This window comes from Ictidomys tridecemlineatus, chromosome 6, assembly GCF_052094955.1.
Source record: "Ictidomys tridecemlineatus isolate mIctTri1 chromosome 6, mIctTri1.hap1, whole genome shotgun sequence".
In the NCBI taxonomy this organism is placed as follows: Eukaryota; Metazoa; Chordata; class Mammalia; order Rodentia; family Sciuridae; genus Ictidomys; species Ictidomys tridecemlineatus.
In genome coordinates, this window is record NC_135482.1 from 19,162,522 (window position 1) to 19,290,382 (window position 127,861).

Sequence of the window (127,861 nt, forward strand, 5' to 3'; positions counted from 1 at the left end):
TTTCTACTGTTTCTATTTAAAACTAAAAAGCAGTTTATATACTGCTTCATTTTGAGTTGAGGCTTTAAATTGATTTGTTGAACCCTAACTTCAAAATATGTACATTCTCTACAGAATCTTAAGAATAAAAAAATCATGGGCTGGGGTTGTGGCTCAGTGGTAGAGTGCTTGCCTCTCACACATGAGGCCCTGGGGTTCTATCCTCAGCAACACATAAGAAATATAAATAAATGAAAACAAAGATATCGTGTCCATCTACAACTAAAAAATAAATAAATAAATAAATCACTGGGTGTGGTGGCACACATCTATAATCCCAGCAACTTGGGAGGCTGAGGCATGAGGATTGCAAATTTTTGAAGCCAGCCTCAGAAACTTAACAAGACCCTGCCCCAAAATAAAAACTAAAAAGGACTGAAGGGTGTAGTTCAGCGGTAGAATACTCCCAAGTTCCATCTCCAATATTGCTAAAAAAAAGAAAAAGAAGAAGATTGTGTTGTATAGATTTTGCTTACTGAGTCATTAATTTTCAATTGTTCTTTTATATTTTCTTATGTGTATATTATGTACCTATATATTTGAATATTACTTATTAAAAATTGAAACTATGCTTGTATGAAGTATTATTTTACTACACAGAAAAGACATACACACACACACACACACACTTAATATTTTTAAATCGTTTACTGAAACTTTGCTAGCAGGTTATTTTGTGTTTATTTTCATTTTATTCTCATTATATATTTCTCTATAAAAATATAGAACAATGTCTCGTAATGGTAATGATGGGGGAGCATGGGAGGAATGGAGAAACTTTAGATAGGGCAAAGGGGAGGGAGGGGAAAGAGGGGGCAAGGGGTTAGGGATGATGGTCGAATGAGTTAGACCATCAGTCTATGTATACATGTACTAAGTACATGTATAAAGACATGAATGGTGTGAAAATACTTTATGTACAATCAGTGACTTGAAAAATTGTGCTCTATATGTGTAATATGAAATAAATTGCATTCTGCCATCATGTATAACAAATTAGAATAAATAATTTAATAAAAAAATGAATCTCTTAAGATATAAAGTAAATATCACACATGTGTATATAAGTGTGTGTGTATACACATACACACACACACACACACACACAAATATACATATACATGGTGGCAAATGATCCAGAATCAGAAAATGTATGCAAATCACTACTCTTAAACCCCATATTCTTCATTGGTTAAATGTAGGATTGGGTAAGGAGTTCCCTTCTAGATTCTTTGATTCATTTGTGCATCTCTCCCCATCTCCATCCCTTCTCTACTTCCAGACACACGCGTGCGTGCGCGTGCGCGCGTGTGCGCACACACACACACACACACACACACACACACATCCATTTGTTGCTCCCTCTGCCTGGCTTTTACATTAATTCTCAGTTGCTATCCCATTCCCTAAGCACACTGACCATTTTACCTACCTTGATTTTAACACTGCAATTAGTAATTGAAGGTTCCATCTAATAAGCTGCAACCTGCTTTCATGTGCAGGCTTTCTAATTGGTGGTTGGGTTAATAACCATGTTCTAGAGGATCTCTCTTTACTTGTAATTGGCATACTGGTAACATGCAAAGCAAGACTCACCAGTTTGTGTCCGTCAACTGACAGTCTATTAGTTTTGACCTGCTAGTTGTGAAGATGTGCCCCATTTTAAGAAAGCACCATGTTTAGAAATCTAAATTTTTTTAATTATTACATTAGGAATTATCATTCATCTGAATAAAACACTCTATAATACAGAAGTGTCTGCTGCAGTCTGGCTGGGCACAAAATCACGAGCCACTCAAGCAGGAACAAATTTTATTTCCAAAACTCCTGCGAATGCCCTGCACGCGGCCTTCTCCCGGGACACACTACACCAACAGCAAATCCCTCCTCGGGAAATCCCTCCTACAGCACTTCCCCAACCAATGGGAACTCTCCAGGAGTCCTGTGAGAGCTCCAAAGTAGCAGGCTGAAGCGGGCAGCAGGGGTCTAATCTCTAATTGAATGCACATCTTAACATAATCATTATCATCTCAATGGCTTGCTGGCGTCACCTTTCAACCAAAAATGCCATGTGTCATTCCTACTTGGCTCTTGCTCTCAGCAAGTGTCTCTAAAAATAATATAGGCCTTGGATATTGAAAGTCCTACAAGAGTGCTTCTGTGGCTTCAAATATTCTCTGGAAGTTGATTTTTGTTTTGCTTTTAATTGGATTCTTAGTTCATTTTCCCTGTATTTTGTCACTGTTGTTGCTCTTTCTATATAAATTGCTTTGAGTGCTTTGACATTATTGAATATCAGCTTATGGATTGTGCCTGTGTGACATACTGGATGAAATCTTTGGGTAATAGAGATCTTGATTTATGCACAATTAAACTATCCATTCAGCAGATAATCTACTGAGATCCATTTACACTAAAATAGTATGTGTAAGTAGCTCAACAATATGAAATTTTATGATAGCAACAGTTGTGGTTAAAAACAAAAATATTGTGTTAAATCTGTATAGGGGTTGAATAATGTGCCCCAAAATTCATGTCCATCTGGAACCTTAGAATATGACTTGTTTTGAAATAGGTTCTTCATAGATGTGAAGGTAAAGATTGAGAAAAGATGTTACTGGATTAAGGTGGGCCCCAAATACAATGAGAGTTCCTGATGAGGGTGGAGGAAGAAATACCAACCATGCACAGACAGACACAGAGATTAGGATTATGTAGCCGTAAACCAAGGGATGCCAGGAGCTATCAGAACCTGGAAGAGGCAAGGGAAGATTCTGTTGGCACCTTGACTTTAGATTTCTGGCCTCTGGACTGTGAAATAATAAATGCCTGTTGTAAGCTGCCCAACTTGTGGTAACACGGGGGCCCTAGGAAACCTGTGCAGCCTATATCTGGAGAGAAATGTGAAAGTCCGACAACAGAGCACGAATGACTACATTGAGATACACTCTCCATTCATTCCTCCACTTCATCTACGAGATGTGGTCACAGTAATAACAGTGTGACCCATGCCAGGCTTTCACAGAAACTATGTTATCTCTAATTGGCTTATCATCTAAACAGCATCAAATTTCTACCAGGGAACAAGCCGGGGAGGAGATGTTCTGGGGTGTGTAACTAAAATGCTAGCATAGAACTTTCTAACTTCAGGCCCAGTTTGATATAAGAGTTCAAATAATATCACTAGAATCCAGTCTCTGTTGATTCTACTTCTCACGTTGGTTTTATTCTCAGATAACCTCTGGTTACCAGATGGTTTCCAGAAGTTCTAGTTCCACATTCTCTTAGCTTCAAATCTAACCTTCAAAGGCAAGTAGCTCTGAAGAGTGAAGCTCAGGCTAGAAAACACAAATCACTCTGGGTACTCCAAAAAGAGGAAACTTAACATGAACTTGATTTTATAGGAAATGGAAAAGCTGCAAAGATAAACAGAAGCAGATGAGATAACCCAGATATGAGCCATGTTACCCAACCACTACAGTCCCAGGGCCTGGAGGTCAAAAAGAGGAGTTCAGAGGCCAGTGCCATAGGCATTAGGGCAGGATTTGCCCAATAGGACTGGGAGCCACATGAGAGATGTGATCTGAGAGAGCAAGGGAGAAATACCTTGGCTTTCCTTTTGTTCCCATCCTCCAATCTTTCACCAGTGCTTTTGAAAGGGTAAAAGAAACTGAAGTTAAAATGTAAAGGACCAGGTATTATAAAGCTTCTAAGCAGCAAAGCCTGAGTTAAAATGTAAAGGACCAGGTATTGTAAAGTTTCTGAACTGCACACAGAACCTGAAATTCCTATAGCTGTTAAGACAATTCCCGGGACTGCCCATTAGATATGTGTAGGAATTCCCCCTGACCACTTAGTTGTTTAACAACTTGGGCCCAGTGCAGCTCAGCACGTAGGCACCTCAGGGCCTAAACCAATCAGTTTGAAGGTATACCCCGCTTTAGGACTGACCTATCACCCCCGCCCGACCTGTTCTCGCCAATGAATGGACTAATCATGTTTGAGAGTTGTTGTTCAATTTTCCTGTGCTCATGATGATTTGCTCTGATGTATGCAAAGCCCCCGCCCTCCCCAAAAAGTGTACTTAAGCACTGCTTAACCCTGCTCGGGGCTCTGGGCTGCTATCCCTTCTTGTGTGAGCACGGAGCCCCAGCATGCTGGATCTTGAATAAACCCCCTTTTGCTGTCGCATGAGTCAGTCTCTTGGTGGTCTCTTCCTCCGTCGTCCCTTACACTTTCTGTTGATTGAACCTGCCAAAGCCAGTTGACAGGCGAACCTATGGAATGCAGCCTGTTAGGGGTTAACTCTCCCTCCCAGTATGAACACAGCAAAGAAGGGGAAAGGGGGATGGATCTGAAAAGAATTAGCATACATTTGTGAGGTTTTTTGCTGTGACCATGCTATATAAAACAATGCCCAATTTCCAGTAGCTTATAAGAATAACCATTGATTTATCTTGCTTGGAGATCTGCAAGTTAGCTGATGATGGAAGTGGGGAAATGCTGCTTCAAACCATAGCTCAGGTTTAGGTACACACCTTCTGACTCTTATTCTAGTACTTGCAGCTATCCAGGGCATGCTTCTCACAGCAGATGGCAGAAGTACAAGAGCAGCAAGTAAAAACATGTGATGTCTCCTAAGGCCTCAGCTCTGAACTGGCACACTGTCACTTCCACCCACATTCCATTGCCTGAAGCAAGCCACAAGGACAAACGTAACATCAGCAGGCATGATGTGTGTTCTACCTACTCTGGTGAGAGGCATTGAAATTTGACAAGGCAAAGGTCTGGGCATAAACTTCTATGACAGAAAGAGGGTGAAGAATTTGGAACAATAATACAGCACAGAGACAGGAAAATGCCACGCACTGCTGGCCTCCCGAAAATATCCCAAGCAAAAGATCTCATTTTCTTTAAATGGGTCACATGCCCAATCCTAAACCAACCACTGTGGCCCAAGATGTGTGATGCTCTGATTATACCTATTTGAGTCACATTTCTGACTCCGGAGCTGGGAATGGAGTCAATCCATCCAAAATACATGACCAAGCCAAGAATGTTCAAAATAGAACCCACTACAGTCACCTAACACCCTATTGTGATATATAATCATTTACTGAATTTATTCTTTTCATGACAGGGAAAAAATAACTAATTGTAATTTTGTAAAAGAAAAAATATCTGGGAAAACAAATTTGACTATAGAAGAAATAGTGAAATTGGTTTCTAATTCTTGATAACAACAACAATAAAAAAAAAAAACTAAAAAAACAGTTATACATACACAGACACAAATTTCCTTCAACCAGCCCTGACACCAACTGGATGTCCTTCAATTCATTTCAGTTCTGACATGAATTACTCAGACTTAGTGCCAATCTCACAGTTCGAGGGCTCAGGACAATAAGATGGCCCTCACTTCAGACATCAGCCACAAACCCCAGGTTAACACTTATACTTCTGACCAACCAATTGGGTTCAATAGCTTGTTAAAGTACTTGGGGAGACATCTCAGTCCTGTGACCAGTTTATCATCAAGAATACCTCTCAGGAACAGCCAAATGGAAGAGATACACAGGACAAGGTCTGAGGGAGGGAAGGAGCACTTCCCTGTGTTTACCAACCCCCTAAATTTCCAAATCTCATTGTTTAGGGGTGTTTAAGGAGATTTCATTACATAAGCATGATTTATTAAATATTGGCTTTGGGTGTTTAAAGCCTATCTTCAGCCCTTCTTTCCCCAGAAGTCAGGGGTTAGGGCTGAAAATTCCAACTCTTTAATCATTCAGTTGGTTCCTCTAGTTGCAACCCAACCTGAAGTGATCTAGGGGCCCACCAAGAGACACCTCATTAATAAACCTAGGAATGGTTAAAGGGAGCTTGTTACAAATATCAAAAGATTATTCTATTAACTCTATCACTCAGGGATTTCCAAGGGTTTTTGAAGCTCTGTGTCAGGAACCAGGATCAAAATCAAAATAGGTTTTGTTTGTTTGTTTGTTTTTGGTAGTTGTAGATGGACAGCATTCCTTTATTCTGTTTATTTTTCTGCGATGCTAGGATCAAATACAGTGTCTCACATATGCTAGGCAAGTGCTCTGCCACTGAGCCACAACCTTTGCCCCAAAATATCTATTTCTTATAGTATCATAATTAGTTTTCCATATGGTAAGCATCATTGTTTGCTATTATAAGGTCATAATCATTTTAATAAATCCAGATTACAGGATTAAGCTTCTAGCTCTGTCCACAGCACCCTCACAGTCCCCATGTCTCACACCTTCCCCCAAAAGATACCTTGTGATCTGGAGACACCAAACCACACACAGTTCCCCAAAGCTGCATCTACCCTTTGAGACATTCAGAAATTTATTTGTCTTAAGTGTCTTTTCCTCACCAGCCCTCTCCCCATGGGCCCGCCTATATTCTCACTTGCCTCTTCATTAATCAGCTATATCCCTTTAATCACTGGAGGTCGATATCTTCACTTTACAAAGGTGAAGCTAAAGTTTAGAAAGGAATGGTGCTCCCTGCCATTGTCCTAAAGATTAATTTTGGTCTTCTGGGGAATCTGCATAATTCCCACCTTCTTCCTGGTGCGGCTGCCCTTCCTTCACCTTGACTCCTAGCCATGGAGTCCAGGGCTATCCTTTGAAACCTAAAGGAAATGCCACCTCCTCCAAGACTTTCCCCAACTGGGTAAGCCCACAGAGCGCTTTCCTGTGCACCCCAGTTCATTCCCTCCAGTTGATTACTGGGTCTTAATCATTTTTGTATCCCTCATGGAGTTTTACCAAAAAAAAAAAAAAAAAAAAGCATGCACTTAGTTGTATCAAGATAGAATCCACTCCCTTTTCCACTGACTACTTATTTTTAGAACTTCAGGGTTGCTTTAGTATTTTAATACAAAAAAAAAAAAAAAACTCTTTGTTTGCTAAGCAAGCACCATTTTGGCTGACTTCAGGAAAAAGGAAGATTTAAGATCATCATTTATAGAAGGTGTGTTTTTGTATTCACCAAAGAATAATGGGGAGAAGAAAGCAGCCATAGAACAATGAAGGAAGGAAATGAACTAATTCCTGCTTTGGGGGAAGTATACAACAGCTGTGCACCCAGCTGTAAGAGTGTTTTCAAATAGCAAAACAAAACAAATGCAAAAGTGATTAATTGTATACACTGGAGCCACTAGTGAGCACTTTAAGAGAGATAAGGGTATGTTTCCTCACTGTAGTTGTCTGCCTGCTCTCAATTTGTAAATGCAGTGTCAAGACTGTAACTAGGGAGAAAAGGGATGCCTCGAGGGGATATTTTACATGAAAATCATTAATTTTTCTCTATTCTATTCTCTTTGAACTTCAAAGAAAATGAAATGATCTCAGGGCTATTGCAAATGAAAGAATGTGCACCATGACTTCTCCAGGCTCGAGAAAAGGACCATTTAGTTATAAAGATTTATCTTTCTGTAAAAATTACCGCCCCCCCCCAGTTCTACAGGATGTCTTACATCACTTAAAGAAATATTTGTCAAATTTTGTTCTCAGAGAAGAGTCTTTTGCCATTATGTTCAGTTTATTGCTAAAATTGAACACAACTCTTTAACAAAGTATAAGCAATAGAGTAAGAGAAAGAGCAAAATGGGGTTTCCCCCAGTTCAACAGACAGAATAGAAGTGACAATCAATTTAATTAGGCAACAGGGCATGCCAATTAGAAAGTAGGATTCCCTGAAGCCTTGTAAAATATAATATAGAGAAGTAATTCTATCTAACCTCATATTTACAGCTGTGGAAGTTATATAATTACTGCATAAATATTCATCAAGATTTTTGAGTGAAACCAGGTACAAATGAAATAAAGGGAAGTCGTACATCAGATTTATATCACAGGGCCGGGAAAGGAGCTCAACACTGCACATCCCAGATTTCACAGAGCAGTGGGGTGAACTTGTGATCGTTCACTCTCCATGACATCAGCATCTCTGCGTGGTGATGGTTGAATGTCCGCAATTCCGTCAGGCGACCCAGAAGACAGGCAAAATGCTGAGGATTTTCAGGCTGATGAATCTTGCACAGTTTTTGTAACACATCGAGCAGTGGTTCCTGAAGTTTCTCCACTGCCTCTCTATCCTTTATGTATTGTCTATCTGTTTTGGAGTTTAAAATAAAGTGACAAAATTAAAAAGTGGGAAAGCGTTAATTTGGCATATTATAGCAAGGTTAACTTTTGGGAAATGCACATGTACCCTCAAAATGTACAAATTAATATACACCCATGCAATCACATGTACATCAAGATATGAACATCTAATGCTCCCAAGAATCCCCTTAATGTCCCCTCCCACCAAAGCCCCTGAAGGTAATCCATGTGATAGATATAAGTACCCTTTCTGATGGGTATAATCCCAGGGGTGAAATTGCTGGGTTAAAGAATATCTATGGGTGTAATTTTAGGAGGAGGTTCTGCCCTCCTAAAATTACACCCATAGATATTCTTATGTACTTCATATAATAATAATAATAGAGAACAGTTTTTCTTTCTTTCTTCCTTTCTTTCTTTCTTTCTTTCTTTCTTTCTTTCTTTCTTTCTTTCTTCCTTTCTTTCTTTCTTTCTCACTAACTGTTTATGGCTTTAAAAAAAGAGCAATTAGCTTCTGCCTCAATATCATGCATAAAAATGGCTTAATAATTTTTTTTCTTTGTGGTGTTAGGGATTAAACCCAGGGAGCCTTGTGCATGTGAGGCAAACACTCTATCAACTCAACTCTAGCCCCCAGCCCTAAAAAAAAAAAAAAAAAAAAAAAGGCTTAAGGCAAGCATTATAAGTGTGCTTTACAAATCCTAAACATGGCACAATCCTGGCATTACTTGCTCCCAAATACACTTACAAGTGAATTTTATCTACAGAGGTATCAATATTGTTTAAGACAAGAAAATCGGAAGCATCACACTATATAAACATATGGTAAAGATTTAGTAATTGTACATCCATACAATGGATTATTATGCACACATTATAACAAACTTTTACCAATATAATCATACAGCTTACAATTGTAAATCAATACAACTGTAAAATAATTGGAATGGCTTGGAAAAGGTCTATTGACAAGCTGTAAACTTTAAAAAAGCATAATATGTTCTCTATTATTATTATTATATGAAGTACATAATTTATTATTTATTTATTCAATACTAGTGATGCTTACCCACCAAGGAATATCCCTAGCCCTTTATATATTTTATTTTGAGATGGGATCTTGCTAAGTTGCTTATGGCCTCACTAAATTGCTGATGCAGACATTGAACTCGTGATCCTCCTGCCTAAGCCTTCTGAGCTGCTGGAATTACAGATGTGCATCGACCACGCCTGGCTAATAATTTCATTTATAACCCTGCTCAAATGTCAACCACTTAGAAAAGACTTCTCTGACCACTATTTAAAATATCATTATCCTACCACTTTGTTTCCTTATATTCTCATCATTACATTTTTGGAAGCATTTTCTATCTCCTGAAAATTTATTTTTATCAGTTTCATCATTTATTATCTTCTTTGTACTAGTAGAATGTGAGCCCCATGGGAGTTGTATCTTATCATATCCCTAATGTCTAGCACATAGTATATGTTCAACATGCATTCACGGGATGACAAGGGTGATGTTTGGGAAAAAAAGATTAAGAAATACACTAAAATGTTAACAATGGCTCTATTTGAATGGTAGAACTACAGAGCATTTGATTTGTCCTTTGTGTTTCTGTGTTTTCCAAATTTCCTTTAATAAACTTTATTACTTGTTATGCCAAGGGAAAAAAACAAAAGGTATAAAAATTTAATGCCAACTGAAATTACCTGGAGAGAGGATAACAATTGCCGTAAGCAGAGCATACTCTTCTTGAGTCATTTTCAATTCCCCAATACTTTTATAAAAACTAAACATAGGTGTGATATAGTCATCAGAGATACCTACACGAGAAGGTTGAAAAATTACAATTATAGTAATATTTTTGAAGGACTAAAAAGCTTAAAACTAGAAACACATTACAGAAACATATGATGATCTCTATCCCCAGAGGTGCACATTTAAATAATCATATAATTTAAATTCGGTCAAAAGCAGAACATGGCAAAGACGACCAATTGATAAAATCCTCAAAGTACAGATTTCAGCCGTGTCTTTGTTTCAGTCACTACTGTCTGACATTAAATAATAATGCTTTTGAATTGCTAGAAAGAATTTCAAAATTTCACCATTTTATTAGATGGAGCTTAGTTAAATCTTGATTCATATTTATATCTATAACCAAGGCATAGATAGCATCTTAAACAAATGGCAAAAAAAGTTGTTCTTTACTCCAGAAGTATTGACAGCTCTGTTGAATACACTGGCAGTGTTCCTATCAAAGGGTTCCAATCTCTGGCCAGAGCAGCAGGCCTACTTGCCCACTGCCTACTTGGCAAAGGTACTTGGCTGTTCTCTTCAAACTCAGTACGTCCAAAATCAAAGATATCGTGTACTGAACTCTCTCACCTTCCTCTACAGCCACTTCTTTCCTGGTTTGCCATTCTCAGTAACTGATATCTTTACCCACCCCATTGCCCAGGCCTGATAACTGGGACCCAGGTGGCTGGTCTTATGGATTCTCCCTTCTCCCCTCACCTGTTGCTCTCTCCACTCTCCATGTCTCCTGGCACTGGCTGAGTTAGCTTAAAGTCCCATCTCTTTCCATCTGGGTTACTGCAAGTACCCCCTCAAAGTTCCCCCTCAAGGACCTCCTGTCTTCACCTTGTTCCTCTTCAATGACCTTTCTAAAATTCAAACCACACACTTTCTCCCCACTTCTTATAAGTCTTTCCATGGCTTACAACTTCCATGATTTTTGCCACAGATTTTTAACTTTCTTCCTTGACTCTGCCCCAGCCATCCCTAACGGTGTGGGCCTCCTCCATGTTTGTCTAGTCACTGTGACACTCGACACGACACAACAGACACTTGTGACAGGCTCTTTTTCTGTTTCCAAAACACTAAATCTGGCACACGTTTAGTTCTGGTATGCACCTGTTTTAGTGAACATCTGTAACTTTCTTGTCTCCTACCTATGGAGAGCCAGCACCTGGTCTATGCAAACTGTAAAAAACAAACAAACAAACAACTGTGGCACTGTCTTTTTTTCTCTTTTCCTTTTCCCTGTATCATCAGATACCTTCTTTGTTTCATGTTCCTCTTTGATCTATCCTCTATCCAGGACACCAGAATGACCTTCATAAAATTCAAACCACACACATCTCCCCCCTTCTTACAAACCTACTGATATCTGATCCATTGGTGAGTCTCTGGAAAGAAATCCCTATAAGTCCTAGCATTGACTGTTTGCTCCAGCCAAGAGACAAGATTCTAACAAAGAGTTCTAAAAATAGCATTAGGCAGCAATTTTATTATGTAAGGACCCTTTTTATAAGACACCCCCCCCCCAGAACCCACCCCTGGTAATAGTAGGAGGCCATATTTGTTGAGTATTTATTATGTTTTAGGCACTGTTCTAAGTACTTTTTATGCAATAATTAATCTTTCTAACATCTCATAAAGCAGATACAGAGGGGTATATGACTTGTCCAAAGTCACACAGCCAGTGAGAGGTAAACCAGAATTCAAACCAAAGCTTGTGGGCTTTGTCTAAACTGCCACTGCTTTTCTATCCAGCACCCTTATGTCTAGCCATGTTCAGCCACTTGTTCCCATAACAATTCAATCTGTCCTGTTTCTGGATGTATTGTTCTCTCTCCTTGGAATATCATTTTTCTCCTTTATCTAGCTTACTCCTCTTCATAAGTTAAGATTTCTTTGTGTCTGCTCAATCAACAAATATCAGCTTGGTGCCTGTTCTGTGCATGGCTCTACTCCAGAAGGGCCTTTGGCTGGGAAATCAAGGAAACAGAAAATACTGTGATGTGACTTATAGATGAATTAAGATGAGGATGCATCTCCCAGGATTGGTCCAGATGAGAACAGACTGTTCTATTCCTTTCCAAACCGGATCTAAAGCCAAAGAGCCTTGGCTGAACTGAACCAAAATAAAATTTGATTCTGAATGCTGAAGAGTACAACTATCAATTTTATTGGTACATTTTAGAGAAAGTGAATTTATTAGAAAGTCTAAATCTTCACTTTAGAAGACTATGAAGAATCTTCCCAAAATAAATCTTGGGCCTTTCCCTCTCTAGTCAATGCACCACACTCTTCTCCCCTTTACTTCTGATTCTTTAATTGACCCCAGTGGGCTCTCTTGACAACAAAGTCTTTGTTGAGCAACTTGGGGATTTCATCATGTGGAAGGGTGCCCTTTATTCAGCTGTCACAGATTGAACTGAATCCCCACGACCAAACTGGATACAGTTTAAAAAGCCGTGGACTGGAGTATGTGAGTCTAGAAATACAAGTCCTGGCTCTCAACACAGTGCGTAGGAGGCCATGCGCCAGCTCTGAGTGAAGTCTGACTCCACAACTTAGTCTTGGGCACAGTGCTTAAACTTTTTAAGCCTTCAGTCTCTTATCTGTGAACTGTGAATTATGTAACAAAAACATCGCATGAGATAATGTGTCAAGAGTGTTTAGCACAATGCCTGGCTCATAAAAAAAAAAAAAAACCCTTGATAAATGTTAGAGCAAATAAGCACAAAACCTACTGTTGTTATTTAGGTGAACTGAATCCACAGATTAGTTCATCTTAAACTCAGTTCATTTTAGCCTTAGATTAAATTTACTTTTACCTTTACAAAGTTACGTGTTTTTTTAAAGAAAATCATTCTGTATATGACTGAGAAGGAATACAAATAAGCTGATCAGTGATTTGCCTCAAAAGATTCCCAGATATTAAAGGTAAACTAAAATCTGAATTTTTCTCACTAAGATTTTCATTTCTATCTTCAAAAAATGGCTGTCTTTATGCTCTCTTGAGCATGTATGGACTTTATCCACCAGTCACAGTTACCTAAAATAATAATTCATCACTATGCCATAATCTTAAATAGTACATGCAATTTGGAAGTGATATTCAAGGCAGCTGATTTTGAAATGTCCAATTTTTAGAAATCATCTTTGAATACCTAATTTCCTGGTTCATTTGTCTTTCTAAATCCCCACTTAGCCTTCAAAAATGTTACTTCAATTAGCTATCTAATTATAGTTGATACTATTTGAGGAAAATTGAGTTAAAATGTTTATTATGATTGTTTCATTTTGTGAAAGTTGTAAAAGCCCAGTATTATAAATATAGAAAAATGTAGAAAACCAATAATAGAGTTCTTAAAAAATAATAATTTTCCAATAGGATTAATCAAATATAAATGTGCTTTGGAAATTAGAGTCAACAATCATTAACCACAAAAAAATTAAGGATGTGTTTTCAAGATTTTGGGAACTAGGGATTTCTAAAACAAGTGTAATGACAACATTATCCTGAAGGGGGCAGCCAATTTCCAGTTTTTTCAGCTTCCTCCTACTTCATAACTGCTTTCTTAAAATTTGCTTCGTTTTTGCTCTTGTGACCAATTAGTTGATTTTTGGTCACTAGAGGGGGCTATTTTCTAACTCAGTTGCCAAGACTTTGCCATGAAAAACTCTGAAATTGTTAAAATAACAACAAAATTTCTATTTTTACTCCCCAGTTTATTTATTTTCCCTTAAAGAGTTCTGTGATGGATGAATTAATTATTCAATTATCAGAAATATTCTCTTAGAGAATAACCATTTGACACAATTAACACTATCTTGCTCTATTTTAAAATGAATTGTCTTTTGTCTCCAAATTAACTTCCTAGCCTCAATTAGGAACCACAACAAAAAAAGTGGCTTATTTGTTTGTGTGAGTGTGTATTATATACAAGGATCCATATTATACAAGACCAATTTCCAGTTTTGTAAATACCTCTTTCTGATTTACTTTAACTGTGGATCCCACCTTGTTAAAAATGAGGCTTTTTGCAGACCTATGTAATTTTTTAATTCTTTCAGTAATGATGCCATCCCATAAGCCTCTGACATAACATACAAGGTTGTATCTGCTTTCTGCTTTCCTTTCAGACTAAACTCTTGCCCTCCCAAAGCTTTCTTCTGAACTAACTTCTGGGTTCCTAAAGGTGATTCAGTTTGTTGCCTACACTACAAATCTACCTTCCCCAGCCCAGCCTCATAACCATGTAGGTGGAGGGAGATCCTGGCTCCCACCCACAGTCATTTCCCATAGCAGAGGTTGGTGTAGTCAGGAAGAGCAGTGCAATTCTGGCTAATGAGACTGAAGGGGAAATCTCTACTGGGATGCTCCTTAGAGAGATTTCCAACCTTGGGACTCATTCCTCTCTTTCATTTGGCCATTGTGGAGCTTGGAACTGCTGTGGCCATTAGATGCCCAGGAGGAGAACTTGCCTGAGAGTGAAGCCAACACACCAAGGTTAGCAGAGGAAAAGGAACTGTGTTTCTGGTGATGTGCAGAGCCCCTGGATTGACCAATTCTGCTGCCACAACTTCCTCATTTGAGTTAACACATTTCCTTATTTTTAAGGCCATGTTGGGTTAGATTTTTCGGTTACCCTCAACCACCAGCATTTTAATAGGGATCTCTCCTAATAAATGAGAAACATGTTTTATGTCTTCACATTTTGTCCCCTGAAACATAATACAGGGTCCTTGTTAGGGTAAAGCACCCTACCCATGTTCCAAAGCCAAGTTCAACAGTAAAGCAGAATTAGTTGCTTTACTTTCCATGTTCAATTCTATGATTCCTATTACAATTTGTATCTCTCCTTTTTACTAGTGTATAAAACACCATATATATATTGTGTAAGAGCAGGAACCAATTACTGCATCTCCAGTGCCTGGAATGTGCCTGGTCCATAAAGGCTACTCCATAGATGTTTCTTATTCATCCCTGTATCTCTAATAATATCATCTTTGTGGAGATGTGGCAAGAGATTAATAAATATTTGTTAAATTTGGAAGTATTGTGTTTTGTTGGTTCCTTGTGACAAAGATGACATAGCTGTGAAATGTGATTGGGCAAGAGATGTCATTAGGACAATAGGAACATTCTTGAGGTGCTAAGGAAAGTTCCATCTGCAAAATGACTTCAGTGAGTCATTTGTGTCATAGTCTTAGTCCTAAAAAAAGAAGCTGCTGTCATTGCATTAGCAAAAATTTTTTTTTAAAAAAAACCTACTATGAATATAAAATATTTCATTTAAAATGGTTAATAAATGACATTCTTTGTATTAGGCCTTACTGGTACTTGGAGTTGCCAACGTTTGGACTGTCAAGTTTAAGATTCATTCTAACAAACTTTACCAATATTTGTATGCCTGTTATGTCCCAGGCACGGTGGTAGTGCTAGGAATATAAAGTCCTCAAGCAATTAACAGATTAACAGAAGAGACAGATGCATAAATAAATACATGATGTCCAAAAATGAGCAAGTACAAAGGACTTTGGGGAATACAGCTAAGGAACAATGAATACCAATTCATATTCCTTTAATACTTCCTGTCCATTTGAAAGAAAAATTTTTCCTATAATTAAGCTCCAGGTTGTCCATTGTCAAAATTATCATGTGATCACTTTCAAATTAAAATAGTAAGAATTCTAAACTTTAAGCATTTTACCTTTCTTATATTTTCTCATTTGTTCCTTTACATTTCCAACCTTTCTTTGAAAGACAGTATTTGAACTGATCATCAGATTACTGCTGCTTCTTGGGAAATTTTTAATTCTTTTTATTATTTTTGCTTGTGTATGTTAAAAGCCTAAAGCAGTAAAATTATACACACACATACACATATTTAAAGAACAGAAAAACAGGCACAGTATATTTTAGTATATAGTACTACTAACTAGCTACAACTTCATCTCTCTAATATCTTCTTTCTCTGACCTCATTGTCTCTATTTATTTTATCATTTATTTAAAAGCAATTTGACATTGTTAGCTGCTGCTTATACTTTCCATCTCAATTGAAAGGCAGGAGCTGATTTGCTGGGTCTATATTAGACCTTGGTGAGTGACAGGTGCAGCGTGTAGTTAAGGCACTGGGCTTGCAGTTAGAACACTTGCAGTCACTTCCTGAACTCTACTGATGAGCTGTAGGACCTTGGGCAAGTTATCCAGCCTCTCTAAGTCCATTTCCCATTCTATAAAATACGAATCTGACACCTACCTACAGGAGCCACTGGGAGTACCAACAAGATGATTGTGTATTCCTGAATAATACTCTCTGAACTGAATACTTCATTTATGTCTATTGGGGGACCTAAAAAAAGGGAGAAAGCCTATAAAATTTAGGAGTTATTTATATTTGAAAAGAACAGAAAAAACTTGCTTTGTTCCATAAGAGGTTATTGCTAATTTCCTTACTGTTAAAAAGTAAATCGATTCAGTGTAACCACTATTGTGTTTTATGGCATCATTTTTGATTATTCCTATTTTTATTAAAAATTCTAGCTTAAAAACCTAGTTTGCATTATAACAGTCCATTAGGAATGAAATCATTGCTGCACAATACTGTAAAAACAATCCAACCACAAATCGTGTCATATATATGTTCTGAAGCTTCCATTAACATAAACAAAAACTGTAACTCTCATTAAGTAAAAGCATCTCATGAGACAGTATCTTTGTGTATGTAAGTGAAATGGAATAATAGAAAACAAAAGAGTATGAATTTGAAGAATGAGGAGAGAAAATTCACATTTTATTCTTTAAAGAGTTCTGCAGGCATGAACAGGGGAACTTTGAGAGGTTGTGCTATTTTAGAATTAAACGTATAATAGAAACAAGAACATGTTACTTTAGCATAAGAATGAAAATTTCTGAAAGGTCACCGTGCAAGATCAGGCTTTTATGTGGAAGAGGTAGTGTTCTGAAAATCCATGGAGGGGGGAAGAAAGTTCATAAATATTAATAAATAGAAGAAACAGCATTATGGATAATAAAATATGAAGCAGCACGTGAGTTCGGATGGTTTTTATTGTCACAATATGTGGTTGATATTTGGGGAAAGGATCTTATTATGAACTAGAGACGTGCTGTGTTAGTCAACTTTTCCTTGCTGTGGCAGAAATACCTGACGCAAATAACTTAGAAGAGGAAAGATTCATTTTGGATCATGATTTCAGAGGTTTCAGTCTGTGGACTAGGTGACTCCAAGACAGAAACATCGTGATGGAAAGGTGGGGCAGGGGGAGCGCAAGGAAGGGGCCAGGGATCAGATACAGACCCCAAGAGCACATCCCTAGTGACCTACTTCCTCCAAACATGCCCCACCTGCCTACAGTTTCCATCTCCCCCCAGTGGTTCATTCCAATTATTAATCCATCAAATGTATTAGTCATTGATGAGGTTAGAGCCTTCATGATTCAATCGCTTCTCAAAAGCCCAGCCTCTGCACACTGCTGCACTGGTGGCCAAATCTAAGCTTCAGGGGAGGGCGACATTCCAGGTGGAAACCATAATGCATGCATATTTATTTGTACAGATTATATTGTAGAAAACTGAATTCTTGATCTTTTCTGAAACCTAAAGAATCACAAGTACCGAAACTTATGACAGAAGAGCAAAGTTTATTGGGGTTTTATATGAGTATATATGTTAAATCTGGAAGAACTTCATGATTTCTCACTTACATATTACATTAGTCTCTTTATAGATCTTCCTTGTAGTCTCAATACCTCCAAATCTTCATTCAAATCTTCAAGCTAGAAAGAGCTCCTGTGGTATAGCTATGGTCATGTCATATATGCTCAGAGTATTACCAAGGCTGTCCACTGTGTGAGAACTAAATTATCAACTACTTTGGTGGCATTCAATGCCCTCAGTAATCTAGCACTTGCTACATCTTCCATTTAATAATATTGTTGTCTAAAACATCAAAGCACTTGTAAATTCTATACATGGATAGTCATTCACTATTTCTGTATTATTTGCACTATTTCTATATTATAGAAATATTATATCATAGTGCAATATTATATGTGACATATAATATTATGTCATAGTGATTCTGTCTCTTTCTGCTTGGAATGCCTTTCTCAGACTTCTGTGGCTATTAAATTCCAAGTCATCCTGCATGATTTAATAATAATAATTATTATTATTATTATTATTATTATTATTATTGGTACTAGGGATTCAACCCAGGGACACTCAACCACTGAGCTATATCCCCAGCCCATTTCTTAATTTTTTAAATTTTGAGACAGTCTCACTAAGTTGCTTAGGGCTCCACTATGTTGCTGACTTTGAACTTGCTGGCCTTGAACTTGCAGTCCTCCTGCCCCAGCCTCACACACTGCTGGGATTATAGTCATATGCCCCTGTACCTGGCAAATTATTAATTTTTTTGAGCCCATCCTAACTCACCAAGTAGACTTAGGAAGGCAGACATTCCTTTATGCTCCAATTTCATTTTATATATATCCTCATATTTGCTCGTCCACTTCCCAATAGTCTACAAGATGCTGAAGGATGAAGATCATGTATCCTCATCTCCATATCTAATTCACTATATAGCACCTTGTGTAAAACAAGTACTTGTATTCAGTGTATATTTGTTGAATGACAACTCAAGAAATGAATAGAAAATCTCATAAGGTATCCAATTACTGAATATTTTCACAAATATTTGCTGCTGGAATCATCACATATAAGGCATTGTTAAACTGCCCCCAACATCTATTTTATTCTTTTAGAGCAGAGTTTCTCAGTCTTGGCACTATTGACATTTTGGACCAGATCATTCTTTATAGGGGCGGGGGCTATCCTGTGTACCATAGGATGTTGAGCAATCCTGGACTCTACCTACTGTCATAGTGGCTCCTCCCCCCGTTGTGACAATCAAAAATATCTCTAGACTGCCAATGTCCTCTGAGTGGATGTATTTTGGGACAATCATCCACATTAGAGAACCACTGTGTCATTGTGCAAAAATAACATTTTTCCTGGGCACATGGCTTCGTTGAATTTAGATGTGATGAAGAAGGTCTTGCTAAGGAAATGTCAGAATCACATGTACAGCTTCTGGATCATTCTCTCACAGGGAAGATGTGCCTTTCTTTTCTCCCTTGCCCTCTTTACTGTTTGTAATGTGAATGTACCAAAAAGAAGGAGGAGGAGGAGGAGGAGGTGGAGGAGGAGGAGGAGGAGGGAGTTATTTTGAATCTTAGGGTGAAATCAGTGCCTTTCATGGCTAAGCAATGACCCATAAAGACCCTCTGAAGCTACCTATCACCTCTGTTCTCCTTATGCACACATCATTGCAAGACAGTGTCTATTTTGCTTCAGCTCTCTCTATTTTTGGTCTCTGTTATGAAAGCCAAACCTCTAACATAAATTTTATATGACTGTTGTGATTATTTATTTTTCTAGTTCCCCAAAGGAGATGGAGTCCTTTAGAATCATGACTTTATCTGTATCTTATTGATCTTTGTATCCCCAGTGTACCCGGCCATAACAACACTCAAAAAAATTGTCTTGAAAAAACATGAGTGAGTCAATCAATGAATGCAGGTCCCAGAAGAAACCATATTCCACTGTTACTAGACAGATACCATACTGGATGGGGAGAATGAAAATGATGGGATTCTGAACTGATGTGGGGCTCATGGAGGGAGAAGAGGGCTGATATATTAGCAACCTCAGAAATATGAGGATGTGTATCTACAATGATGATGTGAATTCTAAGGGTTTGACTATTCTTCAGGCATTCTTAAGAGAATGCCAGTCATCTCTATAATTAATCATCACTTAGAAATGTTCTTCAGGCAAAAAACTAGGTCTCTGACCACATCAATGTTTATAGCAGCTCAATTCACAATAGCTTAAGCTATGGGACCAACCTAGGTGCCCTCCAACAGATAAATGGATAAAGAAAATATGAGATATATATATATATATATATATATATATATATATACATACACACACACACAATGGAATATTACTCAGTCATAAAAAAGAATAAAATTATGGCATTTGCTGGTAAATAGATGGAACTGGAGACTATCATGCTACGTAAAATAAGCAAATCCCCCAAAACCAAGCCTAATGTTCTCTCTGATATGTGAATGCTAACTCACAATAAGTGGGGGTGTGGGGAGGTAGAAGTCATTGGACTAGACAAAGAGAATGAAGGAAGGAGAGTGGGGATGGGAATAGGAAAGACAGTAGAATGAATCAGACATGACTTTCCCATGTTCACATGTGAATTCATAATCAGTGTAACTCCACATCAGGTACAGCCACAAAAATGTGAAATTACATTCCATGAACGTATGATATGTCAAAGTATATTATACTGCCATGTGTAACTAAAATTAACAAATAATGTTTTTTTTTTAAAAAAAAAGACTGGGTCTTTGAAAAGCACTCAATTTGATAAAGGGAGGAATAGGATAATTATTTTTTCCTGCTAATATACTGGAGAGAAGCTCCAGAAACACAGGGTAGCCAGAATTCAAAGAAGCCTAGATAGAAACACCTGCTTGACCTTAGTCCTTGAAGCTTTTGTGTCTTCATAGCTAGAACCACTCCATGTTCCCAGTAGGCTCATCCCTGGCCCAGACTCGGGAACCTCTGGGGATCCCTATGCTGCATCTAATCCCCATTCTGACATATTGACCAAGCTGGGGAGTCCCTTTCCCTTTAAGCATGACAGAACTTCCATGAGTCCAAATTCCTTTGGCCTCTTCTTAAATCTACCTTCTCCCAGCAAGGTCATCAGCTGAGAATGGAGAGGGAGGAATGCTGGGAGTGTGAAAAGAGAGAAAGTATAAGATGGCAGCTCCCCCGACAACTGGAGTGAATTGCCTAGAGAAGAGGAATAAATGGACACACACTTGAAGTGTGTGATCAGTGACATAAAGCAAGCCAAATCATGTTGCCACAGTTCTCAGGTCCAGGCAGAGTAGGTGGAGAGTTGTGTTCAGTCAGGGATGGGGACAAAAAGGCAAGGAGTTGAGGATATCCAGTGAATGACACAAGGAAGTGATCAGATTGATGGACCATGAATCCTCATCTTAGGTCCTGAAGCAAGTGAGGTCAGAGTCGATGGCTGGGGGGTCGGTAGATGGACAGTCACTGAATGGAGGTTGTTTGGGAGCGAAATATCATTGAATCAGTAAAAACAATGAGCTGAGAGTTAAGGATAACGTCAGAGGGAAAAAAATGGCTAGGATGGAGATTTTGAAGGAAGGAAGTAATTGGTATAAACAGGATCTAGGTCTGTAAGAGGATTCATAATATCCTGCCTCGAGATGTTATGAAGAGCCAGTTAGATGTTGTTGTAAAGCATGACATTGGCCATGGAGATGCCCCTCTCAGTTCTCCCTTTAGGAGCTCATAGTAGGAGCACTGTAGAATGATAACCTCCAGCTGGTGCCCCCGTGACTTTTAGGACACACTGACACCAGTCTCCTCCCAGCCCGTGACTGAGCACCACAAGGGCTATCAGCTTCTTGTAGGACCCAAAGGTCACACATCCAGAATAAAGTCTGACATATAGTAGGTGCTGAATAATTATTTTCTTTTAACACTATAATTAATGGATCCATTCATTATTGAAGGCATACCTTTTGTAAACATCTCTAAGTATCTCAGTAAAGCTTTTTGGAAAACTGTGTTGTTATTGTTGTTGTTGCTGCTGCTGCCACTGCTGCTCTCAGTTCAGTCACCGTGGGAGAGATGTTCCCCACCTCAGCCGAGTTAGGGAAGGAACCCAGTCCCCCCTCGGTGGTCATTATAGAAATGGCACCACCTGGCTGGGGTTGTGGCTTGGTGGTATCGCGCTTGCCTAGCAGGCGTGAGACACTGGGTTTGATCCTCAGCACCACATTAAAAAAATAAAATAAAGGTTATCGAGTTCACCTACAACTAAAACAAATATTGAAAAAAAAAGAAAGAAAGAAATGGCACCCCTGACTTAGCTCAGGAGCCAAAAGATCTGACAGGAACAGGCAAAGAAAAGAAAATGGAGCTGAGCACCCAGAAGAGAGTGGGGTGAACTTGTGATCGTTCACTCTCCATGACATCAGCATCTCTGCGTGGTGATGGTTGAATGTAGGATTATGTAGCCGTAAACCAAGGGATGCCAGGAGCTATCAGAAGAGAGAGCAATGAAAAAGCTGCTGGGCAATTCCCCCATCAGATGCCCTCTCATCAAACCACTTCTGTTCGTATGGCAGAAATTAGACCCATGTTCATTGCCTGGCACCTGAATCAAGTTTCAGTGACTCATTTTAGAAGAGGAGGAAAGAGAGAACACAGAGAGCTCCTGTGCCCAAACACTTTCTTTTGCTTACACTCAAATGCAAAAGAGGTATCTAACCCCAAAATTGCTACAGGAAAGGTCTGGAAAAAAAGGACTTTTTATTATTTAGTTGTCAGTCTGGGATATCAGTATCTTTGATCCTAAGGGAAGAACCACTTGAAAATTAAATGAATGGACCAGGCAGCTGCAGACAAGTCTCCACTCACTCATTCATTCATTCATTCATTCATTCATTCAAGGGATATTTGCTGAGCACCTATTCAGGAAAGCATGTGTTAGGTGCCTGGGATAAAATACTGACTCAAGAAGAGGCAGACCTTGCCTTATGAAGTTTGTAATATCAAAACACAGGCAAGGTGAAGAACAAATAATACAGTTAGACATGACTTCAAAAAGATCAAAGAGTTACAGGGTCTAATTCAACAACTTTAAGGAAAAGTGTGTTGGGGTGGGGGGAAAACAATAAATAAGTATTGGAGCTTAGATTCAAGCCAGATACCAGTCAGTATTTGTAATCACCAGCATCTCTGGAATCCAAACACACATTGACTATAACAGGATCCTTTGAGAGTTGAAGAGGCCTCTGTATAAACTGAGTAATATTTTTCCACATTAGTCATCATCCATTACTGTTTAATTTATAACTTAGATTTGACTCATGGATTTTTTTGAAGAGAGCCCTGCCACAGTCCATGGAAGCCAGAACCTAATGAACGGCTGAGTTAAGCAAATGAGGTTTTTATCCATCACAGGTGAAAGTCACTGTTTTCTACAAAAGAGAAATCGTCTATTTATATTCAGTAGCCTAAACTAATACTTAAATTCATACACATGAAAATTCAGTTCATATCCTTTAATTCCTTCCTAGGTTGAACTGTCTATAACTGAATGCAGCTTTAAAATCTCGATGCTTAAATAGTTGGTCAACTACCAATCAGAAAAATTGAATTGTTTAAGAGAAGAAAAGTGGTAAGAAATGTAGAACAGAATGGTGTCCTGGAGGTTAGCTGATTCAACTCCTTCCCCTTAGCCTGGACACACACACACACTCACACACACACACACACACATACACACACACACATTTAAATTAAGATCCGGTACAAATAGGTGATAACATCTATCACTTGACATTTATTTGGCAAATAAAATCTGATAGATTTTTTATCTCCTACCTGTTCTGGGCCTTAATCTACACTTTAGAAATATGGACTACAATCATGTTTCTTGACAACACAAGGGTGAAAAGATGAGACACTATATCCCTCAGATCTGTTCCCTTCTCTCCTTTTTTCCTAGCATCAGGGTCAGACCCTTCAAACCTCTTGCCTCCTTACAAGTATCTCCCAATCTATACTAGCACTGCTAGAAGACTTGTAAAACTTGGTTCTGAATTCTCCCTCTGCTAAAAAAAATTAAATGTCTCCCCATGACTTAGAAAATAACAAAATGTTTAGCTCAACATTCAAATCCCTCAATTCTCTGATTTTGCCTCCCTCTCCCCTTCTTGTTTTTTTTTCACTGTTACCCTTAATCCAACCAACTCAGCATCTCCCTCTTCTGCATGCACATGTCCTGAGAGCTGTCTAGCCTCAACTCCTTTACCCACACTGGTCCTTCTCTCCTCAGTCTCCACCCTGGTCATCCAAATCAAATTTCATTCAAGGCCTTGCTTAAGTGCTAAGGAAACCTTTCCAGGCTAGAAAGCTTCTCAACTAGAAGTAATTCTCTCTCAGCTCTTCTCTTTCACATTCTGTTTTAACTATATATGGGTTATCTCTTTCCACTAGATGATAAACTTCATAGAGAAGCAATATGTTCAACTCTTCTCTTCACTGCCACCTTGGTACCTTGCCCTTCAATATTTGTTAAACCAATACATCAATGGATGTGTAAGAACAATGCATCTTTAAAAGGTATGTTTTTAAAAGCTCTACTGGTGATGTAATTCTACTTCTAGATTTTGTTTTGTTTTGTGTGTGTTTAGTAACACAGAACAGGGATTTTTTTAATTTTCAGTTTTTGACCAAGAGGAGAAAACATAATGACTATGGAAAGACAGCTTTTAAAAGAATAATTTTCGATACTTCAATTAGCTTATTTATATCACTATCACAGATGCAGAATAGTCTGAACACTCTGATTCCAATCTCTGTTCTAAAATACTTTCAAAAGTCTTTAAACTTATTCCAACCAATCACAGAATGATAAGATTTTGAGAAGTCACCTCATCTCATTTGCCCTCCTCCCCCAACTCAGACATAAAGTCCTTAAGGAAAATAAGAACATATTCTATTTTAAGGTTCTCCTAAGACAAATTGCTCAGAATTTCTAGAAACTCATCTCAATATTTCTTGATCCTCTCTGTCACAGTATTACTACATAATAAGTTAAACTGAGTTACATGTGCTATTGTTTCTTTTCATCTCTTGAAAAGTAGTGCAATATAGATATTAAGATGCATGGCTTGCTTGCACATGCAAGGACCTGAGTTTAACTTCTGCCATTGCAAAAAGAAAAAGTCACATGACTTCTGAAGTCAGATTTCCTATCCATCTCTGGGAAAGTTATTTAACTTCTCTCTATCTCAGTTTCCTCATCTGTAAAAACAGAAATAATAATAGTACTTATATCAGAGGGTTTTATAAAAAAAATTAATGAAATCATACGAAAAGCATTTAGAACAGAATCTGGAACCCAGTAAATGATATATAAAAATTGCCACTGAAAATGCTTCTTATTTTATTTTGAATAGTGACAGATAATTGGATAATGGTAGCTGGAATCTAGTCTATTTCACCTGAAATTTTTGAATAAATAAATATTTCTGTAATGAATAAACTCAGCTCCTCTGTGTTATTTTTTTAATCAGACTAATTTTTCAGTCTTTTCAAAAGGCTTCCTTTAACATCTCATCTTAATGCAGTAAAGAGAAAATTTTTAGTATTTTGGTATTACAAAACAGATTTTTGAACCAAGACTCCAAAAGACCCATCTATTAATGCCATTCTTCATACTAGGCATGATGGACATATAATGTTGCATAAGGCAGATAAGAGCCTACCTTCCTGGGGTATACCAATGTTTAGTTGCATAAACAAACTCTTTACCATTAATCAAATCACTTACCACTCTTCCGAATTCTTTCTTCCAATAGGTCAGCATGTCCAGCTGGCAGTTTCTTATTGAAAATCTCAGCTGACCGGAGGAACATAGCTTCAACCGCAGACCCTTTTAGCAAAGCAATTTGGTCTTCATGGTCCAAAGTCTGAAATCCTGAGTATAGATGATAATCAAATCAGAATCAAGGAGTTGTTTGTATAATATTTCACATTTTATATGTATATTAAGATTTTATCACCACCACCATCACTGTTGATAAAACATTTCTATAAAACAATTTTATAATTGTTTTGTGATTGGATATTTAGCTTGAGTCTACTGAGTATTTTTTGTACTCCCCAAAATAGAAGCTGACTTTTATCTTCATTAAGTAGGATTTATTGGACAAGTTAAGCAAAAAAAAATTGTCAAGACCATGCCATATACCTGGCTGAGACAGACCAATTCAAATGAGGCAACCCTAAGAAACAAGAGATTGGCAGATTATCTTTGAGTCATTAGTTTAGTTGTGCAGAGTCAACTCTGAAGAATGAAAGCATCCACAGCTAGAAAAAAATGTTAATGCATATCCACAATATTCAGACACTTCATGGGTCTTTAGTCAAAATTTAGAGAACGAGTAGCATTCCTCCACCAAAATTCTATCAGAGTCAAATTTAGGTATCTTCTCTGAGTTTAAGACTTTTCATAAAAAGTAGAGGAAAACAGACAAATATAGGAACAAATCACCAGCATGAAGGCATATAAAACCACCTGGAAAATGCAAAGTCCTTATCCAGGCATGTGTGTAAAGTCCCAACACCCTTGATGACCTCATTCTCTTCTTCTTCCTTCATTCTTTGTGCATCAGCCACACTGACAACCTGGTTCTGCTATGAACCCATGAGCCTGCATTTGCTGGGGGATGAATGCTCTTCTCTGATATATCCATGCTCTACTTCCTCAGTGCCATCAGATCTCTGTTTTAAGGGTACCCTACTAAAATAGTCTCCCCCAGCACTCACTAATCCCTACCCAGTTTATATCTGTTCATAGAACTTACCACCACCCGACATGATATTATAGGTTTATTTGCTTATTTGTTCATTGTCTGCCATGTCTATTGGAGTATAAACTTCTCTGGGCACATATTTTTGTCTGTTTTATTACTGTTGTGTCCACAATGACTGGCACATCATAGGTACCTGAAAATTATTTGTTGGATAATTGAATGATTGAATCAAAGAGGGAAAAACACAAATTTGTGTGCATGCTGGTACACACACACACATACACACACACATACACACACGTGCACACACACATTAATAGAGGTAATTAATACCATTAGGATCTACATGGCTTAGGAAGGAATTAAACTGCAATCAAAATTTAAAGAAGACAGCAATGCTAATGATTAAGAGTCATTATCCTGCCACGTACACTGTAATTCCAGTGATTTGGGAGGCTAAGGCAGAAAGATTAGAAGTTTAAGGTCAGTCTGACCAATTTAGTGAGACCCTGATTCAAAATAAAAATTAAGAGGACTGGTGATGTAGCTCAGTGATAGAGCACCCCTGGACTGTTCAATCCCACATACCACCAAAAAAAAAAAAAAAAACCAAACAAAAAAAAAACATGCCATTATTATCTTTGAGTATCCAAGAGCTCCTTTGAGAGGAGGAGCCATGCTCTACTCCCCTCTGGATCTCCAGCACCCTGGACAGAGCCTGACACAGGCTCTGCTCAGGGAACTAAAGGGAAACACTCAACTGGAATCTTCTGAAAATACCCTTTTCGATGTTATATTGTTGAATATAATAACATTGTAATTTCTGCAATTGTTTTTAAGTAATTTTTCCTTCTTGAGGGTTTATTTTTTTGCATCATATTTTCTCCTGTATTTGCATTGTTTTCCTTCTGCTTTACTCATTGAATATACTTTAAATGTACTCTCCCTCAGGAACTAGGCTAGGCACTGAGAATTTTGAAGAAATGTTAACATATAGCCATTGCTTTCACGTAAGCTACCTTCGTATGAATAAGATTTCTTTGTCTTCAATTATTTCTTGATTCAAGATCAAACTGACCATTTGAACTGAACAATCCTTTCCCATAAATAACCAAAAATATCGCATTTTTTTCCTTTTCTCAGCTCCTCCCAGCACACACAGTTTTCTCTTTTATGTAATCCTGTTTTTTGATCAAGATTGCCTTTGAATTCATTAGCTATAGCAAATTAAGTTTATCTTTCATTGCTAACAAAGAAATGAGAGAATATAAATGTTTCAATGATAGCAAGAACTTTCTCCCCACATTTTATTAGTTTTATGTAGACTTCTGCCTGTGACACATTTAATAAAATAATAGCATAATGCTGACAAAAAGAAGGCAAATTAACATACCAAATTAAAATCTTATGACAGAACAGCAGTAATTTACATTACAGAGTTTTGCAAGGTATCTATTGTACTCTTTAAAACCAGGGATTCTGATACACTAAAAATTTTTTCTTAATTTAAAACACTGGAACAATTTCAACCGATTAGATTAGAGGGCACTGATAATGCAGCAGAAAGAATTTTAGGCTAGAAGATAAGACTCCTGCATTCTAGTTTCTGTGCTGGCATCACAGACAGGACTGTTGATAGCCTTTACCTAACACGTACACTGTTCACCAAGTCCTGTCATTTTGCATCTGTCTTCATTTTGTTCCTCTTCCCTCTCCCACTGTTATTGCTTTATTTCAAACCCTCTTGACAGGTCTTGTGCAATAGCCTACTAGCTGGTCCTCTCAGCTCCCATCCCTTCCTATTCAAATCCATCTTTTATGACCCTGATAAAACCACCTTCGTACAAGAAAAATTTTATCATTTCCCTCTCTTCAAAATGAGAAGCCATCAAAATGTCTTCATCACCCAGGGGGGACAAGGATTAAATTCCTTAGTTAGGTCCTTGTCATCTGTACTAACTTGCTTTACTGTCAAATGAAGGAGTCCATCACAGACATCATGCTATTGTCACACTGAATTTTCTCTCCCATCTCTAACAATCGTGTTCTTGTTATTGCCTCATTACCTTCTCATAAGATCTCTCAACTTGGAAAGCTCCTCTCCATGCCAACTGAAAACCTCCTTTGTTTTCTATTCAACACAAATATAATTCTCTCTGAAGTCTCCCTGTCTTTCTCAGACACAATGAGTAACTATTCCCTCTCTGTTCTAACAGCTCATTTTGTGTGTATGTGTGTATGCGCGCATGTTTTAATAGCCTGTAACCACTTTTCTTGAAGGTAATAGCTAAGCAGCTAAGCATTTAGATACTTACAGAGTAAGTATCAACAATTACTTATTGGATGAATAAGTGGATGAATGACAACTTTACAAAGTCCCAATTTCTATTGATTTGGAAGAATCTTTATAAGTGATATTAAATATCCTTTATAACTCTAACTTTTCATGTCTATAATGGTTATATACGAATAGGATGTGAGATGATTCTCATTACACAATGAACATATCTGCCCCACTCAGTGTCACAAGAATATTATACAACATAGCAGAGAAGTGACTACATGTAAAGGTACCTGCCAACAGTAGTGATAAAAGATCTGATCCCACAGGAATGTTTGAGACTCAAAAAAAAAAAAAACCAACCCATTATATGTAAAGTGATCAATATAATCTGTGGCAAATAAACACTCAATAAATATTAACTTTTATTATTTAAAAAATACTACCTGGAAGTTTTTTTGTGAATTCTACAAGAATCTGTACATGAGTGGTAGCCATTTCTGTTAAAATGAGAAAATTTTCTTCTGCACTGAATTCTTCCTTTAACTAAATTTTAAGAAAAAAGCAAATGATTAATAAATAGATAGAAAAAAAGGATAAATCAATATAAAATCATTAGACTAAAGGAAAACAAAATTGAGATAATAAAATTTTAAAACCCATCCCGTATTTCTCAGATCTTTGGAGAGCAATTACTATTAACAAGATAGATGTGTGACTTCTTCCTTTTTAATTGCTTGATGCTGCTAAAAGTTTAAATATAGAACTTAAATTTTTAGTTTGAATTATTTCAAGTAACAGACCCATATAAAAATTTCACATCCAAGGTAATAAAAGCTCCAGAAAACATTAACTTTAAAGAAATATATTTTCAAATATTGTACATACAATTTTATTTGTGATTTCCTGAGGCATCCTCTGTTTGCTATATGAATCCATAATATAATGTAGAAGATTCTGTTGATCTGGGGTGAGTTCATTTTTCTCCTACACTGGCAAGAAAATAAAAGGTGTTAGGGAGGGCGGTTATAAGTCATTGTTACTATATGTGCATTCACTTGGAGTGAACTGATAGCAAAGTATTGAGAAATGCCCTAAGTACAGCAGGAACTATGAAGCTTAATATAGTGTGTAATTAAGAGCTTTTTGTGGGTCTTGGGGCAGGCAATATCATTCTTCCTTACATTTGTTTCAAGTTACTCTTTCTCCTATCTAGAAAATATGTATAACAAAATATGCTTTTCATGTATTTCTTAAGAATAACTAATAGTGTGCACATGAAAACCTATTAAGCCCCTTCACATTGAAGGTCAGGAGAAGTTCAAGGTTTAATCAAAAGTAAGAAAATGTTCCTGCATGTAAAATGGAGACTCCAGCTAAGCATATTATTCTATATGCAGAGGTTGACAAACTGGCTCATGGACCAAACTACCTACTTTGGTAAATAAAGTTTTATTGAAACATGGCCACGCTGTTTTGTTGGTATATTGTCTATGCTGGTTTTGCACTAAAATGGAAGAGTCAAATAGTTGTGATAGAGACCATGTGACAAAATCCTCAAATAATCTGGCACTTATCAGGGGGGGAAAGGTTTGCTGAGCCCCAAAACAGAGAGTTGTCAATCAGGACAATTCAGATCTCAAACATTTCTTTCCCTCCTGATAGCATCTTTTAAGGAATATGAATAATTATGTCAACTCTTTGTTTCCTTATACCAAAAAGTGTTGCTGATGAAACACTAGGGAAGAATAATATTTTGGGGGGGCTGGGGTTGTGGCTCAGAGGTTGAGCGCTCACTTAGCACGCGTGAGGCACTGGGTTCAATCCTCATTACCACATAAAAATAAAATATTGATATTGTTTCCACCTATAACTAAAAAATAAATATTTTAAAATTTTTTTAAAGAATAATATTTTTCTCTAAAATTATTTTTTTCCAAAATGAATACAAGATAATATATTTTTAAAAAGTAAAAATGGACGAAATTGGGGCTGGGGTTGTGGCTCAGCGGTAGAGCGCTCTCCTTGCACATGCAAGACCCTGGGTTCGATCCTTAGCACCTCATAAAAATATATGAATAAAATAAAAGTATTGTGTCCAACTACAACTAAAAAATTTTTAAAAATGGACGAAATTCTCTTCGGCCCTTTTCAGGATAAAAACTTTCACTTTTCACCTTATACATTGCTGTTATTTGAATTTTTTCAACAAAGCATGTATTTTTCTCTTGATTAAAAACAAAAGAAGGGATCCATTTTAATGCAAAATGGAAATGGGAATTCTGCTGTGGCTATGGCTCTAATCTGAGTCTCCCAGCCAGATTACTAGGCTCCTGCTGGCTTTGGCAGACACCACTGCATGTTATTACCCTGCATGACTTAGTCGTTGAGGTCACTTGTCGCAAGTCCCGTCCTTCACTGTCCTCATTAATGGTCTGATCTGCATACTGCTTCACATTTTTTCTCAGTCGTTTAGATTTACACTGAATTTCAGTTAACAAGCCTGAAAAAAAAATGAACGTAGGGACTTTATCAATCACAGAAAGTTCTGTTAGGTGTGTGGTCATGAAATAGTTGCATGGTTGGCTCAGACAATCTGTGCAACTTGGCAAGAAACTAATTCCAGCTCTTCAGATATTTAAAAAGAGAAGGCTGAGATTTAAAGACTTGACCTTGAATAAGAAGTTTAACCTCTGTGAATCTCAATTTCTTCATCTGTAAAATGCAAATAATATCTACCTCGGATTTTTTTATAGATTAAGTGTAATCAAATCATTTTTTAATGATGGCTTTTATATAAAGAATTTGTGATATTAAAGCATTATATACAATGCAAGACGATCAATAAAAAGGTGAATGGCAATCTCCCTATTCCTAATCTAGGGGATCTGGAAAGCCCTTAATTCAAAACATAAGATTAATATTATTTTGGTACCTGTTATATACTATGCCATAAGAAGTATATTTGTTTTCACATTTAAACTTGTTGAGTAAAACAAATATTAACATCCTTTAGGAAAACAAAATCATCAATTTCTATAGCTATATAAATTATTGAAATTATAGTTAAATATTAAAATAACTCAAGAAATGCTATAGTTTGGGTGTTAAATGTCCCCAGAAGACCCAGGTGTTAAAGGCTGGGTCTCTAGTATGTGCCCTTGGGAGGCAGTGGAACCTTAGGAAGTGGGGCCTAGAGGAAGGTCCTTAGGGTATTGGGAGTGTGCCGTCAAGTGGGCTTGTGGGGCCCTTTCCTCCCTTTCTCTCTTTTGATTTCTGGTCACGAGGTGAGCAATTTCCTCCGCCTGCCTCTCCACCGCTGCCATTGGGTACCCCCACCAGAGGCCTAAAAGCAATGAGTCCCACAGATCATGAACTGGAACCTCCAAAACTGTGACCCCAAATAAGCCTTTTCTCTTTATTAGTTAAATGATCTCAAGTATTTTTTATTGTGATGGAAATCTATCAAGCAAGATGCCTGAAAAAAAAATTTGTTTTAAATGCTCATACAATATCATCACTGATTTACACTTAAACAAAGCTATAAAAAATAATGTAGAACAATCTTCCATGTTCACACTTAAGTTTATTTACTCTTCTCTCAGTGTTAATGAAAATGAAGTTCCAGAATGTTCTTTGTGCAGGAAATTTATTTTATAGATTTATGAAATATCTATATCTGTTACCGAAAAAAAGTTTGTATTCATAAATGTTATTATAGACTTTTATAGAGGGATTCATGCAAAATGTCTTTGGAGCTTCAACTGGAACAAGTTCATATTTAAGTGATGAGCAACATGAACCACGCAGTATCAAACTATTTCCATTGCAAGATTGGGTTCCAGCAGCAGCCCCTGTTCAGGATCTTGTTTCATGTATGCTAAAATAAGATTGGCATCAGCCACTATAAAACTTTCATCCACCTAGAGCTGGATTATTTACACAGACCTATTTTCCCTTCTCCTGCATACATTATTTTTCTGGGTCCATCCCAGTTGCCTGTACTATTTGGGAACAATAGAACTGGAGTCACCTTCCGCAGGCTTTTATTTCATGTGGCATTCCCTCCCTGAATGCCATCGTCCCCTTGGTGACATTTGTTTGTCTATTTGTGTTTTGAGGAGGAACAGGACATATCTCAGAATCTGAGTGCTCTGTAGCATTTGCAGAATGAAAAATTAATTATGTTATATACTAACATGCATTCCAGTTTTTGATGAAGATCGCGGTCCCTCACAAAGCCAGCAGTTAATACAGTGTCTCTTTATCAGATTGAAGGACAAAATTATATTAAAACTCAGGGTAGTTAATTTCCTGTGTAAACCTATACAAATTGGTTCAAAGCTGCACTAGGAGAAAATGGATTCTTAATAAAATGACTTGGTTTAAAACTCTATTTAGACCATTCAGAGGTGGCTATATCCTATGAATCATTCTTACTTTTTTCCCCACACCTATACATTTTATGTTAATTAAGTAATAAAGAAGGAGTTGATTAAAATCAAATTTGGAGGAGACTTTCAGACTGTCATTCTTTGTAGCATATTAAAGCATGTCATTTTAACTGCATGTTAAAGACACTTCACTCCATGTATAGTTCCTTACAACAAAGAACAACAAACAACAGTCATTTCTTTCAGGTGAACAAGATGCTCTTTAGATGACAGTTTGGACAATTTCAGTGGTTCATGACCCTTTTCAAGCAGATCCCCTCTTTAATATGTGAAGTATCATTCTTGCGATATGATTTTTACCTGGCATCTGCCTCCTTAAGAGATTTTTAGTGGAATTTAATTGCTTGAAGTGAATACCTGTATACATACATTCAGCCAACATTCCCATCTCTTTGCACTTCCTTAGCCGACATTCCTGGCACTTCCTTCGCATGTACATATCCATCACACAGTTGCCCCCGTTTTTACACTTGTACACAGCATTTTTGGTAATGCTTCTCCTGAAGAAACCTGTGGAAGAAACACTGAAGAATGACAAAAGGCCCCTAACCACTCAGGAAAACACATCTGGAGCCAGAGATGCCAGAATGTTTTCTCATGAGCTGCTGGAGAGCCAGCACCCAGGCACTCCTTGAGTACCCCTATAACAAAAGGTACTTTCAATTACACCGTGTTAAGAAGGTTGCTGTTTTTTAATTTACCTCTCAAAAAAAAAAACCAAATTTGAATTATAGTCTCTCTTAGAAAACTATCAGTTCGTATGGCACGATAAACTGCTTTCATAGATCTTTATCGAGGGGCAATTTTATGCCAGCGAGTGTTGGTACTTGTGCTCTCTAAGCAAAAAATTCATCCCTCAATTCCAAGAGTGTAAAGGTTGACTGAAAGCAAAGACATACCCACAATTAAACACATGAAATTATGCACTGCACAGGTTCTACCTGGAGGCTATGCTGGGGCCCAGCAGACACAGAGAATGGTCAGTCTTGGATAGAGAAATCAGGACAGGAAGAGAGCAATGATCCAAGTCTGGGAAAGTGTTTTGGTGTTTATCAAGCAGTTAGGGAGAAAGTTGCATTCATGTTACTACATTGCCAATCTGTCATAATAATAAAAATGCCAACCTTGATTTAAAAGCAAACGTCTCCCCTGAGAAACTGGAGAACAGCTTCAGCCTGTTACGGTTAAGATGGGTAGAGTCAGAAAAGGAGTGTGACTAGCTTCATCTCTTGCTTCTCCTTTTCCTCATGTCCCACTTCTCCTATTCTCCTCTATCTGGTTAACTACAGTTTCTGACACCTCCAGTGTCGGGGGGATTGGTGAAGAGAGAGAAGATTGTGGGAGGCAAGGGAGAAGTGACAGGAAAATGCTTAATTGCTTGGTACACAGTCCTGTACTCTTATCCACAGTTTCACTTCCTGAGGTTTTGGTTACCCGTGATCAACCATAGTCTGAAAGTATTAGTGGAAAATTTCAGAAATAAACAACTCACAAGTTTCAGATCGCATGCTGTTCTGAGTGGTGTGATGAAATCTTGAAGTTTCATTTCATGCCATTCAGTATGTGACTCAGCCCTTGGCTATCATATCCACCCTATATACTACCCCCACCCAGTGGCATTTGAGAAAGAGACTACATTCACTTAACTTTTATTACAGGATATTGTTACAATTGTTATATTTTATTATTAGTTATTGTTGGCAATACCTTCCTATGCCCGATTTTTAAATTGAACTTTACCACAGGCATGTTATGTAGAGTGCACATAGAGTCTGGTACTATCCATGTTTTCAGGCATCTATTGGGGGGACGTGGAACATATATCATCTGTGGAGAGTGAGAAGTACTGTAGTGTCATAAGCTGGTTATCCTTAACAAGTTTTAAAGTTGATTCTTCTTCCTTGGGTTGGGTTCTCTAAAGAGCTCCTTCTGTCATTGGGATACTTTCTTCGGTACTTCCTTGATCAGAGCAAATAAGTTTCTATTCTGTCCCATGGCTTGTATTCCCTTCTCCAGCATCTAGCAATTTGGCAGTTCACTCCACACTGGTTATACTGAGGCCTAACTCTGTGGTACTCTTGGCTTGGACTTATGATAATCTAATGCTGACTTTCTCTGACCCAACAAACTCTATGGAACAGATAAATCTCTCCCACTTATCCATAATGGTCAGCCACCTGCCTTTCGATTTCTCAGGTAAATGATAGACACCAACCCTTACATCCCTCAGTTTCAGGAGGGATGCAACAATATTCTCAAATGATCCTGTTGTAGATACTTTCTCTGGGCCTAGGGAAGCAGGATGTCTTTATGTATATATTTTGTCGAGGAAGGGACACATTTTTCTAATTCTCACAAAGGTACTATACATACCAGTTGTGGCACCTTTGCTATGGGGATGAAAGATTCATAGAACACTAATTGCATGCTTCAAAATATTTTAAGAGGGGCTGTGGATGTGGCTCAAGTGGTAGCGCGCTCACCTGGCATGCGCGGGGTGCTGGGTTTGATCCTCAGCACCACATAAAAATAAAATAAAGATGTTGTGTCCACTGAAAACTAAAAAATAAATATTAAAAAATTATCTCTCTCTGTCTTAAAAAAATATTATAAGACCTTTCTATAATTTCCAACTGCTGATTTATTTTTATCCTCAAAATAAGTGAGATGTTTAACTGGTCCTTGAATATCCACTGTGAAATTTCTACAAGATGGACTCGCTATTGAATGTAGCAACCAGTGTCTTCATGTCATAACTGAGACAAGAGTACCTCATATTTTAGCAGACTGTTAGAATAATTTCTAACCATTATTAAGTATTTACTAGCTATTGTTCTGGCCACTTTACCTCCATTTCGGTATTTAATTTTCATATAAATTTTATGTTGAAGATGATATTACATCCTCCCATATTATAAATGAAGGAAAAAAGGTACAAAGAAGTTAATAAATTGCTTGGTCATGATCACGTTTAATGAGTGGACTGGGAGGGTTCAAACCCAGGAAGTCATACTCTAAAGTTCATACTGCTAACAGGTCTACTAAGATTGCCTCCCTTGGGTCATAAGAGAAAGTTAACACATGCTCTGACCTGGGAGATAACAAGATGAATAAGACATTGCTATCTTCAGATTCCAACTTAGTGGGATGATGAAGAAGTAAATTCACAGCATAATACAAGATAGACTGATTAGATAACCAATTAAATAATAAATTATTGACTTATGGAAGCAAAAGTGATTATTTCAGTGGCATGACTTATGTTTGTAAAGGTTGTGTCGTGTTTAGGGAAGAGGGGCAGCAATTACATTGCAAATTACATAGAAATTTGCATATTTATCATGACAATCTTTCAGAAGCAGGCAAAAAAATTGCTATGATAAAGTAAGTATAATATGATGATTTCCCAACACTGAAAAATAAGTGTCGGGAGAAAAAGGCATTGCATGGGCTTAAAGTGACCCTAATTAATTCCAAGTAGGGGGAAATCAGAGAAGTAGGGATTTGAGAAAGGCCTTGGAGAATAAGTGGGACTTTGAAACATGGACCAAGGGGGAGAAAAGACATTGTGGGAAATGGGCAAAGTAAGGGTGTTTCAGAAATTCCAAGGAACTTGGAACATGGTAGAAGGGTAGAGTGTGGAGGCACTGGAGAGAGATAGTTAGAGGATGTAATGGAAAGAATGTGATTAAATTCTCTTAAAGGCCAAGCAAAGGAGTTGAGCCTTCACCGAATAGAGAGCAGTCATTAAAGAGATGGACAGGGAGGTATAACCCAACCTGCAAGCAGGGAAGAATCCCTGAAGCTAGAAAGCTTGGAGAGAGGAGACTAGGAAGTCAGGATGACTACCATCATGAGCTAAGAGGTGATAGATGCCTGAACTGGATTGGGAGAGGATAGAAAGCAGGACACGGAGAGAACACTCTAGACTTTGGTAACTTACTATGAAAACAGAGGCTGAAGAAAAGTTAGACATGTCAAGGTTAAAAAAGTCATAGACTTGCTTGTGAATTTGTCAGCTGGTGTAAATTTCAGTAGGAGAGAGGTATAACGTTTTCTTAAATGTCAAATCCAGCCAAATAAAGTCTAAAAAAAGACTTTGTGCTTCAGATCAGGATTGATACTGACAGTACAAATACCAAAGAATGCATTTTAAAAGAGGCTGAAAAAAGAGACCCATTTTCCCTTGTATCAAATCATGAGCTCAGTGAACAACCTAACCTTCATGATTCAGTCTTCGTCGTACTAAACTTCAGCTCCTCCCAGGAATGATTCCCTTTAAAACTGTCATAGATACTGATAGACAGCTCAATAGTTAACAGAACAAAACTCCTTATTCCAAGATGAGTCAAAGGAATGGTGCATAGAACAATTCTGCAGGGGTTTTTGTGTGTATGTGTGTGTTTTTTTTAAACTCTGGTATTAACTGAGAAAGAAATCATTATCATCTCAATAGCTGAATTAATTAGCTTTCATTCTGAGATGGCAACACAATATTATCATTATATCATTTAAATATGGATACATATACTGTATTTATACTTATGCAAATCTAGCCACACTCATACCGCTGCCTCTATCTTGCTCTTTCTTGTGCATATTCAACAATGCTCATATCAGAAAACTCATTTGGAAATGAATGGAAAGGAAATTCACAGAAGAACAGAGCCTTCCTGATAATAAAAGAGGAGTAGACATGGTTGGCTTTGCCATCTGGGGAATGTGTAGCACTAGGGGAATCCCTGGGGTAGCAGAATAACTACAGGATGGTGCTTTTACTGGGATCCCTTAATTCTACAGATTTAGACCCCTGCTTTTCTGGGAGCACACAGACCACACTCTATTCCCAAGTCATGTAAATATATGTGTACATACACACACACATGCCAGCCACCAGTGATTGACACCAGTAGTCACTAGTACTTAAGCTACCCATTACTTTGAACTTAGTAAAATATTGTTTAATGTTTCAAAACTTCAAGGTCTGTAAGCATTTGAAACAAGAAAAAACACAACAGAGTAATGAGAGATCTTTACATTCAATATGGCTTCAGTACAGCTAGTCTATCTCAGCTTACATAGCACTTATTTTGTGACACTGTCCTAGATACTTTACATATAGCAATTCATTTAAAATTCTTAACAATCCAGAGAGAGAGAGACGTTATTATAATCTCTTTTATAAAAGAGAATGAGTTACACAGAGGCTAATTTGCCCAATGTCCTACAGATAGCAAATGCTACAGCTGATTTTGAACCCTAATAGTCTCTATTCAGACTTTGCGCTCTTAACCACCATATTATACTGTCCTTCCAGTAGTTTACATTCCAGAAAAAAAAACATGTCTTGAGACATTAATCTCCCCAAATCTCACATAGCACAATTCCCTACTTCTAACAGAGACCTGTTACCTTCCTCAGTCTGAGTTCATATGAGTATTTTGCAATAATTTTAGAAATGTTAAGGTGAATCCAGAATTTATTGAGTTCTTCATATGTGCTTTGTCCTTGATTCTATTGCTTTTGTATTTTCTTTCCATTCCAAGAGGGTAATCATCTTTTTATGCTTACTTGCTGGGACAAAAGCTCAAGTTTCCTACCTCTAAATAAAGAGAACTCTTGCACAATGCTATTGTTTTCAAGCCTTTGTTGACAGGGATATAGGGAATCATCTCAAAGATGTTGGCATGAAGGTCAATGCTTTTAGAGTTGCAGGAAGCAGAAGCAGCTTAGCTGGAAAGAGGTTTGGGAAATTTTCCTAGAGCCTGGGAACAGAATGAGTCTCGTAGTTTCTGTGAGTGTTGGACCAGCACACACACACAAAAATTCTCCAGAAAGGATAAAGTTCTCTAATACGTTGATTCTGAGATGAAGACAGAAAGACACTAAGAACCATAGCCTTGAGAACCCTGGGGCAAGATCTCCATGTTGAACTATGTCAGAGTTATCCACTTTCAAGGGACTGATCCAAGGTTGAACAGGAGCATACCAAGAGATAGCAAAATATTCCACCTTATGTAGCACCCCTGAGTTTTGTAAACCGTCCTGGGGAAAAGAGTGTAGTCCAAATGGAACTTCTCATCAGCCAGGAGGGTTAGGAACTTGGAAAAGTTTCAATTTGATTTAGGAAAATACAGGAATATGTCAAGCCTCACCACGAGTCCTATTGTAGGTAGTAGTTAGTAATAAGCAATGAAATGTGAACCAACAACATAGCAGGGTCATGGGATTTCTTTAAATTGCCTTTAATGAACAATCAAGTCACATGTAGAGCAGCAACAGGTGCACCAACTCTGAGAATAAACAGGTGGAAACAATAGTAAAAATCAATGGGGTTAATTCCTGACAGGGTCAACTGAAGTCATTGTAAAATTAGGATTGATGGCCATCAAAATAGACTTATCTGTTAAATTGAATTGGTAATTAATAACTTCCAAAACAGAAAGCATTAGACACAGATGGTTTCAATATTGACCACTTAAAGGAGAAATGATACCAGTTGTCTATAATCTCTTCCACAAACAGAAGCAGAGAGAACACATTCTAACTTACTTTATGACGTCAGCATTCACTTAATATTAAAATTACAGAAAGATATGATAAGAAAGGAAAACTCTAAGGCAGTATCTCTTTTCTTCATTTTTTAAAAAATTTAGTTTGTTAGCATTTGGTTTTGCTTATTTTTATTTTTGTCTGGTATTGTGTGATTCCATTCTGAAGATTACCTCATCAGGCAGATTTTGGAAATGACTATTTTGAGATCATTAGGACCAACTTTTCCCCCAAAAAACAAAACAAAACAAAAAACGCCTACCTCTCAAGACACTGTGACTCCAATCCAAGAGTAAGTGCAACATACTTCAGGGTCTCTCAGCCAATTCTGCTGAGAATGAGACCCATATTTTTCAACCACTGGTTCATCAAGACCATTATCAAGAGAAAAGTGGCTACAATGAAGTTAGCCTGGCGCATCCTGACCAAGAAAGAGAGAGCCATGCAGATGATTGATAGACTAAATGGAACTCCTCCAGATTCTAGACAGACACTGCATAATAAGTACATGCTGCTGTACATGTGGCCATGTTGGGGACACAAAGATTCAGTGCAGTAGTAGATGGAGATGTGCAAAGTACCTCAGAGATATCTCAACAAGGTTCAGTGTGAGCAGGTATGCTGCACCTACAAAACTTTCAAAAATGTTGCTTCCACAATAACTGCCAGATTTAGGTTTTGAAAGGTTCCCAAAAGCTTCCTGGGACATCTGAAGAGGGGTTTGTCGTCCTCTTAGACTCGGCCTTCCACCTAGCTCCCCTGCTTCAAACTGCAGAGACACTGGACTGGTGTCCAAGAGGACATTTCTCCTTACCTGGCCCTTCTTGTTTTTCTTCCATGTTGTGGGAGAAAAGATGGTTCTACGAATATAAACAAAGACTATCCAAATGACCTAAATAAATAGATAGCTAAGTTCAAAAAGACAGAAAGAACGAGGTTATTAGTAGTAGTCTCTGGGGAGCAGTACTTGGTGTGGGGGTTGGAGCAGAACTCTTTTCCCTGTGATACTCCTTTTTTTGCCATTTGGCTTTAGAATCATGTGCACTCGTTACTTTAAGAAAATTTTTATCAAATGGTAATGTAGTCTAAAGCACTAGAAAATAAAAATACAATGACCCCGTCACCCCAATGGAGCCTCCTCAGAAGATACACAAGGGTTCTAATCTCCTGGAGCTTGACCTTTATACCCATCTTTAAGAGCTATTTGGACCCCCCCATGTAGGTAAACTCCCAAGACCTGAAACCCGATTCCCAGCATCTTCCCTGGGGTGCTCAGAGTTCCCAGTAAGGGATTTTAGTCAAGGGAGGTACCTGCTGGTTGCCTGTAGCTGCTTGAGGCCAAGAACTGGTTTACTCTTACAGATTACCCTCTGAGTTGCTGTTTGAATTTTTCTTCTCCTCCTCCTCCTCCTCCTCCTCCACCTCCTCCTCCTTCTTTTTTGAACGTGTGTTTGTAACTGTTTTCATTCAATAATTTATACTTCGGAAAGTTTCTTTTAGTCATCACTTACATATTCATATATTGCTTGTATTTTTACTTTACGCAGTTTTTTTTCTTGTTTAAATCTAGTATTTATTGTCTTACCTTATTGCCTCTATATTAATTTGAAATATCTATCTGCATCCACTGGAAATCATTCTTCTGTCATTTTCCACATGTTCTTTCAGATACTATTTTATTGATTTTATGTTTTCAAATCTTTGTTATGTTTTACTGTTTTCTCCTTTTTGTCTACTTTTGCTCAGTTACATTATACAAACAGTTTTCTCAATATTGCTTCAGAGTAGTGACTATGAGGAGAAAACTTTTGTCTGTTTTGTTCACAGACTATCTAATCTTAGAATTGTGTCTGGTGTAGAAACTGTTACTTAATAATGTTTGATAAAGAACTTAAAGAATGAATTAATTAACAGGAAGAGAGAAAGTTTAGAAGAGAGTGTGATTCCAATTGAGGAAGCTGGGTGAACAGAGGAATAACAATGATAAAATGAGAAGAAATCATCAACAAAATAAGAACTAATGCTTATGGAGCACTTAAGTGTGCAAAGAATCAAATCAGGTGTTTAAAAAAATGATGTCTCAGTTTTCCAACAAAAGCCCAATTCCATAATCATAGTAATAATGACAGACATTAATGAGAATTTACCACTAGCAAGTATGGTATTAATTGCTTGGTAGCCATTATTTTGTTTAATCCTCATAACAATCTGTAGATCCCTACCTCAAAGGGTTGTCCTGAAGATTAAATGAGTTAGCACATGGAAACTTCCAGAGCAGTGACTACATATAGTAAGCACCTGATGTGTGTTATCTATCATCACCATCATCCACTCACCCTCCTACTCCTTCTCATTTTTCTTATCATCTGCGTTTTACATGTAGGAGTCTGAAGCCCAGAGATGTTAACCAATTTACAACAGCTGGGAAGAGAATCACTTGGAATTGTCTAACTTTAGAGTCCCACTCTACCCATGATTTTACAACACTTACTGCAAAAGCCTTCCAATGCAGTGAAATAATTTGGAATCCCATCTTGCATCATACTCTAGGACAATTTGGCCTAAGGGGTTTATTAGAATCATTAGTAAATTTATAAACTCAGACCTCACTTGATCTCAAATAGGATCTCATTAAGTTTATATGATAACCCCATAACTTTCACAAATGTTCATAAACAAAAGCTCTATCAGGAACATTTTCATCCATTCTATGACAGGATAGTTTCAATAATTTTGGAAACTTTTCTGAAACCTCAGAGCTAAGTCTAACATCGGTTCGTGGTTATTATATAAAAATACATTCAGAAGGCCAGTAGGGTCACCTGGTCACTCATACAAAACCTTTTAAGAATTCTGCTATTCTCTCTCCCTGATATGTAGACTCCTGGCGCTGAGATGGATGTGACAGACACTGACCTATTAGGAAATGCAGCTATTTGAAATTTCCAGTCAGATGCAGATGAGTTTTGTTCGTTAAGGTTTGAATCAAAATTCATTCAGATGTTACCACATTTCCATAAACTGGGCTGATAACGGAGAGGGAAAGAAAGCCCTTGATATGATCAAGGGCCAAACAAATGGCAGCCATTATCACTCTGCACTATGCTTGTGCTCTGCTGCTATTACTCTTTAAAACATTTAAAACTGCAACTTCTGTTATTGATGCCATAAATGTCTATGACAAAGCATTCAGGCGAATGAATACATTTCTAATGGAACTAGAACTAAAACCCAAGGAAATCAAGAAATTCAACTATGATCTTTGTTTTGTTTCTAAGATTTTTTTTCTTGTTTTTTTTACATTTACATGTTTTCCACATTTACATGTTTCTTTACACTTCACAGGTCAGCAGATCCGAAGTGAAATTCTAAAGCAAGAGATATGACAAAAACATTACATATAATAATCTGATTTAATCCTCACAAAAACCCTATGATATCGGATAATATCACCATTTTGCTGATTTGAGGTTCACAGAGGGAAAGTATGGCATTGAATAGGGACTGGCTAGCTTGATATTCCCTGTACCCTCCTTCCTACTGTCAGTCTATACTATAGAGGCAGGAAAGGGGAGCACCACCTTTCTCAGACACCCTTGCCCCTAATGTGGTGGGTATGATTTCACTTCTCCCATAAAGATGCCTTTGAAAGACACTGAAAACCAGAAGTGAGGCTAGAGCCATGCTTCTTTTGCTTCTATTGTCTCCATGAACAGCCTGGAATTTTGCCATGGCAGCATCTTGCTTGTCAGTTAAGGGTGCTGAGAGACAGGGCACAGGGCACTTGCTGTTTGTACGTAGAAGCAGACTCAGCAGACAAGTCATAGCTCTGGAGCCAGAAATTGCAGTGAAGGCAGCTTCACAATCCCTAGGTGGCAGCTGGGTGGTGAATTCCTGTGGTCAACCATTCTTGTTATGGCTTCCTAGGTCCCTGTCTTCTTCACTGTGGCAAAGCAGTGTTGCAGTGTGACTCTGAGCACCTTCCTCGGCATACAACCTCTTTCTGGCCCTTCTAATTTCTCCTGTATTAATTCCTTTCTGTTTGAAATAGTGGTTTCTGATTTATTTCACCAAACTCTAACTGACATATTAATTTGCTTATGCTGCCAAGAAATGAAAAACGTGATTCAATGCAGGCTGGTCAGTCCCCAAAGCCACGCTCCCTTTGCTGAAACACTATAGAGTGAAATTTGCTTTGTGTCTGGTGTGCACAGATATCCAAGGGATGTGGATGTAGGGTGGGAACAAAGTCGCCTAAGCTGTGAGACATGCCTGGCACAGGGCCCTGGATCTTTCACTCACACTCTACCCTATTCTGGGCTCACCCTCTGGTTTTCCTTGCCTCCCCTTCTCCCTTCCTTATTTGCTAAACTAAGACAAACTTTATTTGTTTCTGAAGAGAACATAAAAGACCACAAAGAAGCCTATTTTTAACTCTTCAGTCTGCAAAGCCTAAGCCCTTGATTCCCAAATACTAGATGAAATTTCCCCCATTTTGAGTGGTGCAATCAATCAAAGAGAAAATTACAAGAGCTAAGCCATGCTAGACCTGGAAAGGCCCTGAACTCTGTCCCTCTGGTACCCTAAAATCCTAGGGGTGAGTTGATAGCTGATAGAAACTCCATATTATTTGGGTTCCTAAAACCAAAGTGCCCTTTCCTTGGTAGGGCTGGGAAGGCCCTTGGGTTCCCTGAGCCCCGCATGGCAGAGAACACACGAAATAGCTGCATGCTTTCTCCAGACAACCAGGGGTCCTAGCACAACAAGGGAGCAGCTTCAGGAACCTACCCCCAAGCTAAAAGAAGCAGACAGACATGACCAGACACGAAGGAGGAGTGTGCTCAGGACCCCAGGATGGTGCCACAGAGGACTTTCCTTTTGGTAACTGAAGAGCAGACCAGATGTCAGACTATGTCAACAGCACTAAGGACCAGAACTCCATTCCCACTGCTCTATGTTAAACCTAGTACTTAGACAAAAACCCAGAGAAATTTGGTAGGAGTGAGGGGAATAATATTAATAATCTGATTTAATCCTCACAAAAACCCTGTGATATTAAATTCTTAATTGAATAAAATAAAATTTCCTCCAGGGCTTGAAATGCAATCAAATCCAATCATTCAAAACAGGGCTGCATTTCTTGCACATACAGTCGGTGCATTGAATGTTGTGCTCTTCCACGATATAAGCTTTCAGTTAGTCCTGGTACTGACCCTCAAGAGTCATTGCTCAAGAACAGGGGTCAGCAAACTACAGACCGCTGACTCTGTTTTTTACTTTCCTGCTTATTTTTGAAAGTCAGGTTTGTGGGAACACAACCATGACCATCCTTGATATGGTTGCCTTTGTGCTACACAGGCAAGAGTTGAGTAGTTGCAACAGAGACTGCTCTGGTGCAAAGCCCAAAAAACAAAACAACTTCTGGCCTAGGACATGGCCTTCCCTGGCTCCCTCTGGTTCCTCCCTTGACACCCGTCCTTTTGTTGACACCACGGGGGCAAAGTCTCAAATCGAAATCAATGAAAAAGCTCTATCGTACTCAGCTGTTAAAAAAAAAAATGTCCAAGTCTAGCTTCTCCTTCCTAAATTTTTCCAAAGATCTGTTCTCCTCTGACCACTTTCTCTGTCCCTTGTCTCCTAAATTCCTGTACTTTCCTGATAGCCTCCTATCTCCAACTTCTATCCTTATATGGACTTCTCTTCCCCTGCCTGCCTCTAAGGTGGGTGTTTCCTAGGGTTGGCCTGTCCCACTAGTCTGGCTATGATCATGATGCCATGCCCCAGAATTCTCAGAAGAACCAAGTGTCACTGCAGTGTTCCCTTCTTAGAAGATGATACTGACTCTAGGGGTTTATTCCCTATGCTTATAAAACACTGATAGTTTAAAACCTAAATGGAGCACTTGACTTTCTTCCTTTGGCCACTGAAGTTGTCAGTCTTAACCCTGAGCTAATAGCTCAAGAATAGATTGAACACTTAGTGGGAAAGCAATGAAGAGGCTAGTGGTCAATTTTACAGTTTCTAGAGTTGGAGTTAAGAGCTGTAGTTTTGAAGCTCTACCCCTTTATGAGCTCTGAAGCCTTGGGTAAGTTGATTAACTTCTTACACTTCAATTTCCTCTTTTATAATTATAATTGGCAAAAGGCATGAGAATGAGTGAGTTTTACTGTTGAAGTCTAGTTACATACATCTCATAAATCATTAGCACTGGCCTTTCTCAATCTCAGCTTCTTTTGATATGATAGCCTTATTTCTCTCCTTTGTATGGGTACAATAATACTGACTTACCAATTACAAAGATCTAATAGAATTAGCAAGTTATCAGCAATTGGCACAGAAATTTGTAGGTTCTATTGGGAATTCTCTTTCAAATCAGACTTTCAGAATAAATTACACATGTTCTCTCCCCACCGCCCCAGGCAAGAAATAGGACTTAGGTTAGACGTTCTAGTCCAGGTTTCTAGTCTGCATTTTTATCTACAAACTGTCTTATTGGAAAGGAGCATTCCTCCTCTTTTCTGTTCCTTTCCTTGTGGATTTCACAATCAGAACACTCAACCAAGCTGCGTGGCCAAATGAGTTTCATCAAGTGCCTTTTTAGAATAATTTACATCAGTAGTTTCAAACTTTCGAATGAATGGTTCTTAAACAAAAGCATTGGGTCTCATTCCTAGAAATTCTGATTCTGTAGGCCTGGAGTAGGACCCCCACATTACCATCTCTTAGAAATTCCCAGGTGATGCTGATATGGCTGGACCAGGAACCAGATTGTGAATAGCACAAGTCTACACAAACAAATTAAAGTGACTTTTAGTAATTTGAGCAATGTCAAATATAGTGCCTTAGGAAACAAGTGATAATGGGTTGGGCATCAACCTTTGTAAATACAAACAGAAAACAGCCACCTTTCGACTACCTTCTGTGTAAACAGATGCAAAGACCATAACAGTAACAACAAAAGGCATTTATTGAGTTTTGACTATGTGCCGCACTTTTTTCTAAGTCTTTCACACATATTAAATTACTTTTACATTTCTATCTTATGACAGTCTTAAAAACTAATAATAACATTCTCCAGATCATCTCAATGACTATCTTATATTAACATTCAAATTAATTGCCCTCATTTTTGTTTGTGCCAATGATTTCATTAACAGCAAAAAGTATGACTTGATTATCAAAAGTCATGAGAAAATGGCCGGGGTAAATGTAAGATGCATGACAGGACCCTGCTTAAGGATGGCCAAATGGAGCTCGGCATGAAACAAGGTTTGGATGAACCAATTGTTTGAACGGAGAAATGAAGTAGAGAATTGAAGCCTCATGTGGCATGTGGTACAGGCACACCAAACTCAAAAAAAACCCTGTGCAACAGGTAACATTTTGAGCAACAAAACCACATAACTAACACATTTTATTGGCTTTTCTAGTTTCCTTGATATTTAATTTTGTAAATTTGGTTTTGGTTTTTGGCTATATAGAAACTTTTCATTATATGAAAAAAACACAATAGCACAAGGAATTTTATAGAAGCAATAGGAGTCAGCATTAGAAGCACCCAAGAAACAGCTCCTTCAAGAAAGCTCCAGCTGGGCATGGTGGAGCATGCCTGAATCCCAGTGGCTCCAGAGGCTGAGGCAGGAAGATGGAGAGTTCAAAGCCAACCTCAGCAAGAGCAAGGTGCTAAGCAACTCAGTGAGACCCTGTCTCTAAATAAAATGCAAAATAGGGCTGAGGTTGTGGCTCAGTGGTCGAGTACCCATGAGTTCAATCCCCAGTACTGCCCCCTACCAAAAACAAAGAAAAAAGAACGTTCCAGAGGTAGCTGAAGTTTGAGAACCTCTGCATAATAGTACTTTCTATCTCAGTGGTTCACAGTTGGTGAGATTTTTGTTCCCTAAGAACATTATCAATGTTTGTAAAATTTGGGCTTTGCCACTGGCATCAAGTGGGGCTTGCTACTGGTATCTGCTAAACATACAAAACATTCCCCACAGCAAAGTTAGGCAGCCTGAAATGTCAACAGGGAGAAGGTTTAGAAACTCTTGTCTGTCATTCTCTTTCATTCAGTAAGATTGGGCTACTTATGAAATTTACAAACTACTGCAGAAGACAAGACACACAGACATGAAATAATTAGAATAGTGTAAGAGATGGTGCTAAAGTATTTGAAGAAGGACCTCAGAAGCCACATAATTCAATTTATCATGCAATGCAGAAATTTCCTGTTGGGGACTCCAGCTCCTTCTTCATCTACCTCTTTTTGAATTCTAATACTGAGGAGCTTGTTACTTGGTATCACCAGAGGCAGGAAGCCAATCTCATTGCTGAAATTCCCTCATGTTAGTATCAGAAAATTAATTCTTGAAATAAGCCACAAATGTGCCATCCTATAAGCTTCATTTTTTGGTTCTAGTTTTGCTTTCTAGAGTAGCAGCCCTGACCACTAGTTGACTAGAGATACTACAAAGTCTTATACATGGGTCAGCAGTTGGTTTCTCAAAACAACCTGGAAAACGTTTATTTTTTAAATTTTTTTATTTGGTTTATTTTTTATTTGTTTTGTTGTTGTTGTTGTTGTTTTTGTTGTTGTTGTTTATTTTAAACCAGGAAATATTTTGGCTTGCTGTCTAACTAACAATTCCTTCCAGATTTATTCCAACCTCCTTTTTTTTTTTTTTTTTAAATTCAACATCACATACGTAGGCAGGTCTCTGTTTCCATAACTCTGCCCATTCAAAAAAATTGTCACTAGATCTAGGGACTGAGAAGTAGTATTTGCTTTTTATCATTTGAAGCAAGAAAGGATTAAATGTTATAAAAACCTTTGGGATGTACTTTTACAAAGTGGAGATATATTATATTGGAGGACTAATTAAGTACCAGCAATGAATGTAAATTTTCATTATGGTATTATTTCATTTATTTCATACTTACTTTATACCAGGCACATATATCTTGTATGGGCTTCTCTTTCCTGACCAAAATCATGTAACTAACAAATAAATTTTATTATTTTTTTGGTTTTGTAATTTTATTTATATTGAATTTTTAAAATTTGGATTCATTCTTTTGTTATATAGAAATCTTTCATTACATTAAAAAATACCACAAGGAAATTGATAAAAGCAATATGAGTCAACACTAGAAGCATCCAAGAAAGATCTTCTTTCAAGAAAGCTCCAGATGTACCTCATGTTTTTATCCTAAAGGAATGTTGGGTTTCATCAAATGCTTTTTCTGTCTCTATTGAGATGATCGGATGATTTCCCCGCTTCAATCTCTTGATATGATGTGTTTCATTGATTTACATTGAACCATCCTTGCATCCTTCAATATCAACTTGGTCATGATGAATGACCAAGTAACCCAATTTAAAAAATGGGCAAGCTGATCAGAATAAACACTTCTCAAAAGAAGACATATACATAGCAAGACATATAAAAAAATGTTCACTATCATTAGCTATCAGGGAAATGCAAACTGAAATTACAATAGATATCATCTCACCCTAGTTAGAATGACAATTACCAAAAAATCACTGGCAAGAGTATGTCACAAAAGGAACTCTGTGAGTGGGGATGTAAATTAGTATAACCATTACGGAGAACAATATGGAAGTTCCTCAAAAAACTAAAAATACATCTATCAGCTATCCCACTGTTGGGTCATATGTTCAAAAGAAATGAAATAAGCATATTTCTGTAAAACAGTTTTTCAAACATGAGAAAATCTCATTATCTTTCTTGGATATAAAAGCATATAAGGAAATTGAATGATTCAATAAACCATTTCCTGAAAGAAAAAAAAAAGATACCCACATACCCATGTTTATTTAAGCACTATTCACTATCCACAGTAGCCAAGGTATGGAGTTGTCTTAGGTGTTCATCAACAGATGAATGGATAATTAAAATGTGGGATAAATAGATGATAGATAGATAGACAGATAGATAGATAGAGATATAATGATATCCATATATAATAGTAAAATATTATTCAGCTATGAAGAAGAATGAAATAATGTCTTTTGCTGCAAAATGGATGGGAATAGAGGACATTATATTAAGTTAAATAGGCTAGACACAAAAAGACAAGAATTTCATGTTTCTTCTCACGTGTAGAAGTAAAAAAAAAAAAAAAAGGCCAGTGTGGTGGCCACACCTATAATCCCAGTGGTTCAGGAGGCTAAGGCAGGAGGATCACAAGTTCAAAGCCAGCCTCAGTAAAAGCAAGGTGCTAACCAACTCAGTGAGATTCTGTCTTTAAATAAAATACAATATAGGGCTGGAGATGTGGCTCAGTGGTCAAGTGGCCCTGAGTTCAATCTCTAGTACCCTCATCCCCCAAAATTGACCTGAATATAAGAATAGGGATTGCTAGAGATAGAGAGGAGAAGAAAAGGTACATAAAGGGAGGCAGGATTTAATCAGTATACATCATATGTAAGTTTTGAAATATCACACCCTCATTAACAAGTACAATTAGTACATTTTATCAAAACTAAAAACAGTGCTTTAAAATTCTAAGAAAATCACACTCAGTTTTTAAGGGGCAATTATTATGGTTTAATGTAATCTGATCATTTAAACTTTCAAAGGTTTAAAATGTCCTTGTTCTATTTTTATGTGACTGGATCCTCTGTTTATTTTTGAAGCAATCATTAACATCTGGAAACCCCAGTTTGGCACATTATCCAATAGATTCTGTTCAAAGGATAGTTCTTATTCAGCTTTCAATATCCTGCAAGCTAGCAGAGTACCTACATGTTCTAAAAGTATTTGCTGAATGATTAAAGACAAAACTAAAAAGAAGAACCTATGAATTCACTTTCTCTTTTCCTCTGAAATTTTACAAACTTATTATCATTGCCCTTACTGGGAGAGTAATCATAAGGGTCTTTTAGTCATTTTTTTATTTAATATATTTTATCCTTTTGGAATAGATTGTTATAGATTCTTCTATAGCATCTTTCACAGATCTATAATCTAAATGGAATATTTGTTGAATTTAAGCTATTATTACTTACTTCTTTGCCCATTTTCTTCCTCAATTTCTTTCTCAGTTAACTAAAGTATGCTGAAAATACTTTAATCTCCAGTACCCCCCCATCCCCTCCAAATCGACCTGAATATCAAATAGGGATTGCTAGAGATAGAGAGGGGAAGAAAAGATACATAAAGGGAGACAGGATTTAATAATAATTGCCCCTTAAAATGTATGCTAAAACATTTATTGAATGAAGTCTCATTCCCCTTGATCTTAATTTTAAAAGAAATGAGTTCAACGGTTTCTCTTTTCTTAAAAAATAAACAGCAAAAAAAAAAAAAAAAAAAACCCACAACTCCCTAAACTTGGTCAAAATTCCTTTTAACCATCTGTGAGGGTGTGAATATGGGAAAGATTATTTATATCTAAGCTAAATACTCTAATGTGCTTTTCCCAAAGATCAATGGCAGTCCAATAAAGATAGAGAAGATAGGAGGAGGCAGAAGCAGAGATGGAAAAACGGGAAGTTATCTGAGAAAAAAGGAAGCATCCAGCTCAAGGGATTTCAATAGCCAAGAGAGTAGAACTTGAACAAAGAGAAAACTGCCAGTCACAAGCTGCTTACCTTTGCACCCCTCACAGGTCAGTGCATTGTAATGGTATCCAGATGCTCTGTCTCCACAAACAACACAAAGCTCATCCCCTTTAATTCTCCCTGCAGATGTACCCATTCGGGGCTTCTTTGTTACAGGCATCTCTGCCATCTCAGTCTCTCCCTGGTACAGAGTCTCAGCTGGCATTCGTCTGAGTTCATATATTCCAGGAGAATACCACTCTTCAGGCTGCTGGGGGTAGACACCCAGGTTGGAATAATAGGATGATGAGGAAATCTGTGGTTGAACTTGGGGAAACTGAACATTGTTGTATTGTGAATATGGCTCCACATCTAGATTCTGTCCCAGTGGACCTGATGCTTGTTCTGTTATCATACCTGAATAAAAGCAACAAACCTCAAATTAATGTCATTACTCTAGAAATTAAAGAGGCAGTTTAGCATAATTGTTAGGAGTGTCATGGGGACTGTGGAAGCTGATATTTTTGCATTATTTTCTGGGGTAGGAGATTATACCATCTTTTTACCATTTGTGATTTTTTTCCATGTACATGTGTTATTTAAATTACTATAAAACAAAGGGGGAGCTAAGGAAAGAAATAAGAAAACAGTATTTGGAATCTATCTGGATTCAAATCCCTGTTCTGTTACTCACTATCTGTGTGCAGTTGATGATGTCTTTAACATCTTTAAGTCTGTTTTTTTCTTCATAATAAGTCTGTTTTCTTGTTGAATTGATGTAAGTATTAAACGAGAATGTTTGCTGAGTACTTTGTTAATTTTGGCACATAAGAAATACTCAATAAATTATATCTGACACTAAAATAGGAATAATAATTACTGTTCCTATTATCATTATTATTCAATGGGCTACTTATATACAAAACCACTAGGTAACAAAAAACTATCAGGTTATAAAAATGTCTCTATTTCCCATAAACATAAATTATAGCTCTTTAGAAAATAAAAATATTTGAATTTTGAAAAATGCTAAAAATTTTAATAAATCAAATTATATTGTGTGCATATATGTATGAATATGTAACAGTGAATTTCACTGATATATATAAAGAATCAATGAAATTTTTTTAAAAAGCAGATGCAAAATGTAGTACACATAAATAAATAAGAGAGTATGTAAATGTGTGTGATTCATCAAAGTATTGTTAGATAACCCTAAACCAAAATCCCAGCCCCATCTCTTATGAACAGTGACACTTTAAGCAAATTTCTTGTATTGATGAAGCTCAGTTTTTATAGCTGCAAGATTGGAATGAAAATATCTATATCCAAGGTTATATAGATCATTGAATGAGATAATACAGATTCACATTTTTGGGATCACATATGTTTTAGAATTTCAATTTTTTTTTTTTGGATTTCAGAATAGAATGCAGTGATATTTATATAACACTCTGGGACAAACCAAGAGTCAAATATAATATCTTCCACAGTGTAATGCATGAATAGTCAAATAAAGTAGAATAAGTAATAACCATAAATACTTTCACGCCCATTTAGATGCAGTTTTGCCACCAAATAAGTTTGTGCCAAACTTAAAAAAAAAAAAAGCTTTCTAATGATTTTTGGAATTTGAAATAGGCAATTTTATAGGTCGAATTCTATATAGGTAGAATGCTCTTTGAAGTACTCAAAAGATGCCTAATATTATTACTATTGTTGGCAGAAAATTTTATAAAGTCCTTCCTAGACCAGGTACTTATTTGTATACTCTCTTTTCCCACAAAGTCCCATGATGTAGATAATATTATTATGGCCCACTTACAAATAACTTGTGACACCCATTTGTAAACATTAATCATTTGGGGGCTGGAGTTGTGGCTCAATGGTAGGGTGTTTGCCTGGCATGTGTGAGGCCTGAGTTCAATCCTCAGCACCACATATAAACAAATAAATAAAATAAAAGATCCATTGACAGTTTTTTTTTTAAAGTCAAGAAATTTTACTCCTACCTACCTAAGTAACTGAGATTTGAACTTTGGGAGCTGACCTCAGAGCCCCTGCACTGAAACACACTCTGGGAGAATTTCAGATATAAGATGTTTCAAAAGCATGAAAGGCAAAGCTTTTCTCTTCCTCTGCGCTCTTATTTGAGTTTGTTACTCCTTTCAGTGCCTCTGTTTGCATCTACCTTGCAACTAAGCCTGTGAGGCTCTGCCTCTCCCCAGGCATTTTCCATGTTCCATCTTCTCTATTCTTCTTCTTTTTTTAATCTGTAGATGGACACAATACCTTTATTTTATTTATTTATATTGGTGCTGAGGATTGAACCCAGCGCCTCCCACTTGCTAGGCAAGTGCTCTACCACTGAACTACAACCCTACTCCCCATTTGTTCATCTATAAAGAGAAGATTGTGCTAGATGATGTTCTAATTCTTCTTAATTCTAAAATCTTCATAAACATACGACTAATAGTTCATAAGCATCAGAATTCAAGACTTTTCTACAATGGCAAAGTGGAGTATATACATATTAAATGTTGTCAAAAAGAATGTGCTCTGCCATGACCCAGGAAATGACTAACAGCACACAATATACAGTATCTGTGAAAAAATCAATTTCCGTTCTTTCATGCCCAACTTATCCTCATAAGCCAGCAGAAAAATCAGTACAGCTGACAGATGAAAAATTTTGGTAATGTTGCTTTGCCTTAGGACCCACAAAAATGGAAAAATAAAAATATGAAATGATTATAGAAAAAAAGATAAAATATAAGCAAAATCATGATCCATTTCATAACCAAATGTGACTAAAATCTCCAGAGTGAATAGGATGGAAAAGAACTTAAAAAATAATAAAAGCATTAGTTTTGCTCATCCTAGATTTTATTCTCCAACATATTCCCTTAATTCTTCCCCTACAGCCCAGGTTCTCTCCAATACAAGGTTAAGCAATTCACCCATAGTAAAACAACCAATTACTGAAGGAATCTGGATTCTGTACAATCCAAGGAAATGGACAATTTTTTTTCTCCTCTCAAACAATTTAAGATCTCTGAGCATTATTTCAACAAAACAAATATGTCCATAATCAAGAAACATAATAGAGATTCAACTCAGGCCAGACAATATTGATGTCATATTGATCTCTGGAATCATCTAAATTAACATAGGATATTTTACAAAGATATAGATAATATGATGCCAAACAATAAAGTGGCAAAAATATGAGAATGGTACATAATAATAGTAAATAATGTTTCTATTCTCAAAGTGTACCCACTTCTAGTATTTCACTGTGTGCTCACGAACTAGAGAGGTAAATATGCATAAAGCTTACAAGCAAAGAAACAACATGGCCAACAAATTCCAAAATGGATGGACCAGAACAATATCCACTATTATATGGAGTTCTTAAACAACTGCCTACCCTTTGCAGATCCAATTTCTTCCATAAAATGGGACCATTAATCCCCAGTCCTGCTATCTTAGATGGAAGTTCTGATATAAAAAATACGGTTGTTAAGGAAAAAAGTTTGATAAGTCCAGTACCACTAAAAGACAAGCTGTTTCCTAAAGAACTTAGAAAAAATCCCTATTTTAATGATAGCTAATTGATAGCTAATTCATACTTATTAAAACAATCTGTTTTGATGACACAAATATGAGACAGTTCTTTCATTATAAATGTGTATTGAACACTTGCTACTGGCAGACATTGTGTGAGGCTCTGAGGACATAATGGTGAATGAGACAGAAAAGGATCTAGCCTTTCTCTCATTTGTGTGCTAACGGATAGGAATGACAAGGAACTAAGAAAGCAAATACAGACATTTTGTGACACAGAAGAAAATCGGTGTGGGGGGGAAGCAGGTAAAGTGATTCAAGTTTAAGGTATGTGATTTTTTTTTTTTTGGTGGATTTTAAGGAGTCAGAAAATCTCCATGAAAGTTTAGGTAAGAGTTTTTAAATAAGAACACATGGATAAACTCCAGGAGAGTCTGAGAATCCCTGAAAAGGAAAACAGAATTCTGAATAGGTTTCTAGCTTTTGATAGACTCTCTAAAGGACTATTATCCAAAGGAACCTCCTGAGATGATGGGTTCCATACCTATGGATATGGTGACTACTAACCACATGGGGATACTGAACACTCAAGATGTGGCTAGTGATATGAAGGGATTAAATTTTTAAATCTACTCAATTCTAAGTAAATAAAATTTAAATAGTCACATGTGGCTCATGATTGTCATATCAGACATATAAAAAGTTTGTGACTAGAACCACTGTGCACCCAAGTGGGAGAATCAGGTTCACAATAATAATAGCAGCATTTTCCCATGACTTCAGTTTCTGATATTCCCGAGAAAGAGTCCAGATTCCATCTAGGTTTTTTTTTTTTTTTTTTTTTTTTAAATCTCTGGCACAATGCTGACCATAGCAAATGTCTAGTGACTGTTTATTGAATCAAAGTGAACAGAAGAATTGCCTTTTTGCCTTCCTTCATTTCCTATAATCCATGGTGTCTTAGCTGGACGGCACAACTTCATTTGTGAAGTTATTTGCTGATCCTGGCATCAGGCCTTTGTGATGTTGGTGCCTCTCTCTGCTTTGTCAGCTGATGACCTCCTCTGCTGAGTTCTGTCCCAGTTCCCTCAGGTGGAATTAATCTCTCCTACCCGCTGTACACACCTCTACTATAGTGCTTATCTAAAGCACGTACACTTTTATTTGTTCAAGGCTTATCTTCCATGCTAAACTTGAGGTGGTATGAAAACTACTTAAGAGTGTACCAGGAGTGGGAAAATCTGCATTCAAGTCACCTGCAGCTTCCTAGATGTGTGAACTAGGGAAAGACATTGAACTTCTTTAAGCTTCTATTTCTTCCTCCATAAAGCTAGAATAATGTAGCTCCTACATCAAAGGTGGTAATAAGGATGCACTAACATAAAGAATATAAAGTGACGGTGCCTGTGCAAACATGATGCATATATTCAGCACATTTTTGTTATTATCGTGGTTAGTCTCTGAACTTTTGAGGGGAAAATATCAGATTATATTCCCTTTCCATTGTTTCTGGCACCTGACACAAAGTCTGACACATAGTAAATTTTTAATAAACGTGTGTTAAATTGAAGGGAATAGAAAATTTGCTTTCCCAGTCTTCTGACTAATTCCATTTCTGAATATGGTGTCAATCACTCTGAGACATCCCATTTAAACAAAATGGTATGCTGCTAAGTCTGTGGTCAAAAATACATTCATAATTATAATTATCATAAAAATGATTAGAATTTCTTTTTGGTGATTTTAAAAGGAGAGTTTCTGCTTTGAGAAAAGTGTTTAAATAATATTTATATTATACACTCTTTAATTATAATGTATATTTTAATTCAGAGAGTACAAATAGCCTAAGTCTTATAGCTCAAATTTTTACTTATCTGATTTGCCATAGACTATTAGGAGAAACCTACTGTGAAACTAATTTATTACATTCATGTTTCTTATTTTATATTTATTGTTTTTTTTTATCACATCCCCTAGTTTGAAATACATTTTATACCATGATACCTGCACAAACTTAAACATATATAACTGAAAATTTCCATGAAATGACACATTTAATTCTTGAAGGACACTGTTATTTCTAGACTATTCTACTCTGTTCTGTCCCAGTTTTTAATACTAGTCACTAAATAGACTTCATGATCTACTGAGACCTTAGGCTAACCATTTTAAAATAAAACATTAAATAATGTACTTTAATTTTTTTCAAGTGTGCATTGACATTAACATTCACACTTCACTTGACTTAAAAGAATGGTACTAATTTGAAAGAATGGTGCTAATTGAACCTAATATCCTATAAAGAATTTTAGAGAAAACAGAATTAGTCTCAATAAGATACTCACCTGCTTAGAACCCTATAAAAATCACCCATCCCAACCTTTTACCCCCGTCTTCTAGATGTGACTGAATCATCTCTGATAGAGATCTACTGCTATAATCTCAAGCAAAAGACCCACAGATTTCCTCTGTCCAGCTGCAAAATCTCAACCTGGGACCTCGTGTGAACAGAATCCTACCTTTAGCAGGCTTCACGTTTATCATTTCTGTAACAAATCCCGACGGTGTATGGCTGTGGGGAGGACTAATTTGAATTGGATTTTCTAACCCCTGAAACTGCATTACCATTCTTAGCTAATTCACAGCAACTGAAAATGAGACTAGGTAAGAAGTGAGAGAGGCCAGAGGTTGTGTAGTTTACTGATTAACTTCATTTCAGAGTAGAATATTTGTAAATGTTTATGAGAAAAGTCCTCCATGCCAAATTGCCTAGTAAGCTGGAAACCAGTCTCTTAAACAAACATTTTCAGGCAACACTTTTCCAGCTTAAGAACTTTTACAGGGTAGATTTCTATTCAGTGGCTCTAAGTCTGTATTTTGAAGAGCAAGTGTCATGCTCTAGGTCTTAACAGTTGTTCCTATCAGAAAGCAAGAAGGTAATGTCAGGAAGCTATAAGACGAATGCTTAAATGTGGAGTCCTACCAACCTGGCCAGCTGGGTGTGTATCTGGTATGTTGAATTGTGTCCCATCCTACCCCCAAAATTCCTATGTTGAGGTCTTAATCCCCAATGTCTCAGAATGAGACCTTGTTTTATGATCCATAAAAAATATCTTTGTATGTAGATATAATCAAATTTAAATGAAGATTAGGGTGAACTCTAATCCAACATGGTACACAGGCACACATGGAAAGAAGGTAATATGAATAAACAGAGAGGAGACAGCTACTGACAAGCCAAGAGAGAGGGCCTAGATCAGACTTTTCCTGCACAGCCCTCAGAAGAAACCAACCCTGCTGACAACTGATTTCAGACCTCTGGCTTTTAGAACTGGAAGATCATATGATTTTGTGGCTTAAGTCACCATGTTTATGGTACTTTTGTTCTAGCAGCCCTAGTAAACTAATACACTGTCATTCTTGGTTGGCATTTACTAGCTCTGTGGACCATGAACAAATTCCTTAACCATTTTCTGCCTCTGTTTCTTCATTTGTAAAAATGGGGCTGATAATTATATAAACTCATAAAGTTATATGTGGATTAAATATTTATAAATATCTTGGCACAATGTATGACCACCTGTCATCAATATATTGATGTTATGATTATTCAGCTTTGGACTCATGTTGCAGCTTGGGTTGCTTACAAAACTGAAATAATTCCATTTTGTATCTTGTAGCATAATTTCTAGACATCAAATTTAAATCTATTGGTTACTTTTTAGAGAGAAAGTTCCAGAAGAGAATTCAGTAGGGCCAAGGTTGAACCCAGGCATCAGACAGTCAAACATGTATAAACTTAGGCAAGTCTCTTAGATCCTGTGGGCCCCATTTTATTACACGAAAAGATGGTAGAACACAGATAATAATTCTTGCCCTCATAGGACCGTTATGGAGGTAAAATGAGATAATGAACATGAAAGCAGTTTTAAGAGGCAAAGGTGATATATAAATGTAGTGATTGCCAAGATTTCTCTACAGTCTTTGCAAGTACACAAAGTGATTCCCATGACATTATCTCCTTTCATCTTCACTCCTTGACTTTGAGGAAGGTATTATTTATGAGGCCTACTATCTTCAATCCCTTTTTACAGTGAGGTTAAGTGATTTGTGTAGAGTGACCCAGTTGGTAGGAGATGGAGCAGGGACTTCAACCCAAGACTTCTGGTTCAAAATCCTGTGGTTGAAAAACTAAGATGCACTCTCCTGAATTTACCAAGAAAGAAGAAAAGAGCGGTGGTCTGTGGGTATGTTTTGGCTTGCATTGCTCAATCAAGAGTTGCCATTTGCTACTCTCAGTTTAGCTCTGACCTCATTCTCCTCCCCTCAGAGTCCAAGAACTCTCCTTGCCCTGAGAGGATCTCAGTTGGAAGGTCTACCCAAAGGATGTGAACCAAGACAAACAATCTCCAAATTTTCTATTTCAAGAATTCTCCACTGTTTCTTCACTGGTCAACATAAATGGACCTATCTGTTACTCAAAAACATCAAGTCTAAATAAGAAATGAGTGGGATAATTTAGAGGCTCCAAGAGTCCCTGGTAACCGAGTGAAACTCATACAGAATGTTCTCAATGTAGGATGAATCGGATCCCCTTATATCTTTTGGAGATGATCAACTATCTTATGTTATCTTTATCTTCTAAAAATACTTTTTTCCTGCAAATCTGTCCTGTCTGCAACAGTAGCCACTAGCTGTGTATGGTTATTTAAATTTAAACCAAGTTAAATTAGAGTCAATTCCTCTTTCACACGGGTCACATTTTAAGTGTTCAATAACCACACATGGACAGTGGCTACTAGATTGGACAAAGTAGATCTAGAATAGTCCATCATCACAGAAAGTTTTATTGGACAGCACTGTGGTAAGTGGAACTTGGGAACAATGTGAATGATAGGTCAATCATGTTGAGTAGGGCTTTGGCTATGAAGGTATGAAAAATGGGAAGTCCCAGAAAAAAAAATATTGGCAATGCTTTTCTGAGCCCTATTCTTGAGAAGAGATGTGGTCAACAGAGTCTAATATAATCTCATTGGAAAGACTTTCTCCATTGAATACGTAAATAGAACTGTTCTCTTAGCCTGGAGCCTTTAAACATTCAAATCTGACTCCATGTCCTGATTATATTTTGGTGGCCTACTTACTAATATGGAATATTAAGCAGGTTATTTAATATCTTTAAACATCCATTTTCTCACCGTAGAGGGGGGAATAGTAATGGCATCCACCTCAGAAGAGTGTTGTGAGAATTGGTATTAATGGCAGATACAGTACAGGTACTGACCATGTGCCTGGCATTCTTCTGAGCACTTTATTAAGGCAAAGAATTTACTACAGAGTTAAGGAATTTGCCTAGCATCATAGACTAGTAGGTGCAGAAATAGAACTGAGCCAGGAAGTCTGCTAACAAATCTACACTGCACTTAATATGATGGCTGACCTATAGTTAACACCGTAATTCTTCTATCTCTGTAAATTTACAAATTTGAAATATGATTTTATAGTCAATATTTCTCAGCTTGGTGTCCTCTGAGAATCTGTTTCTGAGCCTTCAATGTTGAGAGCTAGATCCTAGAATGCAATGGAGTCTCCTACCATCCTTTCAACTTGTCCGTTGTATGTCTTTACCAAACTATTCATGCCCTACCTAAAAGACGCATTAATCTTGTTTTGTAATAAGGAAAGGCTCATTCAATATTTCTTTCCTTTCCCAAGTCCTTCATTGCACTAACAGGAATAACAGATCTGAGATTCCTTGACAGAGTAAAAACCAAAGCCACAATGAATTAACAAAAACTTTAGAGACTGATTAGAGCTGTGGGAGAAATGTGAATAAGAAATTAATAGTGATGAAATGGTTCAAGTATGCTGAAACAAAGCTTCATTTTTTTTCTGAGCCAATGGTAGCTTTCCATGTTCTGGAAACTTTATATTTTAATTCAACCAATAAGTCAAAACTACATTCACTTGAGTTGAACTCAATGAGATGGAAAAATACACTTGAAATCAACTGTCAGAAATATTCTACAAAACTGCATCTCAATACTTTGAATTGTATTTTAAAACATCTACATGACTCTATAACATCTGGAAGAGTCTTTTAATTTAAGTTTATGTCATAAGCAAGAACCAGATTCCAAAGTGAGTATCTTCTATAAAAATAAAGCATACACAGGGGCTGGGGCTATAGTTCAGTGGTAGAGTGCTTGCCTAGCATGTGCAGGGCCCTGGGTTCAATCTCTAGCATTTCAAAATAAAATAAAATAAAGCAAATGCAGAAAAAAATGGCTATACATAGCTGAGTGACACATAAAGCAAGAAAAAATAGCCAAAGGAAATGGAATGTAAGTTGTGAGGATTGTATGGGATCTGCCTTCTGCCACTTGTTGAGCCTCTCAAAATGAGGCTTTGGAAAAACTGTTAGATACAATAATAAAAAGAATATAAAACGTGGATTTCAAAGCTATTGCTAGCAATATTGTGATGCCCACGTGAGACAGATCATGTGTTCCCTTCCTTAAAGGACATAGAAATGTGTTTACATATTGTTAATTTTTGGGGGTCTTTGAAAATTCTTTGCACTCAACAATGCTAAGATAAACAGTACTTCCTTCTTTTAATGAGCAAAGTAGTGTTTATCATTTCAACAATTTAAATATAACACATTCCTTTCCAACCCTGGAGTAATTAGGATGTTTCCTGATGACTTGCAGTTTGCAGAACACTTTCCCACACAGTCCATTCATTCCTCCCTTGTGCTGTGAAGTCATTAGCACCTCTGTTTCACCGGGGAGAGAACAGAAGTTCAGAAAGTGTCACTTGCCTTGGAGACTTTTTTTTTTTTTCAATTTCATTTCTTTTTTTCCACTCACATTCAGTGAACTTTTCTCAATATGACTGAGATAAATGAATCAAGATGCACCACTCTGGGAACTTGGGGCATGGGAGCGTAAGTCTATACTTTCTCTGTTTATTCTCCTCCATTATTACAATGCTTTGCTTATTAGTCTTAAAAGTTCTGTGGCTTTTTAGTTTTTAAATCAAGATTTGCTAAAAGAAAATATAGATTTTAATTAATATACCACCCCTGACCCTGTTCACTATGTCAAAACATGGAAAGCTGTGGACTTTGTCATTACTGCCTTTTATTATGCATTAATCATATACCTTGCCTTCATTCAAAGAGATGCCTTTTTAAAACCACCGAATTAATCTTTGACCGAGTTTCCTGGCTTGCAGGCCCTCTCAAAGGAAAGGAGACTTCTCTTGTGAGGTCATCAAGTCCTTCCATTCCGAGTCATCTGTGGGGATTTAGTTACCTATGGTCTAGATTCCCATCTGGATTTACCAGGGCAGGACTAAATTAAAGGGCCTCGGGGAGGTGATTCTAGTATCTCATCTTTAGCTCCATTTTGCCCAAGCTTTTTCCTCCTTTTTCTGGTGATGGTGTCACAGTCCTTCGGCCACCTCTGACTTGATTTGCAGAATCAAGTTATCCTTCATGAGCACAGACTCACCTCAGGCTGACAGCCTGTTATTTCAAGAACATGCTGCCCACCCTTTTGCTTTCTGACAAGAACTTCTCCAACAGCACAGGACAGAGCTGGACTTGAGCACAAGGACAGTCCAGAACTATGGGAGAGTCAGTGACCCCCCAAGGATGACTCTCAACCAATGGGAGCCAGAGACTGGTTATTAAACATTCCAGTCCCTGATCCCTTCACTGACAATTCTCTATGCTACTCCCAAGGGCATCAAGCTCAGGTTGCTCATAGCAGTGATCAGGATCACTCACTTCACATGGATTTCCCTTCCTTCGCTATCTCATCCAACCAAGTCCCTCACATCTGCTCCCCCATCACCTCTCATGTAAAAACTGCCTGCACACCATCCTTCCTTCAGGCTCTGCTTTTTTGGATTAATCATTTCTATGGGTGGAGATATTCCCCTTTATCTTAGGCAAAACCTTTGAAGAAGGAAGAGTTCATGGCTGAAAGTTATCATTGAAAAGGTCTTTAGTGTCTCCAGCACCCATTACTGAGTGCTCAACAGTATTTGTCTTCAATAGAGGTCACCTTCCCAGTGTCTTCAGATTGGGATTTAATTATGTCTCTATACTTAACCTGCTATGAGAGGGACCATGCCCAAGGCCACCTTGAATGGACCAGTCAAGTCATGTACAAAGTGAGTTCCACAGAGTCACCATTTCCTGACATGGGCAACTACAACTTTTTGTAGACTCAAATGTTAAAACTAAGCCAGGTGCGGTGGCATACACCTGTAATCCCAGCTACTGGGGAGGCTGAGACAGGAGGATCGAAAGTTCTAAGACCAGCCTCAGCAATTTAGTGAGATCTTCAGCAACTTAGTGAAACCCTATCTCAAAATAAAAAAATCAAAAAAAGGTCTGAGGATGTGGCTCAGTGGTAAAATGCCCCGGGCTATATCCCCAGTATCAAAAAAAAAAAAAAAAAAAGAAGTTAAAACCAGATGGAGGTCCTGAAGTTACTAGCCTAACTATCCTATTTTACTAACTGAACCAGAATGAGCTATTTCAGCTGCACAGGTGGCTAATGGAAGAGCAGGTCCAAAGTCAGACTAGACTCTAGACTTCCTACTGCCCTCAATAAGAAGGGGAAGACAAGGTCCTTCCAAGTCCAGACTTGAGGCCTTTACACTTGCTATTCCCTCTTTCCAGAACGTTCTCAGCTCCTAGTCTTTCAGTCTGAGTTAAATTGTCAATTCCTCAAAAGCTTTCCCTGACCACATCAGAAAGGGCAGCCCATCCTCCTGTCCCAATGACATTGTCCCATGTTGTTGTTTTCATAACACTTACCATGACCTGATGTTATTCCACTCTCCATCAGGATCTTTTCTAATTCTCTACTCCAATACCCAGCTGTTCATCAATGCTCAACATTTGAATGGACAAAGTGATAGTTCTCCCATACTCTATGCCATAAGCCTCACTCGCCATTATTGGAACATGATGGCTAGTTGAGTACACAGACTATTGGAAAAGAGTCCAGGTTTCTGGTTAGTTGGACCCATAGATTAACGCTTCTGCACCTCTGGCATAGCTTAAGATCCAGAGTGATAAGTTAGGCCCTGAGGCTACTCATTCATGAGCAAAGCCTTTTTTCCTAAAATGCCTAAATTACAGTATGTAAAAACGTGGATGTGTAAACGATGTGATTCAGCAATCTGTATACAGGGGAAAAATGGGAGTTCATAACCCACTTGAATCAAATGTATAAAATATGATATGTCAAGAGCTATGTAATGTTTTGAACAACTAATTAAAAAATGCCTAAATTATTTTTAAAAAGTCTTTTTTCCTGATGTGTTCCACACTAAATTCAGGGAAAGGGTGGTCAAAGAATTCATGTGTCATTAGACACACAAAAAGAGGGAGAAAAGGAAGGAAGGAATCAATCATCCTCCCTTTTGGCCTACCTCTACCCCAGATGTGTTGAGTAGAATAAGACTGAGGCCATAGAAGAAATGTATTTAGAAAGAATGCTTTAGGCCTGGCTCTACAGCTTAGTGGGGCAAAGCTAATCACACATGGGACCAGATAAAGAGGTGAAGAAACTGCTCCATCCAACACTAGCAGCCATATATTGCAGCTCAGGCACCTTGTACTACACATTCCAAGAAACCTTAGATGCAGTGTTAGGAAACAGTGAGAATGATGTAGCCAAAGAGAGAGGAGGGGACCACAATGCAGAAAGCAGGAGTCTCACTGCATCCTGAGCAATCATTTTCAGGTGCTTCCAACCAGAAAGCACATTCAGCAGCATTTTCTCTATTCACTGACATCTTTTTCACCTCCCGGCTGCTCAGGTGACCTGGTGTTCTTGCTTACAACTGGGCTAGTTCGTAAGAGACACCTACCACTTCCTCCCCGCGTGCAAACTGGAGCTGCACAGATTGGTTTAATAATGTTCAGACTGGGAGATTGCAACACGTGTTGTAAAATTTTAGAGCAGGAAATGGCAGTTTTTATTTGAAAAACCTTCTTAAGTGGAATTTTCTTTAGTCTTTAGTAAGTACTAATTGTCCTAATTTTGTTGTGAGTTATGATTGTTAGAGCAAAAATTAGGAAGCTGTCTATACAACGATTTTTCTAAAGAGCTAAAGGAAAGCAGACCAGAAGCAAAAGGTCAAGTGGCCAGACATGGAGGCAGGGCCTCCCACAGCCCTTGATTGCATCTACAGGCTGAAGAAATAAGAGCCAGTGAGTATGAGGAAAACTGGATTTCATAAGTAATTACTGCCACCTTTGGTCTCACTGAGAGTCACTGATCAACATCTCCTTATTCCATCAACCTCTTTCCCCCTTACGTGTATAACTTACTACTGCATTGCTATATATCGAGTAGATTCAAGGATTAATGAAACATGGTCACTATCCTTAGATGCCCTTATCCTATATTGCAGGCAGACATGTAAATAGGAAATGCAAATAATGACCTAACAACCCATTACATTAGCGACTAGGAGGGTAATAGAGTAAACTATAGTATCTCCTAGGGATATCTGAAACCAAATATGGGATCATGCCTCAACACACTGAACTTGTGGGAATTTCAAGTGCCCCACATTTTCACAATCATAGTCTACCATGGTTCATATATCAAGGTCAGATGAAGACTAGGAATATCCTGGCCTCCCAGCAGTGTTCTTATACAGAAGGGAAGAGTTTTAAGGGTGGCGGGAAGGCTGCCTGCCCGACCCAAAATATTGCCTCATTTTGACTCTGCTTATATTCTCAATTGAAACCTTTTATAAGGAGATGTTTTTCGTACATGCATAAAGTGGAGCAATATACCATTTTATGGTACCATCTAGTTACAGATCTACTGGAAACAACTCAGAACAATTTGTCCTTAGTCCAGTTTCAATGACTAATCCCTACACCGTGCCATAGATCCCCCAGCACTGGAGGAATGGTAGAAAGGAAACCTACTGCAGAGCTGTAATCCAAGTCTTTAATAAATGTAATATTAAACCATACAAATCATGATTTCATACTTTATACCTGCTATAATATTATTAGAATTAGCCCTAGAGTTACTCCCAGCTCTGTTAATTATCTAGCCTCATGGCCTTGGGCAAGTCCCAAAGCTCTTGCAGTCCTCATCTATTTAAAAAGAAAAAAAAAAAAAAAAGACAATTTGGTTCAATGAATCCAAGGTCCGCCCTGCCTCCAACTTGGCAGGGTAGCTAACATTTATTGAGTACTTAAAAGATTAAAAGGAACAAAAACATTTTCTTGCCTCCCTATTGAACTAATTATCTCAGGGGTTTTTTCCTTGTGTACTTCCAAATGGTAGTTTCTTTTTTATGGATATTTAAGTCAACTTGACAACTTACCAAATAAATTTTCAGAAAGAGAAAATTCATCCATGGCTGGTATATGGGAGTGTTCAATAAGATTCATTTTTGTTCCCATTCAAACTTTTCAATTTGAGAATGCACTTTCATCATGGTGGTCTTCAAATAAAAACCCTGAAAGGCAAATACATAGAGAGTTCATGGTACAAGGTGAATATGGAGCTGGTTCACAGACATGAGGACGGAGAGGGAAGTCTGATTTACAAAAGTACAAATGGCTCCTTTGTAGACACTTTGCTGTATCCTTTCTCAACATTTATCATGTTTACACCTTATTTGGATTTAAAAATGTCCAAGATGTATGCTTTCAGAAAAGATACTCTTAGGTATCTAGAGAAACACCATATGTTTTCATTTAAATTTCAGCAATTGGAGATTTGAACAGACTATATGACATTTTAGTTATGACTTGCTTTTATATTTAGAAAGAAAAACAGAAACAAATTTAAAAGCTTTGATTAATTATTAAATATAAATATAAAATTTTTATATTAAATATAAATATATAAGCTTTGAGATCAATTATTATCTGTGTGTAGTGGTGCATGCTTTATCCCAGAGGTTTGGGAGGCGGAGGCAGGAAGATTGAGAATTCAAAGACAAGCCTCAGCAAAAACAAAGCACTAAGCAACTCAGTGAGACCCTGTTTGTTTGTTTGTTTGTTTTAATTAGTTACGCATGACAGTACAATTACCTTGACATATCATACATCTGAATAAGACAGGATATAATTTCTCATTTTTCTGAGTGTACAGGTTGCAGAATCATATTGGTCATGTGGTCATATATATACACACAGTAATAATAATGAAAGAGACCCTGTCTTTAAAATAAAATACAAAATAGGTCTGGGAATGTGGCTTAGTATTTGAGTGCTCCCAAGTTCAATCCCCAGTACGAAAAAAAAAAATGGATCCATGATTTATTATCTTAAACTTTATTTGAAAGTTGACCAGGTTTGTGTAAACACACAACAGTAGTAAAATACTTCCTGCTGAAACTTTCTTGGTAATTTGTGCATGGTCAGCACATCAGAAATTCAGAAAGTGTTCCCCCAAGATCTTCTGTATTTCTGCCTTTTAGTGAGAGTTTCAGGGACTTGCATTTTCACTCTCATGTTTACCTGGGTAATATTTTAGAATAGGGTAAAAGGAGGTTATGGTAAGGCTGGGGGTGTAGAGCACTTGCCTACATGTATGAAGCCATGGTTCACCCTCCAGTAATACAAAGAAGAAGAAGAAAAAGAAAAAGAAAGAGATTATGGTAAAAAGAAAACGAATGGTAAATCTCACCGAAACGTCTGAAGTTTCATCCTGAGGAAATTTCCAGACTAAGTCCAAGAGAAGCAGTGCTCACTTTGAGTTATATCACTAAGTCTTCTTTTCTTCCTTCCTTCTTCCCAAAATGTTCTCTACCTCCTAAGAAGTAATTTGAAAGATCGAATGATGAAAGGTGCGCTGCTTTCTGAGGATGATTTTCAAATCATTTTATCCTATCTCTACCAAGAAATCATTTTGTTTACCAAGAAATATTTCTATTTACTACCCAAGAAGAAAACATCAGGATTTTGTTGAACAAATATTTATTTCATTAGAATTTCCCCCCTATTTGGCTTCTATTTCCCTCTTACTCATCAAATGCCCCCGCTCACCCAGAAGTCAATTTCAGATACCTCTGGCTTCTGTTAAGGTAGTCCACCAGAAGCCAGTTTTCTTCATTTGTTCATTTATTCATGCTTTAAACATCATTTACTGAGCACTTATTCTACCATAAACTACTTACTGGATCTTTGGAAATAAAATGGTGAAAGTGGAAAAAAAAATCTGTGATCCTTGATATCAAGTTTATTGAGGAACAGACATTGAAAAAGTAACTTGAACACTCAGATGATTGCATAGGGTCCTGAACACTGGTTACTAAGGCAAAGAACAGGTGCTCTAACAGAGAGCGTAGGTGTGAAAAGACAGGGATAGGGAAGTAGCTGGAAGAGGACATGGTTTCAGGGTCGTTTTAAAGATGGGCAATACTGGTAACGTCTGAATTGTGAGAAAATACTAGAGAGGGAGTAAAGAAGCAAAAATGAGAGTCCCCTGAGAAGGGACACAAGCTGTGTCCCCTGAGGGAGAATCAGACAGGCCCGGGTCCATAATAAGCCAACAGTGTAGCCCTATAAACTCTACCGAACTCGATTATCAGACTCCAGGAAGACAGGCTGCTTGCTGGGACAAAACTCATTCTAAAGTCAGGGGGTGCTAGGAACCCTGATTTTTTTCATCCCAGAGCACAACCTCAGTCATTAAAGAAATGCATCATTCTCAGTGTAACTGCATTTGACTCTGGATGTTTTTCTACCACCCAGAGGAGAGAAGAGAAGACCTATAAATAAAAATGAAGCTTGGAAACACTGAAGTATAAGGCAGACTCTTCCACAGAGATGGTTCATGTCAACCCCACCCTTACCTTCAAATAACTCGGCCATAGAGTGTGGTGGAACTTTGAACCCGACAGAGCCCAGGGCCTTCCTGGGGCAATTGTGAAACAGAAGCAGCATCACAACCCATAGAGAAGCACCCAGCAGAGTAACACCACTAACTACTGGGTGAACGGTGCACTGCCCACCCCACCCCCCAACAAAGCACTGTGGAAGGAGAAGTCAGAACAAACTTGATTATGAGCCTAAAGAGACCTCAGGACACTCCTGAAGTGTTTGGAGGTTGTTAGTGGGAGGAGACGCCCTGATAGGGAGCTGGAGGTCCTGAGGACAATGCCAGTGAAAGTTGAGTTGTGGCTCCTAATGGGATCTCATTCATACTCACCAACTAATCTGAGACTAGAGATATTCAAGTTTGAATACATAAATGCCAATTGTACAAGTATGGATATGAACACACATATGGATCACATATACTAAATCTATGTATATATGCATGTATACATTTTTTAATAAATAAGTTAAAAGCCCTCCAAAACTTAGGCCACTCCTGCTCTAGATAGTTTCCCCTATTTGTGGATTAGGAAATGCTACAATGAAAAGTAAATAATCATTTTTCCTAATATCCAACCCAAATTTAGATCCTATAGCTTAAGTCCCATTTCCTTTGGCCTTTAAAAAAAATGGGGAGGGACTGGGTGTGGTGGTACATGCCTGTAATCCCAGCAGCTCAGGAGCTGAGTCAGGAGGATCATGAGTTCAAAGTCAGCCTCAGCAAAAGTGAGGTGCCAAGCAACTCAGTGAGACCCTGACTCTAAATAAAATCAAAATAGGGTGGGGGATGTGGCTCAATGGTTGAGTGTCCCTGAGTTCAATTCCCAGTACTCAAAAATATATATGTGTGTGTGTGTGTGTGTGTGTGTGTGTGTGTGTATGTGTGTGTAGGGGATATAGCTCAGCGGTAGAATACTTGCCTAGCGTGTACAAGGCTCTGGGTTCTATCCCCAGCAACACACACATACACACAAACAGAAAGAAAGAAAAAGATTATAAATCTGTAACTTTTTGATTTTAGGTTTCCCTCTGTGCTTTTCTTTCCTTGAATGATTTTTCTTTTTGTTTTTGTAAGAGAGAGACTCTTTGACTACACTGCCCAGGCTAGTCCCAAACTCCTGGGCTCACTGTTCCTCTTACCTTAGCCTTGTGAGTAGCTAAAACTATAGTGGGCACCATTGTACCCAGAGTCTGTCTCTCTCTCTCTCTCTCTCTCTCTCTCTCTCTCTCTCTCTCTCTCTCTCTCTCTCTCTCTTTTAACCTTGAACAATGTTCATAAACCTTTCCCATACTTCAACTCTTTAATATTTTCAAGGTGTACTCATTTTCATTTTGGATTCCTGTAATATTCATATAAACTTGGCACTTTAAATTCAAGTGCTTGGCACACAATAGGCCCCAAAGAAATGTTGGCTCACTTAAATTATCTGTATTTATTGCTTTTCTTGCTTGGTTCTGCCAAATCCATGACATTTGGCATGCTCTTCCTGGAAAAAAAATGACATGAGATAAGGATTTCATTCTTTCATTGCATAAGCTTTAGGATAATTTATCATTTGCTCACCCAAGTGAAAGTCTAATTCCCCTAATTCTGAATCATTCAGATTATTATCTCTGGCAGGAGACCCATCACGTTTGTGCCCTTGAAAGCTAGCAACAAAACTTTTTAGACCCAGGTTCACTCAAACCAGGCTCAATAGATTCACAAATCCTGAAGGGTTTTTTTTTTTAAAGGAAATTCTGTAATTTTTGAAGTGACAGCACAAATAAATGGTATTTTAGTCTGTTTTGTGTTGCTATAACAAAACACCTGCCTGGATATCTTATTAAGTAAACAGATTTATTTGATTCATGATTCTGGTAGCTGGAACATGGCACTGAGATTCTGGCAAGGGCCCCTGTCTGTATCACAACAGGGGGAAGAAATGGAAAGGGATATTGCCACATGCAGATTGGGCCAAGTACATGGAGTGGCCTTGCTAACAACCTATACTTGGAAGAAGGAGTTTACTTTTTGAAACCAGCATTAACCCCTTCTGCTATGTTCTACCTTTTTTTTCTTTAAGAGAAACTGGATTTAATTAAATAAAAAAACTTCTGTGAAAAAAAAAATACCAGGAAAGAGAAAAGACAATTTTAACAGGATTTTTGTTTGTTTGTTTTGGAAGAGCTATTGTAACCCAGCTTCTTTTTTTTCTTTCTACCTCTTAAAGGCTCCATCATCTCTTGACATTGATACACTAGATCCAAGTTTTTAGCCCATGAATCCTAAAGGAGACACAGTCAAGTCATATCCAAATCTTAGCACATAGCAAGTAATTTAAGCAATATACTGGAAAATAAATCCTCCCAGCTCAATCACCCATCATATTAACCAAAATACAATGAGAGTGGACAGTTTCCTGTGTCTCCTTCCAGATACTAAGCCTGTTTTTCACATAAAGAGGCCTTTAAGTACTATATCTGATAAGAAGTTTACAAACTGTTACCTGAGACCAAAGCTGGCCTGCTGCTATTTTTGTGACACCTATGAGTTTAGGATGGTTTTAAAATCAAAAGAAATATGTTTTCTGGCATATGAAAGTTATATTAATTTTAAAATCTGGTGTCCATAAATAAAGACTTACTGGTACATAGCCACACTCGTTTTTGATGGCATGTGTTTATATGCTGTCTCCCCACAACGTCAGAACTGAGTAGTTACAACACAAGATTACATGACCTGGGAAGTCAAATATATGTATTACTTATCCCTTTACAGAAAAAAAATGTGCTAAACCATGTCTTAGAGAACAAAAGGGCTTAGAAAGAATCAAAGTATAGGTAAACTGAGTGTAAAGATTGCCTTGGGGATATAAATCTGATTAATTATATACATATCAATACAGTAAAATCTTCTTTACCTCTAACAGCTTCTTACTGCGATTATCAGCTTTACGCTATTTGAAGCGATTCTATATACCCATCTCTTTACTTGGGGTTATTTGTGTGTCCTCTTTTTCCCAATATTCTTCTTACTAGGGGAAAAAACTTTAAAAGAAAAGTAATTCCTAGGATACCCCAGACTTGAACCCTGGAGTCTTTATTTTCCCTTTAAATCTCCCCTTCCATAAAAGGAGTCATTTTACAGGTTGAGAATAAGTAATGGTTATTCTTTATATTAATGGTCTTCAAATATTTTTACTCACTTTCTCCCTAAAAGAAGTTTGAAAAATAATGTGCTTCTTCAACACATTTTTGGAGGGTTGACATCTATAGCTTTTCACTAAAAACTAAGATACTTGCAATAAATGTAATTTCCATCATATTGTAAAAGTTGATATTTTTACATGTGGTTGCATTACTGTTAAGTTTATCCAATTAACCCTAAGTACCATAGCTTAATGTCCTTACTCATCCTTTGAAGAAATACTTGAAGATGTTTTCTTAGCAGCTGGAAACATTTTAAAAGTCATTCCTCTTCTTTCTTAAATTCACATTTTATTTGACTTCACTAAAGAATATCAACCTAATGTTAATAGTTTAACATTATTAACTTTTACTGTTATAAGTTAATTATATACATGTTAATGTAATGTGTACATATTAATATTAATGTAATATAATGTTATATGTTAATAATGTTAACCTCCTAACATTAGGTTAATAGATTACTATTTATATGTTTTAGAGTCTACTATTGACCATTCTGTCATAATTTTTACCCCTAGCATATATGCCTATAAATTTGAATTTTTTGACTTCTAGTGACTTTAAGATTTTAAATATTTAAAATTTTGATTGAGTTTATTACTAGTTATTATTACTAATGCTCACTTGATCAAAACTCAAGCTCACACATTAAACTGTCTCTACATATAGGTGGCTCATTCTTCATGCCAAAAAATAGAAAAAGCAGTTTGTTATTGAAGAGAGAATGCAGATCAGAAAGGAAGATGCCATGGCTGAGCACATGCAGTAGAGGAAGCAAACCTCCTTAGAAACATAGTTAAAAGTTCTACCTAAGTAATGAAATTGAACATCCTCAGACAGAGAGGCTAAGAACTCTCCATAGTAATAAAAGCCAGATAACAGGAAGCCATCATTTCCATTCAAATGAGTCCATGCATGTGTTAATACAGAAAGGATTAAATATGGAATCAGAGCAGATAAGAAGACTATCTGAATTTGCACACACCCACTTCCCTTCCTTCTCCCTAAATTCCTCATTCCCCACTCCTGCCCTGGAGGTGGGGATAGGGTGAATGCAGGTGAGTGAACCAGTTACCCTCTCTGGGTCAGCATAATCATTCTCAATTAATAGTTTTGTTAACTTAATCCAGCCCCAACTTTAAGAATTCCTTCATACACTATTTTCCTGAAAAGTTGTTAAAATTTATTTTTTAAATGAAAGTATTTTTCTAATAAAAAAGCCTTTGCAGAAAATTCAGGCAAAATGCCAAACTGTATTCCATATATTTTTTCTCAATTTATACTCCCACAAGCAGTAAAGGTGCCTTTCTCATATTGGCATTACCTACTCTCAGTTTGAACAATCATTTCTGATTTGTTAGATGACAATTCTATCTTTTTCTATTAATTCACATTTCTTTGATTACTGGTGAGGTTGATAAACATTTATTTACATCTTTAATGGCACTATGTGATAGTTTTCTGTTTATGTCCTTCGGCATTTTTCTATTGAAGTGTTCATGTGTTTTACTGACTTGGAAGAGGTTATTGTATGTTGAATGTACTAACTGGTATATTTACTATATGTCTTTATCTTTTCCTGAAAAGTTTTGTATTGCATATACTTAAGTATATTACATTTTTTTAACTTATTTTTCTTGCTCTTTACTTTTATTTTATGGTACAAGGTGAATTTTTGCAAAATACTTTTTCCCTTCCTCGATTTATGATGTGTCTTTTTACTAAGACTGACTTTAGTTGTCCATTTATCTTATATCTTATACCAATATTATCCTTTCTACTCTTTTTTCAACATTTCCTAAGATATTCTCATTTACTTATTCACTATGATAATTATCATCTTTTGAATCACACCCTTTTTAAAAAAAGTTTGAGTATTTGGGATGGTGTCAAACCTAAATATTTAGGGAAGATTTATACCATGATAATATTCAGTTTTGCCTTTAAGGAGCATAGTTTGCCTCCATTTACTCAAATTTACTTTTACAACTCTCAGTTTTGTATATTTTCCCCCTGTGATCTAGTAGAAATACCACATAGAATGACATGTGAGAAGATGGGGTGAGTACCAGTTCTGCTTCACACATGACCTGGGCCTATTCACCCAACACCTCCTTCCCACACTACCACCCTGAGCCCCAGCTAAATAAGGATTTTAAAACTAAATAATAGGGCTGCTGCAAAGATTAAAAGATAAACTTTTCATAGTTCTTCACATATAGGTGTGGGGTATCAGGTACAAAAAATGTTTATTGTGTTATTTCCAATAGTAAAAAGTTGGAAACCACATAAATCAACCAGAGAATGGATGCAATAAATAATTATCTTCACAATACTGAATAGTAATTAAAATGACTATAAACAGAACTAAAATAAATGACTGTAAAATGAAATAGAATCATATGTATTCACATGGATAAAGTAAAAACACTGAACAAAAGAATCAGGTTGCAGAATAATACATACAGTCTTATATAATTTATATGTGTTTAAAGATATGCAGAACAATGCCACATATTATCATCAATATTCTACTGCAGGAATCAGGAAACTATGACACAGGACAAATCCAGCCTGCCAAGGAGCATATTTGCCCTTTCATGTACTTGTTGTCCAGGGCTGCTTTCAAGTCACAATGGCAGAATTGAGTATTTGTAACACAGACCACATGGTCTTCAAAGCCTGCCATAGTCACTCTCTGTTCTGTGTTTAAAAAAAAAAATACTTTTGTTTCCACTTTTATTATAAAGACTTAAACTAAAGTGATGAATCCCACACTCAAAAGTAGTGGCACAGATTGTGAGTAGGTTGGGTACAGAGGGAGTTTCCATAACTTCTGTAACACTCCTCTTCTTAAGGTGGGTAATAAATCCAAAGATTAATTTATTACTCTATTTTCTGCATGGTGGAACTATTTCCTAATGAGCAAGATTGAATGAATCATAATATAGTTATATATTATAGAAAGTTTTCTCATCTGTGAAGCTACACATGTTCATACACATTTTCTCTCTCATACACTTGTATCCTCACCTGCACATACATTTCTTAAACTTCTAAGGAAGAAGTAATTCCTTCCCACAAAATGTTTTGGGGAACCTAACTCTGGCCACTGGAGAGATATTGGTCATTTTGGGGAGCACAGTGAAATCTGTGTTAAAGAAGAGTACTCCAAGGAGAAGGTAGGATGGGGAAGGGGGTAGTAAAAGAAGGAGGAAAATTCCAGAAAATTCCATGTTTGATGAGATGAGATGATCAGTGACCATACCAGGCAGCATCCACAGAAAGGTAAAGGATGGAATTTAGCACAGCATAAAAAAAAAAAAGGAGGAAGAAGGAGAAGAAGCAGGCTGAGGATACAAAGTTTAAGCCTTGGGTATTGTTAGAAACAAGGATTAGTGTTCATTTTACTTTGTCTATTTGTACAATTCTGTTGCCTAAGTCTTAATTTAAGGACTCGGGAATAATTTCAAAGATGGTATGCACTGTTTGTTTTTATTATGATAAGACACACAGTTACTGGTAGCTTGGATTCCCACTTTCTGGTTATCAATATTTACTTGTTTAGATACCATATGTCACAGGAAGTTCATGGTGTAAGGAGTGCCTCTCATTTAGCATAAACCATTTGCAAATAGAGGCCTTGGAAAGATACTGTTCCAATTAAATAGGTTTAACTCTGATTTAGAGAAATTTCAGTTCTTGGAAGATGAAGATAGAAAACTGATTCCACATGCCTGGTTCACTATGAACACTTCACACACAAAGACACCATCCTTGGTGACACTGTTGCTGATCAACACGGTCATTGATGGCAGCATACACTTTGTGGTGTGTCTATGTAATTCATTTGTAAAAGGCAGGGGAAAAAAATGACGTTTTTCTAGCCATCATAATTTCATGCTCAGGGGAAGCCCTGAACTCAGTCCAAAGGCTACAATAATGTTCTTAAGGAAAAGGTCCACAATGATAGATGAGGCAGAGAGCAAGAGGTGGATGATATATAGATTGACCATAAGATTCCTGATGGTGATGATAAGATAAAAAGAGATAAGGGACAGAGCAGTGTAGTTGAACAATTTGGAGACGATCATCAGAGGTGAGCTCTCTCCAAAAAGTAGATATTTGAACCAAGATGTAAAGGACAAGGGAAAGCAAGTCCTGGCAGAGTAGCCAGCAACTGCTAGAGGCTGTGTTGGAGTGTTGGAAGAAAGCAGAAGCCCAGGGAGGCTGGAGATGAGCAAGCCCAGCAGGGAGTGGAAGAGACAAGGCTTAGAGTTGGCAGCTCTCCTATGGCCTTGTTAGCCATGGGAAGGAGTTTGGAATGTATTCTAAATGGCAGCCATTGGAGGGTTTCAGCCAGGGGTGTAACTAGGAGAATGAAGGAAGTCTTTCCGCGGGTGGAGGATTGATTCTTGAATGGTGTATTGGGGTGTATTAATATTAATGACTATAGGAGAGGAAAATAGCCCATTGTGTCCTGAGCAACTGTAGACAGTTCTTTATGCTGTAGCTGGTGGATTCAGCCCAAATCAGTGGAAGAAGGATGTTCTGTTGAAGAAATTGTGTCAGGAAAATTGGCTATTTCTTTGGATGTAAAAAAAAAAAAAAAGATTTCTATTTTTTCATTATCTTTCAAAATAAGCATCAAAGAAATTAAAGACTTTAAAAATAATAAAAATTGGATGGAAATATGGGGAAATTTATTATCTTTATGAACTTGAGGATTGAGAAGGACTAACTAGATAAAAACGAAAAAGAAAATGAATTTGACAACATTAAGATGTATGACAGGAATTAAAACACCACAAACAAAGCTAAATATCTGAAACCAGAAGATATTTGTAACATAAATAACAGCCAAAATATTCATACAAGCAATGTATAAATCATTCCTATAAATAAAAACAGAAAAGATAAACAATACAAGGGAGAAATTGGCAAAAAATATAAAAAAGGAAATTCATCAAAGTAGAAACATAAGGTGCCAATAAACATAGAAATTCACCAAAATAGAAACATAAGTGGCCAATAAACATAGAAAGTATCTATGATTAATTTAAAATCAGAAAAATGAAAATTAATATAACTAGATACCATTTTCCCCTATCAGATTGTCAAAAAAGGTTTAAAAGAAATGAAATCTTGGAGTGGTTTTGATTTGCATTTCTCTAATTGCTAGAGATGTTGAACATTTTTTCACATATTTGTTGGTTGATTGTATATCATCTTTGAGAGGTAGACGTCTGTTCAGTTTCTTGGCCCATTTACTGATTGGGCTTTTTTTTTTTTTTTTTTTTTTGTTGTTTAGCTTTTGGAGTTCTTTATATACCCTAGAGATTAGTGCGCTATCTGATGTGCAAGGAGTAAAAATTTGCTCCCAAGATGTAGGTTCTCTAGTCACCTCACTGATTGTTTCTTTTGCTGAGAAAAAGCTTTTTAGTTTAAAAAACAAAACAAAACAAAAAACATGTTTAAGGGCTGGGAGTACAGTTCAGTGGTAGATTTTGTGCCTAGCTTGTGAGACCCTGGGTTTTCTTAAAAGAAGCTTGGCTGAATCAGGCAATAAAGTACACACACACCAGCTGTCATCCTCTTCAAGTTCTATAAGTTACCTAGAACTATGCACAAAAATGAATGAATATTTTAAAGACAATAAAAACTAAGTTATAAACCTATAAATTATAAATCTCACTATTGGGGAAAAATACATAAAATGCAAAGGTTTTTTAAAAATCAATAAATTTGGGATGGGGAAGGAATAGTTTTAGGTTCACAGAAAAATTGAACAGAAAATAAAGAAAGTTACCAAAGATCCACAACCTCTACACAGTATTGATAGATGTCCCCCTACTATCAATGTCCCTCACCAGAGTGGTACATTTTCACAACTGATGAACCTACCCTGACCCATCATTGTCAGCCAAAGTCCAGTTTATATCAGGGTTCATTCCTGGGTTATATGTTCCACAGGTTTTGACAAACATATAATGACATGTATTCACTTCCGTAGCATCACACAGACTAGTTTCACTGCCCTAAAAATCTTCTGTTGAATTCACAGATTCAAAAATATAGTCTCAAAAGATCCTCGTCCCCTGAAGCCCAATCATGGCCTGCAAATCAAAGCCTGGACTCCAAAGAGCAAGGGTCTTCCACGCTCCCACATTAGGGTGGTATTTACTTGGTCCTGCCCCTTCCCTCCCAATCCTGGCTCATAATCTTTGCCCCACACTGGTGTAGACTTGCTGTCTACACTGACAGGTTCCAAAACTCTTGAGGAAATGGCAGTAGACAGTTCTCTGTTCCATCAGGGACATCAGTCCCAGAAGAAGGGTCTTTCCTCTGATTAGGAACATTCCCTAGCAGGACTGTCATTTCCATAGACAAGTAAATTATTTACCATGACTACTGAATGACCATGTTCTATATACCTGAAGGACTTGAAATTGCAAAGTCATGCTGCTTCTCCTGTCTTTGAATTAATGGCATTAATTAAAGTATAAGAGACCCAAGTTATCCCAGGCTCATTGGGGCCAGGAAAAAAAGCCATTAGTCTACTTAAATGGAGGAGGGAGACCTCAAAGTTTTATTAGAATTTTATCTTGAAAAATGAAAACTAATAAAATTTTATTTTGTATTTGTATGTATTAACTTTAATCACCAGAACTTTGTTATATTTCTTAGGCCTAGCACAGAATATGTTTCTTCCTGTGCAATATTTGCAATTTTACTTTGCAATCAATTTGCATTATATTAAGGGTGTCCTGACACAATTTTACAAAGAAGAGAGAGAGAAAAAGAAGTGTAGACATGGAGAAAATAACTCACCATGGAAATAAGGGGTTAGGAAATCTCAATGTTGATGGGAGAGGTGAGTGGGAAAAAAAGGAGGATGGGTATTTTTTATGTAATGATGACTTTTGTCTCTCCATGAAGTTTGGGGACACTCATATAGTGATGACTCTTTTTTTTTTTATGTGTGCCAGGGATTGAACTCAGGAACACTCCACCACTGAGCCACATCCTCATCCCTATTTTGTATTTTATTTAGAGACAGAGGGTCTTGCTTTTGCTAAGACTGGCTTTGAACTCACAATCCTGTCTCAGCCTCCCAAGCCGCTGGGATTACAGGCACGCTCCACCGCACCCGGCTGTGATAAATCTCAATTATATCACCCACTTGTAGAAGACATAGGGACAATAAGAAATACCTGGGAGGAGGCTGGGGGTGTAGCTCAGTGGTAAAACATGTGCTTAGCATGCACAAGGACCTGGGTTGAATTCCTCAGCACCACCCAAAAATATACCAGGGAGAAATTTGTCCTTATTTCTTTTAACCTCCTCATGGTCTCTGTTGCTAGGATTTCAAAGAAAAGTGAGACAAGGAGCAAAGCAAAGGAAACTCTATCAGGAGAGAACCTTTTTTCTTTCCTTTATACACCCACCTCCAACAGAAATGGAAGCCTTTCAAAATATATCTCACCAGAGTATCCATCTTTATGGCCCTCATAACCCAAAGCCCTGTGAACCCTGGAAGCTCTGAGCTCCTCCAGAATGTCCCTATCCACAGCACCTGTCCTGATGGGTTCATTCCAGTCTTTAACCAAGATGCTAATAATCAAAGTGTCCAATCAGCTCTCCTAGGCTGGCCTCTGGGTTAAAACAAACAATGATGCAAACTTTCCACTTCCCCTGCTGATGGTGCAGTCCTTAGAAAATGCCTTACACACAAGCTTTTAGGAATCTTCAAAATAATTCCAGATTTTAACAAATCACCACTGTCAAGCTGAGATATTTGCCATATGGCCTGCCTGCTCGCCCATCATTTCAGATTTCCTGATTTCCCAACGTCTAACAACATCAGGGGAGTCAGGAAGGGGCTTTAGAATCAGAAAAACCTACCTCCCAAGTTGGGCCCTGCTGCTTCTCCCCTGCCCATGAAGAGGCTACTCATCTTCTTTGAGCCTCAGTTTCCTCATCCGTAAAATGAGTATAAGCAAAACTTCCGTCATGTTGGTAGACACTGAATTCAAGTTAGCTCCATCACACACTCACGTGTGTGTGCGCACACACACACACACACACACATTTCTTCTGTTTTCCTTAGAGATCTCTGGGCCTCACAACCACTGGGTATTCCATTACAATCTTTCCTGATCTTGGAGATGTGGAATTAAGAGGAAGGACAAGGATGACATTACTTTTCCTCTCCAGCTCCAAGGACAGGGGCAGAGGTGACCGTGGAAAGAGTGCTACAAATACTGAGGAAGGGTCCCAGGACAAGAGAGCTCTGTTCTTCTCTAGAACTTTTTTTCTATGAAATAGGAGTTACATCAGTCATGTTGCAACAGTCTCAGCAAAACAGGAAAAGTCCAGGGTGCAAATGGCAGAGCTCCACAATTGGGAGGATTGGGGGCAGGGAGGGAGTGGTTCAAAGACAAGAGCTTATGTTTTATTAAATCACGGCTAGAAACACAATGATGGCTTCCCAAATATCTTTCCCTCATCCTCACCCACATAAGGGAGAGGAACACACACACACACCACTTTATTGAGGTATGATTGACATATAAAAATGGAAATCATCACCATGATCTATGCCATAAAACTATTTATCATCTTGAAAAGTTTCCTCTCTACCTTCTTATTTCTTATTAATATTATTTTAAGTGTCCCTACCCCTGTCGCCAATACTGTCAAAGTGGTTCTAAGACAGTGCCAGAGACAACATCAGATTTCTTCAGAACTCAGATGTGTGTTACTTCAAGAATATAAGGTGAATCATTTGTTATCCCCTCGCCCCTCCTTTCCAAATAAAAGTCCAATTAAGAGAAATGATCCAGGCGCCGCAGTTTCCTAATTTGCTATGTCAGAAGCAGACAAGGAGATGCCTTATCTACAGATCCAGCCCTTGGACAATTTTAATAATAAAGTTTTTCCTCACCAATAAAAAAAAATTTTTTCCTCATACTTTCCATCTTTTATTTCCATCTCATATTAGAAAGAGAAAGCAAGAGAGAAGTTTCCAACTCAACTCAAAAGAAAAAACTTTTTAAAGCTACTCTTCTCCTGGGGAAAATTTTCTTGCCAATTAAGTATGGCTTCAGCATCCTATTCTGACTTCCCAGATCATCTGACATTAGAAATATTCCCAGACCCACATCAAGATCTGGCAGATCACCAGAAGACAGCACACCACACAGGTCAAGTTATCTGTAGAATCAGAACAAAAACATTTCTAAAATTTACTCTCTTCAGTGATTCTCTTTGGGTGACACAATGTTAAAAGGATATTCCTGAACAATTGTTCAACCAGGTAAGCAATCATTGAACCATTAATTCCTGCTTCTTTATATTTTTACAGTTGCTTTCTTTTATTTCTTTTTATAGTTTTCAGGGTTGTACATCAGACTTTACTAACTTAGAATTCATTCATTGACAAAAAAAAATCACAGATGTCAAAGAGAAACCTTTAAGCAACTGGGTTTTTTTTGTTTTGTTTTTTGTTTTTCCCTGTATTGCCTGAGTTAGACACTCCCACTCCCAGAGGAATTAGGTACTTACTTGGATTGTTTTGGGTAAGAGATGAACATCCAAGGTCCTGGAAGAATTTTGAGTCCAGTCCACCTCTCCAAATCCCAAGAAACTTTGCTAAAAATGCTCAGAATTTGATTTCACGTTAGGGTGAGTTGAGGAAACAGGGGGGTGAGGAGGAGGAGGAGGAGAGTTCCAGCAAAAGCCGTGGATGATCACAGGCAGCCTTCCGGCCCTAGTTGAAGCATCTCTTCCCTTGGCTCTGTGCCTCATGGACACAGATTAGTCATTAACAATCCTTCCCTGCTAAATGATATAAACATTGAAAGGAACCTTGGGAAAGCCTCGAGATTCCCAGAACAAACCAAGAGAGCACCAGAGTAGGAAACATGACCAGGCCAGGAGCCCCGCGGCTCACCTTTTAAAACCTGTTCCATCAGCTGTTCTGCGGGCTCCTGAGTACCCACAGGTCTGCCATCAACCTCCCGTCTCTTTATAATTTGTTTTCACAGGAGCTAGAAACCATCGGCCTTCTTGACTCTTCCCTCTCCCTGGCCTCCCATATCACGTAATAACAGATTTTGTTGATTCTATCTTTGGAATGTCTCTTACTTCCAACTGACCCCACTGCCCTGCGATGTTGAGTCTACCACAGCTTCCTTTCTGAAGAATAACATTGGTCCCATCCCTCCATTCTCTCCTCTCCTCTTTTTCTGACTTCCAAAACTGTAGAGCAGCGGAGAACACAGGGTCTGGCCAGATGTACTCATTAGTGAAAACCGGAAGCAAGACATTGGCCTCTCTGACTCCGGGTTTCCTCATCTGTAGAATGGATAGATATAGAGAAACTCTCTCATGGACTGCGGTGAAAATTAATAGCATGGTAAGTAGCTAAAATGTTTAGAAAAGTACCTAGCATATCAAGCACTTGATAAATTTTGGCCATTGTTATTCCTTTTATTTTGGGTTGAACAAACATGGGTGGATTGTCTGCCTACTACGTGCTCCGCAACTTGAAAGGTGCTCTCCTAATCAAAACTCCCTCATGGGTTCTCACTGCCTAAAACTCAAACATAAAATGCCAGACATCTAGGGCTCGGTGGTAGAGCATTTGCCTAGCATGTGTGAGGCACTGGGTTCGATTCTCAGCACCACATATAAATAAATGAATAAAATAAAGGTCCATCAACAACTAAAAAAGAAAAAAAATTTGCAGACATCTGGAAACCCATTCACCCCCAACCATCTAGACCTGATCTTTCTAGAATTTTCTCACATCCTGTCTCTTCAGTCCCCAGCCTCTGCCCACCTATACCAAGCTCTCCTTCCTCCCTGCCTTTGTCCAAGCTTTTCCTTTCAAATAATCCTTAAATTTCCTTCCTTTCACATCCACACTTCTTCCAGGCATGGAACAAAAGCTGGGTTCTCCCTAAAGCCAGCCCCATTCCTCATCTGCCCCTACTCTGCACCAAGCTTCTCTGACCCTTTCTTTGTGTGTAGTTCCCTTACCATCCCTCCTCTTCTGACCTTGAATGCTATAGTTTTCTACCATCTCTTTTACAAGAACAGCAGACAGGCATGGTAGCAGCCTTGGCTTGGTGTCCATCCTTGGCTTGACATAGCACCTATCCCAGAAGTATTGTGTCACCCTTTGTTAACTCAATCAATCAAACAGCTGGGAAACTAACAACTCCCCAAAGTGGAATAGCTGTGTGTGTGTGTGTGTGTGTGTGTGTGTGTGTGTGTGTGTGTGTGTTTCCCAGTGTAAAGTCAGTTAAGTAATAGATCTACATTCAAATCTATTAGGAATGTTATCATTTGTTCCTCTTAGGAAACAGCTTCTGTAGGTGCTACAGGTTCACATTCTCCACTCCATGGGTTCCCAGGTCACTGCACCACCTCCTTCTGCCCTGCCAATTCTCCCTCCCTCGTTTGAACAGGCTTTGATGATAAGAGCTCACATTGGGATTTCATTGGCTCTAGCCACAGTGGAGGTGATAACCATCAAAGACACAGACACTTGAGCCAACCACCTGGGTTCAAATCCCAGCTCTGCCACTTACGAGCTGTGTGACCTTAGACTTTAGGCTTTTATTTACACCTCTTTGCCTCACTCTGTATTTTATGGGATGATTATGAAGATTAAATGAATCAATATATATGCCGAGTGCTGGTACATGGAGGGAATCCCACATACAGAAGGTGCTGTGCACACATTATCTCTTTGTATTTTCTCTGGACACTTCAGCACTGGCATATGCCATGAAGAAAGACGGTGTCCATTCTCTGGATTTCTGACTGTGTACAACACTGGGCATGATAAATGTGCCTTTTCAAAAATTTCAACAATTATTTGGGTTTTTTTTCATACCATAAAATTAATACATTAGAAAAATCATTAAATTTCTTTTTTTAAATACCTTTTTGGTTGTAGATGGACACAGTATCTTTATTTTTATGTGGTGCTAAGGATCGAACCCAGTGCCTCACAAATGCAAGGTGTATGCTCTACCACTGAGCCACAACCCCAGCCCTTTAAATTTCTTGAAACCTTCTCACCACCTCTATTACCATCACTCTGGTCTAAGCCAGCTTGCTCTCACACAGATTCCTGCCATAAGCTCTTAACTAGTCTCCCAGTTTCTGTGTTTGTACTCTACAATTTATTCTCAGCACTGGGGCCAGAGTGGTCCTATTTTTAAAAGAGGGGGGGACATGCCATTTACTCAACAGCCCTCAAGGAATTCCATCTTTCTCAGAATAATAGCCAGACTTCTTATAGTGACCCAGGAGGACCTACATGGCCCTCCACCTCCACCCCCTCCCACCCTCTCCCTTACCACTCTGTCACTTGCTCCAGCCACACAGCCTCCTTGCCATTCTTTGAACCCATAAATCACAGTTTCTCCTCAGGGTCTCTGCACCATATTTCACAGCCTGGAAGCCTTGGGCCCTGAGCCCTTCCATTGCTTTCTACTCAGGTTTCTGCTCACTTTATCAGAGAGACTTTCCTGGACACACTACGCACAACATGCTTCAGTCTTACCTTACTTTATTTTCCCTCATTGCACTTAGTACCACTTGGCCTACATTTACTTGTTCAATGTGTGTCTGGCCACATAGAACATAAATAAATTATCTCTCCTTGATAATCAGACACCTGATACAATGTGCTAAGTCAGAGAGCCCCCACAGCCTAACCACTGGAAGCTTACCTTCGATTGATAGAGGGAAGTGCTAAGAAAAAATAAGAACAGCAATAATAGTAATAAAGTAAATCACATAAAAAATTAACAACTAATTGGGATAAGATGGAAATGTCCAGAGCATCATAAAAATTTTATTAATCATGACAAACAAGAAATATGCATTCATGGGAATAATTCTATCCAGCCCAGGGAGAAAGAAGGAAAACAGGAACAGTACATTTATTAAGCACTTAGTATTTTCCTGGTAGTCTATTAAGCACTGGCTACATTCAATAGTGAACAAAATGGTGTGGTTTTCACCTTCATGCAATTTGCACCCTAGTTCAGGATACAATAAGTCAATAAGAACGACATAGATGATACTATAATGTTTCTTGGGCAACATATTTATGAAGGGTGTGTGTGATGGCATTTATCAGGGAGACTCATGTCAGAGAGGTTAAGAAAGGCTTCCTCCAAGAAGTGGGGTTTTAGCAAAAGACCTGAAGGACCTCAGAAATATTAAGATCAAATAAAATTGAAGAAAAAGGAAAGCACTTGGATGTAGTGGAAAGGCAGAGGCAAAGGATCTGATGCAGGAGGTAGTTTAAAGAGCCCCATGAAATAAAGAGAAGACCAGCGCTTATAAAGTATGAGTGTGAAGAAAGAATGAGGAAATAGAGGTAAAACAGGAGGTTAGGGTGGTGATGTGCTGGTAAATGATTAACAATTGCTTTCAGAGAGATGGGTTCACACACACAACACACACACATACATTTTAAATTCTGTTGATATAACAAATGTAACACCTGTTTTATAAATAATAGTAAAATAAGCAAATTTTGGATGGTATAAATTCCATATGCCAATTGAGTCCACTGGGAATGCTTTTGTGGAGTTTTGCTGAACTCTTATCCTTGAAACCAGCTTATGGTTGCACTTCAACTGTGATTTGATAAATGGAATTACATCTCAGTCCAATAATTCTTTTCCCAGTATAGTTACTATCCTGAATTTTATACGTGATCTACTATTGTTAAAGGTTAACTAACACAAATTATTTTCTTTAAGCTGAACTCATTTTATTTCCAATACTAATTATGTTGGACATCCACTTGTTCCTCAATGATGTGAACAGCTTCAATTATAATTTTCAAGTGGTGGAGGAACATTTCCTCTGTTTTTGTTGGTGAAAATAGAAGTCACAAACGTTTTATGTTTAATCTGCGTTAACAGTCTCTCCATCATTTAGACCAGAAGGCAACAAACTTTTTCCTAAAGGGTCAAAATAAATGTTTTAGGCTTTGTAGATCATATATAGTCATATTTTAAATGTCTTCTCATCTTATAGACTGTATAATTGTGCCTGCCCCCTTCATTTGTTGACCCTTTAGACCAGTGTCTCTTGATATAGAGAAGGGATCAAGAGATATTTAGCAATATCTGGAGACACTTGTGGTTGTCACAATTTGGGGGACATGTCATTGAGTAAGTAGAGGCCAAGGATGTTACAATTCATGGAACACTCCTCCAATAGCAAAGGAGGAATTATCCAGGCCCAAATGTAAATAGTGTTCAAGTTTAGAAACTCTGCCTTAGACAATAAAATACAATGCATCCAGTCTTGGGTTTGTAGATTTTGCTCACTGCCAGATAGTAAGTATTCTCTGTGACAAATTTTAAACTTCCGATGTATTGTTACCAAACACAAAGTCAGGAAGAGATGCACAGTGACCACCATTACATAATATTTCCACCATATGGATCCAATAGGTCTAAATAACCAGGAGAGCAAAGATAATTATATAGTTAAATAATTAAGATGGGATTAACTTAGAGTGTTTGACTTGTTTTTAAAATATTTTTCATTGTAAGTTTATGTCATTTAATTTTTGATATGGACAATTTTTAACAACAAGCTCAGAAGTTTCTGAAAATTTAACAATAAATTCTCAAGAGGCCAGAGAAGCTGGCTCCAGCACACCCCTAGGAGAATGAAGCCTTCTTCCTCTTGTTATGTTATCTCCCTTTTACAAAACAGAAGACTAAGCCTGAAAGATACAGTGACTCATCAAAGTGACAAAGCAGGGTTTTAAATTCAGGTTTGTTTTCCCCAAAGCTGAAATACCTTCTCCTATCAACCTCCACTTTCCTTCACTATCAACCCAGGCAAAGTGAGATGAAAATACTTATTCTGCAAAATGTTTATCAGCACTTGGATATTTTAATTAATTTCTGAATAGGATAGAGATGGAAGAAGTCATTACCATCTTGTTAGTGATCGACACTGGAATATTAGTGATGGAGCAGCCAAGCCATCTAACCAAATAAGATATTCAGTCATGACAATTATTATTTTTGTTAATGCCTTGACCTCTTGACCTTCTCCAGGACTCGTGTTAATTGAAAATTTCCCCCTTCCATCAGTGATTCACAGAAGACTGGGGACCCAAAAAAGATCTTGAAACAAATGGGAGGCAGAAGAGGTCAAAATTGAACATGGGTGTATCAGGGAATTAACTCAGAATCTGAAGCCTGGAGATCACCACATTTAGAGGACAGAGTGAGGGCACTCACCTTCACAGGCCAGTGACCACAAAGTGGGCACTGAAACGCACAAAGAGAAGGGCCAAGGGAACGTGTGCAAAAGCAAGCTGGCCTCTTTTCCTATGGGCTTCAGCCTTACTGGGAGTATGAGCCTCCATCCCAACCCTGAATCTGTCTATTAAAAAGTGATTGGCATCTGTAGCCTTAAATAAATTATTTTTCTTATCAAACACTACAACCTTCAAGAAGCTGTGTTCTCAAAACCAAAAAAAAAAAAAAAAAAAAAATTCCTAGACTTAGAGGGAACACGGTAGGGAAAACGCTGAGAGCATGGATGTAAGAGTAAGGGTGTTCCAGTCTGGTCTCTGGTCTGATCATGTGACCTTTGGCACCTCAATCTTTGGGCCTTAGTTTCATCATCCAAACAACAATAATAATACTGAGAAAAGAGTGCGTATCTCATAGGGTTAATTGTGTGGATAAGCATGAACTATCACATGAAAATGTGTGGCAAAAACTATCAAAGGGAAGTAAGTGCCTGGCAGGCCCCATCAGATAAAAAATCTTCCAGAAGCTAGCCGCCATGTAGGAGCTCCACCTCACTCCCTTGTAATCGGTTGTTTTAGTGACTCACTGATGTCCCTGAGTCCACATTGTGGAGAGCTCTTCCACACATGGACAAGGAATGAAGCTGCACTTTCACTAGAGCCTGGATGTCCATGGTTAATCATCAGGATCTTTCAAAAAGAAAATATTCCTAAACCACTCTTTTGAATATATAACCCGCCAGGTAACACATTACTTCATCGTACTTAGGAAGTCTCAAATGTGTCTCTTCACTCTTACTAGGTCAAAGGCACATCGCTTTACCTTTCCTGCTGTTACCTTCTTTTCAGAGATACCCTTTATTGATTGCTTTTCTTTTTAATTACACAAGTCATTTAAATTTAAATTACTCAATGATAAGTATAGAAAAATTATAAAATTCAAGTAATCAAAAAGAAGGAAACAAAATTTACATATAAGCCTGTAGCTCATATGCTATGAGCTGAATTTTGTCTCCCCAAAATTCATAAGTTGACTGTATTTGGAGATAGAACCTTTAAGAAGATAATTAAATGACACATATGTGGGGTGGCTACTTAGGAGGCTGAGCAGGAAAATGCAAGTTCAAAGCCAGCCTCAGTAATTTAGTGAGACCCTCAGCAACTTAGCGAGACCCTGTCTCAAAAATCAAAAATACAAAGGTCTGGGATGTAACTCAGTGAAAAATGCCCCTGAGTTCAAATCCCAATACAATTTTTAAAAAAAATGTTAAATAAGGCTATAAGGGTGGAGCCTTAATGTGATAGGACTGGTATCCTTATAAGAAGAGGAAGGAGATAAAAATAGGAAGAGAGATTAGAAGTGTGCATGCATAGAGAAAAGGCCATGTGAGGACACAAAAAGAAAGTAACTATTGGCAAGTTAAGGAGAAAATCCTCAGGAAAAAACAATTTCCAACATCTTGATCTTGGACTATCTGCCTCCAGACTATGAAATACATTTCTATTGGTTGAAACCCTTGGCCTAATAGTATTTTGTTACAGCAGCCCTAGTAGACAAATACACCCTAGATTCATAGAACACACTGTTAATAGTTGGTATATTTTCTTCTGAACTTTTAAATGCAACTTGATATATCCATGTCTTCCATTTTCAAGAATGGCATCATATAATATATGCTGTTTTATATCTGCTTTCCCAATTTAATATATCACAAATATTTTAAAATCACTAAATCCTTTTTTACATATAACATAATTTAACGGTCTGCACAATTTATGAATATAAGTCTTCATTTGACCAATTCCCAACTGTTGAACATTTAGCTTGTTTCCAATCTTCCTCAATTATAAACGATATTGCATTGATTATCCTTTGTAGCTAAATCTTTGCCCATATCAATGATTATTTCCTGGGCTTGATTTGTAGAGGTAGAATTGTCAAGTCAGAATAAATACATTTGTAAGACTTCTCCAATAAGCTTAGCTGATCAGTTTCAAAAAGGTTATGCCAATTTATATTTTCCCAATAGGATTTAAATGTGTCTATTTCTTGCCCTTTCACTAGCTCACCAGGGTCTTAATGCTTCTTTTTTCCAGAGGAGTCTCTAGTCCTCACCTACTCTTCTCAGTAGGAAGCAACTGAACACTTGAGTAGTACTTTTTCTAACTGTGTGATATGAGCTATTAGTGGTTCATTTTAGCAGGTTGGATCAAGGTTGGTATTTGTTCTCAATAAAATAGTATATAAATGAATAGCATACAACTGTTTGCACTGCAGATAGGAAAGTAAAAATCAAATAATGAAACTTTTGTTTCACTTGTATTGACAACTCCTAAATTTCAATGGAACACAGTTGCAAGGTCACAGTGTAGAAAGTTCGAAAAGCACTGGTTAGTCAAAAGCTCATTGGATCAAGGCCAAAGAGATTTGGACCCTAGGCATAATTTGGAGGGGAAGAAGCCAAGAGGACATAAAAAGGACACAAATCCCACTTACCTACTCTGGTGAGGAAATGGTGCTGTTAGAAATGTGATAAAACTCTCAAAGTTTCATATAAACTAAGTTGTAGTTTTATAAGAAAGGACACTTTAAATTTCAGGGTTTTGCAAATAACCTGTACCTCCCTTCTCCACATAGTTTAGTCTCATTATGTCTGTGATTGTAGATCTGTCTCTGCCTCTCCCTTGCTACATTCAATATACTGCAGATATTATTTTGAAATTCTTAATAATTTCTAATAAGAGACACTATGTTTTCATTTTGCATTGAGTCCCATAAATTTATGTAACCCATCCCATCCATTAATACAAAAGCTATGCATTTCCCTGATAGGAAAGCCAAATTATTTTCTTTGGCATGGTGAGAGTTGAAGCAATAACTCCGCACTTTAGCAGATAAGGTACAAATTGCTTTGAAATGCACCATTTCAAAGAAATCAGCCACATACCAGAACCACACATAAGGGAAGCTCTGGCCATTGTGAACTTTTGTTCAGTCCAAGGTTTGTGTTCAATTGTTCAAACCCCAGATGGAGTATACTCTTCAAATTGCACTCAAATTGCACAATTGTTTTTGTAAAAAAACAGGATGACCCACTTAATGCCTTGTGTTGCTATATGGGTTAATTGGATGTGACGCATTCACAGTAGATTCTCAATAAAAGATATAATAGAAAGAAGAAGGCCACTTTGGGGCCTGAGTACTACATGATGTCTGATCTGCTTTTAAAACACAAAGGTTGCTAAAAGACTACTCGTGCATAGAACAAAAGACCACATTCAAGAAATTTAGCTAATATTTCAATGGTAAGCTATCTTTCTTCAAGAGAATTAAAGTCACTTATCATCAGAAAGGCTAGAGCTCTGCAATACTGGTGATGATGTGTTCACACTAAACCTTTTGCACCTCAGGGGCTGGGAAGAGAGGTGACTATAGAGCAGAATCAGATATGATGAAAATGGTAACACAGGACTCCTTATAAATGACTCTGAAACAGAGCAACCATTGTCTCTATAGCAAAACAAGCACATATTAGGCATCTACCAGGGCTGGGGATGTGCACAGTGGTAGAGTACTTGCCTACATGTGGGAGGTTCTAGGTTCAATCCTCAGCACTAAAAAAAAAAAAAAAAAAAAAAAAAAATCTACAGTTCAAAGGCTTTGAACATCCTTTGTAGAAATTCTTAATCAGACATAGCCCACATGAGTGTTACCTCTCCTATGTGCTCTCACAGCACCGCATCTCACTCCTCTCAAATCATTTTTAATTTTTTATTGCAAATGTTTATTTTCTGATCTGTCTCCTTCACTTGCCTGTAAGTTCCTTGAAGGTAAGTACCATATTTATTTTTGTTATTTATTTTAATCTCTGTATCTTTAGTCCTAGAATATCATCATGTCTGCTATAGATCCTCAATAAATTTCTTTTGTAAGTAAAAGAATGAACAGCATATGATACATAAAGAGCTCCTACAAATCAATAAAAGACCAACAACAAAAATGAAAATGGGTGAAGCATATGAAAAGACAGTACATGAAGAAGAAAGTATAAGTGACTGATAAACATATAAAAAGACATTCGATCATAAGAACTGTATTTTGTAAGACAAAAAAGAAAGTTTAACAGCTGTTAAGACACTCTAAAAGATATTCATATCCAATTAGAAAGAGAAATGCAAATTAAGAATAGACCAAAGTATCATTTTTCAGATGGGAAAAGACCAAAAGAATTTCACTAATATATTACGCTGGTAAGAATGAAGAAACAAGCACATTTATACTTTTTCAGTGGTGATATAAATTGGTTCAATCTCTAAGGAGGAAAAATTGCAAGTGTGCATAACCTTTGACCTAGCAATTCCACTAGGAAGTAATTCTAAAAGATGTACACAAATACACATATGTGTGTGTGTGTGTGTGTATGAAATTATGTCTGAACACAGAGCTAGCATCACCTGATATGCTCCAGACGCAGTGTTAAATACTGAAATGCTTACTTATTTATTAGTAAATGCTACTCCCTGACCCACCTAGTACCCCACAACTGTCCTGCCATTCACCCCTTCTCAAGAATCCCCACAGGGGCCTCTGGAACCATGCTTCAGCACTGTGGCCCGCATCATTCTGCTTAATCAGTGCCAGCGCTGTAATAGTTGCTAAATATTTGAATATCACCCTGTGTTCAAGGTTATTCACTGCAACACAGAAGGCAATAGCAAAACTTGGGAAACATAATCAATAGCTAATGTTTATTGTTGTTTATTATGTGCCACACACTGTTCTGACTCCTTAACATTGACTAACACAGTCCTTACAACAAATGTCAGAGGAGGTACTATTGTAATGGTAATGAGAAGTTAAGTAAGTTGCCCAAGGTCTGAGAGCTAATAAGTGATTGAGCCAAAATTCCATGAAGGTAATCTGATTCCAAAGTTCATGCTGTTAAAATCAAATGTGTTTGGTAGGGATTAATGAAATAAATTAGGGGTCATTCACAGGTGAAATATTATGCAACCATAAAGGTGGGGAAGCTCTTTATAAACTCATAATAAAATACAATCTAAGTTATACTATTAATTGAAAAAAAGGACAGAAAAATGTGTATGGTGGTTATCCACTTCAAGGATAATACATTTATGTATATGTATGTATGTATGCATACTTTATCACAAATAGAATGTGTATTACCCATAAACATGTTTGTCATGTGTGTGTAAAATCACAAATCAAATCTATAGGGCATATCTACAGTGGTCTATAAGAAACTGGTAATACTGGTTGCCTGCCTTGATGGGACAAAGTATTAGGAAAAGTATGTCCTGTGTGTGCCTTTTTTGTATCTTTTGATTAAACGTATACATATATTACTTATTTTTAAAATTAGACATTACTAATACAAAAGAATGATATGACATGTACGTAAACCTCTGAGGTGGGAAGCAAAAGGAGTTTAGAGAAAAACAGAACAGTCCAAGCTGGTCAGAAGTGGGCGAGTCCAACCTCCCCATCATTAGGAAGAGCTGAGCATTTGAGCAGAGCCTTTAAAGATGGCCAAGCTGCCAGGCTATTTAGGGAGCGAAGGAGGGGCAAGCTAAGGGAAGAGGCAGAGTCGTGGAGGTTGTGACAAATATGAACAATAGTGAACCACAAATAAGGCGTGGGTCACAGAAGGTGCTTGTGTCCTGCACAGTTGTGAGGATGCCTAGGGGCCAAGCTCTACCTGGGGGAGGGGCAGGAGGCGGGTTTCAGGAGTCCTAGAGGCTGAAGTCCACCCAGCGGTGCCCATTCGAGGGCACTTCAGGGGAATATCAACCTGAAATGCCCCAATCTGCCCAGTCCCCACATCAAGTGCTGATAAGGAGTTAAGCTGTGGAGCTATCCCCAAAGGACAGAGCAAGAAACAAAGAAGTAATTGAAGGGTTGGGAGAAAATGGGACCAAGGAAAAATGGCTCCAGGCGGCTGCGATTGCTGGTTCTGCAGGAGGGCAATTACATCCCTCCTTGATGACTGTCTCACCAGGCATTGTCAGAGGAAGGGTGACCAGCTGTTCTCTGCCGCCACAAAGAAGACAAAGAGGGAGAGGGCTTCAACTGCAGCATGAGCAATTTAAATGGGATTTGGAGAAAAATCTTTGTCAAAAGAAAACAAAGTTGTTAAACACCCAGGGAACAGATTCTGAGGGAAGATGCGGTCTTGCTCCTCCAACTTCTTCTTCTTTTTAGTTGTAATTGGACACAATACCTTTATTTTATTTATTTATTTTTATGGTAGGCAATCTAAGGGAAGAGGCAGAGTCACGGAGGTTGTGACAAATATGAACAATAGTGAACCACAAATAAGGAGTGGGTCACAGAAGGCGCTTGTGTACCCAGTGCCTCGCACGTGGTAGGCGAGTACTCTACCACTGAGGCCCCCCTCCCCCAACTTCTTGATTAGACTGGAGGATATAGAAATGAATCCAGCTTTGAATTCCCATTCTACAAGGCATGGTTTGAAATAAGTTTCCAGGAAACTTATTCCAGGTCAACTTTAAGGTGTCCCAACGTCTTCATCTGAAGCCCTGGAAAACAATACCAACCAAAGTTGTCACAAGGATTAAGAAAGCCTGGAGCATTTGCAACCAGACCTAGCATGCAGTAAACTCTCAATAAGTAGCAGCTATTGTCCTTTGAGGGATACAGATGGTGTCTATCAACAATAAGCATCTTAAGCATGTTGGATGGTGACTTGAGATGGTCCCTGAAGGTGTTCCTTGATTCAAGAAAATATTCTAAGTGCCTCATTAATAGTTTCATGTACCCAGTTTCCTAAAGAAAGCTTAACTTTTCTGGAATCAATATTCAAGCTTGCATCTCATTGGCTTTGGTTGTTAGGAGTTCTGGTGTTAGCCATTTTCTAAAAGAAATCACATTTCTAACAACAATGCCCTCTGGAAAAATGTGGCACAGAGTGGGTTTTTTCAAAAACTTGCACTGTGACTCCCACACAGTAATAAAAAAATTTCATGCCACAGCATGGTACAAACACACACATCCATACACATCTAACTGAAAAGAAAGTTTGCAAGAAAATATTTCCACTTTCTATGTGTCATTTATTCTGATATTTTTAATTTTATTTTACTACACTTATTCTGATATTTTTTATTTTATTTTACTACTTCATTTCTTTAAACACTCGTCTTGACATACCTGATTGATTTCACAATTTGAAAAGTCTGGGTATAGTTTAAGAACCGTGGCCCCTGACACTGGGCAATGCTGAGCAAGTTTCTTTAATTGCTCTGAAGCTCTACTTGCTCATCATTAAAAGATGAATTAACTATTTATATCTTAGTGTCTCAGGAAGTTCAAGTTAAGATCCAAAGCTCCCTGGGCCTAACGTATATTCAATGCTCCCTTCTCAATAGAAGTAGATTATATCATTAAAATGGCTGCCAGGAAGCCAAGATTCAGTCCTAGTCCCCAAGTGTCCTTGCAGTTATTTGGTAAGGATCCTCACCAATATCAGGTGTTCATCAGCAAACCAGAGAGAATTTAAGAGCAACGTGAGAGGGGAAACCAGTTGAAGAGACCAAAGCACTCCAAAACCACCAGGAGACTCTCTTTAGTATTAACATCCAGATGAGAACAAGAAGTTCAAGAGTGCAGAAAGAGCCAGGCGTGGTGCACACCCATAATCCCAGCTACACCAGAGGCTAAGGCAGGAGGATCACAAATGCAAGGCCAGCCTGAGCGACTAAGCCAGATACTGTTGCAAAATAAAAATAAAAAAGGGGCTTGGAATACAGCTCAGTGCTTGCTAATATGTGTGAGGCTGTGAGTTCAATCCCCAGTACTGGAAGCAAGCAAACAATAAATCGACAGAAAAAAAAATTAAGTATGTCCTGTATCTTTCATTTAAAGGCAGAGTAGAGTGGAATATATTTTAGGAAAAAAATTCCATTCCAAGTATAAAAAAAAAAAACCTAAATATTCTGTTTCTTAAAGGAATACATCTTTGGTGTTAGAAGATTAATGTGAAAGAACTCTTTTTTCTTTTTTTTTTATTAAAGAGAGAGAGAGAGAGTTTTTTTAATATTTATTTTTAGTTTTGGCGGACACAACATCTTTGTTTGTATGTGGTGCTGAGGATTGAACCTGGGCCGCACGCATGCCAGGCGAGCACGCTACCCCTTGAGCCACATCCCCAGCCCAAGAACTCTTTTTTCCAACTAAGATAAATAAAAGAAACATCACTTATGGTTTGAAATAAGTTTCTAGGAAAAAAAAATAGTTGGGCACTTTGCCCATCAACGCGTGCAATCTACAGGCCCCTTAAATCTGGCATTTTTGATTGCCAACCTAGGTCCTGAGTAAACTTAAAAAAAAGAGCTTTCATATTTTGCTTCTAGTCATTTTATAACTTTAGCCCTGAGCAGGGGAGCAGGATACTAAATGGAGAGACAATTGTATGTGTGTTCTAAACAACAACACAAAACAACAACAACAACAAAATGTATCTCACACACATAAATATGCCAATTGAGAAGAACAAATGAATTATTATAATTCTTTAAGGAATTATGCTGGGAACCTGCAAATAGAAAATGAAAAGAAGAACCTTCTGGATGAGATTAAGACTTTTAGAGATCTATACTGAGAATAATATGATGCCAATACCATCATCCTCCAAACATAGCGTCAGTAACAGGAAGTCCAATTAAATTTAGCTTTTCCTTTTGATCAATGATTTTTGTAATATTAAATATTTTCATACATTTCTTTGTGTGTTTAGGTATGTGTGTGAGCCCCTGCATTCCTAAAGTGCTAAGCGTTTATTCTGCCTTTGGGTTCATCTAGCACTTGGTGCTTGAGAGGGAAGATGTTGCAAATCTTGAGAAGCAGAAGCTTGGAGAAAATGTATGCCTCACGCTGTCGTGGGTGATGGGTGATAGGAAGGACTTCCAAGGTAACAGCTTCAAGGGACTTCTAGAAAGTTGGGCTTTAGGCCCAGAGGTTCCAAGTCATTCCAAAGGATTGGTTATCCCAAGTGTGGTATGGAAACCACAGAATTACAGGTGACAATGGGCAATCCAGAGCAAACACTGGATGGTGACCCATTGTTGGCAAAGCTCTAACTATGGGTAAGATCCTGAGACCCTACACCTTGGTCTTAGTGGTACCTCTGCCGCTGTGGCTGAAATCTTCCTTCTTATGAAATCTATGGCCTTTGAGGGCACTGCTTCTCAGGAAATTTACATGTCCGGTAAATTTCTCCTGTGGTCCAGGTCAGCCAATTGGACTCTACCCCTTGGGTACACACACCCTGGTCTTTTAAGCATGACTCTAGGACAATAGGCAAAGATTAGCTGAATATCTATACTAATCTCTGGGATTTTACATTTTAGAGAGCAACTCATACTCCTGCAACAATGATTCATTGTCATACATTATCCTGGGAAGATGTAAGACAAGGTGACACTTTGGGGAGATGCATCTCTCTGCAGAATGATGAATTATTTGAGATATAAGATGCTGTCAGCCCAGCCCTCTCTTTCCTACCTCTAGGCAAAGGAAGTGAATTTGCCTGCATCAGGTCTGGAGATCAGATATCACAGATAAAGCTGAAAAAGAGTGAACACTTTGTTATTTTATCAAAGCCCATTTTCAAAGTATTATCCCTCTCTGTTTCTGTATTTATCAAAAAGAATCAGATTATCATGGGAACAAGGAGCATTATTTTATACAGAAAACTAGATCATTGCTCATTGGGTTTTAATTACTGGTTTTACTTTTGTCAAATCCTCTTTCTTTTTTTAATTTATTTTTTAGTTGTTGATAGAACTTTATATTTATTTATTTGTATGCGTTGCTGAGAAACGAACCCAGTGCCTCACACATGCTAGGCAAGCAGTCTACCACTGAGCCTCCACCTCAGCCCCCCTTTCTTTAATTTTCTTCCTCTAAAGAAAATTCGTGGAATTTCTTCCATTCTTTATGATTTTATTAATACCTATGAATATTAAATACTTGACTTGCTAACATTTTTTAATGATTTTTGAAATTCATTTCTAAACATCAGTCTTTATTAATCATTTTGGTAATATCTGTGAACTCATAAACAATGATTGAATACTACTAATCATGGGCTTTTTTAAAATTAATGGCTAATTTGTTAAACCATTGCTCTTATAGCATAATATTAAACCATATATCAGAAAATGCTGTCTTCCCTGGACTTAATTGCTGAATGCACTATATTGAAAAAAACAATACTATCTACATGATAAAATGAGTAAACATTATCTATAGCAACCACATATGAACTCTGAATTTATCATCAGAACCAGTATCCAGTTTCTCTTCCTAAAGTGTAAACAGAAGTAAATGGAAAAGTAAATTACAAAAATTAAAGAGATCTTCAGCAATAGTAGAAAAAGGAACGTTCGACTATCAGTCAGGCCAGGAGAGGGTGGGGAGACATCAGAACCCCTAAATCCTTTCATAAAGGAGATATCCTATATTAGATAGACAATATTTTCTAAATCAGGAATCTTGAAGCATCATGTGATGAGGATTAAGATAGATGTGGGCAAAAGCCTTTCCCACTTCACCCTAGATCATTTGTGCATTAATTCATCTATTCATTCAACACATATCTATTGAGCCCCGCTCTGGGGCAGCCTCTGGATGTAGGACATGCACAGGACTGATGGCACTTCCCATCTTCATGCATCATATTGTCCAGTCAGCTCCAAACCTACTTCACATAAACAGAACAAAGTGGAAGACAAGCATAAAATTGAAAAGCAACTGAAAGGAATTAAGGTAAATCATTTAAATCTCCACACTGCCAACAGGAATCAAAGAAAAATAGCTAGTGTTCACACTTGTCCTGTATTGACCTTCCATTCAGCATATGATTATTTTGATATATAAACTTTCCAAAGTGCATCCTCTTCTCTGATTTACAGCAGAGGAAGTGGAAGCCAGCTAAAGGGCTCACCTAAAGCCAAGTCCAAATAGTGAAGTTTGAGCCAAGACCCACCAGTCTTCCAACTCTACACTCTTTTATTATATGTGGAAATCCAAGACAGAAGGTCTTTCCTCCTCTAGAACTGGGGGTGTCTGCTGGACATGAGAATATGGTTGTTCTTCCAGCTGTCGAGATACAAAACCCTACAACTATTATACACAAGACAGTGTCCCTCAACCTGCACTATTATCTACAATAGTCTCATTTATCTATCCCCCAAAAAGGTATCTACTAGCTGTGCACCTAAGAAAATCCCATCTCATTTCCCTGCTTGAGTTTCTAGAAAGCAACCTTTAGAGGTAGCTAGGTTGTGAGGAAGCAAGAATAGTTCTTCCTCTACCGGGTGGCAGGAAAGAATATAAGCTCCTTGAGTGCAAGAGCCATCAATTCTTATTAATTTGGGTATCTGTCCTTGTGCTCAAAAAAAATATAAGATAGAACTGGGGTTGGGCTGTACTCATGGCCCAAGAAGAAAAGGGAAAAGGAAAATGAAAGTGTGGTAGACCTGGACCTTGGTCATCTACCACCATCCACTCAGCCCATCAGCTTTTTAGATTTGGAAGAATCTCTGATTTTCTATGCATTCTTACAGTTCTACAACCTAAGAGCTCAATTGTTGTATCATCTAGCAAAATAGAGACATTGCTATAGAATATAGAATATTAAGGATTTGCCATGTGTTTTTAAAAAACCATTAAAAATACTTTTTAGACATAAACTGTTTCCATTTCTTCTAAAATACTGCTGTTGAAGATGTTGTTATTTATGTTACTCCATTATTAAAAGCCATGCAATAAATTGTTTCTCTAACCTTATATGCTTTCTTATGCTAGATATATAATGCATCATTTTTCTCTTTTTGCTCTAGTTTCTAGGAATTTCCAAGTTTAAACACTAATTTTAGTTTAATTTATTCCTTTATTCATTCAAAGAACATTTATGTGGAAAATGATCAGTTTGACTATTTTGTTCCTGTGTCAAAGGGCTCTCGAGTTCCTCTTTCTTTACTGTAACTGTTTTTCTGTTATATGTTTTTTATAGTGTTTTATTGATGTGTCTCTTGGAAATAGCAGTATATAAATGTAGATAATAAACAACTAAAATTGTTTTATTATAAAAATGATGGGATCTGGGTCACACTATGGAATAGGGACTAAGCACAGAGGACTGGGAATCTCATAGACCCTGGATCAAAACCTCAATTCTGCTCTACTAGCAGTATAAACTGAATGTATTATCCTTTCTGAGCCTTGGTTTCCTCACCTATAAAATGGGGCAGCTAAGAATTCCCACACAAGATACTTATGAAATTTAAACAAGGTAATGTATACAAAGCACCCAGGACACTGCATATAACAAGTATACAATAGCCACTACTGTATTAAAACAAGTAAATATACAGCAAACCATTCTATCCACAAATACCCAGTCTCCAAGATGGTTGAGTTTGGTTTCCATGGAAAATAAACAGAAATTTTTAAAAACTCAAAATTGAAATTAATTTTAAACTACTTCCTTTTGGTCCTAATATTCTCGGCCATGTCCCATCACCCCTTGTTGTTGAGCCCTCTTGTCTAATTATAAACTAAATTCTGGCTTGTTAGCAGGAAAGATTTTCTCAGGCTCTGTTCTATAAACAATACCAGAGAAATCACAGATGCTTCAAAAACCAGAAGGGCGCTCCCAGTCTGCAGTTGTTTTTGTGTGATTTTTTTTTAACCTAAAAGATACCACAAATGACTCTGACTTTCAAAAGTTGTGTATTTGCCATCAATAAGCACAGCACATCAAACCTTTCTCTTCTATAGCATGCATCACACCTTCTTGTAATTGTTTATTTTCATGACTGCCTCCCCAATATGGTTGGATAAGAGATGTCTCCAAAAGCTTGTGATTGGATTATGAGAGCTATGACCTAATCAGTGGATTGATCCACTTAATGGATTAATAATTTGAAAGGACTAATATACTGGGCAATAACTGTAGGCAGGTAAGATGTGGCTAGAGGAAGTAGGTCTGGAGAGCATTCCTTTGGAGATTCTATATTGCCCCTGGTGCTCAGATATTTCTCTCTAGCTCACTCTCTCACACTCCTGGTCTCTTCCTCTCTCTCTCCCTGCTTCCTCTACCATGATGTCTTGCCTCACCTCTGGCCCAGAGACAAAGGAGTTAGCTGACCATAGACTGAGACTTCTGAAATTGTGAACTCCAAATAAACTTTTCCTCCTCTAAATTGTTCTTGTCAGGTTTTTTGACCACAGCAATGAAATCACACTATCACACACACTATAGTGACTAACACACACCCACCGTGAACTCCTTGAGGGCTAGAAGGATTTTTCATTCCCTATTCATCTCCTGTTCCTAGCCCAGTGGCACAAATATAGTAAGTGCATAACAAATATCTGTAGAATCAATGAATGAACCAATGACCAGGACCATATCAAATACTTCAAGTTATCTTCTGTGGCACTTATCAAGGAATAAGTAAATTAATATCATTTACTGAGATACAAAGAGCTCTTTACAGCATAGCAATTTCTGCCTAATTTTGTACCTTAAGCCTTAAAACAATAGCTTCTAAAATCTTTGAGTTGATTTTCAGAGACCTTTCAAAGCCTCATGACCATTTTATAAATCAACTATTTTCTTTCGTGACTATTTGTGTGACTATTTTCACCAAAATCCTCAAACACTCTTATTAACCCAAAAGTATTAAGTTCACACAATGTTCTCATGTGTGACGCCTTCTCCTTACTGATAGGGGAAGCTTGGAGAGAGAAAGATAAATCCCCAGTCCCCAAGATAAGACAGAGTTTAGCAGCAGGGGCCTGGGCTGTGTTGACTGAGGCACAGCTGGAAGACTGCTGAAGGCATCCTGCCAGGAGTTCCCTCCCTATGAAAACCCAGGAGACTCTTGAGAAATAACTCTTCCAAAACTGGGTTCACAGGCAACAAGCCAGTGTACAGCTGAGCAGTAATTCTGAGTACAGTTGTCCCTTGGTATGCAGGACTCCTGCAGATGCTCAAGTCCCTAATATAAAATGACACAGTATTTGCTTATAACCTACACATGTCCTCCTACATGCTTCATCTCTGCATTACGTATAATTCCTCATACAATGTAAATTCTATGAAAATAATTGTTATGCTGTATTGTTTAGGGAATCATGACAAAAAATGCATGCACATGTTCAGGAAAGACAAAAAAGAAATTTGGACCTATGGTTGTTTGAATCTGTAGATGCAGAAACCAAGGATGCAGTCAGCTGACTGAACTTGCATTTTTTCCATTTGTGAATTGTTCACTTTTTCTCTACAGACTTAATGTAAATGTGGGGAGTACAGGCTTTGGTCAAGGATATCAGCACTCTTCCTACTCTTATCCACATAGAAAAAACAATTCCACATACTTTAATTGACCTCTTCAGGGAGATATCCAAACTCTTTTTACTCTACCCTCTCTTTCTAGTTATTATCCTACAGCTTGTATTTTCACATCCAAATGATCCATAAAGGTATTTCCCTAAACAAAGGTACCACTTTCCCTATGAAGATTCTTTTTTTTTAATGCTGTTCTTTTTTTTAATTTATTCTTTAGTTGTAGGTATTCACAATACCTTTATTTAATTTTTATATGGTGCTGAGGATTGAACTCGGTGCCTCACGCATGCTAGGAGAGTGCTTTCCCTCTGAGCCACAGTCCCAACGCCCGTAAGAAGACTCTTCTATCAGATGTTAAAGAATTATTTTTGCCATCTAAGCAGACGTTCTTAATTTTTCCCTCAGTATCCATTCTTTAATCTTTCAATTAGAACTCTTGAATATTAACTGGGCACATAGACACCCAAATTAAAGACCATCTTTCTCAGACTCCTTTGTAACTAGGTATAGCCACAGAATAAACGCAGAACTCATGTGAGAAATTTACTAGCCATGGATCATGGTGTCCATTTCTTTTTGCCTCATTCATTTTGGATGAAATGTAGACCCAATAGAGAAAACTGAGCAGCCTCCTGGGACCATGGAAGACCTTGTATGTTGAGAATAACAGAGCAGGAGACAGGAGCCAGGGTCCCTCCATGGCAAAGCTGTGATCTCTGATCTCTGTCTTGGACTACTTACAGCTTTCTGTGAGACAGAAATAGGCTTTTCCCTTATTTAAGCTACTTTTATTGTAGCTCTTAGTGACAACCACTAAAACTGTATCCTGCCTAATACACTTCTTTACACAGATACTGGCAAACATCGGCAGCATCAATAGATAATATGACAGGCATTCTAATCAGATTATCCATTAGAGTAAGCTCTGCTCGCTTCCTTGCTCTGTTTTTGTTTTCCTTTTCATGTAGAATCATCCTGCAGATGCTTGTGAGTCCAACAGACCTCTACTGTTTTGGGTTATAAAAATATTAATATTTTATATGTGATGGGATTTTTTTTCTACTCCAACAAATATTGTAGGTTTCTGAGTTTTACTTTGTTTTACATTGAAGTTCTATTTATCTTATTTAAAGTTTATTAAGTTTATAAATTTTACTACTTTCAGATTTCTTTTTTTCAAAAATATTTTAGTGTTGGGGCTGGGTTGTGGCTCAGTGGTAGAGTGCTCGCCTAGCATGAGAGAGGCCCTGGGTTCGATCCTCAGCACCATATAAAAATAAATAAAGGTATTGTGTCCAACTACAAGTAAAAAATAAATATTTTTTTAAAAAGATATTGTGTCCGCCACCTACAACTAAAAAATTAAAACAATATATATTTTAGTATGAAATCTTCAAGCACTCAGAAAAATACATCTTTAAAACCCCAAGAAACCACTAGCCAAAAAATTCAAGAAATCTTAAGTTTTTGTCACATTGGGGTCTGTTCTTTTTTGAAAGAAATGAAAGCTGACATGGAGCTGGAAGCCCTGCCTCTCTCTCCCTGATTCCATTCTCCTTCTTTCTTCTGTAAAAGGAACCCCTGCCATGAGCTTTGTGTGTTATCACTCCTACTTGTATATTTACATTTTTACTACATGCCTAATCATAAACGATTTATGATTAGGACTCTTCTGGGTAGTTTCAAATTTTAAATAAGCAAGATTTTTTGACTATCATTTTGCCACTTGCTTTTCCATTCAACGTTAGGTGGTAGTTCGTTAGTTTTAATTCTATTTTATAGTTATGTTGCATTGTATTCATTCTCCCATGGATGGACATTAAGGTAATTTTCCTTTTTTTCACTAATTCAATCAACACTCTAGTAAGCATTCTTCCATCTAACTCCAGGTGCACAGGTTCAAATGTTCTCTAGGATATGAGCTTAATTATGAGCGAAATTATAGTGTTGTAAGCACACTCTCAACCTTAGACTTTGGTAAATTGCTTTCCATACTTGCTCTACCAAATTATACTCTGATTTCTGTAAACCTTCATTAGCATATAATATTCTCAGGGTTTTTTACTTTTTGTGCATGTAATAGGCATACAATACTACCTCATTATCATTTTAATTTGCATTTCTTTGATTTTTAGGTGTCTTTGCCCTTCAGTTTCATTGTTCTGTGATTTGTCTCTTTAAATTCTTTGCCAACTTTACTACTGAGTTGCCTGGATTTCTTATTGATTGGTAGCTTTTTTTGTTTTATGTTTTGTGATGATGGACATTAAACCCAGGCATAGCTAAGAGCTCTACCACCAACCTTGATTCCCAGCCCTTATAGCTATTCTTTATGTGTTTGTGATCTTATACTGTATTTTAGATATATGCATTCTAAATATTTCATCCCTAGTCTTTTAACTTTGGTGCATGAAATTTAAATATTTTTTTAAAGAGAGAGAGAGAGAATATTAATACTTATTTTTTAGTTTTCGGCAGACACAACATCTTTGTTTTTGTATGTGGTGCTGAGGATCGAACTCAGGCCACATGCACGCCAGGTGAGCACGCTACCACTTGAGCCACATCCCTAGCCCAAATTTAAATATTTTAATGCCCATTCTATGACTTGTGTTTTTGTCTTCTAATTAAAAATTTCTTTCTTACTTGGAATCATGAAAACATTCTCCTACATTTTAAGCCAATAATTTTAAAAAATTTTTAAATATAATTTTATTTGTTCTAATTAGTTATACATGACAGAATGCATTTAGACACATCATATATAAATGGAGTATAACTTCTCATTTGTCTGGTTGTACATGATATTGAGTTACACAGGAGATGTACTCATATACACACATAGAGTGAGAATGTCTGATTTATTGTACCATCATTCCTACCCCAATGCCCCCTCCCCTCCCTTCACTCCCCTCTGTCTAGACTAGCATACCTCTATTCTTCACCCAACCCTCATTGCGAATTAGCATCCGCATATCAGGGAAAACATTCAGCCTTTGGATCTTTGGAATTGGTCAAACCAATAATTTTTATGTATGCTTTTCAAATTCAGTGTTTAATCTTTGGAGAAATAAAATTTTAGTTTAAAGGTTTTAATTCTAGAAGCAATTCATTATGGCTTTGTTACATTTTGAAGTTTTGGTGAAAGAAAAAAAAGTATTTAATTTCTGAAAAAATAGAAATGATACTTCAAAATATCCAGACAGATATTTCAGAAGAAGCTGAAAGAGTTCTTTCAGGTGTGTATTTTCTTTTTTCTTCAATTCTTATGTATTTTAGGATCCTTTCATCAGGTTCTCATACTTTATGAAGTGAACTCAGTTGTGTCCTCCATCAGATCTGTCCATTCCCACATGCTCTCCAGCCTTGGCCACTTGCCTTTCTTCCCAGGCTGGAGCAATCCCAGAGATGGCTCATGTCCCAGCTGCTGCCACCATGGCCTCCTATTCTAATATCTCCAATTTTCTCACTCCCCTCAGGGATGAGAACTGGGCTTAGCCATGAAGTCTCTCATTTTCCCAGCCAATGGTGCTGCCTTGGGAGGCATTGAGGCATTGGTATTGAGGGAGACTCAGTGCCCTGAAGGATGGTCTTTTACCATGAGGCAAAAGACATAAATGAATTTACAAATCAATTACTTGCCCTTTTTCGTCCACAGTGGACTGTTCTGAGAAGCAGGGATTCCACACAGAAGATGTCTCACATTCATTTCATGAAAACAGAAGAAGGAGTTTTGTGTATGGTAGAGCAGGACCCATGGATTTAAGCAGAAGATTGTCAGAGAAGATGTTAAATTCATGGAATCTAAGGAGTCTGAGATATTTTGCAAATATTTGCATAAATGGGTCTATGTGAAGTAAATCAAAGTTGGAAAGATTGTTTCGTTTTGTTTCAGTACCATGATTGATACCGTTGACTATCCAACAATAATTTCCCCCATCTTCCTTGCTAAGATAACCCCAATTTTGTTCCAAGCAATGACATACTCATTTCATATGATGAATAAAAATCAGGCCAATCATGATAATTCCATTTCTCTTTATCATTGACTAGTTTGAGTTTGCATATATGATCCATTTCTAAGTCAAGAGAAATCTACTGGGGAACTTGTTTTTTTAAAAAAAAAAATGTCCTCCCTGATAAAACAGAGCCCCATGGAAAGATAGTTCTCTTCTGCCTTCAAACCCCCTTCCTTCCCACTTTAAATGTGCAATGTGAGAACTTGCAGCTTGGAACATCAGCTACCATCTTGAAACTGAGGGGCAGTTCTGTAAATGGCAGAGCTGAAAGGTAGACCAAGCCTAAATACCTGATGGCATCCCTCAGCCTCCAAAACAGCCCTCAAACAGACGACCTCCAGACTTATTGTTCTCTGAGATACTTAAGTACCATCCTTGTTAGGCCATTATCGGGGACCCTGACATTTTTAGCCAAAGCTTTCCCAACTCATATATCTTTTGCGCACATCTGACAACTGGAGTGATAAAAGTATAAAAGACCATACAGAAAACAAGAGCTTGGGTAGAACTCAGAAAAATTCCAATGTTAAAAGAACAGAAAAAGAAGAGAGGAATCTGCCAAGGGGTCTGAGAAGGACTAGCCCAAGAGATGTTAGCAATCACGTGTCACCAAAAAAGTCATAATTTAGGAGTATCACCAGGAAAAAAAATTAAAAATAAGTTAAAATCTGAAAATACTTGGTATTCTGTATGAAATGATAACAGCAAATTATATCTTTATGCATATGTTCAAATCACAGAAAGTACAACCCCAAGCATCAATCCTGATATAAACTAGGTGGTAATGATGCATGGGTGTGAGTCTATCAATTAACAAATGTAGTGCCCTTGGGGGATGGTAGGGGAAGGCTATGCTTGTGAATAATAAATCTCTATATCCTCCTCTCAACATTACTGTGAATCTAAACTACTCTAAAAACTCATCTTTACAGAAAAGGATGTAATTTAAGAACTATCAACTTAGCTCTTTAATTACAAATCTGTTCAAAGATTTGGCCAAAGATTTAAGAAAAACAGGGGCCATAGATTTTTTAAAGCAAAAGGTTAAGTTTCTGGGAACTTCATTGATTTCTTTTTCACCCCATTATATCAGCCAAGTATTCATTTGAGTCATCCATTGATACAGTGAATATCTTTAGAATCCACGCTTAAGAGTTTCCATGCTCCTGTAGGTTTGGGTCACGAAATTCACTTGGCCCTGACAAAATAATTGCTTGTCAGCATGAAGTTAAGCTGATGAATAATTCTGACAACACCACACACCAAATTTGTGAACTGGCCAACTCCAAATTTCTCTTCTAGCTCCTGTTTTTGGCAAAAGTTTAATTGTGAATGGATGTGATAAGTTATCCCTCTCCCTTCACTTAGAATAAATATTTGTAGGCTCACTGACATTACATTATCCATATAATATGTTTATTCTTTCATTGTGCTCTTGGTAGTTTAAAGGCAAAATATTTTGCTGGATCACAGCATAAAAAATGAGGTCAAGGGCTGCTTTATGTCAGATAATCATGCAATTTTAGAAATGTTCAAGGTAAACTAATTTAGCACAAGTAAGAGAAAAGGGCATGGGAAAGAATTCTGAAGTTAGACAGAGTTGGTATTGAATGTTGGACTCACCGCTTAGAAACTGAGAAATTAAGCAAGTCTCTCATACTTTCTAAGTCTCAGCTTTCCATCTGCCAATGGTGATAGTAATGTCAACTCCAAAGACGTCCTGAGAACTGAATCATTTCTGTCAAGAACAGCATAATGCCTCATTCATAGTATATTGTTGATAAATGACCGAAAGTGCTAAATCCATACATTTATAGATTCTTTCTAATATTAGAAAAAGTTATTGAGGCTAAATATTCATTAACTATGTCACTTTCTGGTCAGTTATGCATTTCTTAACATTATATATGATGCCTTTCTTTGGAGGAGGAAATCCATTTTTTGTTTGTTTGTTTGTTTGTTTGTTTTTGGTACCAAGGATTGAACCCAGGGGCACTTGACCACTGAGTCATATCCCCATTCCTTTTTTGTATTTTATTTAGAGACAGGATCTCACTGAGTTGCTTAGTACCTCGCTAAGTTGCTGAGGCTGGCTTTGAGCTCACGATTCTCCTGCCTCAGCCTCCCAAACTGCAAGGATTACAGGCATGCACCATTGTGCGGAGCAAAAAATCCATTCTTACACGAATGTTTTGCTTAACATTTATTTCATCCATTTATAAATAGGATGGACATAAGTGTTCCTTGTGTAAGGGGTCCTCTGTGCCAGTGGTTAGGTTGTTGACTCTTAGCTCCAAGCCTACTTCTATCTGTGGACTTCTTGGGCTGGGGCTAAAACTCTGCAAACCAATTTCTGTTTTGCCAACTGGCTTTCTAGAGGCTCTAACTGATGAAGAAGATCTGCAAGGCTGAAAGGGGAAGAAAAGATGCATTCCTTTCTGTTGGCTCACAGCCATCTTTCTATCTCCTTCCTGTTCCTGCATATGAAAGCCAGAGAGGAGTGTTCACCCAGCAGCCATGTTTTCCCACTGCGGCAACTGGATCCACTCTGTGGTTCTCGAACACTAGCAGAACCAGCCTCATCGGTGACACCAGTACGGCCAGGGCAGCAGCTCGTCTCAGAGATCTGTTTCAGGTCATGGGGTCTTCCTCTAAACATCTATATTTTAATAAATCCAACTTCTTTCACTTACCAGGATGAAGTTGCTTTCTACAATTGTGACAATTTAGCCTTCACTCTTTAAAAATTTTTTTATTTTTAAAACAAAAGGGATTGGGTAATTTTGTCTAGCATGATATTCTCCAGTTCCATCCATTTACCAGCAAAATACCATAATTTCATTCTTCTTTATGGCTGAGTAATAATCCATTCTGTATATATACCATATTTTCTTTATCCGTTCATCTGTTGAAGGACACCTAGGTTGGTTCCACACCTTGTTATCATGAATTCAGCAGCTATAAACATTGACGTGTTAGCCTTCTATTTCATCTTCTGTTACCAGGATAAAAATTTCATATCTAGTAGTTAGTTCTTTCCATTATTCTATCAATTTTCCATAACTGGCAAGTTTGGTTTCCTGGCTAGAACTTCACTAGTATTCATCCTACTCTATCTTTGGTAACAGAGACTGGTAGCCTCCTTAAATGAGTTAGAAACCTTTCCACTTTTTTCATCTCTTCCTTGAAGTTCAATAACACCTTCAAAAAAATTCCTGACTCTGGTGCCCACTTCTTGCCTCTTCCACTGATGAAGTTCCAAATTATCATCCTTGGTGGCTGCCTGAGCATCTGGCACAGACTTCTTTCTTGCCTTTCTGTTTCCACATTTGCCTCACCATCACCACCCCAGTCTCTAGAAGCACCTGAGGGAGGAGTTATAAAAGAAAATTATGGGAAGTTAAAGAAAATCCCATCTAGAGAGCAACAAGCCAAAGTCTAAAGAGGACCCTCTGATGGGGTAGTTAAGGGAAATGTCTAATACGTTTCAGAGAACAGGAAAGTCTGACGTGCATGTGAGGTTGCTCTTCTACTCTAAGTTACATGCCTATCTCCCATCATCCACACAAAACACACAGTCAAAACTCTTATCCATAGTAACCTTGGTGCTTTAGGATGGCTGGTAGTAAATCCATTCAGGTTCAGCACAGAGAAATTTGGGAGCAAGGTGACCATTGAAGAGCAGGGAAAAAAACTAGAGGAAAAAATGACCACTGGGAATCCTCAGAAAGCTTACGGTAGGACACTGGATCTCCCGCAGTACATGCAGTGGAGGCTAAAACCACTTTATTTCAATGGGAAGACAAAGGGGCTCAAAAGTCTGCGGAACTTAAGGGCATCTACTCAGGTATTTTTGTTACGTTAATATAATCTCAGGGGAAAGATGGACTAGATGAGGCCATTTCCACTTTCCCCCTGCCTGTGGTTCTGGGGATTGAACCCAGGGCTCTGCATCCCCAACCCTGCACCCTGTTCTCTAACTGGTTTCATGTGGACATTTCACAAGCAGGAAAAGTGTCTCATTCATCTCCATGTCCCCTGCATGTACCATAGCATGTGCCTCAAAACAGGTGTCAGAAAACATAAAATGGGTGAGTGAAGAAGAAAGGAAGGGAGGGAAAATGGGATGGGAAGAGGGAGGTGGGGGAAGAATTTACAAGTAATAAAGAATGGCTAGTTGAATCTCAAGGTTGATTTTTCTATTTCTGTGAAGATGACTAATATAATTCTACAACATGTACAATCAGAAAAATGAGAAATTATACACATCTACGTATGACATATCAAGGTACATAAGTGCATTGTACTGTCATGTGTAACTAATTAAAAAAAATTTAAAATTTTTAAAAAGAAAAGAATGGCCAGTGCTTCCCGAGCATTTGTTATAGCCAGTTATGGGTGGTTTTTGGTATTGATTCATTGACTCTGGATTAGAACTCAGTCCCCCTGGCTCTGTGTACCTTGTATATTTCCACTGTTAGCTTCTCCAGTGATCAGAGTCAGAAAGAGCAAAGAAACTCTCTAACGAGATTGGCGGAAGAACAGATGTTCTTCTTTCCTGAAAGGTACTCATCAAAACTGTTCTTATGTAAGTTGTCCAGGTGCTGTTAGCTTATGAAAATGTGCCAGAGCACCCGAAGCTAGACACTCCAAGGGGATGTCCTCATTATTTTATTAGATGAACAAGTAGAAATGACAGGCCAAGTCAAAGCAAAGTAATTATCCTGTTAATTCAGGCCTCCCCAAAGCTGCTTGTCTCAGTAGTTGCTTAGTTCACTGATAATTAACCTCACATGGATCTACATATTTTCCCCAAAGGTCTTTCAGGACATTCTCTTTCGTGTAGTCATTCGACAACTATTTATTGAGAACCTACCATGTGCCAGGCACCCTTCCAGGTGCCCAGGCCCTGCCATAATCCTAACAGGGTCTGCTCTCACGGAGTTAGTGCAGAAAAAGAAACTGCAGCTCCGAGAGGTTAAATGATCTGGTGAACCACAGTCCACTCTAGCAGGCAGAGAGATTATGGCACTCGACGCTGATTCTTGCTACTTTGAATGTAAAGCATCATAACTTGTATATAGTCAGTGTTTTGATGAAATAGTATTTTGGTTTCTCCTCAGACTGTAAAATACTTTGCAAAGTGTCACACACTGTGCAGGTCCTTGAGCCCTCCCTTGCCTTGTAGCATTGCTGCTGGGGAGGATTTGGTTCGAGGAGAGGTAAAATCCACTGTGGGAAGATAGTAGGATTGACTCATTTTTGCCTCTCAAGCTCCTCCACAAATCTTATCCTGATCACAACCACTGAGCTCCTCATTGCTACCACCTCATTCTAAGCCCTCATCATCTCTCACCTGGATTATGGACGTAGACTCCTATCTTCTCTGACCATCCTTCTCACCCTTCACTTTCCTGGAGACATTAGCCAGAAGATCCTTCTAATATATAAGCTGATCCCATCACTCATCTGCCCACACCGTCATTTCACTAGGAGGAAGTACCAACGTCTATTCAGAGAGCTGCAAGGACCCAAAATCCAGTTCCCCTGACCCCTCATGGCCCACCATTAAATCCCTTTACTCTCATCTTTCTAGTCACAGTAATTTTCTCAAACCCACAGGCCACGTTCCCACCCCAGGGCATTTGCACTGGCTTTTCTATGCCTCACACATTTTGCTCCAGATGTCTGCATCTCTACCTCAAGTCTGCTCCAGTATTATCTTCTTAGTGAATCCTTCCCCAAACACCGCATTTGAACTTGTCACACTTAGATATTTCTTATTCCCCTTACAGTTATTTTCCTCATCACATTTATCAGGCTCTAAAATAAATCCGATATATTATGTTCATTGTCTTTATTTCCTCACAAGGGCAGGGAGGTTTCTTCTTTTATTCATTTATGTATTTCCTGAAGCTAGAAATAATGAGTGGTAGACACCCCATAAATACATGCTGTCATTACTATTATTATCATCATTGTCACTATCATTGTTGTTTGTGAATGTCAAGGGACAGGAATCATGAGACCTTTAGACAAAGAGATTTTTCCCACTTGGAGACACCATAATTCAGAGAAAGATCAAAGATTTTCATAGTCAAAGATAATTGGATTTAAATCTCAGCTCTGCCACTTCTTGGGACTTTAGACAAGTTACTTAGCCTCCGAGTGTCTTAGTCTCATGAACATAAAATGGGAAATGTAGTGCCCCTCTCACAAGGTTGCAGGTATGGGTGGTAGAATAGATGGATGTGTCTGCTGTGATCAGGGCACAGTTCCTATAAATGCTCTCAAATTAAGAGTTTCATTTTACTTGAGCCACGTTCTTATTTAACAGGGTGGCTTGGAACCTGTTCCTTCCTTCTCTGGGCCAGCTCAGGCACAGCAGTAGTGTGAAAAGCAAGCTCAGGGAGGCTCAGGCCTCCCAAGACATTGCTTCATCCACTCTGGTGGGTTAGCTAATCTGCTGTGGTTCGTTACTGAGCCCTTCAAAAGTCAACAGATAACATCAGAGATAAATAAAACCTTTGTCACTTACGGCTGCCTCAGTTTTATACCAGTGCTGCCAAAATGAGTTGCAAGAAGAACCTTTGAACATAGTCAAATGATACATGCTGATAAAGATTATTTAGTATGAGACTTTTTTTTTCCTGGAATACTTTAGTAATTAACTAGTTGCTCTAAGACCCTCAGACAATTGATCCCAAGCTTCTCATCACTAGGAACTCTCCTTTGTTTTCCCTTGACCTCCTTGACATGAATCTCAGATTTCCTGAATTGTTGTTGCTGGGGGTTTTTTTCCTACCAAATAAAATATAGGCATCAAGTGATAATTCCTGTTTTTTTCTTAAACTGGTCTAACGAGCCCAAACACTTACATTCATTAGAACTCCTGATCAGCGCGAGTTAAACAGACTTTCTCACACGGCTACAAAGCTTGACTTCCAGACAAAAATAAAGGAGATGTTTTAGATAGACTGAGCAGCCTAAGTTGAAACACACTCATTCACCATACATTGAAGGAACACCTGTTAGATGTCAGACACCATTAGAGGTGCTGGGGATGTTGCAGTGAAGGGAACACACAAAATTCCCACCCTCATGGGCTTTGCATGCTAATGGAAAAGACAGTAAGAAAGATAAATAAACTATATTGACAGAATCAGTTCTAAGGGAAACACAAAGCAGGAAGGGAGAACCCAAGCACAGTGGAGGTGCAGGGGTGTCCTTTTCACGAGTGAGGTCAGAAAAGGTCTGAGAAGGTGATATCTGAGCAAAGACTTGGAGGAGGACTCCACTGAGACCTCTGGGGGAAGAGAGAGAGCAAAGGGAACAGGCCCCGAGCAGGGAGCACGGCCAGGGGTTTGAGGATCAACGGGAAGCCCACCTCAGCTGAGACGGAGGGAGGTCCAGAGAGGTCCAGAGATGCAGTCAGGGGGACAAATCAAAAGGGGTCTTTGAGTTTGTGCTTAGGATCAGCTTTTACTCTGAGTGAAGAGGGGAGCCGTTGGAGGGTTTTGAGAAAAGGCAGAGCGTGATATTCCATTTTAACAGTTCTAACAATTCATTCTTACAATGTGGGAGTCAATGGGATGACTCCACCATATGCTTGAAATATTGGAAACGGCTCACGAAAGCACAGTAAGGACTATCTCGAAGACGCAGGGACTTAAGCAATGTTCATAACGTCTAAAAAGTGGAATCAACCCCAACGCCCGTCATCTGATGGATAAGCAAAGCGCACAACATATCCATACGGTGGAATATTACATAGAAAGGGGTAAAGTGCTGCTGCATACTACAATTGATGAACCCTGAAAAGCTAAATGAAAAGGCCAGTCACAGAAGGCCACATGATCTCATTTATATGAAAAGGTTCACCATGGGCAAATCCATAGAGGCAGAAAAATAGGTGAGTGGTTGCCAGGGGAAGGGGAGCGGGGCGATGGGGGGTGACCATGGATGACAGCGTTCCTTTCTAGAGTGATAATCATGTCCTGGATTAGCTAGTGATATTCATCGCCCGACTTGTGAATTTACTAAAATCCAGCGAACTGAACACTTTCAAAGAGTAAATTTTATGGTGTGTGAATTAGATCTCAATTTTTTCAAAGGAAGGATTTAGACTTTTTTGGGAACTGGTAGCAGGAGAAGGGATTTTTCCCTTTGCCCTTTGCCACTCTCCTCCCCTCAGGTAACACACAGCACCGAGAGAGGTTGATTCTGTTAAATTGATCACTGTGAATGCTCACGCAGAACCAGTTAACCCAGAAGGGTTAGGACACCCTTCTCCTATATCTGTGATGCTGCCAGGTCACCATGAGTCATGACTAGCTTCTTTCTTCCAAATGCCTCTCACATGTGCACCTTGGCTTTATAGTCCCCATCCCCGTGATCCTTATCCACTGGGCATAGGCACCAACCTGGCTGGGGTTCCCGCCTCGTTCCTGCTCCTATCTATCATCTCCAAGCTTTCCTAACAGACCAATCACAGGACACCATTCCATCATTTCTATGTCCTACTTGAGCATCTAAGGTGGCTTTTCTCAAGACATTTCTCATCCTGGGGAAATACACTTTCTGAAGAAAAAAAAAATTCATCATGTGACTATAGTTTTTGTGTTACTTTTACCTTGGAAATGGAGTTTGGAGCTGAAATACCAAAAAAGAAAGTTTTGTTGACTTACGTGGAAAATACATCAAATCAGAACTAGCCCAGAAAACCTCAGGAAGAATAGCGCCTGTGCCAACGGCTTATTGAATCAGCCATTCCTGGCATGGCTCATTCTGAGGAGTCCATTGCCTTTCTCCTTTGCTCTCCCTATGCTCCTAGCACGGAGGCCTTCTTTCCTCGCCCTCTTGACATTTGCCTTCTTAGGCTAGGCCAGTGTTTCCTAGCCTTGGCTGCTGTCTGGAATTAGCTGGCACACAAGCGGTCTGCCACCTGGGCAATAGCATTACCAACACCACCACCCACCGCTTCCAGATGCTTCCAAAGTGTAGCCAAGGTTGACAGCCATTACTGTAGACCTGTTTGATTCCTGTACCGAAGGGAATCAAGAAGACAAAGTCTTAGCTCGCATAGAACTGATATCCCTGTGGGAAAATAAGCATGGTTTGGTTTGGTTGGGGGCAGGATCTGGCTAAGTCATCCAGGCTGGCCTCAAAGTCATGATCCTCCAGCCTCAGCCTCCCAGGTTGCTGGGATTACAGGTGTAAGTCAGCATTTAAAGATATGTGCTCAGCATTTATCTGTAAAAGGAAATGATTTCAGAGAGTGACAAAGGAAACAGATAAAATTATAAACATTAATAAATCAAGGCGCAGCTAGGAAAGTGGAAAAGGCAACTTTAAGCATTGTGAAGGATTAGCATTGAAGGGAGATCTGAGAAGGAGCCAAGATTTGAGGAAGAAGCATTTCTGACAGGGAACAGCAAGGTGGGTAAGTTTGAGGCCAGGAACAGAAGGAAGAAAGAATGATACAGCACTGAGAAGGAAGACAGAGAGTGTCAGATGATGTAGGGATGCTTGAAAATATTGGTTTTTATTCTCATTGTGATAAGATGCTGTGGGAGATTGTTTTGCAAAGATGATCGCGGCAGCCCTCACATTCCTGTGTGGATGCTCCTTTGCAAGGAAATTTTGAGGCTCCTCTGATCAGGAGCTGAAGTCTACTTTCCCTCTTCTTGAATTAAGCCTGGCCCTGAAACCAAGAGGATGTAGAAAAGGCAACATGGTGAGACATCTGGGCCTTGTCCTCAAGAGGTGCTACAGCATCCATCCTCTCCCTATAATGCTGCTCAGAATCCACCATGTAAAAAACCCAAAATTTAAAATCCTTCCACAAGCAAAGGAAACAATTAAGAGTTGAAGAGAAAGCCTACAGAATGGGAGAAGATCTTTTGCCACCTGCTTCTCAGATAAGGGCATTAATATCCATAATATACAAAAAACTCAAAACATTAACACCAAAATAATAATAATAATAATAACAACAACAACAACCTAACCAATCAATAAGCAAAAGTAAACAGACACTTCTCAAAAGAAGAAATACAAATAGTCAACAAATACAAGAAAAAATGTTCAACGTCTCTAGCAATTAGATAAATGCAAGTCAAAACTACATTGACTTCATCTCACTCAAGTCAGAAAGGCAATTATCAAGACCACAAATCATAATAAGTATTGGCAAGGATGTAGGGGGAAAAGTACACTTATATACTGTGGTGGAACTGAAAATTAGTGTAACCACTCTGTAACCATATGGCCCACTAACCACTCCTCAGGATATATAAAAAAAAAATCTAAAATCATCATACTACAGGGATTTGGCCACATGAATGTTTATAGCAACACAATTGACAGTAGCCAAGCTGTGGAACCAAAGTAAGTGCCCTTCAACAAATGAATGGATTAAAAATTTAAAAAGTGGTACACACAATGAAGTATTACCCAGCCATAAAGAAGAATGAAATTATGGCATTTGCTAGTAAATGGATGAAATGAGACTATCATGCTAAGTGAAATAAGCTAGACCCAAAAAGCCAAAGGTCAAATGCTTTCTCTGATATGTGGAGCTAGTCCAAAATAAGGGGGAGGGATGAAAAAGGTTGCAGTGGGGGTGGGGGGTGGAATTACATCAAAACAGAAGAAAGATCAGTACAGCAGACAACGGGAATTGGGTGGGGAGAGGAGGGATGGGATAAAGGAAGAACAGTAGGATGAATCTGACTTAACTTTCCTATGAATGTATATGAATATGCCACAGTGAATCTCACCATCATGCAAATCCATGAGACATTATTTAAAAAAAAAAAGCTGTAAGTACATAGAGGAAATATCAGCAGAACACAGGAGGGGAAGAGAGGAGGGAAAGAGGAAGTACTGGGAATTGAATTAGAACAAAATTATATTCTGTACTTTTATAATTATGTCAAAATGAATCCTAATGTTATGTATAACTAAAAATAACCATTTTTTTAAAAAGACTGTAAAAACTGGAAGGAGAAGGAGGAGGAAGGAGGAGGAGAAAGAGAAGACGACGACGATATTGCCCAATTTAGTCACGTGGAGGATGAGAGGTGATGGGGGCAGAACCAGGGCACTAGTCAACAGCCAGTGAGACCATCTAACACAGTCAAGTGTAAAAGGACCTAGACATATGGGCAACCCCAGGGCAGACCAGCAGATGGACCGACTGATGGGGTCCAACCCATACTGCTGACCCACAGAGTTGTGAGCAATTAAGTAAATCTGTGTTCGAAAAACATAAAACCTTAGGGGGAGTTTGTTATGCAGTTATAAACTAGAAATTTTGGGAATTCTAAAAAAGGAAAGAAATAACACTTTTATGTTCTAAAGACCAGTTATGTCCCAAATGCATTGATGGATTCATTCATAAGAACCAGAGTCAATCTTTCTAAAAAATCATAAAAATATTATGGCCTCATCAGAGCAGAGGTGCTGCTCACGGGGCAGTTTTGGACCCTGGGACCTTGAACTCTTCTACTCACAATGAAATCCTATCCTTGAGTTTAGTCAAACCCCGTGACACCACAAACACAAGACTGAAAAAAAAAAGAGCCCAAAGTCATTTGACTCTTTATTCCATTTCAGCTAAAAATAGAATGAAAAAAAAAATTCTGATGAAAACCAGGACCATATTTCAGGTCAGAACTCATTACGAAATGTGTTCCCAAAGAATATTAAAAAGGAAGTATGTGTGAACTCCAGCCTGTGGTGCTTGGCTTCGACATTATGCTGAAATAATCAAGGAAGCATTACGTCATTGTTAAAAATGCAGAAGATTAAAAGATGATCTTTGAACATGCAATCTTGGAAACAACTTTAAAGCAAGAAGCACTCTTAAAACATAAAAAGCTATTTCATTAAAAAAAAAAGTTTCTGTAATTAGTAAAAGCCAAGATGTTTGCTCTTGCTGTGAATAATCATTGAATCTGCAGAGAAATAGGATTGACTCTGATTGTATAAATAGCATTATTTCAAATGGTTCTTTAAGTGATAATATTTAACTAGACTTTATGGCTATGTGTTCCTGGTACTTCATAGTAGTTTCCATTAATTTCTCAAGGATGTCAGCATTATCTCCCTAGGGTGTTGCTCATCAGGCTTTATTACATATTACAGTCACATGCAATATGATTTGGGAGAAAATTATGCCAGTAATTTTTTAAAGATATTTTTAAATGCCTTTATTTATTTATTTATTTATGACAGCAAAATGCATTACAATTTTTTTCTTTTTTTTTTAAATGACAAATGTTTACTAGAAATGAACAAATACATAAATAGCATTTTTCTTCTCATTCTTTCATCAATCCAACCAACCAGACACTCAACATTATCTGTTGAGTTTCAGGCATGCCGTTGAGTATTAGGAGTTGTATTGGGTACTTTTGTTTTTTAATTTATATATGACAGTGAATGCATTACAATTCTTATTACACATATAGAGCACAGTTTTTCATATCTCTGATTGTATACAAAGTATATTCACACCAATTGGTTCTTCATGCATGTACTTTGAATAATAATGATCATCACATTCCACCATCGTTTCTAACCCTATGCCCCATCTCCTCCCCTCCAACCCCTCTGCCCTATCTAGAGTTCGTCGATTCCTCCGATGCTCCCTCTCCCTATCCCACTGTGAATCAGCCTCCTTATATCAAAGAAAACATTCAGCATTCGGTTATTTGGGATTGGCTAAATTCACTTAGCATTATCTTCTCTAACTCCATCCATTTACCTGCAAATGCCATGATTTTATTCTCTTTTATTGCTGAGTAATATTCCATTGTGTATATGCCACATTTTTTTATCCATTCATCTATTGAGGGGCGTCAAGGTCAGTTCCACAGTTTAGCTATGGTGAATTGTGCTGCTATAAACATTGATGTGGCTGTGTCTCTGGAGTATGCTATTTTTACATCCTTTGGGTACAGACCAAGGAGAGGGATACCTGGGTCAAATGTTGGTTACATTCCCAATTTTCCAAGAAATCCCCATACTGCTTTCCATCTTGGCTGCACGAATTTGCAGTCCCACCAGCAGTGTGTTGCTGGGTTTCTGTTCTCACGACTAAAAGGCTCAGGGGTCACTCCAGTTAAACTGGGCTAACTGGGCCGCACGAAATAACCACACAAGAGACACAAATACCTTTTTCTTTGGGGTTGCTGTGACGGCTCCTCTGACCCTAAGGGTCCGCAGAAAAAGAGAGAGGGAGCACCGCTGACCCCTTTTATTGAGGAGAAGCTATTCAAATGAGGCAAGGGGTCAGGTTTCAGGGGGCTGAGTATCTTCATGGTGTCCACTGTCAGCAGGTTGACTGACACCTGGGTAGGCCACATCCAAGGGCACAGTAAAAGAAGGGGACACACACAAGGCACTTCCATGGAAGATTCTATCCTAAACAGGGATATTATATTATATTACAAAGGAACAAGTGAGGTTAGCTTCACCCATGGGGCTGTAGCAAGACACACCCATGCACGAGACACCGACCACATTTCTGTGACTGAGCGCCTCAGCACCCAGCCGGGGAGTGTGACCAGGTCACATTTAAGGTTGGTCTCCCACAGTGTTTTTTAATGTGGTGCTGCAGATGAAACCCGGTGCCTCCCACATGCTAGGCAAGCACTCTACCACTGAGCCACAAGCCCAGCCCTATGCCAGTACTTTTTACATGAGTTTGTCTTCTTGATTCCAGTATCTTATAGTTACTATAGCAGAGGGTAGGAAGAGATGTTAGAGAAATAAAGTGGAGACATTCTCACCTTTTTGACCACCGACCACTATAATAAGCCAAACTTCTCTGATTAGCTGAAGAAGGAGGAAAAAGACGGGAAATAAAAAGAATCCAAATGAAGAAAAGAGAAAGAGGAATTATGGTAGGTAATTATGATAGATTCACAATAAAGATGAGGAAAAGAAATAAACAAATGCTTAAGCCAAAGACCCAATCTTATACCAAAGGTGTCTCAGGCAGTGGGTCACAAAGGCACTGCACAGTTCTTAGATTTCCTTCAACTGAGCACATTATGTTCTTATCCCTTCTGGGTCAATCTTAGCTTATGTTGGATTATGGGCAATTTTGAGAATATGACAGTTAGACTCTGTAGCCTGGAAAAAGTGAACAAATACAGACTTTCGTTCCACACTTTCTGAGGGTATTCTGTGGGCCCCACCTTTGGACCCCAAATGGAGAAAGTCTCATCTCAAGGACTTGCAGGATCCAAAACAGCAGAGGCTTCCCAAGCTTCAGTATTTGGCAATAACTATTCCCCCTTCCTCTTGATATTCTCTCCATATGAAATGTGTGGCAAAGTGGGAGCTTCTCCAGAAAAGCTCTGTCTCCCCGCTGGCTTTGAAAAGGGAGATCCGTCATGCTCAGCCGCGAGCCCTGGCTGAGAGGTGGTGTCATCCACCTCCATTAGGGACAGCTGAGGAGGAAAGGGAAGTAGATTCACCTGGCAGCTTCTGCCACGCTTCTACAAATGACTCCCACACAATTGACTGACAGGGTCAAGTTGCCGTCACATTAGTGGTATGACTTGATTATCAGCTAAACTCAAGCTTTCTTTCAGAATCCAGACATTGTGGGTAGATACGTATATGAGGATGGACAGAAAAAAGAAAGAAAGAAGGCACGGAGAAGGAGAAATAAAGAGAGGGGGGAGAGAGAAAGGGAAAGAGAAAGAGACTATAACCTTGGGATATCCCTTTGTTTTAAGTGTTTTCAAGCCCTGGGATTTCAGTTGTCCGTCTACTTCAAATGTAACTACTGAAAAATATTCATTTCAAAATCACTTTGAAATTGTTTTTCAGATAGCTGCACTTTTGCAGTCTCTGTTAGTCAGCTTTCCATTGCTATGACAAATATCTGAGATAAATCAACCTCAAAAGAGGAAAGGTTTACTTTGGCTCACACTTTGAGAGGTTTCAGTTCATGACTGATTGCCACTGTTGCTTTGGCCTGTGGTGGCCTAGTACATCATGACTTGAGCCACTTGGAGCACATGGCAGAGGAAGTTCATTCGTCTTCTGACCAGGTTAGAGAAATAGAAAGAAAAGACTGAGATCTTATAGTCCCCTTAGAGGACACACCACCAATGACCCAAGACCTCTCATTAGGGCTTCCTACAAGTTCCTCCACCTCCCATTAGTGCCTTGCTGGGGAGTACGTCTTTAAGACATTTATGGGCCTTTCAGGGACATTCCAGACCCAAACTATAGTACTATCTGCTTTATTGTTGTTGTTAGTAAATTTAACCAGATATTTACAGAACAATAGATAATATAGAAAGAGGTTCATTTTCTTTTGAAAATCTCTCTTCCAGATGAAGTCAAGGATTTATAATCAAGGACATCATCACTACTATTTGTGAGAGTGCAAATTAAGAGACTGCCTAAAATAACCTAGTAGCTGACATCTCAACCATTACCAGGTGGTCTAGCTGCATAATATAAAATAATAATATTGAATCATTAAAGATCATGTTCTCATTGGCATGGAACAATTGGAACTCTCTTTATAAATGGTAGGAAAGTAAAATAGTACAACTGCTATGTAAAATGGGTAATTGTTTGGCAATTTGTTATAAAATTAAACACACATCTACCCTATGACCTAGCAATTCCACTCCTAGAGAAATAAAAACATATGTCCACAAAAAAGACAAGAACATTTATAGATACTTTATTCATAACAGCATCTACCCCCATACACACACCACACACACACACAGAACAAGTCAAATGACCATCACTAAGAGAACAGATAAACAAATTTTAATATATCCATACAATGTAATATTCTATGACATAAAAAGTGAACTACTGATCAACACAAGAACAGGGAAAAATTTTTTAAATTATCCTGAAAGATTCAAAAGAATCAGTTCTGTATGATTCCACTCATATGAAGCTCAAGAACAGTCAAAAGTAACCATTTCAACGTCTAAGTACCTCCAAGTACCTTTCTTCCTGTGGGTGTTGGTCTCTTGTCTTTCATTTTGAAAAATTTTCCAAACTGTCTGACAACCCTTGACTGTTCATAAGTAAAAGGAAGACAATAAAAAGCCACTCTTTATGGAACACTTTATGGAACATTCAGGGTTTTGTCATCACTACTACATTAAAGGTCACTTTGTGACCTCCACGTTCCTAAATCAATGGTTCTTCCTCAGTCATTTTCTCAACTGACCATGAAGAAGCTTGCACACAACTGACCATACTGTCCTCCACACCAAGCCTGCTCTACTTGCCCTCGGGGCGCCACTGTCTCTAGATGCCCCCACCCTTACCTAACTCTTTCCATTTCTTTTGCTGGTTCCTTCTCATTTTCCTGATCTCTCTTAGTTGGAGGGTCCTCAGGACTCAGTCACACTGCTCTCTGCACGGAATCGTGATAATATCACCTAATCTCTTGGCTTTATAGCCTAACTCTGAGATGTGATGATGACTTACAAATGTAGCTCCAGCTCTGACTTCTGCCCTGAATTCCAGACTGTATTTCCACTGCCCACCTGATATCACCACACAGACATCTAAAGGCGGTAAAATTCCAAACTACAACAAGCCCAAAATTCTTGATTCCTTCCTCCACCAATTCTACTCCTGCCGATCTCCTGCCCCTCAGTAAATGTTTCCTCTTTCATCAAAATATGTCCAGAACCAGGCCACTTTGAGGGACTTGGGGTCCTTTATATATGCTAAACATGGGGACTTTGTATTGCTTTTTCCTCTGCCTGGAACTCTTTGCCCAAAAATGCTTTGACTTGCTCCCTCACTGCCTCCAGTTCTCTGCTCAGAGTTCAGCTTACCCCTTGAACACTTGACATAGCACATCAACCCTTACTCTCTGTCTCCTTGATTCTATTCTATGTTTGCTCTTATCACTCTCTGACATCCCATACCAGTTGATAGCCTTATTTTTTGTCTGACCTCTAGAATACAAGCTTCATATGAGCAAAGACTTATTTTCTGTCCCTAGTGTCTAGAAGACTATAAGTGCTCAAAAACAAGGTGCTCACTATAGATACTAAGTGACCGTTGAATGAATGAACCAACCAACAATATAATTTCTACTCCCATGGGTAAGCCTTGGTGGGTAGGCTGGGCAGGGAGTTACGGAGCAGGATCTGTTTATTGTGATGGGGAAACCCCTAAATGTCAACAGTTGGAAACACTTTTTCTTAATGAGCTCCCACCCTCACTCTGTGACTCCTTCAATCTCCTACACGGGGCATATGAATGCCTGGCTGGCAGCATTTTGGAATCTCAGTCCCAGAAAGCAGCTGGAAATTTTCAGTACCCAATAGGCACACCTTTAGTTAATTTCCCTGTATGTAATGTGGCTCATTCATTCATCCTTCATTGATTCGATAAATATTTCCCAAGTCGTTATTTAACACCAAGTACTGTTCTCAATACTTGAGGTACATCAGTCACCAAAATGGATGGAACTCTCTATCTTTGGGAGCTGATATTTAGTGATGAGGGATGTTCTTGAGGCCAGAGTTCCCTCCCAGAAAATAACCACCACCACCCTCCATTCTCCATCAGGTAGGGGGAAGAGTGGTTTCTTGAGCCGCTGGGGAGAGACTCTGGGGCTATAGCTGCTCTGTTACTGCGCTTTCAGTATGGCTGCTAAAATGGCAGCACTAACTTTCAGCCAGTTGTGTCTCCAGTTCTCCTCCTTCCGTCCCCACTCCTTCTGTCCCCTTGCTTTGTCCTCCAGAGGTACTGGTATTGGTGCCTTCAATTTTACAGCTTTTCTGGGTGCAGTAACTTCCGTTAAGCTTTCTGCATCCCCATTCAGCTCCCTGAAGGTGACTATTCTATTTTATAAGAATTCCTTCTATAAGGCACATATAAAAGCCTACATTTAATCTGCATGTTTAATAGACCAACCTGACTGCCATCACCAGCCTAATCTTCCTTGAACACCATGTTGAATTTGAAGAACATACCCATTGGGCATCTATTCCATGCAGGCCATGTCCCAAGTGAGATTAGATAGGGTTGTTTCCATACATGGGGTGCCTGGGAAAAATTCAGCCACCTGGAAAAGGTTTTCCCAACACCGCCAATGTTCAGTCAGCACTGGGTTTAGTCTTCCTACCTGAGCTATTGTGTAGCCAGGGAAGCAGGAGAAGCCCAGACCCCTGGTTCTCCTGTTTCACTGCAGCCAGGCAGTGGGGGGAACGAGGGAGCTCACTTGTTCTGTTTTGTAACCTGGCCTGATCATTGGGTCTGAACTAAACCTCCAGGGCTCAGTGCGTTCAGTTTGATCACACCTTCCTGAAACAAATGTGACTTTTCTGACCTTGAGAACTCCATTGTCTGGAGTTACTGCTAGCTGGGAGAAACTGAGGAGAACAAATTAAATATGAAGAATTAAGATTTAATTAAGATTACATTAAATGTGAATACAATCTTTAATTAGATATTTCATTAGGTTAAATTTATTAAGTCAAATCTAATATTTCATTAGAATTAAGAATTTAAGAATTAGAGCTGGGACTGTAGCTCAGTGCTAGAGCATTTGCTAGGCATGCACAGATGCAAGGACCTGAGTTCTATCCCCAGCACAGGAAAAAAAACTAAGAATAAGATTAAATTATTAATCTTAATTAAAAATTAAGATTAAAATGCAGCCTTTAGAGACTTGTGTTTAAATTCTTCTCTGAAACACTATTTATTTATTAATAAATGCTTGGTAATAAATCATTGGACCTTCTCCATTGAGTTGCCATGATAATTAAATAAGATTATATATGGAAAGGTTAGTCTAAAGCCTGGAAACAGCAATGTATGTAATCTAAAGGGAAGTTCAGATTCCCAAACTTGGTGATTATCTGAAGTTTGAACCAAGCCAAAATCTGTTGTGTTCTAATTAATTAATATCTTTGTGGCCTCTGGTCTCTCCTGGAGGGGGATCAGTGTTCCTTCCCATACAAAGATTTACTCCCTACAACCTAGTTCAGGCCTCCAGAAAGCCACATAGCAGGGTCACAATACACCTCCTCTGACCCCAGGTGCTGGGGACTGAGCCCAGGGCCTTGCACATGCTAGGCAAGCAGTCTACTGCTGAGCTACGTCCTTAGTCCTGGGTCACACCATTTTTGACACTTGGAGTTAGGTGATTATTTCATCATGCTGTGAGAATTTCTAAATCCCTGAATCAAGGCTGAAGGTGGGTGTAATTAGTGCTAAGTTGATAATCTACATATTCCTCTTTATCCTCTAGCCACCCTTGGAGTTAGACTGGGGCTATGTGTCTAGTGTAGGTCTTTGTCTGGAACCAAAAATTATGGTGTCATTTCAGAGAAAAGCACTGAAGACCCAGAGTGCCTTCTCCTTTCACGAACTTCATGGTGATGCCAGTTGTCATGTTACAAATAGAGAGCTACAAAATGGTAAGTGGGGAAAAATATATCTTCTATACCTAAATGACCATCTAGAACAAGCCTCCACTCCACCCCAACCCAACTTACCTCAACTTGGAATACAAGAAAGAACTAAATATCTGCTGAATTAAGCCACTGAGATTTGGGGGTTAATTTATTACTATATTATCCCTAGGAAAATACAGTTGTTTAAAAGAACTTGTGAAGATAAAATAAAAGAGATTTCAATGTCCACTGATGACATACCAGGTAATTCAGACAACCTTCCCACTAGGAAAGTTGAACAAAACATTTTAACAATCTGCTTGAAAGCATTGGAAAAACAACATGGTAGTGAAAAATTACCAGCTTGCCATCTGACCAACCAAGAAAAGATGAAAATCCAGAGAAGTGAGCTTGACATTTGAGGATACTTTTCTCCTAGGAGCATTTGTTAATCCCAGGAAAATCAGTGTTTGATAGCTGAGCAGTATGTTTGATGGCCTAGTATGGAGGGGAACACAGTTGGACACTGGTAAGAACACAATAGTGTGAGTTGGAACCCTGAAGTGCTGTCTTGTAGGAGAGGATGAATTGGAAGTTAAAAAAAAGCCTTCACACAGTTTGCAGCCCAGCTTGCAATCATCAGGTGGCCCAGAATATCTCAGGCCCTGCAACTGGACTAAGGTGATCCCATACAGCTAATGGGCTCAGGCTCCTGGAAGAAACAAACAAAACTTTCCTGGAGGAAAAAGCAGGGGGCATTGTTTTAGGCTAAAAATTATTCTTCAAGCAATTTTCCAAATACAATGTCTAATACAATAAAGAAAACAAGGCATCAGCCCAGATAAGATTATATGAACAAAAACCAGCAAAATCAACAGAAAGTAGGAACAATTACATGGCTTCCACATATTGGCACTGATCAGAATTTAAAACTTTAGCTTACTAAATACAAGGTCGAAATTTTTACAAAAAAAAAAAAAAACTGTAAATATTTATTTATTTATTTATAATGATGATTGAACCCAGAAATGCTTTAACACTTAGCTACTCCCCTAGCCCTTTTTAATTTTTATTTTGAGACAGGGGCTCAATAAGTTACTCAGAGCCTTGAAAAATTGCTGAGGCTGCTCATGAATTTGCAATCCTTCTGCCTTGGTCTCCCTGGCTGCTAGGATTATGGGTGTATACCACCAGTCCCACCTTGGAAATATTTTTAAGAAGACTCAGCAGAAATAAAAGAAAAAGCAACAAAAATTCTAAAACTGAAAATGCAATAACTGAAATTAAGAAAGCAATGGATGAATTTTTATCAGATTAGAACTTGCTAGTCACCCTACTTTATATACAAACAGAGATTTGAAAAATTGTGGTTGTATATGTGTAATAAGAATTGTAATGCAAAAAACCAAAGTACATGTATAAAGATATGAATTGGCATGAACATACTTTATATACAAAGATATGAAAATTGTGGTTTATATGTGTAATAAAAAAGAACTTGCTAAAGAAAGAAAGAACTAAAAAATAAATCAGAATTACAAATAAAAAGACAAGGCTAGAAAATACATAAGAGATGGTCAGAGACTCCTAGAGAGAATAGAGGGAATGAAGCAAAAGAAGTATCTTAAGAGATAATAATAGCTCAATAGGGGTAGAGAGGGGAAAAAGGGACAATAACTGAGAATTATCCAAAGCTGGTGTAAGACATGGTTCTACAGATTGAAAGTTAGGCAGAGAGGTGCAGTGGTGCACTCCTGTAATTGCAGCCACTAGGGAGGCTGAGGCAGGAGGATCAGAAGTTTAAAGCCAGCCTCAGATGATGAGGTACTAAGCAATTCAGTGAGACCTTGTCTCTAAATAAAATACAAAATAGGGCTGGGATATGGTTCAGTGGTTGAGTGCCCCTAAATTCAATCCCTGGTTACCACCGCCCCTGCCCCAAAAAAAGAAAAGAAAGTTTTATTATGTGAACTTGGTAGAGAAAAGAAAGACGGAAACTGTTCTTTTTAAGCCAAAGATAAACTCTGAGAGTTCTGGCTTATATGAAAGAGTGAGATAAAAACAGAGAAGGAAGAATGAGTCTGTTGGGGTTGGAAGGAGGTAGTATGAGGCAGAAATAGCAGACTCCAATTTTTACTTGTTGAATTTAACATACAAGCAAGAATAACACTGGTACATTTTTTCTTGAATAACTATTACTTTTGTCATGACTTTTATGATCATCCAAAACTTTTATTATTTGGAAAAGTCAATCAAGACTTTCTTATCTCAAGAATTCAACACCCTCAGGTCTTTCCTTTCTGATAGAATCTATACTCCACCTCCAAGTGATGCTCTACAAATAGATGTTTGCAGCAAAATGTACAAGACAAATGTGGAATTTCTACATATGAAACTAACTTCAAATGATGGAATAAACACAATTTTCTATTATAATCTATAATATTACATCAAAGCTTATCTTAAAGATTTGTGTGTGTGTGTGTGTGTGTGTGTGGTATATTTAGTTATTTTGTTTTATTAATACACACAAAAAATAATCCACTGGCTACTATAAATTTTTTACTTAAGAAACAGGAGAATTTTCACAATAAACTCTGTGTCTGATGAATGAAAGTGACATAGGATGCTTTCTTTATGACTGAAAAATTCCCCAAAAAGGTTAAAAGATTATATCAATAATGTTTGATATTTAATGAGCACTTTTATATTCTAAGGGGCTTACATGGATTAATTCCTTAAAGAGATTT

General features: G+C 38.0%; 1 protein-coding gene across 5 annotated transcripts; it reads right to left on the reverse strand.

Moving 5' to 3' along the window:
- Positions 1–7,589: 7,589 nt before the first annotated feature.
- On the reverse strand, positions 7,590–82,052 carry Nr1h4 (nuclear receptor subfamily 1 group H member 4). 5 transcript variants are annotated; one of them, XM_040279464.2, is made up of 11 exons: positions 81,906–82,052; positions 67,566–67,691; positions 66,253–66,387; positions 51,358–51,723; positions 33,549–33,701; positions 31,107–31,240; positions 29,626–29,724; positions 29,184–29,283; positions 25,472–25,618; positions 9,888–10,001; positions 7,590–8,181 (listed from the first exon to the last, which is right to left on the reverse strand). In XM_040279464.2, the coding sequence occupies exons 3-11, from the start codon at positions 66,329–66,331 to the stop codon at positions 7,940–7,942; spliced, it is 1,434 nt and encodes a 477-aa protein (XP_040135398.2). In that variant the 5' UTR covers positions 66,332–66,387; positions 67,566–67,691; positions 81,906–82,052; the 3' UTR covers positions 7,590–7,939. The 5 variants fall into 5 exon arrangements, with proteins under 5 accessions (XP_040135398.2, XP_040135392.2, XP_040135406.2 ...); XM_040279458.2 differs by lacking the exon at positions 81,906–82,052 and adding an exon at positions 81,518–81,730; XM_040279472.2 differs by lacking the exon at positions 81,906–82,052 and adding an exon at positions 81,518–81,729 and having other exon boundaries at positions 33,561–33,701.
- Between the last annotated feature and the right edge of the window lie 45,809 nt (positions 82,053–127,861).

What these genes read in the sequence shown, in the direction of transcription:
- Nr1h4 (XM_005322371.4), bottom strand. Translation starts at nt 57,501, where the DNA reads ATGGTAATGCAGTTTCAGGGGTTAGAAAATCCAATTCAAATTAGTCCT. An exon ending in CAACGACTAAGTCATGCAGG is followed by an intron (nt 29,725 to 31,106) that starts GTAATAACATGC and finishes TTGCCAGTGTAG; the next exon opens with GAGAAAAATGAACTCACCCC. An exon ending in AGGAAATCACAAATAAAATT is followed by an intron (nt 29,284 to 29,625) that starts GTATGTACAATA and finishes CTTAAAATTTAG; the next exon opens with TTAAAGGAAGAATTCAGTGC.